Genomic DNA, 144179 nt, shown 5'->3' on the forward strand with positions numbered 1-144179 from the left:
TCCGTACAGGAAAGGCTTTGAAACGTTTTGCCGTGGCTTTGGCAGCATGTGTTTAATGCTGTATACTGATAATTCTCTTTCCGATCAGCTGCTGCTGTGATTCTCCACTCAGATACAGTGATACAGTATAAATACTCTGAGTGGTGCAGTGAGAGTAATATGGAAAAAGATGATCCACTGTGGCAACCCTTAAAGGGTGCAGCTGAAAGAAGAAGAAGAAGATGGTGCAGTGAGAGTAACAACGCTAAAGTAGTTATGGTATTTGGAATGCTGTGGCTATTCCCTGGGCCATTATATTGTTACAGGTAATCTACAATCAGATGCATTACACTAACAAACAATATGCAGTTAGTTTCAGTGTATTTATAAATCCGCGTCAGAAATGTGGTACCTAAGAAATAAACGGTAACCACACAGGAACATTAGCACTGCTTTGACGCTGGGTGCCACAAGTCTGCAAAACCGAGCAGAGAACTTGCGTGCGACAGGGTCTGAAGTACCATGGAAATGTGTGTGGCTTTACGCCAAGTGTAGGTTTTATACATCACGATTTGAATGTGGAAACATTCTTACGCAACATTTCTGTGCGTACACACCGTTTATGCATGAGGCCCCTGGACGTCCACGGAAGACAACAGTGGTGGATGATCGCAGAATCATTTCCATAGTGAAAAGAAACCCCTTCACAACAGCCAACCAAGAGAGCAACATTCCCCAGGGGGTAGGCGTATCGATATCCAGGTCTACCATAAAGAAAAGACTGCATGAAAGTAAATACAGAGGGTGCACTGCAAGGTGCAAGCCACTCATAAGCCTCAAGAATAGAAAGGCTAGATTGGACTTTGCTAAAGAACATCTAAAAAAGCCAGCACAGTTCTAGAAAAACATTCTTTGGACAGATGAAACCAAGATCAACCTCTACCAGAATAATGGCAAGAAAAAAGTATGGAGAAGGCGTGGAACAGCCCATTACCCAAAGCATACCACATCATTTGTAAAACACGGTGGAGGCAGTGTGATGGCTTGGGTGTGCATGGCTGCCAGTGGCACTGGGACACTAGCGTTTATTGATGATGTGACGCAGGACAGAAGCAGCCGAATGAATTCTGAGGTGTTCAGAGACATACTGTCTGCTCAAATCCAGCTAAATGCAGTCAAATTGATTGGGCGTTTCATGATACAGATGGACAATGACCCAAAACATACAGTGAAAGCAACCCAGGAGTGTATTAAAGCAAAGAAGTGGAAAATTCTTGAATGGCCAAGTCAGTCACCTGATCTTAACCCAATTGAGCATGCATTTCACTTGTTGAAGACTAAACTTCAGACACAAACAGCAACTGAAAGCCGCTGCAGTAAAGGCCTGGCAGAGAATTAAAAAGGAGGAAACCCAGCATCTGGTGATGTCCATGAGCTCAAGACTTCAGGCTGTCATTGCCATCAAAGGGTTTTCAATGAAGTATTAGAAATTAACATTTTATTTCCAGTTATTTAATTTATCCAATTACATTTAAACCCCTGAAATAAAGGGATCGTGTTAAAAAAAATACTTTAGTTTCCTCACATTTTTATGGAATCTTTTTGTTAAACCCACTGAATTAAAGCGGAAAGTCTGCACTTCAACGGCATCTGAGTTGTTTCATTTAAAATTCATTGTGGTAATGTACAGAACCAAAATTAGAAAAAAGTTGTCTCTGTCCAAATATTTATGGACCTAACTGTATGTACTTGCATTTCAGAATGCTGTAATTGATGAAAACCAAAAAGAACAGTTTAAATTCTAAGGACAACTGTTTGTTCTTTTTGGTTTTCATCAATTTTCATCAATAATAATAAAGAAGAAGAACTGATAAGTTCTATCCATTTACAACCACAAATTGAGTGTAATTTATTGATGGTTACAGCATCCACATTCTTAGACTATGTCAGATCTGCAAGAAGATGTTCATGTTTTGTGTCCACATCACTCTTGTATAGATTTCATTCATGCTGTTTGAGCAGATGACATTAGTAGTGCAGGGCTTTGAAAAATGAGCGATATGTTGGTGTAGGTTACCAGGGCTAACAGCTACCACCGGAGTTGCACAAGGCAGAGGGTAATCTCTTGACCAATATGGGCAACTCAGGAGGTGTGGTAGCTCTTGTCCCCAGAACAAATAAAAAACAGGACATCATGTAAATCTGAATAAGATTTGGTTGCAAGCAAAATGCTTTACTGACAAAACAAAGTTGGCTTCATTCACTTTGACTTGGTGAAGCTCATACAAATAAAACATCAATTTAAACATATAAGGGCAACAGTAATCATTTCTCTCCACATCCTATACACAACTAATTTAAACAGTAGCCACCCAGATGTTGCACAAAATCAGTTTAAGCTTCCCTCAATAATTTAACTTTTAACTAAAAAGCTTTTAACATTTGTGGCCACTAAGGGGCATCACAGACACACCCTCCCCAAAAACCTCAGAAACAGCCACTCTGACTCCAGACTGCTTTCAAAGAATGTTTTATTTTAAAGAAAATGTTTCTCAACAGGCCTCTTCACAATAACTATAATAAACAATTCCTTTTGTCTCTTGTCCTCCCAGGGAAGTGTTGCCCATCCTCCTCCTCATGACTTTAACTTCTTGGAGGAGTTAGAGGGCTCACATTTAAACCCAACCTAGCAGTACCTGGTGCCAAACCATTCTCCAAGAAGCACTGCTGGACCAGGTGGAAACTCCTTGAAATAGGTGATTCGCCTCCTGACAGATCCCCCTGGTAGCCCCCACAGAACCCAACAGGGCAGCCCTATGGAATCACAATTCCCATGCTGCACTGCAAGCATTCAAACAGGGGTTCACCAAAAGGGATGCTTCCACCCTGTATGTTGGGGGACGACATAAGTATGAGAGGTAGTCTCCCACTGTCCCTCATTTCTTTTTGGCTCTCAACCGAGAAAGGGAATGTTAACCATCTCAGTTGTAATGCTCCTCCGTTTAGGTTGTCCACCTGCTATGCTGGCCTGCTGACTGGGTAAGGAATTTCTATCCATTACTCTTGCGATACCAGTCTCTGTGTACCATCTGCCATCATCCCTATCCAAGTTCTTCTCCAAGATGGGACCGAAAACACCACACCTCTTTCTTGACATTCCATTACACTGGCTTACTGGCCAGGGGTGGATCTACCATTAGGACATTCTGGGTGTGTGTCCAGTGGTCTGTGAGAACAAAGGGCCTTTTCACCAAAGCAGTCACCCGACTTGATGAAATGATAGAGTGTCTGTGCGCTGAAATCAAATCACTATGGAGGGTCCTGGAATTCTCAACCAACCTATGCCTGCACTACATTAAACAACAGGGTGTACACTTGCTACAATGTTAAAAGTATGGTCAACTTTCCATTAAAGTGCTCTATTCATTAAGTCACCCAGGGGCCTGTGGGTGGGCTGAGCCCGGGTTTGCACTCAGAAGGTAAGGGAACAGGCTCTGTCCCAGCTGGGATTCCAATCCAACCATGACACATCTCTCAACCTTGCCTTCTTAAGCAATTTTTATCCTAATTTTCCACCATATGCTCAATGTACACTATGATGCTCACCAGTAAAAGTGGATAGATGAGATGAAGAGATGATAAAATGTAATTTGTTTAACCAAGGAAAATATTACATTTTGTAGTTTGCCTAATAGCATGAACCAATTATCCATGCAGTGTTCTCTGTACATTTGGTTATGTGTGTGCAAGTGCAATCTGAACTTTTCAATTTGGCAATGGGGCTTGAAGTCATGACTTCCTTATTCTCTATTAAAATAAGGACAGTCTTTCTTTCTTTTTTTGATTGCATATTTGCACTTCCAGTTCAAGCCCTTTTCAGCTAAGGCTATGCAGTGCAAAACAGCAAAGTATAAAAAAATGTTGTACCAGAGGCTCCCTTAAAATTAGCCACAGAAATCATAAAAAAAAAAAAGAAAGCAGACAATTTTCAGAACTCATTGATCACAAGACATTACGCTAATCAGAATGGGGCCAAGCGGCAAATTGCACTCCACCCACTACTGAGATGGACAGCCTGATAACATTAATTTGAAAAAGTCACCAAGGAAGCCTTACATGTGTTCCTTCCATCTTGTTTTAAAAAAAAAAGCACAGAATTCTGGTGCTGTATGCATAAAGAAAGCAGAGATTTTCAACTGATGGCTAGCCTCACACTGCCCAGAAAACAGCTGGCCACTTGGCATTAGTGCTGCTTTCAGGCAGCCCCAGACTCTTGTATTCATGTCATGTAGTGTGTGCAGTCTGCATGTTCTTTTCCATCTCAAAACCGTTACGATTCTAAACTTGAGGTGCTGCTGCTTCATTGATTTTCCTGGCTAGTGGGTGGCTATGAGACCTGTACTGCTGTATTTTGTCAGATGATGATGATGATGATGTTGGGGGTATCATAATGCTCTGATGCCAATCAATACAGACCAGACATCATCATGTAACTGTTCAATAGTTTTTTTGCAAAAAAAAAAAACAATGTGTGAACTTGCACATCTCATCATTTGTGAAAGTGGCACAAATATTATTATTTAGGTCCAGGCCATGTCACATTAGATGACTTTTCCAGTGAATTTCAGCCATGCCCTTTATTTACATAATGTTAGCAAGCTGGAGGCAGTTGGCCACTCACTCCAGTGAAGGCCAGTCATGTAAAGTGAATAACTCCAACAAAAAGGTTTAAATTTGTCTTTAGTCATAGAGTTGACTCTGTGTGCATGAGAGATAACATTGTTGACAACTGATGAGTGGTCACTCGGAATTACAATGCATATTATGCAGTGCAAAGAATAATGAACTAGGTGTTTTGGACCTCACAAACTCCTAAGAGAGAAACTCATCTCTGTCTAATGTTTAATGTATTGCATGCCAAGACAGAATAGAAAAAGTAAAAAAACAGCAAAAGTTATTCTAATATATAAAGCAGAGTCGATGTATGCGAGTATGTATGTTTGTTTGTCCGCCATACAAATCTGCACCGGGCATCCGATCACCACCAAACTGGGTATGGGGCTCTTTTGTGACCAGAAGAAAGTCATGGGGTATGTTTGGTTCGGAAAAATGTTCGTGGTGAACCGCACGCCACCTTTTCACCAACACAAACTTCGACACACATCCCTGTACTTATCATCGACAAGATAGCCGCACGTTCCAACAGACGTTCACCACGGTGCCATCTAGCGGCAGCTTTGGTCTCTGTGCATCGCTCTTTACCCATTTTTCCTTAAATTGCCAACAGATGGCGGAAGTGTCCAAGTATGACAAGGCTGACTGCTTTGATCGGGTGAAGGGGAACTGCCCTATGGATGTAAAACATGAACGACCCAGTGCGCATGACCGGCTGACACACCCGCGTTTCCGCCCGTCACACTCCCACACACACTGATAGTGCTGTATTTCATTCGCCAAAGTCTGTTATATGCAAGCACGTTTGAACAGAGACTAGCATTAAAAAGACAGCATCCCTCACCCACCATTTTCCCCAAATGCAGCACCAGTTGTATGTCACTTCTCTCTGTAGTTACCATCACCAACGTCCATTAGATGGCATCACGGTTCAACACAGATGCTCCTTAGAAACAGACCACCCCTCCCTGACATTTTTACCAGTACGGTTTCAGTGCTACTCTTTCTCACTGACTTTCCATATTTGTGGTGCTATTTCCTTGCTTTCTGACTCACAGTACTATTTCAGTGTTGCTCTTTCTGACTGACTGGTGCTATTTGTTCGCATTCCGACGTATTGTAAATAACGTGGATTCATCTCACTGTGGTGCTTCTTCTGTACGTAATACCATGTAACACATAACTGTCCTGCTTTTCGCTAATATACCCATGCCACCGAAAAAAAGACGTAGAATTGGAAGGTCCACTTCAGATGCCACAAGAAAGTCTATTTCAAGGGTATCTGAAACACCACAGCAGACAGAATCCAGAGTGGAGGAACTTACAATAAAATGTCAATCAGAAAACTGTTTGTTCTATTTCTATGTTCCGTTTCTTTCATTTGGGAAATTCACCGGTTATAGATTCCTGGGCAACGCCGGGTTCTCCTGCTAGTTGCTTTATAAAGCATAGGCTCCATCAAGCAAGACAGTAAGCAAGATTGTGCTGGAATGCTGGCTCACGGTCATTAAATTTAACATGTCCTGTGATTTTCAGTCATGTAAACTGACATGTACTGGTGACTAAATCAGTAATTTCCGACATACCCAATGACTAGAAGTACAAGTTCAAGCCCACACATCACATCGGCTTAAGATAATGTTAAAGTTCGAGAAGTCTGCACTAGAATCTTCATATCAAAAATACCATGAATTTAATATATACACATTTAGATATAATCATCTATGAGAAGGTACAAAACTCAGATTACATGAAGAATTCCTGACTCTCTTACGATGAAGCTAAGGCCAGAAGACTTCCATTTGTGCAGCTGGTCGTCAGGGGTGCTACTAGGAAAATAGGGACTAAGGCACCACATTTAAAGAGGGCATGGGGGACTGGGAAAAGGGCACAAAACTCTTCAATGACAGCAGGAGGGATGAAGGGTTACAAGGGGGTGTACTGGGGCATCAGAGCTTCTGACTATCTACTTTGGTGCCTCCAAAGATGTCTACTCAACAATGAACCTGGCCTGGAAGACACCAACGGAAGGGGTTCAAAGTGACCTCAATCCAAGGGAAAACTTAGTTTAAAGATGGGAGGAGTATTATGATTAACTTTTAAGGGAATACCAAACCCTAGCCCAAATAAACAAAGTTAAGTACTTAAATTTATTACATTAAATAAACAAAATGCCAAAGCAAACCAAAGAACTGAAAAAAATTTGCAATCATGTTCAAAAATGCAAAATTTCGCATTAAATACCAAATAAACAAAGAAAAAGGCCATCCGATAATTCATCAAATCAAGTCTGCTAAACCAAGAACAAAACCAAACACGAAAGCAAAGATTCAGAGACCAAATGATCAAATGAAAAAAGTCAAAAGATTAACAAAGTTAAAAGAGGGGAAGCAGAAAAGTAAGACAAAGAGAAAAGCAAGAAGCCAATGCCACAGCACTGAGCTAATGGCAACAGGTGCCCTCAGATAACACATTCAGTATCACCTAAAAACCGTGAGTATATAATTATGGGAAAAGAGAGAGGGGAAATTTTTCAAATAATATAAAAAAAATGAAGAAAAAGAAAAAAAAAAAAAAACATGGGAGCAGATTAAATTGGGAAAATTACAAAAAACAAAAGAGACCGAAAAACAAAAACACCGTTATAACAAAAGAGCATTTTGGAGCAAAACTCACTAGTAAGAGGAAGACAGGAAAGTGTTTGAAGAGTGTGACAGCATGTGATAGAGAAATAAGGGAGAGGAAAGGAGAGAATGCTTCAGTCTGGCTCATGCAAAGATATCAAGTGGGTGAGACACTTCACCTGATATGTTGGACAGAAGCTGTTAAGATAGGATTAGGGAGGAAGCAAAACACTCTGTCCTTTAACTTCCTCTGTGACTTTGACTGCTCCTCCACTGTTCATCTACCACAAAAAAACAGTAACAGTCCTCAGGGTTCTCACCTGACCAAGCCTTAGCTAGGACCATATGACAGGTTGTAGATCTGAACTACATGAGGAATGCAGCATGCAACAAGGTACAACATCATTGTAAGATGCATGAAAATTTCACTAAAACGATATTCCACATTCAGTCTAGGCAACAGTAAAAATCCCCTTTATGACCCCTTGAAAATCATATCTTGAGTAGACTGGAAAGAATGTCAGGTGAATCTTCTGATGATTAGCAAGGAAACAAGGAAGGGATCACTAGTTAATCTTTACTTCTCCGGTTAATCATTATGGAAGATTCAGATCATGCTTCTGTGTGTATGCACAATTTTGCTTCATTCCTTCACGTAGAGCTATTAATATGAGACTTTAATGGACAGAGTGAAGCTTGGAGCACTCTGTACTGAAAAGCCATATTCTTCTGCTGGTGATTTTATCAGAAGCAACCAGAAATGAAATATTGAACAAATTAAAGGTTTGTGAGTTGTATTTATATTTAGTGAAAAATCAGTCAATCCATCACATTTAACTAAAACCAATCACAAAGATTGTCACAAATAACTTAAACAGCCCACTCATCCATCTGCGTTCAGAAACCACTTTTTCCATTACAAAGTCATGAGAAGGGGGAGGCTAACAGAACAGAGATGGGACATCAGGATCTACTGATAAAGGTCCAAATTATGATCACCTTTTAAAACTTAACATGTACAGAGGATACTGAAAATATTCAGCCACCTTCACTTTCTGCACACTTTATTGTGCTGTACAAGAAATTTTAAATGGCTTGTCATTAATGCTCATTAATCTACACTCAATAAAACATAAAGACAAAGTAAAAACATATTTTCAGAAGATTTTAAATTTATTAAAAGTCAAAAACTGAATTTTCTCAATTCAGACCCTTTTGCTCTAGCACTCCAAATTGTGGTCAAGTGTGTCCTGTTGGCTTTAATTATCCCTGAGATGTGATTGGAGGCCACCTATAGAAAATTGATTGGACATTATTTAGAAAGACACACACATCTACAGTAAGTAGTAGGTCTCACAATTTACACTGTATATCAGGGCAAAAACCAAGGAACTTTGTATACAAAGCTGGACAGTTTAACATCTGCAGCAGAGCGACGGGCATTAAGCAAACTCCTGTCAATCATGAAGAATCCATTGCATCCACTGAACAGTGTCATCACCAGACAGAGGAGTAGCTTTAGTGACAGACTTTTGTCACTGTCCTGCTCCACTGACAGAGTGAGGAGATCGTTCCTCCCCCACATTATGCGACTCTTCAATTCCACCCAGGGGAGTAAATGCTAAGTTATTGTCTGTTTTTACATTGCATTTTTATTACTATTTAATTTAATATATATATATATTTTTTGTATCAGTATACTGCTGCTGGATTGTGTGAATTTCCCCTTGGGATTAATAAAGTATCTATCTCTCAATCTATCTAGACCTCCATTATCAAACTGTGGTGAGGCATAGATCAAGGTACAGGTATAAAACCCTTTTTGAAGCCGTCAGTGTTCCTAAGAGTACAGTAACCTCAATAATTGTGAAATGGAATAAGCGTGGAATCACCAGAACTATTTTTAGAGTTGGGCAACCCTTTCCAAAATGAGTTTTATTCAGGGATGTGACAAAGAAACCAATGGTCACTCTAACAAAGATTCTAACAGTACTCTTTTGAGAACACAGAACTTGTCGGAAAGAGGAACATCTCAGCAGCACTCCATCAAGCACTTGTTTATGGTAGAGTGGCTAGATGGAAGCCACTTTTGAGTAAAAGTTCATTCATTGTCCATCGAGCAGCTGTTATTTCTTTTAATATACAGCATTGCATGAAGATAGCATGCCATCTCGTGGCGAAATAAGGGAAAATCAACCCAAGAACAAATACAGAAAAAAATACAATTTTTGAAAAAGTTCCTTTGGACATCCGCAAGATTATTATGCGTTGGACTAAGTAGCAAAACTTTTTATGATGACCTAAATATGTATTCCCTAAATTCATACTAACAGGGATTTTCCTGTGCTTTTTCCCCACCTAGCACCAATATACGTACACGCACATATTTTTTTGTACATTCGTACTACCCAAAGAATGACAAGAAAGACATGATGAACAATGCTTCAGACTTATAACGAAACACATTAATTTCACAAATAAATTACAATTAAGCTACTTTATCTCGCTAGTTCCCAAAACCCTAATTCAAACACACACACGTTTTTGCGAAGTTGTGAGATAATCCGGAAGTAGTATCTGCCGTCACTTCCGCTGAGCCTGTCATCTGTGGGTTGAGGGGCTGTGCGCGCGCATCTCCTGCATTATGGCTGCATGTAGCCGCTTGTTAAGTTTGGGGATTCGAGTTTTGGCGCAGCGTGTCCCATGGCAGGGACATTCCTGGTTACAGGAGACGGCTCAGCTTGTACGAGTACGCAGGCATGGCGCTTGTCGCTTCCTTGCGCAACTAACTCCGAGAAACAGTGAGTATATGGGACTAAGGCTTGGAAATTTCATTTCATTTGATAAGGGACGAATACAGTTGACACCAGGTAAAAATATAACATGCTTTTGAACGTCAGAAAAAAGGGCCAAATAAAAACCCAATTAAAAAGATCCTCTGAAGAAAATGTAGCTAGTCTGAGAGACTTTTAGACGGATGGCTCACGTTCGAACGGGTAAAAAGTAGGTTGATAGAGATCTAAGGACTGCAACATAGTCTGAGATGAGGCGCTGGATCAAATTTACGATGTACTGTAGTGAGAAGCGACGGCTCCGTTATTAGAGGAATAGATGCTCAGGTAGCCCCAGTGACAGAATGTTTCCTTTAGAAGATTGCCAGGGTCATTGTATATGCTTTGGACAAAAGCGGGGTAGGTCCAGTTGCTCATATTTTAAATTAGAATGAAAGACAATGCCGATTATTTTGTAAACGATTAATCAATCAGCTGTTTTATTAAACTTCTACTATAAATTCCACTATTATTATTAATATATCTGTCTGGCGTAAATATTACCTTTATTCAAGGTGTCTTGCAACATTTGAGAAATACGGTTGGTTGCATTTCTTTTGTTTTTCCAGTTGGAGAACAAGCAAGAGAAGCGACTTGTTTATGGTTACACATTGTCAGTAGCCGGATCTAAACACACAACCTGAAGGTTTGAAGTTCAAAGCCTTAACCACTATTGTCACATTACCTGCCACGGGAGAATAACTGAAGTGGTCCCAACCAGTTTCTTTGTTGACTAATCAAGCAGTTATTTTCCAGTTTGTGTGTTTTTTGTTTTGTTTTTAACTAGCAGGTTGTGCTAAGTATTTATTGAATGAATCAGACATTTCAATGCATAAGAATAGTTTTTTGCTTTTTAGTATTTTTTTCCCTAATTATTTATGCCATTATTTATTAGAAACACACAACACACTGAAACAGTTGCCCTGTAGCAGTTAATGCCACTTTCTAAGGTGTCATTTGTGCTTAATTAATTCTCAGACTTGGGATACCATTAATAGAGCAAACTCCAGAGAAAAAGTGAATTAAAAAACGACAGTTACACATCTAAAGATATAGCAAAAACTAGATTTCTTAATTTCTCATAAAACTCAACACTAATGGGCACAAATTGAAAAGTATGGTTAATTAAACAATGACATCAATTAAAGGAAAAAACAATTCACTTATTGTTGAACTATTCAGAATAAAAACCTGAAGCCACAGAGTTCCACCAGGACTTAACTTGTGAAGCACTGCTGTAAAACATCTGGTAGATGGCCTTGAGTAAACCAGATATACTGCTTTTCCTTGGCATTCCTTTCCAGGATGGGAGTTGACATTCATTCTCGTCTGTGCCAGCTTTAACTTTGAAAGCTAAATGAATGTTCAGTAGTGCAAATTGTTCTAAAGGCTCTTTTTTTTGTTAGTTTTTTAAACCTGAAAGGACTTTACACAGTTTATTGAACCTGATCTGTAGTTTAAGGTGTATTTCTTTGGGGGAGAAAAATCAGCTTCCTGGCGTTGGCTTGCCTGTTTGTGGCAAGCTGTGTATTGCTTTGCAGACTGACTGTTTCTACTATGTATGTGGTTAGATCAGCTATATTTAAAACATTGCATCTTCACGTGTCATCCTGATTGTTTTTTGAATGTGATGTTTTAAACAAAAAAAATTTAAAATAACATGTGTATGTTGCAATTTATTACTGCTAAGTTTTGACAGACCTCTAATTTGTATTTTTCTTTTTAGCAAGAGTTAAAGAGCCACAAGTTGCTGATCCTTGGCATATATATGGATATATACTAGCAGGGGTACCTGGTGCTGCTCGGGATGGAATCAAGTCCTAGTGTAATGACCACATAAATTGACCAAGAGGAGATATTCCGTACCCAAACCAAAATTTTATTAATTGTACCCACCATTGAGAGCAACTTTGTGTACCTCTCCCAAGTCTCAAAAATGCCTCCCAGGGGCACTTTCCTATTAAAGTGTGGGTTCAATCCTTAAATAATGTTTGGAATTTGGTCTTCCTCAGCAGAAACTGAAATTTGCATTCATGCATGCTTAGTTTGCCTCTTACCATTTTGCCAGTTACTTGGGGATGTAAAATTTGAGTAATTTAATTACCCATGACATTGTTAATAAAATGTAATGCTTTTCTCAGTGTGTTAGGCATTTCATAATAATGTGCAGTGTTTTTGGTGTTCCATTTGTTGTAAAGAAAGAAAAGAGTGGGGTCTTAAACATTATCACCCTCTAATGAGAACTCTCTCATTTTATTATGCTACAGTTTATTTAGGTTCAATTGTTGTAATATTTTTCCACTACACAGTGTCCTCTAATCTTGCTACTGTACACTTGCTGGGACTTTTGTTACTACTTTTGGAGTCCACTTAATTGCTTAATAATGTCTATATATAGTCTTCTATACATGTGCTCCTTTATTCTTTAATTTGCTGAAGCTATTTTATGTAGGAGCAAATTGAAGTAATCTCTATGGGGGCTTAGGGGGGTGGGGGGCAGAGTCATGTAGGGCTAGGTGGCTAGAAAGCTCACCTTAGCTCAGTTGCTTCCATTTATAATAACTTCTGTGTCATTAACTTTTATTTGAGAAAAAAATAGGTCACACAAGTATATCTGACTTGAAACAAATGAGATGTTTTTAGAAAGAGATAGATAGATAGAGGAGATTAAAAAAAACAACTAATAATTGAACAAATCTAATGCACTATGGCTGATGGAATATTTTTCTGATTTGGTACTTTAAAATAAAATGAACAATTGTAGGTTTTTCTAAAAAGAAAAAAAAAGTGAAATTGGCCATTGGAGATGAGGTGCTCTGTCATCATTGAATATTCTGTTCTAATCAAGGTACTGCTTGTAACACAATTCAGTAGTCACTGTGAATGTCTAGGACCAGTATTGTAAGTCCATGGTGTTTGCCATGTAGAACACGAAAGTTGATTGACAAACTTCTTTTGGGTTTTCATTTCAGACATTAAATTTAAGCTGGATGAGAAGACGGCACATAGCAGTCTTGAACTCTTCAAGAAAGATACAGGAGTGTTATACTACATGCTGGGTGTGGATCCAACGAAGGTGCCTGCTAACCCAGAGCGTTTTCGTGAATGGGCAGTAGTTTTTGGTGATACAGCTATTACAACAGGCCGTCACTACTGGGAGGTATCGGTTTGCAAGTCTCAAGAATTTCGTATTGGAGTTGCAGATTCTGACATGTCTAGAGAGGACTGTGTTGGAACTAACAATAGCTCTTGGGTTTTCGGCTATACACACCGAAAATGGTATGCAATGACAACTAATGAGATGGTGCCTGTTTCTTTGGTTGGAAAGCCTGACAGGGTTGGGCTCCTTTTGGACTATGATGGACAAAAATTAGCACTAGTGGATCCAGAAAAGCAATCCATTATCCATGTTATGACAGCAAATTTCAAAACCCCAATTTGTCCTGCTTTTGCACTTTGGGATGGAGAGCTGGTAACTCACACAGGACTGCAAATACCCGATAGCCTTTAAAACCATCAAACTTTTTAATTCTATAATACATCAATGAATTAAGTTTTTTTTTTTTTTTTAAAACTTTGGTGTGCTTATACTTGATTTTGATTATGTGTAATCAGCCTTGACGGGTATCATTTAAACAAGGAAGCATCTTCCCAAAGTATCATTTACAACACTTTTTTAGATGTAAATGGAGTTTATATAAAATGCAGTTGTATCCGAGTGAAGCAGCCTGGGTTTAGTACAGTAAATTGGAAAAAAATACTTTCTAATTGCCTTTATATGTGACAAATGAAAAACTAAAGCAAATAATAATAATCAGGGAGAACAGGTTTTGAGTGGTAATTAAACACAGTTGGGTGATTCAAACAAGATGAGCTCAAACGGCATACAGAATTCAAGCTGTTTATACTATAAAGATATACACTTATAGGCATCAAGGTGCTGTGAAATACATTTATATTACTTATGCTGGTTGATTTTCAGTAATAAAGGAAACCGGATGGATGTGAATAAAATATCAGTTGTGGTGTTCTCCTGGTGGGATACATTAGTTTAAAGAAATGGTGAGAACCTTTCACATTTATTTAGGCAATTGCTGTACAATGGTAGTCCTCTTCAGGTGAAGTATCTATTGGTGCCACGTATGTATCAACCAAATTATTTTTATTTTTGTCAAAGTCAACAGTACTGATGAGTCCCATGATTTTAGTAATGTAGTTTTGTGGAGATGCACACAAAACAGATCTAGTAGCTAAGGAATTGAACTATAAAGCACAAGATTGCAAGCTGGATTTGTGTCCTGGACTTGCTGTAAGTTAAGGTGTATTTGGAGCGGCATTCCAATGCAGATTGTAGTTAACCCTTTAATCCCCTACTTAATCTGTGTCTGGTTAATGTTGCACTTTACTGAAGTTACAGTGCCAAAGCAGCAATTTATAAGGTATACAAGTGATATTGCATGATTTACTGATTATTGTAGCCATATTTTCAAAATGTTTTGTATTTATAAAATGAAAACCAACCTATAGGATAGACTTAAGTCCATTATAAATGCAGATATTAAATTTTATTCATGATTTTATGATCGCCTGTACACACTCCTTTTGCTATCCCCTGCCTATACTGACTTCTGTTACTAGGGTCACCAACTGAAGAGATAATAGTAGTTAGCATGCTACATATAAAGTATTTTGGGACATGGCATTATAGAAATAAACATTTAAAAGTGAAATTATAAAACCCGGATATCTAAAAGGGTAATGATAAGTTTGTCATTGTGTTTTCTTCAATGTGGTTTACTTTAAATTATAGCAAATAAAATATTTGTATAATTGTAGAGAACTTTAATAGAACAGAAAAAAATGCCAGCTAAAGGATGAGTTAAGGTTAGTAAATGTTTCATGCAGTGATTGGCCCACAGTGTTCGGTGAATTGTAATTTCCAGTTTGTAAAGTCACTGAGAAATAGCAGTTTGCTAAATTTAAAACTTAAATAAAGAATGTGCAGGTAAATAACAAACAATCATGAGTTTGAAGGAGTTTTACAAGAACATGAGCTGAACTCATTGATTTACTTTAAAAGACTTAAATCAAATCTTGTTTCAGTTTTCACCAGCAGGTGTCACCATAATCATTAAGGGAAATAAGTACACTCCATAGGTACTAAGTAGTATGGTACTTTAATGCTGCAGTGTTTCAGCTTCAGAGACAGTTTCAAAAATCCATGTTACTTTTTGTGTATTGGGACAATGGGACATTTTGATTTTGCATATTATTTACGAAGGACTCGGTTATTTAACAAAAGAGAGGAAGGAGCTTAAATACACACAGAATAAATAAAAAATTACCCTTCAATTTAGTGAATATGATTAATTAATGTATAGTCATGCAGGTTGAAGCCTATCCCTGCACAACCCAGTGCAAGGCAGAGTACAAACAATGATAGAATATTAATTTGTCACAATGTATCCAACCATAATCACTCACACTAGGCCATATTAAAGTTGCAGATTAATATAACGTTAAGGTCTTTATGATGTGGGGAAAACTTGGGTAAATAAAGGGAGAACACGCAAACCTCAACCATTTATTAAAACAATTTATCCACTTCAATTTGATGAAGGGAATAAACCTAGACTGTTGAAAAGCTGTCCACTGGACTATCCGCTGACAGCTTTATTACTGTGCTTTCTTACCTTTCAGGTAACACTTTCTTTGTAGCATTTTTGGTGGGATCACACTGTGCCACACCAGTTTAGTCTGGCTGAACTGACCTGCAGACAAACACAGAAATACACTCACGTATAAGTAGACTAACACTACTTTATGGATAAAAATAATAAAAGGTACATAGGGAAAGCAGTTTAGAATGGAAGAGGGATACCATACAAAAAAGGAAAATATAGAAAACCAACCCCATGCATCAAACTCATGGAAAGAAAGTTCTGGCAAATGTTGGCTAATTGAGAACACCGGGGCCCCACAAAACGTCAATTTTAATGAAGAACAAGCAATTTTAAAGCAGCATGCTTCCAAATTCATGTGCTCTCATATAGAAGGGTGTTTAATGCCCCACAGTCGAAAGAAGCTCAACTGTAAAAAAAAATTAATTGAACTCTCCCATGCCCAAAGACTGGTACTGTAAAAATTGTACTTTAATGTGATGTCAGCAGCTAAGGAAAAAGTGGAATTGAGCTGTGATACATTGGTAAGGTTACTGCCTGTCTGGTACAATGTCCTGGGTTTGAATTGTAGACTTTTCTCCGATTGTGTGACATTTCAATATTCTTGTCCATTTATTTTTCTCCTGCATCCTAAACGCATGGAGGTTACTTGATATGTAGTTCTGTGTTCGTCATCTGTGGTGTGTTTGGCCATCTCCTCCTTTGATCATATGCACAACTTCAAAATATACCTTCACAAACCTTGGAGTTCCCTGATTTACATTTCTAGGTGGCCATCTTCTTCATGGTGCCAAATCCTTCATTCTCCTGCCTGAGAAAATAATAAAAATCTTTGCAGCCCTCTCGCCTCACTTTATTGAAAATATCTGGCAGCCTTGCAGATGTCCCTGTCTGATCACAGTTCATTACAATCCTGTTTGATTAGTAGTACAACATATTTTGGTTCAGCACATATAATATCACCCTCATTGGCTCTTCTTCCACCTTTGTCTGTTGTTGATCTTGTTTTGCCATTCTGGGTCCCACCTTTCAGCACTCCTTTTCCTTCTAGACTTCTGATAGTTAAGTATTTCATGCAGTTCTTTCCAAGCTCCATGTGGTTCTTCCGTGTACTACCCTTACTCATTTAATAGCTACTTCCAAAATTTGTAGATCAGTGGTTTTCAAGTTCTCTGCTGCGAATCCTTTTGCCTGCAGGTTTTTATTCCAGGCATTTCTGCAATTGGCATGACATTCATATTTTTATATTGATCTCATTGTTTATTTATTTGACTTACAAATGTTCACAAATGTTTGGATTCATAGTTTTAAACACTAATTTCTTTTGCTGTTTTATTTCTAATGTAACCTTTACTGTAGAGTTCGCTGTCTTAATCATATGCAAATACTTATTATTTTTCAAGGTGACATACAACGTTTGAGAAGCAATTATTGGTTGCATTTCTTTTATTGTTCTAGTTGAAACAGACAGGTGAACTGCCTTGCTCATGGCCACACAGTGTCAGTAGCAGGAATTAAACCCATAACATCAGGGTTTGAAGTTCAAAGTTTTAACCACTATGCCACCCTGCCTTCTATGTTTAAAATTAACAATAAGAAGTGCTGAAAATAAGCAGGTGCAAACAGAACAGAATGTTGAAATGGAACAATTACTTCACTGCTATTTTCACTTGTCTCAGTAGTCTCCCCTTTAGCATTCAGTGTTACCAGCATTTTGATACAATTAATGTAGTGAACTCAATACAGAAAGGTGAATTAAAAGAAAAATGACAAAGGGAACACGAAAACTTAAAATCTGGAAAAACAGAAAATTCAGAATTTCTTAGAATATAAAAATGATTTTAAAAATGACAGGTCACAGAACAATGAGATCGGTCAGCAGTAAAAATGACACACAGATTGTAAAATTGGTTGGAATAAAAAACCCCTGCCACAGAAGTTCCCAAAACTGAACTTGGGAACTACTTAATTATTAACACTGTTTGTGTCCGATTTCCTTTTCACCAATACAAGAAACCTTTCATCATCTTTCATCCCTTCCTGGCAGTCTTGGTTTTAAAACGGTCTTACAAGGTGTATCTGCTATTGTGTAATCAGCCAGAACAAATGCCACAAGCACTGTAGTTGCTACCTTTTTCCTAGTTATTCTTTCATTTGCTGGTCCTTTTCTGTTTTACCTATCCTATACCCCTCTTTGCTTTTTTATAGGCCAAAACCGTATCCACTACCCAGCTTTCATAGCCCTTTCCCAACCCTGAATGAGTCATCTGACCTAGAAGATGTGTGATGTTGTAGTTAGGAGCGCCAAGTGAAAAAATGTGTGTGGTCTGTGATTTTTCTTGTTTTCTCTCCGATGTCATGTATTTCTAATTTTGTCACAAACATCTATAGCTGCTGTTCATCCTAAAGCACTTTAGCTTTTGTTCTTCTGTGCAGTTTAAAAGAGGAGAACTAATGGTTGTTAAGATGCTTGGAAAACGATACCAAGTCAAGCTGCCACATGCTCATTCCATTACTGTCCACCACTTATTTACTTCTAGTTGGGGCCAGACTGGGTCATCTGTTCTCCAGTATCTTGCATTCCACAGATGGTTCAAGTTCATGCCTCTTTTGTACTTGTCACTTGCCCACTTGACAGCTGCTTGCTCTTTGGCAATGCTCAAATTTCTTGTATGCATGCTTAGGATTACTCACATTTATCATCCTTCACAGTCATTAACTTTTAATGCTTTTAGGCCTGTTTTCATTCATATTGGCTTTTCTTATTTATCAGTCCAACACTGGGAAAAATCTCAAATTTGGATAAATTAGAATCATCAATCTAATATGCATATCTTTGGGATGTCGGAAGATATTTTGTTAAAGGAACTTCAGGAAGAGGATGTTCCTCTTTTAATCGGTAGATCAGTCAGCTAAGCTTATTGAAAACAATTTTACATAAAACAAGTGAACACCTTACTCACTCTGTGTGATTAAATTGGAATTTTGTAGCATCCCCTCTACTATCCCTGCCTGTGTGACCTCAGCTGCGCTTCCCATAGCTACAAAGAAGCGTGGCTTTAGCAAACACTGTCGTAAATGTTTCTACAAACTCTGCTATGTGTGTATTGTTTTCTAAAAGTAAACATAAAATACTCAAACCTGCTTATTCCAATTCAAAGTTGCATGGTGTCTGCTTTCCAAGCAGCATCAGGTGCAAGACCACAATTCCTACTTTTATCTCCAGGAAGTTGGTTTCTCAAGTCCAGTGTTTTCATTTACAAGCCTGTAGCTACAAAATCTAAAACTCAAAACACACATCTAAAATCTATGAAAATCTATGTGCATATTGGTTAATCTTGCCTGAAGAAGTCTGTGTTGCCTCAAAAGCTTGCATATTGTAATCTTTTTAGTTAGCCAATAAAAGGTGTCATTTTGCTTGACTTCTCACTATGAACATCCAGAAATTAATATTAAGAATAAATAAGGAAAGCAAAACAACTTTTGTGTATAAAGTTCTACCACAAATATGCAGATTGCAGGTCTGCAGATTAAAAGTCATTTTCAATGAGGACAATTGATATTAGTTAATCTGCCACTCTTATTTTATTCTTTAATCTATTTGGCAACCCTGTCACAAGTTGTTTACTCATTTAATTTTCCATATGCCTGTAGTATATCATAGTATATAAAATGTAGAACTTACCAATAAAGGAAGCTGAAATTAGATGCATCTATCAATGTACATTATTTGGAGGAAATTTAATTGCCACAGAGAATTTTACAAGAAAGTAATAAAGCAAATAACACAAATAATACCCATTTTGTATGTGATGGTGTATTTAATAAATGAAAAACAGCCTTGTTTTTGAAATTCTTTTCTCACTGCATTTTTCACATGTGTATTGGATATTAATTAAGGCAACAAAAAGTTAAGTATAACAGACAGCAGAGAAGTAATTTAGCAGCAAAGTATTCAGTTGGGAAAACTGTAGCAAGAGTTCATTCAAATAGCAAATACGGAATTATTAAGTAATAAATATTTGTATATTTTTAACTTATTTGATCAGTTTGCGCATCTCATCTTGAGAAGGTTCTACTGTTATGTTACAATCTGCCACGACTGTGGCTGTTATTTGAATCTGCTGTGTCACACAAGTAAGATTATCTGAGGATATCCGGACAACTTCAATGCACTTTGAACATCAATGCATCCTTGGAGCCAACTCAGAAAATGATGGTAAATCCAAAAGACAAATTTCAATCATAATTTATTCACAGAATTTGCAGCTACAGTATGTGCTTTTTGTAATGATATCTCTGTCAAATACTGTGGGTAGGATGCATTGACTGTATGTATATCTCGGCAGAAATCCATCTATGCTTCTTTGAACCCGTTAAAGCCATAAGATGACAATATTCATCTGCTATCCAGGCACTTTACAACAATACAGTAGATCTTTGATTTGCAGTACTATGTTGTCGTAGTGAAGCGCTTCACTACATGAAAGATGAAGATGCACTTGGCATTTTAGAATGATCTCGGCAAAAAGAAAGTTAAAAAATGGAAAGTTTAGTGTTGATGAGTGGCTAGCACAAATATGTAATTTATGTTTTTATTAAATTTTTTTGCCCATGAACACCTTAATTCTAATAATGTGACACAGAGACTTTGCATGAAAACAGGAATATCAAATAATATGAAACAAAAACAACATGGCTAACAATTCACTAGACATCAATTTTGGTCAAATTGTTCATGTCATAAGAAATCAGTTATTAAAAATGAAAAGTCATTGAACCACAGAAAACGATCAGGGAAAAAGAGAGCTGAAGACTTAAATAATAAAGGCCATGAAAAGAACACACTGTCGAGCTGATTTCCGATATATATGCTTTCCCTATGTTTGATTTTTTGGATTGCAAAGTCAACTGCTTGATTTTTCTGTGCTTTTGTTTTTCTCCCTGAGTAAGATACAAAAGTAGTATTTTGCACTGCAGCAAAATTTCTACTGGTAGCCAAAGCCGAAGCAATAAGATACACACTATCATGCTCCCAACAAATATCATGTCTGCTGAATCTTCAACATTTTTAACAGACATTGTTGACAACAAATAAACTCTGCACATTCTAACCTTCTAAATGTCTGGCTCTCTATGACAATTTGTAAGAAGTCTTAATAGACTATGGATGAATTTAATTTATCACAACTCCTAAAATCAATGAAAGTCTAAGTGCATATTGGTTATATAAATATATAAAGCAGGTTAGAATGTTAAGAATAAATAAGGTTGGCAAAACAACAAAAACTGGAACAAAAAAATCCAAACAGCAGGTTTACTACTTTGTTTTGAATGAGTTTTACGTATGCTCTGTTGGGTTCCTCATTGTTACACAGAATTGCTACATTCTGCACTTAGTTTTGGTTCCAGTGATTCAACCCACGATTTTTGGATATCTTTCAATGACCCAATTTAGCCCATTCAAACCATGCTCTCCAATGTCTCCAATTTACTAAGGTCCTCCACCTCTGATCCTGGATCAAGCATGGCATAGCGTGTTTGGTAATCCTTCAAATAATCTGCTACCTCTTGATGCCCAAACTGAACAGCATCATCGAGGGGGCTATTACCCCACCTAATGAGGGAAGAATTATATAGTTAGGGAAGTGAGTTTGGGGATGCATAAACAAGAAATTTAGTGATCAATTGGCAACTTCATATGTGACAAAATATAATTAGATTTAAATGTTTAAAGTTTGAGGCTGTTAGAGGACTATAAAAAAGGGGCACATTAAAGCCTGCTGAGCAATTAAAACAGATTAACAGTGCATGCCTATAAATGTGACTGGTCATCCAAAGGACAATTTGATTCCAGATAAGTAAATATATTGGTCTCCTGTAGGACAATATTAAATAACAATCAGTAATATTACACAGGAAAACATTGTGGTCTCATTCCATAAGTTGAGCCATAGTGAGAAAAAAATGTAGAAAAAAGGGACATTTTTCCTTGATTTACAACTCTGCTCTGCAGTTTAAAATTATAAATTGAACAATTCAGATGTGATTACAGTGCACATTGCAGACTTTAATGGAATTTGTATACATTTCTGCCACACCATGTACAAATTACAACACATTTTATACATTGCTCCCCCATTTCAGGGCCCATACATTAGAGAAGGCACTGTATAAGGAGAACAACATGGCAAAATGCAAATAAAAGTAAGCTATCATTAATGATAATTATTTTTCCTGGATGATTTAGTTTTTCATGTACTTTAAAGGAAAAGCTGAAATCCTTCCTATCCTTCCTGACTAATTCTTCTCTAGTTTTGTGTTTTGCTGGTGTCCTTGTTACTACTGGTAGCAGGCATTACCTGCAGCCAATTCAGGTTGCACAGGTAGTCCAGCTCCTCCAGGATGGCACATCCATTAATGTGGCATTGCAAGATGGTTTGCCGTGTCTCCCAGCGCAGTCTCAAGAGCACGTAGGAGATACCAGGAAACAGGACATTAGTAGAGGAGGAACAGGAAGGGCCTTGCCAAAGCCCTACAAAGTGACCTCCAGTGCGCTACTGGTGTGCATGCTTCTGACTAAAGTGTCAGAAACAGACTCCGTCAAGGTGGCATGAGGGCCCGACGTCCTCACAGCCCATCACCTTATAGCTCAATTAGCATTCACCAGAGAATACCACAAATGGTGCCCCGTTCTCTTCACGGATGAGAGCAGGTTCACACAAAGCACATCTGACAGATGTGAAACAGTCTGGAGACACCATGGTGAACATTATGCAGCCTGCAACATCATCCAGCATGCCTGGTTTGGCTGTGGGTCAGTGATGATCTGGGGAGGGATCTTGGAAGGTTACACAAACCGCTGTGTGCTAGAAAATGGTACCTTGAATGCTGTTATGTACTGCCATTGTCAGAGCTTTGTGATGGATGGCCGGAACCCTTGCCCGGCCGGGACGCCCTGTAGTGGAAGGACCGGAGGAGAGACAGTGTTTTGGGCACTACCGGCCCCGGGACTCTAGAGGGCAGCTGCCCTGGCTTGCTATACGGCCACTGCCTGAGGACACCTGGATAACTGCGGAGCCCTTAATTGCATCTGGAGTACTTCCGGGTGCCTTACAAAAGTAGTCCGCAGCCACTACTCCAGAGGCCAGAGTTGGGTGTAAGAGGACCAAGCCTGCAAGAGGAGGAGTGGTAGCGAGAAAGGACTGTGAGGAAGGAAGAAAGAAATGTGCTGTAAGGGTGGGAAGCAGGGGGAAACTGTTCCCAAATAAAAATAAAGGTGTGTGCACCTGCACTTGTGTCCATGCTTGTCTGTTTCAGGTAGGGTGGCTGACACACCCTCTGGTGGTCCATACCTTACACTGGTGCAGTGGGCCCTAGGTTCCTCCTGGTGCAGGACAAAGCCTGGCCTTATGTGGCCAGTGTTTGTAGACAGTCCCTGGATTACAAAGGTATTGATGTCACTGTCTGACCCACACGTTCACCATACCTGAATACAATTGAGAACCTCTGGGATGTTATGTATCGGTAGATCCAATGATGCCAAGTAGCACCACAGATTGTCCAGGAGCACACTGATGCCCTGATCCAGGTTTGGGAGGAGATCCCCCAAGACACCATCTGCCATCTCATCAGGAGCATACCCAGATGTTCTCAGGAGTCCATACAGGCATGTGTGTGAAATTATGTGTTATTATGTGTAATTATGTGTTGTAGTAATGAAATTCACACAAGTTGGATCAGCCTGTGATTTCAACTTTTCACTTTGATTTTGGTGTGTTGGGTTGGTGATTTTGATTTCCATTGACTTCTTCTCAAAAAATGACACACTATTACTCAGTAAAGATTTTCCACTCTAATCACACATTAGATCTTGATGGATAAAATATTCAAGTGTTCCCTTAATTTTTTGGAGGAGTGTATGTTTGCTTCAGATAGGGTTACATTTCTTAAGCATTCAGCTCTGACTTATGTCCATTCATTTATGGACACAGTCATCATAACATTCTACCAAATTTGTTCTCAATGAAGCCTGGCCTCTGAGTGTTTGGTCACATGACAGATTCAATAAACTGATGGCAACTGACCAGTTTGCTAAAACTGCATCCCTTTTGTCAGTAAAATGTGGAGATGAAGTCTTGCTTCTCAACCCCTGGAAACATTTCTTTACACAATGAATTTAAATTTAACCATTGCCTCCAGGCCATCTCCTCTTTGGTGAAGGGGATGCTATGTTCTTATCAGAAAAGGTAATTTGGCTGGCAAGACAGGTAACATTTCTCTTGAAGTATCATTATATATCTTAAAGAGGCAGAAACTATAACAACGCACTATAAATTCCAAAGAAACATTTCTAAGACTGGCATCTTTGCTTTTCAAACGGTAGAAACTCTTGAATGTGTTTCACAACATTAGTTTAAAAGCTGTGATAACTGTTCTGTATATAATTTTTAATTTGTCATTAACAAAATTATTTAACAAATCTATGACCATATGAGTTGCCATGAAGTTTTTTGGGATTTTTTTTTTTTAACACATTTAATATGTCCGTTTAGAGTTTATACCACATGGCGCACAAATAAGTAGCCCAAACTATGGAGTACATGTTGACATAACCTCCATGACACACTCATCTGTTACGATAATCACTACATTGACTTATGGCATCTTTCCATACGATTTGCAACATTGGCAACAACCTCTAGAGCATGGACAGAAGGTTTATGTGTTTTGGTGCATTGTTTACAGAACTGAAGTAAACCACTCCTTAATCGACTTCTAAATTGTGCAACAGGATCTTGTTTTACAAATTCCTTGTGTGTCAGTTTGAAGTAGCCTGTATGAACATATAGCTCTACAATGGAATTAAAGTGTTTTAATCAAAACAGCAAGGTTTCTCTTCAGTACATAAACACAGATAATATAACTAGCAAAATGTGCATCGGAGCTTTCTGCTGCTTCACCTGACTATGCTTCTATTTGTTAAAAGCAGGGTGCTGTTACTTACTGCATGCATGGATACTTTTTATATGCCACTCAGTACAAAATAAGTAAAATACTCTTATGCTGTACCTCACTCTACAGCAACACACTTTACATCAGTATATGCCACAGCTAGAGAATATCCATTTTTCCCCTTACTAAATATATCTTCTGTTCACTTTTATAGGAAAGCAGCATGCATTTACAGAATGAATCTGGAGAGCTGTGACCAGCGAAATGATTTCCAGTTGTGATTTCAAATATCATGAAACACTGGCCATAGTTTTTAAAATTTCTGAGGGGTACTTTGCATGCCCTTATTGAAAATACATACTTTAATATTACTTTAATTCTATAAAAATGTAGAATGATTTATAGGTACTATCATCAAGGTGGAGACACCTTTTCTATTAAGACCAATTTATGAAATATTAATTTAGGCTATCACACATTGCTTTGCATTTCTTTTTATGGATATCAGCCTTTTCCAAACGAGCATGGGCAGAAGTATACCATTGCAAATTTTCATACAGTTACTACTTTAACTAAGGAATGAGGCAACAGTGGCTTTTTAAGCACATACCTGTCTTTTGTGAAGGGATTCACCTTGCAGCCATCTACTAAGAATCTCACAACTTCCATGTGACCTAAAATTTACACCACAGTGGGATCCAAATTAGATAAAACAATAAGCCATGTTTAATAAATAGCAAACACTCAGCCTAACTAACCTTCAGAAGCAGCAACATGTAATGCTGTACGAGAGTCATAATCCTTCTGCTCCATATCCATTGCAGACAGGGCAAACCTGTAGGGAATGAAAGATAAAGTGATAAAGTCCGAAGCAAAAGGTATGTTGCAGAAAATTCCAGCATGAAATGTAAGGTATACAAACCTCCTCAAGGCTGAAACATCCCCACTGTATGCTGCAAATAGCAAATTCACAACTGACTTATTCTGTAAGGAAATGGCAAACTGGATTATTTGCATGACATTTGATTGCCTCAGTGAACAAAAGACTAAAGTGGATGAAAAATAGTTGGCTCTGTTGACAAACAAGTTTACAGTGCAAATGCTATACTAAGCACTTAATGCTAGTTCCTTATACTATTATTGACTGATTCTTCGATTATAAGAACCCTAAGAGCCCAATTGTAAGAAATGTCTGCATACTTAGTGAGCACTATATTCAGTATAATGTTAAAATGACATCATCACACATGACCGGAAGGAATATTTGAAAAAGACACAAATATTTATTGTACAATGAAAAAAAGTTACAAATACAACAGTTGAGGATTTATCCTGTGCTTTGGACACAGAAGCAAATTGCAGACACACAGCCTTCCATTTTGCACCAGCAATGCAGTAGAAGCAACATACCCAGACAGTGAGTGGAGTCTCCTTGTGTTTTAACTATAGAGTTGACTGCTGATGCCATCAATTGACTCTCTTTTTAGTATTATATCTTGTATGAGAGTATTTTTCCAACCAGTGAAAAATGAGAGAACATAAGACTTAACTGCTAAAATACATTTTCAGAGTGCAATTATCCATCACATTATAAACAGAGAATATCTTTTTTATACTAACCCGGATATCACCAGGCTCCCTTCGTGGGTCCAGTTTCTTAGCAAAGTGCCTCAGATTGTCATAATTGTGAAAGTTGAACAAAGACACTAGCTCCTAGGAGACACAATTGAAAAAAAAGTAAATACTGAGCTGTAAAGAGTACGAAAGAGTTAAAGCTATCTGATTATTTAAATGACATGAGCAGCACAAATATTTTTCCACTAAAGGTAATGACAAAGAAAAAATTAGAAATAAAGAAATTATGGAACTAGTCATATATAAATACATAGAATAGAAATTTTAAAGAGTCTGAGATTCAAATCCCCTTTAACACCATCTATTTGTATGTCATCATACAGCAAATTTTTTGGACAGATTTAAAAGTGATGTGTAAGTACAATATCTCTTGAAACTTTCTTTAATAGATTTAAGAAAACTCTTTTAATAACATATGGAACAGCTAATTTAACATTCAAATTAACAATAACAAAGTAAGGTTTGAATCCTATGATTGGCTATGTCTAAGTCTGCATGTTCTCCCTGAATCTGCGTGTGTTTTCCTCTGGACTTCTCCCAACACATGCATATTAATCTAACTGGTAACTCCACAGTAGGACTGTGTGAGTATAAATGTGGGTATGGGAATGAATAGACCTTGCAATGGACTGGGGCTGCCTCTGGGCTGTTTTCTGTTGTATCCGAAATTCTGCAGGGTTAACCTCTGGTCCCCACAAACCAGAATTAGTTTAAACACGTTTGAAAAAAATTTGTTACACTGTGTTAAGCACAAAAACACACAAGGTGAAGTATAATAATCACTAATCATCAATATTTTATAATAGTGCCATTTCTACCATTTTATTCTTTAGGCTACCTTTTTTATAGTACTTTTTACAAAATCAATTGCCCATTTATATTCACATACAGTAATGTTTCAAGTAATTATTACTTGACAAAGCACCACTATCACGTTAATGTCTTAATGAATTAAAGAAATTCACTTTCATATAAAGGACTGTCTTTTTAGATGCTTTGGTTGTTGCTTGTGATATCCTTTGCAGACTAAAGCACGTCTGTGGATTAAGTTCTGAAACTGTAGAAATAACTTATATTTTACCATTTTTTATTAGCAGAACTCTAAAATTTCTACATATTGAATTAACCCTATATTTTTAACATTAAATGATTATACCACCACACGACATAATGAAATATTGGAAAAACAGAAGGTTTATTCTATGCCAAGAACATATTCAACGTGGTTAGTATTTTTTATTCAAAATTGAGAAGACTTTGTTTCAGCTAAAAACTGAAACAAAAAAGTCTGAAGCCAAAACAAGTAAAATATAAATCAGAAATCTTTTCATTATTCAGATATAGCTCTTTATATTATTGTTGTGTTGTGATTTCCTGGAAATGTGACGTTTGAAGGGTATGTTCAAGCAGCAGGAAAGAGATGACTCCTGACTAGGACTTCCTGTTACTGTTTCCACTCTTTCCAAATAAATTGGCATATAGTGAGTCAGCATTAACACTGTTAGCTGTAAACAAATACCTTTTTGCAAACCTTTATCAGGAAAACATTATCATCTAATTATTGTCTGATTATATGGAACAGTAGCAGTTTTATAAACAAAATAATGCAATGAGTTCCTTATTTTATATATGCCATATATTAATGTTATTACATGGAGTTGGTGCATAAACAGAAATGTTAACTGCACTCAATAAATATTTAATAGTCAAAAACTTGGACATATTTTTACTTTTGAACATTTTTTTTCTGAATGGCCAGTTTAATTGGTTATTTATACCTACTTCCAGACCCCTGCTGGAAATTCTATTCTTGTGCAACTGAGGCAGCAATGAAGTTAAATCAATACACAGTAAGTTACTCTGATCTGTGTATTAAGTAAGCTTTGCACTCTTAATCATTACCTGCTTTATGAAATATCATTATTCATTTAAAATATGTAATTTATTTCTATTATTACAAGATACAAGAAGTTTATTGTTATATACACAGTAAAAAACACCACATAATGAAATTCTGTTATATTGCTTGCTCATCCTCTTTATTATACATTGTTGGTTTTTGTTTTTAATATTATAGGTCTCTGAGAAAGTATTTCATGAGGTTTGGCAGGAGAAAAGCAAAAAGAATTTTATCTTAAAATTCTAATAGGAGCTACTACACTTTGGTATTTGAGAACCCATACCCAACTGCTGACTTGATTAACAATGGGAGTTTAGAATTACAGCCATGTGTAACATTTCCACCTTCCAAACTTCTGCTTGCTTCAACATACCTGGAGAAAGTTTCCTAACCATTGCACCTGCATTGAGTCTGCTGATTTTCCAAATGGAATTTTCCCAGCACAGCCTAGCTTTGATTTTACGCTAAATTATTATTTATACAAGCTTAGTATAAAATTATTAATTATGTTGGTAATTTGATTTGGTAATTCAGCCGCAGGGGATGCAAATCCAGCCACAGAGGATACACAAACCAGTGTGTTTCTTCGTGTCATGAAGGTCATCCGGTGTAAAATTTTGCCAGATCAATATGTGGACAACAATACAAATTTTCATACTGGATCGGTCAAGGCCCATGTTAACAATGGCCGCCACCATAACTGTTAGCCAACAGGGTGAGGATGGAAATTGGGCTACTGTTGGCTGAAGAAAGAGAAGAAGAGGGGAGAGACGTGTCCAGAGGAAGGTAAAGAGAGTGGAACTGAGGGTAGGAACTTTGAATGTTGGCTGTATGACTGGTAAGGGGTGAGAGTTAGCTGATATGCTGGAGAGAAGGAAACTTGATATATTGTGCATGCAAGAGACTAAATGGAAGAGGAGTAAGGCCAGGTGGATCAGAGGTGGATTCAAATTGTTTTATCATGCTGTGGATGGGAGGAGAAATAGGGTAGGGGTTATTCTAAACAAACAGTATGTCAAGAGTGTTTTGGAGGTGAAAAGAGTGTCAGACAGAGTAATGATTATGAAGCTGGAAATTAGAGGTGTAATAATGAATGTTGTTAGTGCATATGCCCCACAAGTTGGGTGTGTGATGGATGAGAAAGAATATTTTTGGTGTTAGTTGGATGAAGTGATGGACAGAGTACCCAAGGGACAAAAAGTGATGATTGGAGCAGATTTCAATGGACATGCTGGTGAAGGGAACAGAGGAGACAAGGAGGACAATGGGTAGGTATGGTGGCAAGGAGAAGAATGAAGAAGGTCAGATGATTGTGGATTTTGTGAAAAGGATGGGTATGGCTGTGGTGAATATGTATTTTAAAAAGAGGGATGAACATAGGGTGACGTACAAGAGTGGAGGAAGATGCACACAGGTAGACTATATCCTGTGCAGAAGAGTCAATCTGAAGGAGATTCAAGAGATGCAAAATAATGGCAGGGTAAAGTGTAGTTAAGCAAAATAGGATGGTGGTCTGTAGGATGATGTTGGAGATCAAGAAGGGGAGGAAGGAGAGGGCAGAGCTAATGGTCAAATAATGGAAGTTAAAAAAGGAAAACTGCAAGGTTGAGTTTAGGGAGAAGATAAGACAGGCACTGGGTGGCAGTGAAGAGTTACCAGACAGCCTGGACAGAGGAAGGAGGAAAAGGAAACCTTGTGGTGGAATGGGGAAGTACAAGAGAGTATACAGAGGAAGAGGATGGAAAAGAAGAAGTGGGATAGTAAGAGAGAGGCAGAAAGTAGAAAAGAGTACAAGGAGATAAGGCGTAAGGTGATGAGAGGTGGCAAAAGGCTAAAGAAAGGGCATACGATGTGTTATATGAGAGGCTGGACACTAAGGAGGGATAAAAGAACCTGTAACGATTGGCTAGACGGAGGGAACAAGCTTGAAATGATGTGCAGCAGGTCTGGGTGATAAAGGATAAAGATGGAAACATACTCACAAGCGAGGAGAGGAGTACTTTGAGAGGCTGATAAATGAAGAGAATGAGAGAGAGAGAAGGTTGGATGATGTGGAGATAGTGAATCAGGAAATGCATTAGCAAGGAGGAAGCAAGGACAGCTATGAACAGGATGAAGAATGGAAAGGCCATTGGTCCAGATGACATACCTGTGGAAGCATGGAGGTATTTAGGGCAGATGGCACCCATCTGTCAACCAGGTTGTTCAATGGAATCTTGGAAAGAGAGAGGATGCCTGAGGAGTGGAGAAGAAGTGTACTGGTACCGATTTTTAAGAATAAGGGGGATGTGCAGAGCTATAATAACTACAGGGGGATAAAATTGATGAGTCACAGAATTAAGTTATGGGAAAGACTAGTGGAAGCTAGGTTGAGAAGGGAGGTGATGATTAGCGAGCAGTAGTATGGTTTCATGCCAGGAAAGGACACCACAGATGCAATGTTTGCTCAGAGGGTATTGATGGATAAGTATAGAGAAGGCCAGAAGGAGATGCATTGTGTCTTTGTGGACCAGGAGAAAGCATATGACAGGTTGCCTTGAGAGGTATTGTATGAGGAAGTTGGGAGTGGCAGAGAAGTATGTAAGATCTGTACAGGATATGTACAAGGGAAGTGTGACAATGGTGAGGGATGCGGTAGGAGTGACGGATGCATTCAATGTGGAGGTGGGATCACATCAGAGATCGGCTCTGAGCCCTTTCTTATTTACAATGGTGATGGACAGGTTGATAGATGAGAATAGATAGGAGTCCCTGTGGACTATGATGTTTGCTGATGACATTGTGAACTGTAGCGAGAGTAGGGAGCAGGTTAAGGATACCCTGGAGAGGTGGAGATATGCTCTAAAGAGGAGAGGAATGAAGGTCAGCAGAAACAAGACATCATACATATGTGTAAACGAGAGGGAGATCAGTAGAATGGTGAGGATGCAAGGATTAGAGTTGGCGATGGTGGATTAAATACTTGAGATCAACAGTACAGAGTAACAAGGATTGTGGAAGAGAGGTGAAAAAGAGAGTGCAGGCAGGGTGGAATGGTTGAAGAAGAGTGTCAGGAATAATTTGTGACAGACAGTTATCAGCAAGAGTAATTGGGAAAGTTTACAGGACGACAGTGAGACCAGCTATGTTATATAGGTTGGAGACGGTGGCACTGAAAAGAAAGAAACCAGGAGACAGAGCTGGAGGTGGCAGAGTTAAAAGATGCTAAGATTTGCATTGGGTGTGACGAGGATGAATAGGATTAGAAATGAGTACATTAGAGGGTCAGCTCAGGTTGAACGGTTGGGAGACAAAGTCAAAGAAGCGAGATTGCGTTGGTTTGGACATGTACAGAGGAGAGATGCTGGATATATAGGGAAAAGGATATTAAGGATAGATCTGCCTGGCACGAGGAAAAGAGGAAGGCCTAAGAGAAGGTTTATGGATGTGGTGAGGGAGGACATGAAGGTGATGGGTGTAACAGAACAAGATGCAAAGGGCAGGAAGATATGGAAAAACATGATCCACTGTGGTAACACTTAATGGAAGCAGCTGGAAGAAGAAGAAGTTGGTAATTTGTTATGGTGATTAGATGAAGTACTGTAAGAACTACTTTTTCAAAGTGCATTTCCCAACAATGAACCTAAAGCCCAGGCTCCCTGCTGGGTACAGTGGCAGAATTAATGTGTAGTATGCATGTTTTTTGTATACTATAAGTAATGTTCTGCAGATAGTGGACTGATAAATGTTAAACAGCCTTTGTTTCCCATTCAGAATTGACATTGTGATGATGTCATTTTGCTATGAAGTTGCAGTCGGCTTGACTGTCTAGACCAGTGATGGCGAACCTTTTAGAAACCGAGTGCCCAAACTGCAACCCAAAATCCACTTATTTATTGCAAAGTGCCAACATGGCAATTTAACCTGAATACCACCTAAAACTGAACACCAGCAAAACCAAAGGAGCTGGTGGTGGATTTTAAGATGCCCAGGCCCCTCATGGACCCCGTGATCATCAGAGGTGACTGTGCAGAGGGTGCAGACCTATAAATACCTGGGAGTGCAGCTGGATGATAAATTGGACTGGACTGCCAATACTGATGGTCTGTGTAAGAGAGGACAGAGCCGACTATACTTCCTTAGAAGGCTGGCATCCTTCAACATCTGCAATAAGATGCTGCAGATGTTCTATCAGACAGTTGTGGCGCCCTCTTCTACATGGTGGTGTGCTGGGGAGGCAGCATAAAGAAGAGGAACACCTCTCGCCTGGACAAACTGGTGAGGAAGGCAGGCTCTATTGTATGCACAGAGCTGGACAGTTTGACATCCGTGGCAGAGCGACGGGCACTGAGCAGGCTCCTGTCAATCATGGCGAATCCACTGCATCCACTGAACAGGATCATCTCCAGACAGAGGAGCAGCTTCAGTGACAGACTGCTGTCACCTTCCTGCTCCACTGACAGACTAAGGAGACCCCACACTATGCGACTCTTCAATTCCACCCTGGTGGGGTAAACGTTAACATTATACAAAGTTATTGTCTGTTATACCTGCCTCACACTCTCCACCTTGCATTTTTTTAACTTGCACAACATTGTTATCACTCTTTAATTTAATATTGTTATTTATCAGTATGCTGCTGCTGTTGGAGTATATGAATTTCCCCTTGGGATTAATAAAGTATCTATCTATCTATCTACTGAGCTTTTTGTTTAGAAAAGCAACTCATACATTAACATCTTTTGTCTTAAAATAAAACATAACAGAGCTTTCAATGATACGAACAACTTTTTGTTGAAAGGTAAAAGTTTGCATTTGGCGTGCTTTTGAAAAATGAATGTGATTTTGCTGTTGTATGCATGCTGATAATTTGCCTAACCTTGGCTCATACTTTGTAAGTTTGAGAGCAACACATGCAGCACTAAGGTCATCTGTTAGTTTGTTTCTGGTGTCAGATTTGATTTAATTCAAAGCTGAAAACAGCTGCTCACAAGCATAAGATGTTCCAAACAAAGTAAGGAAAGCAATCCCTTCAAGTGCCTTCATTGACTTAAAATTATTTGGCAGAGAATTCCACACTTTAAGGATTTCATTTTCAGAACTAACTGTTCTGTCCTTTGTCATCCCTTCTATCTTCTTAAGTGTTTCCCGCAGGTCTTCCCCATTAACCTCCGTTCCTGTTTCCGTGTCCCCAACTCTCTCTCTCTCTTTTCCCCTTTCCATCCGCCTCGTGCTTCTCTTCTATATTACGGGGTCGTGGATCAGATGTGGCGATTAGCAGCTCCAGGAAACAATTACAGATGCGGACGACTCCTCACCTGTGCACTTAAGCAAGGATCGCCCGCATCACAAAGCTCCCGGGAACCGCTCCGGCCACATTACCATAACCCCCTCTAAGCCGCGAGTGCGGTGATTATCTATTAAAACGGTCCTTTTCAATTTTGAGCTGTGGACCCGCTATACCACATCCCCTCCAACCCCACCACGGGAATCACAAACTCAACAGGCTGCAGTCCGTGCCGCACCCTCACGCCGCATGTCAGCCGCCCGCCTCACCCCAGACAGGAGGGGGAGGAAGCGCTCCCATTGGGCTGCTGGGCAGAGGGGCGGGTGATGTGAGAAAAGTCCTCCGGCGCGCGTGAGAGGGGGAGCTGGGAGGGAGCAGCCCGGTCTCGCATCCCTCTGGCTTTATAGTAACGAACTCTGTGCTGGGGCGACGGCGCGCGTGCCCACAAACAGGGCTCTGAGTGCCCCATTTGGCACGCGTGCCATAGGTTCGCCACCACTGGTCTAGACTGAAAACATGGTGCTGTGCAGCACTACACTCTTCAGGTAAGTTTATTAAAATTGGGGGAACACAATGGCAAAGTGATAGAACTGCTGCCTTACAATAAGAAGACCTGGATTAGTGTCCTGGGTTCTTCTTGCCTGGAGTTTACATGTTCTTCTTGTGCCTGTGTGAGTTTTAATGGGATGCTCCAGTTTCCTTCCAAAGACATGTATGCAGCATTGCTATATTGATCTGAGTGTGTGTGTTTACGTGTGTGTGTGTGCAACCTTCATGGACTGGCACCCTATCCAGATGTTGTTCCTGCCTTATGTCCGATTAGGCTGGGATAGGCTACAGCTGCTTCATGATCCTACCCTGGATAAGCAGGTTAAGAAAATGGCTGGTTGGATTATCAAAATTAAAAGTATAAGGAGTGTTGAAGTAAAGCTTTCCAAAACTAATGGAGCTGACCTGAAGTTGAATTTTCTTGAGCATGTCAGCTACCTAAACAACACTACCTGATGGGACAAAAAGACCTAGGATGTGGGTTGTTAATTCTCAGAATATTCTGAGATTAGAAGGGAAATTCTATTCAATGTTTCAATGTGGATAGCTGTGTACTGGTACTACTGACTTGGTCTATATAGGAGGGGGGCACTGCAAGTGTTATATATCTGTATAAAATGTTATATGTTACTTATTACATTTAAGGTCAAAAGTGTAAATATGTGCATGGAAGGTTGCTCTCATAAAACACAGTCAAACAGTAAGTAATAAGTCAAATGTTTATATTCTAAACAAGGGTATGCTAAAAGTACACAAACGTCTAATAAGAAAGACAGTGGCTAAAGGTCTTTCTTGCAATTAATAAAGAAAACTGCTTTATCCAAACTAGGGTTTATCAGCCTACAGAGTATATACTCCTTCCAATCATTTTGTGTACTCTGAAAGAGTAAACCATTCCTCATTTCATTTATTATTAGCCTTTTTAGGTTGTTACAAAAGTCAGCATCCATCAAACAATACACAAGATTAAATATTTTATACATAATAAAACACACATGCCTGGCAGAAGTGAATGCCTCGTACACTGTTCCCTGCCTTGTCCAAAGGGGGTGACCAACACATAATGCCCATAACATTGGGTACAATCAGCAGCACTGCTCCAGAAACACCTGACTTTGCAGGAAGGCCCACCTGAAAGACAAATGAGTTAGAAAATGTACATGAGGCACAACATCCAGGTATGTTTGGGGCATTGTTAACTGTTTTAAATGATGGAGCATTTTAATTTTTTGTTTAGTTGGTAAATTAGTTATCACATTATGTTTATTAAATATTTTTGTAAAAGTGCATCATATTCAAGTATAATAATGATAATAGAATGTAATTAGTAGAATACATGGAATAGATGTTTTTAATTGTATTTTACAAAATTGAGCTTTAAAATGTGAGCCAAGATAGTTTTGTGGTGGTTAAAGTTTTCACAGACAGCAAATTATAACTAAAGTGATGTAAAAATTGCATTTTTTGATGTGCTTCTGTTATTTGTTGTTTATAGAAGGTATATGGGTAATGGTAGTTTAGAACTCTGTGTGGGGGTAGATAAGCCAGTGCAGACTAGTGGCAAGTTAATGAACATCATGGTGCAGGAAACAGAAGTAGCTGAAGAACTTATCCATTTTAACCACATGAATTGAAGATCCAAATTTATAAATTATGTACCTTATTCTTTAGGAGAGAAAAAGATAAACTAAGCTAATGTAATTTTATGTTTTGTGCTGTTTGATGTCTTATGAGTGTATATCCCTTTGCATGTCTATATAAATGTGCATATGTCTGTCTTTTGTTAAGCTTAAGTTATAAATTGTTTCATTTTTTATTTTAGCATGTGTGTCTGTGTAATTTGTGAAAATAAGTCTATCACCATGACTAAGAAACTACAGAGAAAGTGAAAAGTGTTTAATGTAGACTTTTGCCCATTTATGAACCTCGTCTATAAATTGCACAGATTCCTTCATATTTCTGGCATCCTAACTGGAAAGTGAAACAAACGATCCCTCACTCAACCACCATTACTGTGGAGTCCCTTGCAGGTTAATTAACATTAACTAAACATTTTGTTAATTGTTTAATTAATTACCGGTATTGACGAAGGCAAAAGTGATAATTAACTGAGTGACCATTTAATACCCTTTTCTACATTGTTCCCTGAATTTCTCCTGCAGTGGGTTTTGCCTCCCATTGTATGTATTAAATAATTAAACTTAACAATTTAAAACCTGAAAACATTTACTGTATAAACTAGATGTAATTTATAGCATTGATGCAATTTGAAAAAACCCAAGGTATGTTTCATACTTTATTTCTTTACAATGCAATGTATTACATTGTTTTCATAGACATTGAATACTTTAATATTTTTATTCTATTAGGTACTGTTTATAAGCTTTAAAAATTTACAGTTCATCGCAACGTTCAACAGAGAGGAGTGATGTAGGTGGGGGAGGGGGAGGTACAGAATTTTCACATTAATCTGGAAATAAATCTTTTTTTATATAAAAGAAAATTATCAGGGTTGATGTGTGAAAAACTGAGTTATGATAACACTATCAGTGTGTGAGTTTAAATAGAAAAATTATAAACTTCACATTGTAATTATCAATATAGTGGCTTTCAGCTTGTCAGTCAGACCTGGTACCAGTATGTTAATGTTTAATATATTTCATTTGGTTGTGTATATAAACAAGATAAAAATCCAGATTTATGGTCAGGTGTTCTTTTAATAAAGTTAGCTAAGCTGTACCATTATTCAGCATTAGACTTTAGACTCACATGGAAGGCAAACTGTCCAGAGAAGTCATACATCCCACAAGAGTGCATCAAACTGAGGGTGTTGCGGACTGCTTCTGCACTCAAAACTCGCTCTCCTGTGATGGGACAGATACCTCCATTGGCCAGTGTGGCAGCCATCACACTGCTAGATTCACAGGTCACTTCAATAGAACACAGCTGGGAAGGCAAAAATCAGTAAGAATATAAAGCTTAGACTCTATTAACTTGAAACATATGGGAAACATATGGTTATGATTTAGGGTCCACACAGGATTGACATAAATTACATAATCATACCCTTTAGTCCATTTGGTCATTAAAAAATCCATAAGTGCCTCAACAACTATACTACCTGCAAATCAGACAATTCTCTACCTAATAAAATCAACAGAAATTAACTGCTTTTTCTGGATTTTTACAACAGTTGAAGAAATGCTGACTCAATTAATTTCAACCTGTACTAGGGTGTTGTACCGTGTTAGCCATTATGAATGTAGAGAAAAGCCAAGCAAAATTACACATTTTATTGACTAACTAAAAAGATTACAATATGCAAGCTTTCAAGGCAACTCAGGCCCCTTCTTTAGGCAAGATGTATTCATGTGTCACCTCAATTATCAGAAATTAATTCTCTGTTTCATAAGTATAAATCAATTTGATTTGCCCTTGTTTATTTTTACACGCAACTACAGCTATCACTTGTTTATAATGCTTCTGATAATACTGTATGTTTACTATATAATGTATCAGGTGTCTCCAATTCATTGATATCCTGCCTATACCAGAGTCCCCTTAAGGATATAGCTACTCAAAAAGTTCTGAAAATTATCACCCCAAATATTTACAGTATATAGTCATGAAAAAAAGAAAGTACATCCTCTTCCAATTCTGTGATTTTACATATCAGTGCATAATAAAAAAAAAAATATCTGTGGCCTCATGCATAACGCAGTGCATAGGCTTCACACTAAAACATGGTGTAGCGGAAATGTGCATATGCACAGACAAATCCAGACGCATGAATCTATGTGTACGGCAACTTCCACGTTCTTCCGCTCCATAAATCCTGGTCAGCATGAAAAGTAAAGCACGTGCACACGCATGCTTGCCACTCCCCAACTCCTGCCAGAATTGTGCCTCTTTGAATATGCAAATCAATATAAATAGCCCTTAAGCGTTCTGTGAAAAGACAATGGCAAAAGCACAGGAGAAAATAGAAGAATTGCAGCGAATACCAAGCGGAGCCAAGGAAAAACATACTATCTGTTGGTTTAAACAGTGGTATAAACAAAAGAAGGAAGTTGATTGAGTGACATAGACTGTCAGAGAAACTCGAAAGTTCAAGTTCACAAAGTTGCACAGTGCCCGAAATAAAAAAGAAGCTGTCAGATATCAAAGCCGCCGTGAAAAGGCGAGTCGTAGCCCACCATCTGAGAGTCTTATGGAAGCTTATTAGGGTACAGAGAAAAGACAAAAATAGGCACACAGTGGCAAAAAAGCTCAAAATGTCAACTTTAATTTCGAAATTTCCACTTTAATCACGTAGTTTATTTTGTCATTAAAGTAGAACATCATAAACTTCATCTTAAATCGTTTAATTTGCTTATTTCTCAAATACCATTGTAACTAAAGTAGCACGTTAATTGCTTGTTTTGTATGTATTCTTCTATGTGCTCCATGTGTGTGAATCACTACGAGCTTCTTAAACAAGCTTTCTCTTCCTCCGACAGGACACAGAATCCATTACATCCATGATATTACAGCTCTCTGAATAAATTAAATACTGAGATGTATAATTGATATAATTTTCATGATGATAAGCATTAAAGAATGTTATTAAACATAGGAACATGGTGGCGCAGTGATAGTGACGGGTTGGCACCCCATCCAGAGATTGCTCTTGTCTCCCGCAAGATGCTTGCTGCGCCGTGCGCTACCTTCGATGAGGTAATTTATTGAAGCAGTATTGTCTCTTTGAAACATACTAATCCTTTCCTTCCTTTTCTTTCTCCAAGTACCCAATCGCCACACAATCAGCTCTGCAATAGATGTCAAGCCATTTGTAAGCTCAGAACACAGATTCTTCACGCCAGTCCCAGCAAGAATACAGCGCGAGGCAGGAATAATCCCTGAACGGAGCACCAGCTTATCACTACCGCTGTCCAACGTGTTGCAATGGCCCAGTCCAAAGTCCACACCTGAAATAGATTAAACTGCAGAAATGCATAAAGGAATGCATGCAAACCTCAATGAATTAAAGCAAACTTGTAAGGAAGAGTGGGCCAAAATTCCACCACAAAGATGTGAAAGACTGATAAATTCATACAGAAAACAATTACTTCAAGTTATTGATGCTATTGAATCAAAAGGTATACTTAATTTTTTCATAAAAGGCTTCTCAATTTTGGCAGCACTTTTGTGCAATAAATAATGAAAAGGCGAAATCTGTCGAGTGTTGTTTTATACTTGAGGTTTGATTTAAATAATTTTAGAACCTGGTAAGGACCAGCTTTTTTTTATTATGTCCTGATATGTAAAACTATAGAAATGTAAGAGGGTTTACTTTCTTTTTCACATGACTGTATATTTTACTTATCTATATACAGTACATATGTAACAAATCTAGTTTTTGATGCCATCTTTTTTATTGCTCTAAATTTATATTGTACAACACTTGAGGAATGCTGTTTGAACTTTATGCCATACCCATAATGTAGTTCTCACCTTAAATTTACTTTTCACAATTCAAATCCATACTTAACAACAAGCTGTTCTCTATTTAATTTTCTTCCTTTACTTTACCCTCTATGTACATAGTACACTGTCTTCCACCTTCCACTACTGTTGTTTCTATTTAATATTATCAATGTATATTTTTATAACTTTGGTGATTTTATGCATATTGACTTAAACTTATTAGGGTTTTCAGCCTGTAGTTGTGTCTACCTGCCTTGTACATTTGAAATTACAACACATGCAGGCACAAATGCACAATTGAAATGAAGAAGAAAAAAAAACTGTGAGGGACATGTAGCTTTAGTCATTAATATACATTTTTTACCTATCCATTGAAGGAGGATATAGCAATCTGGTTTATGTACAGTATCTATCTAATCATGCATCTATCTAATCATGCCATTCATCATCTGTTTTAGTTGCTAAAGACAATAACAGAGTTGTGACTCTGCATTGTACCATCATTACAAACCTGAAAATGAATGGATGGCTTATTGCTAAGGTTAAAAACAGCGCTAAACATGAAACTTAAAATATGTGAAAAAACTCTGCAAGACATGTTTTTAGGAGAAATCCACAACTAACCCCATATTTCTCATTGAACCATCCACATGGAGTACAGGACTACACGCAGAAAAGAGAAATAACAAAGCAATTGAAATATAACTAACAGTACATAAAATATGGATCTTGTGTATCATAATCAATGATGAACCCCGTCCATGATGTTTACTTGTAAATGTGAGCCTGAAACCTATTAAATTAATAAATCACTAGAACACCACATACAAAGATAACACAGTAGACTTTTTCTGCCATAAAGAATACAAATTAGTTAGCACAAAATTAGCAATAACAAAACACAGTACAGTGACAGACAAATCTTTGTCTGCTTTATTTGAAGTGGTGCATTTTCCAAATCTAAAAAGGTTCATACAATTGGCTATACTCTATTCACCCAGCATTATTGACTATTTGCTGACATATGTACAGAGAGTAGCCAACAACATTAGACAGATCCTACTCTCTAAAGACATGATAGGCTGCTGTAATAGTTACATGGCAAACAACATTAAATTTCAAATGACAGTAAAAATGAATAGTAAGGGGAAGCTTTTGACAATTAGTTGAGACAACAAACATCTTGAAAGCTGTGCAACTACTTGCATTTGTTTGCTACTGCCATGAGAGGTCACAATTCTGTTGTGCAACTAGGATGTCAAAAAGATTTAACAGGTTTACCTGGAAATAGAAGTCTAGGGCACTGATCATATCTGCTCCACTTGGAAAACACTGAAAAAATACAGGCAAAATAGCAGTACTTCAGACTGTGTAAATGACAAAGGAAATGGACATTACTGGAAAAAAATGTCCACTCCAAGACATGTAAAGCTTAATGAAACATCAAACTAATAAAGGACTATCTACTCAAATGTTGATGACAATATCCAAAAAATAAGTCCCCTCGATTACTGGGCTGACCTTTCCCTAAGAAAAATGTAGAAAAGATAAAGTGGGGATCTGCAGCAGACCAAAGTCCAGGGCCAAAAACAGAAAGCAGGAATTACCAAAGTTTAGTGTAAAAGCAAATTGTAGAGGTCACCATTCCAGGATAAGATTACATACTGTATACTCATGTCTTAGTTTTTTATTGCACTATACACTGGCATTGCTCATCTGAATAACTCTTGTTCTGAAAACAATTTGTTGTTGCATCGGCCAAAGAAAAATATGATATAATATTCCTCTTTTCAATAAAAAATACTGTTCAATTAACCTGCAATTATTAGTCTATCTTGACATGTTCATCAAGGTATCAGCATTGTGTTTACCTTTGGAGAAAATGTATGTTTAAGGCACAAGAAAAGGTCTTTACCAGCAGTAGCTTATGTAGGATATCTTACCAAATAAAGCATATGTGTGAGGTACAGGAGAAGCACTTACAAAACCATTATTGTTAGAACTAAATAAATACCATAGCAATAATGGATTTTTTTTAGAGGAATAATGCCTACAAACAGACACAGATTTCAGACATAAGCAATTATTTACAGTAATCTGAGAAAAGAAAAAATCTCTTCTGAAGGAACTGTTCAATTTAACATATTTCAGGTGAGAGTAATGCCACAGATGAAAACATACCTTTTTTTCTTTCAGGTAATATCCAATTGCAAAATTTCGGTCCCCTGTTTCCTTCTCTGACTGAAATCTGAAATTTACAGTAAATGTCAAACTTTGAAAATATACTGAATCATTGCATAAAGGTCTAATGTACAGATATGGACAAATTTGTTGGTCCCTTCAGTTCATTTAAAAAGTGCTGTATGCCTCCTGAAAACTGATTACATGAAAAGAAGTTGCCCCATGTACCCCATGTATACCTGTATGCCTTTGATATTTCATCAAGTAAAGCAAAGCAAGTGTGAAAAGAGATAAGCATTGCTTAGTCTACAAAGATATTCTAAAATGGTCTGGACACAATAATTGGATTGGAGTGATTTTTCAAACTAGCTGTTTTCTTGAATTAGTATTTCACATGTCTCCAGACATGCAATCAGTTATTCATCCTGTTTAAATGGAGAAGAGTAGTCACCCTCCTGTTTGGTATCATTGTGTGTCCCACACCTCAGACCAGAGAAAGCAAAGGAAAGAGATGTCTGAAGAAATCAGAATGAAAATTATAGACAAGCATGTTAAAGGCAAACACCATCTTCAACCAGCTTGATGTTCCTGTGATAACAGCTGTAAATATTATTAAGAAGTTTAAGGTCCATTGGACTCTAGCCATCCTTCCTGAACATGGCCATAAGTGGAAATTCAACCCCATAATGGGCAGAAGGATAGTGAGAATGGTAGTCAAAATGCCAAAGACAACTTCCAAAGAGATACAAGCTGAACTCCAAGGTCAAGTTTCATCAGTGTCTGATCACACTATCCGTCACTTTTTGAGTGACAGTGGGCACAATGGAAGAAGACCCAAGAGGACTCCACTGTTGAAAAAACATAAAAAAGCCAGTTTGCATTTTGCTAAAATACATATTGACAGGCACAAGGTTTCTGAAAGAATGTCCTTTGAACAAAACACAAACATTTTGGCAAGCCACATCACTTCCATGTCCACAGATGAAAAAAATGAAGTATTCAAAGAAAAGAACATCATACCTACTGTGAAACATGGAGGAGGCTCTGTTATGTTTTGGGGTTGCTTTGCTGAATCTGGCATGGGTTGCCTTGAGTATGTGTAGGGAACATTGAAATCTTAAGACTATCAAGACATTCTGGAGCAAAATGTAGTCCGCAGTGTCAGAAAGCTCTGTCTCAGACACTGGTCATAAATCCTTGAACAAGATAATGACCCAACACACAGAGCTAAGAGTTAACAAGAATGGCTAGGAACAAAATATTGGACTATTCTGAAGTGGCCTTCTATGAGCCCTGATTTGAATAGTATTGAAAATGTATAGAGTGAATTAAAACATGCAGTCTGGAGAAGGCACCCTTCAAACCTGACACACCTGGTGCAGTTTGCTCAGGAGGAGTTGGCCATACAACCTGTTGACAGGTGTAGAAGTCTCATTGAGAGCTACAGGAATCATTTGATTGTGGTGATTGCCTCTAAAGGTTTTGAAACAAAATATTAGGTGAAGGGTCATTTTTGTCCATGCCATTTTCATTTGTGCTATTATTTGAAATATTCTGTTAAACCAAAACTCTAAAGCAAAGTCTGATTTTTGTTAAATACAGAATAAATAATGATGGGTGCCAGTTACTTTTGTCAGTTTCAATTTATTTCAGAGACATTTTTGGGTCCTTCTTTTTTCGTGGAAGGGTGCCAACAAATGTGTCCACATCCATTGTGCTCTCGTTAAATATAACAAGGTTCTCAATAACAGATGGTAACATATAAGACTGCATATATGGTGGAGTGGTGGCTCTGATGGTAAGGATCTGCACTGGTATCCTGAAGGTTGCCGGTTCGAATCCCTGTCACTGCCAAAAGAGATCCTACTCTGCTGGGCCCTTCAGCAAGGCCCTTATACTTCAGTTGTGCAGGGGCGCAGTACGATTTCTGACTCCAAGGGGTATGTGAAAAACCAAGTAATTTCCTTCAGGATTAATAAAGTATAATAAAAAAAATATGTACAAGTCAGTTTCTCAAAATATAAATATATACACATTTATTTTATAAATTAATCTATTAAAAAACTCAAGCATGGGCATGACAATTACAAGGAAATGGCTCAAGGCAAAAGGAAAGTGTCCTACAAAGCCCTGTTCTCATTCCAGATAGATAGATAGATAGATACTTTATTAATCCCAAGGGAAATTCACATACTCCAGCAGCAGCATACTGATAAAAGACAATATTAAATTAAACAGTGATAAAAATGCAGGTAAAACACATAATAACTTTGTATAATGTTAACCTTTAAGGGGTGGAACTGAAGAGTCGCATAGTGTGGGAGAGCAACGATCTCCTCAGTTTGTCAGTGGAGCAGGGCAGTGACAGCAGTAGGTCACTGAAGCTGCTCCTCTGTCTGGAGATGATACTGTTTAGTGGATGCAGTGGATTCTCCATGATTGACAAGAGCCTGCCACAGATATCAAACTGTCCAGCTCCATGCCTACAACAGAGCCTGCCTTCCTCACCTGTTTGTCCAGCTGTATTCCCAGGTATTTATAGGTCTGCACCCTCTGCACACAGTCACCTCTGATAATCACAGGGTCCAAGAGGGGCCTGGGTCTCCTAAAATCCACCACCAGCTCCTTGGTTTTGCTGGTGCTCAGTTGTAGGTGGTTTGAGTCGCGCCATTTAACAAAGTCCTTGATTAGGTTTCTATACTGCATATACTATGATACAGACTACAATACCAGTGTCGTCAGCGAACTTTTGCACGTGGCAGGGCTCCCGAGTTGTATTGGAAGTCCAATGTACAGTATATAGGCTGCACAGGACCGGAGAAAGTACAGTCCCATGCGGCGCTCCTGTGTTGCTGACCACAATGTCAGACCTGCAGTTCCCGAGATGCACATACTGAGGTCTGTCTGTAAGATAGTCCACGATCCATGCCACCAGGTATGAATCTACTCCCATCTCTGTCAGCTTGTTCCTAAGGAGCAGAAATTGGATGGTGTTGAAGGTGCTAGAGAAGTCCAGAAGCATAATTCTTACAGCACCACTGCCTCTGTCCAAGTGGGAGAGGGATCGGTATAACATATACATGATGGCATCCTCCGCTCCCACCTTCTCCTGGTATGTGAACTGCAGAGGGTCAAGGGCGTGGCGGACCTGTGGCCTCAGGTGGTGAAGCAGCAGCCGCTCCATGGTCTTCATCACATTTGACATCAGAGCAACAGGCCGGAAGTCATTCAGCTCATTAGGACATGACACCTTTGGGACTGGGGTGATGCAATATGTTTTCCAAAGCCTCGGAACTCTCCCCTGTTCCAGGCTCAGGAAAGATGCGCCGTAGAGGACTCCCCAGCTCCAGTGCACAGGCCTTCAGCAGTCGTGGCGATACTCCAACTGGACCCACTGCTTTGCTGGCACTGCTTACCTGGGCTGCTGTAATTGTGGGTGGGGGGAAACTCTCTCCTATGCTGGTATCAGCAGAAGGAAGGGTGGAGGGTGCAGTACTCCAAGCTGAGAGAGAGGTAGGGTGGTCAAACCTGTTAAAGAAGTTGTTCATCTGGTTTGCTCTCTCCAAGTCTCTCTCAATGGTGGCACCCCACTTCGAGCTGCAGCCAGTGATGATCTTCATCCCATCCCACACTTCCTTCATGCTGTTATTCTGCAACTTCTGATCCAGCTTTCTCCTGTACTGCTCCTTCACCACCCTGTGCTGGACTCGGAGTTCCTTCTGCATGGGCTTGAGCTCATGCTGATCATCGCCTTTAAAAGCCCTTTTCTTCTGGTTCAAAAGGCCCTTGATGTGACTTATAATCCATGGCTTGTTGTTAGCATAGCAGCGTACTGTTCTTACTGGAACTACAATGTCCATACAGAAGCAGATGTAGTCAGTAGTGCAGTCAACAACCTCCTCAATGTTCTCACTCTGTAGTTCCAAAGCAGCCTCTCAGAGCCTGCTCTGCCTCAGGGGACCACTTCCTGAATGAGCATGTGGTTGTAGGTAGCTCACTCACTCTTGCTTTGTAGTGAGGCTGAAGCAGAATCAGGTTATGATCTGCTTTCCCAAGCGCAGGCAATGGGGTGGCGCTGTATGCGTCTTTAACGTTTGCATACAACAAGTTAATAGTCCTATTTCCCCGTGTGTTACAATCCACATACTGTGAGAAGGCAGATAATGTTTTGTCCAGCGTCACATGGTTAAAATCTCCAGCAATTAGCACAAGTGCCTCAGGGTACTGTGTTTGTAATTTAGCAACAGTGGAATGGATGATGTCACCCGTTATCTTCATGTCCGCCCGAAGAGAGATGTAAACGCTAACAGCAATGACGTGTCCAAACTCTCTAGGCAAGTAATAGGGATGCAGACTTACAGCCAGCAGTTTGATGACCCTGCAGCAAGTGGACATTTTGACGTTTACATGTGCAGAGTTTCACCTCCTTGTATTCACATAGAGAGCGAGTCTTCCTCCTTTCCGCTTCCCTCAGGTATTTGCGTCTTTTTCCGCTCTAATTGTGCCTAACCCGGGTAGCTCCACTTTAGCACCTGGGATGGTAGTTGTTAGCCACGTTTCACAAAAACACAACAAACTGCATTCTCTGTAGGTCCTAACGTTTTTCACCAGCGTGGCCAGTTCGTCGATCTTATTTGGTAGAGAGTTCATATTTCCCAGGATCACAGAAGGCACCGAAGGCTTGTAATGCCACTTTCTCGCAAGCCACTTCAAGGTAAGGCAAGGTAATCAGATGGCTAGAATAGCTCACGTACAGTATACTGTATATTATTTTAAATATACTGTTGCAGATATTAAAGCCAAAAAAAGTAGAAACAAAAAGGTTTACTTACAAAGTGGCACAATATTAACACTGAAACCCAACGATTTATTATATTAGTGTGTCTAAGCAATATTATGCTGGTGCTTTTTCTCATTTCTGCATACATTTACAGTTGAACTATAGCATGCTAATGCTGTTGAAAGAAGTAACTCTTAAACTTTGAATACTGTTTGTGTTTAATATTGATGTTTCTAAGAATTATAACTAAAACCTCTGTAGGTATAAAGGTGTCTCTTAACTAAAGCACAATCAATCTATTCTGATACTAGTTGCTTGTGAGATGTAACTGTGATCTAGTCTGCAAAACTGTGCTTTTGCCCGAGGGAGGTATATGTTATATATGTTAATGAAGACTTACGTGGCATTGCTGAACCCTACATACTCAGATCCAGCCATTTTGTTGAGGAAATCCATCACCTGTTGAATAAATATTACATATCAGTTGACATTATATCCCTTGAGCCCTCTTCCTACTTTCCACAAACAAATTAAACAATAGCTTAATTTCCCCACCTGATTTAAGGCATAGTGGAATTTTGCATAATACTATATGTTATTGGGTTGTTTTTGACTGATAATTATCGGTAACTGTAAAAAAACATTTTAATCATTGAAATATGAGATTTATTGACATACTATAACAGAGATTTCAGTCTGATCTGCTTTAAAAAGGATGGTAAGCTTTTTTTTTTATATGTTAAGTTTTTATCTAGTTCAAATATAAACTATAAGCCAGGTCATGTCCAGTTCAGCAAATAATCCGAGATTCATAGACACAGAGAAATACTCACATAGTCAAACTTCTCAGCTTTGTTTGCAGATGGCTGTAAAAAATTAAAGAAGCATTAGTGACTTTAGCAGTGGTTATACTATAAGCACATTAACATTATTCAGCAGCTGTATCCTCTTTGCTACAAGCAGAACTGAAATATCAACTGTTATCAGGGTAATTGATTGTGGGCACTGGTTGTCACTAAGGATGTCATGAAGGATACTGTTAAGGTTATGGACTAAAAAAAATGCACCCACTTAAATTTTTATTGCATAAAAATGCAGACAGAAATTGTGAAAGTGACTACAACCATACCCCAGCAAAGCTATTAAGAATGTTAAAAATCATATATATGGATCTGCTTAATAAATGAATACTGGATGGTGACTCATAATGATCACCATACAAAAGAATGACTTTGAACAAAATTGAGACAGCAGAAATTACTTCATGTGACCACATATGAATGTAAAAGACACAGCTTTAAATGAGCACAAAATATACCTAAAATGACATCATAGCAATGTTTTATTATTTAAGGCTACTACAGCAGATTTCAGTCTATTTATTTTGAATAAAGACAGCTATTCTAAATATTCTCAGCAGAATTAGGCATGGACATTCCAACTAACCACAGCAAATATTTCAACTTAAATTGACTATTCAGGTGTCTAGTGTGGTTATTCATATATAAAACAAACTACAATATTCACAATATTCATGTTTAAAACCATTGTGGCTATCCATAAACCCAACAGGACAGAATGCTTACATCTATCTACAGCATATGTGTTTATAATGCATACAGTAATTTTTCAAAGTGACCATTTGAAAAATTTATAGACTCAGCATGTCTATAAAGACAGAGAATTGTTTTTTAAGTCCTTCCTTTGGCAGCAGTCACCTGACCTATACACCCCTTCTGCAAACTTTTCTCTGATAGGATGTGAAATAGCTGCCACCCCAGCACACTGGAAGCAAGCCAGCAGATTGTAACTATAACATAGGCACACAGAAATGAATAATCGATTAACAAGAACAGAAAAACAGCAGTGGTAGAAAGAGTTAAAGTCACTGTTAAAATAGTCCTTTAATTTATAACACATTCTGATCAGCAAGCTGGTATTCCACAAAATTCACAGTCAGCATCCTGTTTTGGATAGCAGGAAACTGATTACTGAAAGAGGAGCAGAACATACCCTTAGGTTCACTGGTGAATACACATAATCAAAAAGGTCAGTTTTTGTTTCATACAACTATAAGGTTTACACAATGAAAACTATATTTATATTATACTTTATATGCCCATTTTAAGTAGGTAAGCTGGTATACATGGGTCATGTATGTGCATTTAATTAGAAGAAGTCACAGAACTAATGCTGTAACATGAAGTGGTCCCAGGCACTGAAAGCCCTTGTATGACATTATCAGGAATATTAACTCTATTTAGTTTGTCACACATGAATGAATCACTTTCTTAAAAAGCATGGGTCACAACCCAAAAATATTCGTCCAACAGCAGTCTTATGGTCAAGTCAGAACAGTTATGTAAATTGCTATGAGAAATTCTGATATTTTTTCAGGTTAATAGAGTTGCTATAGTGAGTCAACTAACAGCGGTATTAAAGAGACGTATGACACAACCTGTCCTGCTTTGCCACATAGGTAGAATATATGCTATATAATAAAACACTAAGGTCTGTGTGTGTATCCAGTCAAAATATTTGGAAGATCAAAATAAATAAAAAGGCTGTGGATACTGCTATCTTATTTAGATATGCTAGTGGGCGATGACCCTTTTGGTGAATTGTCAGTCTTGTCGCTTATCACGGTCAAGATGGATCAATATATAGACCACTGCATATAAAAAATGTAAATATAACAATCTAATAATCCATTAAGTAAAACAAATATGCCTCCCCTCCTTGGAGTTTTTCAACTGGTAAAAACATCAATACAGCCTGAATATTATTCTGTATTGTTACAGTCTTTAAACACTATTTATTCACAGTTGCAATGTGACTATTTTAGAGTCCTGCCTCACTCACTGTTTTCTGTTCATGTTTTCCCAGTGGCTGCATACATTTCCTCCTGATACTCCAGTTTTCTTCAATATCCCAAAATATGGCAGGTTGGGTCCAGTGGCAATGCCAAATTGTATAAATGATGTCTGAAACGTGCATGAGTATGGCCTTCAATGGTCTGGCACCCTACTCTGATGCTCCAGGGACAGGTTCTGATTCCATGTGATCCTAACTTGGAATAAGCTGTTTCATAGAATTGGAGGCTGAATTGATATTAGGTGAAACCATGACTTGTGTGAAAGAGAATGGCCCCGGAATTCAGATCTGTTCAATAAATTAAGTGATTTTTACAACTATAAAAACTCTACAAAAGTGAAACACATGCCACCGGTGTTGGGATAATGCATTAAAATAACGTACATTACACAGCCGTATTAATTTTTAAAGTAACCAGTGACATAATAGTTTTCTTTAAGTAAAAATACTTGTATTACTTTAAAAAAAGCACATATGTTTTACTACTAAAGATTATTCCTGCATCCATCCATCCATTATCTAACTCGCTATATCTGAACTACAGGGTCACGGGGGTCTGCTGGAGTCAATCCCAGCCAACACAGGGCACAAGGCAGGAAACAAACCCTGGGCAGGGCACCAGCCCACCGCAATTATTTCTGCAACTGCAAAAATTATTTCACAGAATTATTAACTTTTTTCCTAAAGAGGTTGCTTACTCCACTCAGAGTAAAGCCTGGTTTATGCTTGACATGTCTGTACTGATCTTGAGGGCCACATGAGAAATATAACGTCATACGCAGAGAGATGACCCTTCACGTATATTGTGTTATCACAGAGTATTGAATTTTTTCTAAATAGGCAGCGACGTGGACACAGCGCCATGTATTCTAAATGATGAATTTCAAGGAGAAGCTAGTTACATAAGTGCCAGAATCATGAACAAAGCCATGAATATGAGGTAACAAGTCATCATAGTGCAAGGAAGTGCAGGGAAGACAAGTGCAAGTAAAACATGCAAAAAATACTGGAAGTGTATCTCTTCATCACAGGTCACCAATTCAAGAAAATATCATGGTCTCTCCCCTTTCCCCACTGTTGGTTAATTGGTCTGGCACTCCACATTTTCCATTTTTCCTATTAAAGCCAGTAATAACAGGCAGAACTCTTATTCCATCAGCAGAGTCTCACTTCCTCTGCTTTGAAATTGTTACGTATGTAACACTGACCTAACACTGTCAAACAGGTTACCACAAGTATAAATTGATTTTAGTCATCAACAGTGATCAAGTATAAACAAGGCTTTAGGGTCACAGGGAGCCATTTGTCATCACAGCAGCACTGTGGCAATAATCCAATGGATTTTAATAGCTGGGAGACACTGTGCTATATCTATGTTTCCCCCTGTGCTGCTTGGGGATCTGCTTTATATAGCCGGCTTCTCCAGGTATTCCCACACCCTCAGACAGGTGTCCGCATCTAAGGAGAATGTCATTATCAAGTCCAAAACCAGGGGAGCTACAGTATTTATAATACAGATGAAAATTATACAATTTGACAGTTTTACTGGTCAATTTCATGAAGGTTCATGGGTTTAGGATTTAATAAGAAATGCTGACAAATGTGTAGTTTTTCTTGAGAAAAAAGAAAAAGTAACCCATATGTAACTGTTTGTAACACACTTGTGCATTCTATAATATGTAATTATGTAGCATATTTAGTTACTTTTTACTTTATTGTATACACAATATAGGGAAAGTATTGTAATTGTCCAAAAATTCGATGTCAAGATTTTGATGAATCTTGATGTTTTAGACCTCCCTCAGTCCGAAAATACCATTTTTAGAATTATGTCTGTGTGTCTGTCTCTGTGTGTGTGTGTGTATGCAAACATGATAACTTAAGTATGCTTTCAATTAGGTCAACCAAATTTTGCATACAAGTATTAGGTACAAAACATAGATATCTATCAAATTTTGGGCTATTTCTGCTAACCAGAAGTGGTGTTTTACCTTTTACTTTGAATTGATTTGTTGTTGATGTTTTTTTTAATGTACATAATATAAAAATATAATCATTGTCTTGCGGTTTACCCTTCAAATATCCATCCCCATATCTGAGTATATGAGAAAGTCTAGGAGAGGCCACTATTGATTTTTTTGTTTGTAATGAGAAATGTAACTAACTACTTGCCATATTACATTTCTGAACAACGAACAGTGCATGAGCACTTATCCAAAAATTAAAGTATGTAACTATTTATGGTATGATTTGCTTATGTAAGTATGATCATGTATTTCTAATAACATGTTACAAATGGTCACTTTGTATTGAGAGTTCCTTAAGTCTTTTGGATACTGCTTAGCTGTTGTTACATATTGTTAAAGTGAACATTTATGCCATTAGCCTCACTGAAGGCATGCAGACTCTATAATTATGCAGTTATCCTCAGTATCTCTCTTTCCTAATTTCACCATCAACAAATTACCTTAATTAGAGAGCTGATGACAATGGCCCCTGCATTCACCATTGGATTATGTGGCCTATCTGTGGACAGATAAGACAACATAGGAGACACAGTTATACAATAGATATTACATAAGGCATGCATACAGAGAAGAAAGTATAAAACTAGTCATGATAAGTTTCTTCAGATATTCACAGAAACATCTAATATAGGGTGACCATACTACTTGATTTGTATTTTAAAAGGTTGTACAAAAAATAGTGATTATTTTCTACATTTGCATATTTAAATGTATATTATGCTACACTAGAAATTCTTAGAAGCTACAGCTCAACCAGATACAGGTACAGAGCCAAAAACCCAACAATATACAAGAAACTTCACCATGTTTCTGATTTAACAGTTTGACTTAATTTTTATTTTGTTGATGTTTTACCTTTCTGTGCTTTGACAGATCTTTTTTTCCAGAAGCTATCATTATTAAAAATTAAGCAAAGTGCTTTTTTACGTAATGTTTGAATGTGTTATTCTTCCATCACATATTAGCAGATGTGTGCAGTTAAGTAGCCAAGGCTGAAAAATAATTAAATGTCTGCTAAATACCCCTCCCTAATTCACTTTAGAACATATACCATACTTCATTCACCCTAGCAAAATAAAATGCTTTAGTAGTGAAGACAAGTTAGGCACGGAAGAAAAACAGAGAAGAAGCAGAGAAGGAATCAGGTAATATGGATCATGTAAAAAATGTAATCTCACTTCCACTCATTATTATCACACTTTCTAAAGGTACTGTAAACTTTGTTAATGCAAGCTGTCAGTGAAACTTCTTATTTCACCCATTGCTTTCATTGGAGTCTGTTGTTGCTGGTGGCTTCATTAATAATGAACATGCTAACGTTAGCTATAGGCAGTTTGAGAACACAGGAATGTAAAAGGAAGGGGTTAATCACTTTCAGTATGTGGACCTATACTGTGGACTTGGAGAATAGCAGGGTTGTGAATGCAAAAATAATTATAAGAATTATACTGAGTAGGCTCAGGTAGATACACAGTACTGAATTACCAAAAATGCCACCTAGCATGCTGTACTTGACAAGACATGTTAAAATAGGAGATAACTTGTTTTACTTATATTTTTTTTCTTCTTCCAGTACCCTGTTTTTAACAAAAATATTAATATTACAATAAAATATATTTATATTATATTGTCATGTTAAAAAGCCTATTTCTGAAAACCAAGAAGAACACATGAATAAAAAAGGTCAGTACAGGATAATGGATATATACTAAGTATTTTAGTTGCAGAAAAGGAGAAAACTACTGTTTTTCTCTGAAGAATATATAAGTACGGAATAAACTTTAGAATATAATTTTTATAACTCTAACTAAACACAAATGTCTTGAATAAGTTAGTAACTTGGCATAAAGGTAATGTATTGAGTTTCACTGCTCCAGAGGAGTTCTTTCATAAAGATATAGATTTTGGAGATGGTAAACTGGTTTGTTGTGAATAAATATGAGGGTGCTCATGAATTTGCCCTGCAGTGGACAGGTGTCCAGTACACAATTTATACATTTTTAGGTTTATTATTGTCACATAAACAGAGGAGTGCAGAGAAATTCTTACCTGCATGTGCTATTCAAATGCAACACAGCTCCACACACCAGCACCCAGAGTATAACTAGTGATAAGCAAATATTGCCAAGTTTGCTTCGTCGTGAGTTCCCTAAATTCACGGAAATGTTCACTAAATTCACCAAACTTGGCAAACTGCATTAAAGTCAATGAGGAAGGACTAACTAAACTTCATTTGAGTGGATTATAATGGTGCAGTCTTCTTTAACGTGTCCCTGAGGGTTAGGGAAAGGTCTGCCAACAATATTGGACTGATTATTTCCGCCAATTAGATGACCTGAGCAGTGCAGTGTCAACCATTTCAACACAGTGCTTCTGTGATATCAAAGAAGAAAGTACACAGACAGAGAGGCGCAATCAAGTTTTACCAAAACAAAGCGGAAATGCTGAAAACATAGTCAAAAGTCAGAAAAAATACGTAGATCTTTTAAAGGCAGAAAATTCAAAGTAGCTTGTCATGATTGAAGCTTCTGGCTTGTTCTACTTTTTGAAGTCATGCTAAAGTTCTCCAAACTGTCTGTGCTGATGCTTTGTACTTTCCCTCTATCAAAAAGACAGAAATGTGTTGTAAATAGTAATAAATCTCCTTCTCTTATACAGATGTGGCACTCGAAGATCAACCTGCTCATTGGCAAACACTACCAAAAAGCCTTGAACAAACTTTCTGGTTAAAGACTCATACAATTCCACTTATCAACCTGAGTTATGGTTTTACTATCCTGGTTCCGGTAATGACTTGTATTTGCTTAATGGCTTTTAACATTTCTCAGTCTGATGGTTTTACTGTCTAATATTTGATAATGTCAGACCCATTTAAAACCAACTTCACAGTCGCTCAGAATCCCTGTTGATGGCAGGCAATTCAAAGACGTCAGCTGCAACTGAAAAAGGTGGACCTACTCTATGCAGCAGTCTAGCCAAGAACTTTGAATACTTGCAATTGACACAATTAATACTTTAAAATAATATCTGTTTATTATATCACTATTATAATTATATTATATAATTATATGTATAAATTATATAATCATAATTATATAAACTAAATATAATATATAATTATATTATAATTAATTTTATTATAATACATTATTATGGATAACTTGTTTATTCTATATATGTTTCATTATTTTGGCCAAAAAGGTGACCTGAGCTGTGTGGCAGCAGTGCCAATCATTGCACCACCATGCCCCCATGATATTACAGAAGAAAGAACGCAGTCAGAGAACCTCAATCATGTATTTCACCAAAACAAAGCTCAAATCCTGAAATCTTAGTAAAACGTCAGAAAAAATATGTACATCTTTTAAAGGCAGATAATTCAAAATGGCGTGTCATGATTGACAACACTTGCTCGTTCTATTTTTTGAAGTTGTGCTGAAGGCTCTCTAAACTGTCTGCGACACTGAGCTGTTATAGCAGTTAGGAAACAGGTTAAAGAATAGATGGACTAATTGATACACTTTCTCATTCTACAAACCAAACACTGGTGACTAATTTCTGTAGCCTCATTTGAATAAGAGAACAGGCATTTTGTAATTAGTTTTATTAACCTTTTAAGTAATGTATATTGATAATATAATATGTGCATTTCACTGCTTGGCTTTGATAAAAGTAAAGTATTTTATGATTATATACTGCTGATGTTCCCTTAATGTTTAAGCAAATATGCCCAATTTCTTTAGGTTTATAGAATAAGAAAGTACAAATAAGCCGGTAAATATAGTAGAAATTATATCACTTTAATTCTACATAAACTAAGCTGTACTTAGACATCTTTGTTTATATAAAGAAAACATTTTGTTTATATAAGGATTAATTGTCAAGTTGTTTGTTTCCTTCAGCGCAAAATATTTTAACAGCATCACATTTACAGGTATGAACTATATTTATGGCAATAAATGCCCATAATCTATGAGATTTTCAGGTTAGTTTTACTCTAGATCTCTTCTGTAAAAAGACTCCAGAGGTTACAAGGAATAATATATGTTTGACTTAGTACTTCTTGTACACTGAACCACAGAGTGGTGTGCATTATTAAAGGTAAGGCATGCAAGTAAGAAGTTTGCTGTACTCTGTCTATGGGAGAATAAACTTGAATGTGAACATACCACTTGCTCTTTATTCAGTAGTTTCTCAATCCTACACATTTTAATACAAGGTTGCTGGGGCCAGAATCTACCTGAGTAATTCTGGGCAACAAAGTGTGATGTTATCACATTGTCTGTTTAGGTTAATTTAACCAATCCTGATATCAGACTTTATTTTTCTACTTTCAATGATGTTTTGTGCATTTCTACCAATAAGCATAGTCCAACAGTCCATACTTTAAATATATTAGTTAACTAACAAATAAGAGCATACACATTCTTTTGAAACTTTTTCAGTGACATGGCAGTTCTCCCAGATTATTAAGAACAGCATGAAATGCATTTGGTTAGGAAATAGGTTTCCCAATACCTCATCCAGTTCCTTTTTTAGTTGTCAAGGTTTTTGGTTCAACTATATAACTCAATAGTTTGTTTCAGAGTCCCACAGTCAGTTATGCACAGAATGCCTTCTGACTACCTGTTCGTTCTCATAACTTCCACCACTGTCATTGAACATGTGATTTACTATTTTAATGAACATATTGTGCTGGGGAAATTTTAACAATGACTTTGTGAATTCTGAAGATGTGCACTACTTCCACATATAGTCTTATGTGGTGAAGACTTTACAAGTTTAACTCCCTTAGCCTATCAGAGTAGAACATGACCTTTATTCTTGGGATCTACTTCATTGCTCTTCTCTGAATAGCTTCAAGATATGTTGCGTCTTTTAACAACATGATGACCACAAACAAACATAATACTCCAGTGTAGTTTCATAAGTACATTATAGAGTCTTAGCATAATGTTCCTTCATTTATATTCAATAGTTTTCATACCCTTTTGTTAACCTTTTTAATTGCCTAGACAATGAGAATTTTGAACCAGCATAAATCTGTAAAGCATTTTCGTTAGACTTCTTCCTTTAGGTCCGTGTCTCTCATTTTGTAATTAAAATTAATTTTCTTTTTGTCTATGTGTAGACCTTTCCCTTTCTCTAGTGCAGTGCTCCTATGAGTAAGAAAAATGGACAATGGTACCCCTTTAGATTTTCTGTTGAATATGGGTTTTCTAGATTCATGAAGGAGCTCAAACTCTATTATCCTTTGAGAATGATATATTATTTCAGAGGAAAAGAAATCAAATGAATACATTAAAAGAAAAAACTTTATTTTCAAAAACATATAATGATTATTTTACATTTATACATATGGAATATTGCATAGCTTCATAGCCAAAAGGAAAAAAATAGCATCTCATTTGGTTTACAGGCCCATAAAGGTTCTTTGTGCAAGTACCTTATTTGCTATGCAAAGTGATATGAAATCACTATGAGCAGTGACTTTTCTCATATTGTCTATGGCTCACAACACCAGTCACACTGTTTCTCCTTGGCAATCAGGTCTGATCTAACCAAAATAGGGAATAGTATCTAGGATATACATTTGTTACTTACATGAGCAGCTATCCAAAATAGTGTAGTGAAATAATATGGTGGATTATAAGTGTGATTTTTTTTTACTTTTCCTTGATTATTTCATAGTTGTCTGCTGAAGACAGGCAGAAATTCACATGTAAGAAACAAGTAATGTCAGTAACAGCGGCAGGAGAGGGTTTGACAAGATAATGGATATTCAAATGCCATCAAGTGCAAGCTCGAGAAGAGAGACAGCGATTCACACTTCCATCAAGGATGGACAAGAGCATTACAAGCAAACTGATGAGATATTTAAAGATTTAAAAGCACAATGCCAACTGGTGTCAGTTCTGGTTCTTCTAGTGTTAAATTATGTTATATCTCTATTTGTTGCAGTGCCCCTTTGAGAAGCTTATGAAAAACCTGTTGTAGTATTAAGGTATGTAATATTCTAATTAAAATTCTTACTGTGCCACTTCAGCTCTGGATGTTTCATAGACCTACCTTCATCATTCAGGAAAAGTTTGTTAAATCTGAGCCCACTAGGTTCCTTGCCCACATAGCGATGCACACGCTCAGTTCCTACTTCGTTGATGGCAATCGCATACTCCAGGGGTTTAACACAGGACTGGAGGCAGAAGGGTATCCTGGTGTCACCAACAGAGTGCCTGAAACAATCATGACATAAGCTGTATCGAAGACCTCCTATTGGTCACAAATATCAAAATGTGTCTAAAGTCCTATTTTAGAAGAAACATGAAGGAAGTCACAGTGTACTGTACATTAAGTTGAATGCATAACTACTCACCTCTGACCATCCACAGTGCACAGAGACACGCCCCATAGGTCTGGGCTAAACTTGGCAAGCTGAGGAATGTAGTCAGCAACCTACAAGAAAACATGAATAAGTTAGGCATCTTATAACCACACTCAAGGTTCAGGCAGACAACTAATACTTAGGAATACATAAAAAACAGAGGAAAAAATAGAAAAAAAGCAAATTACTTGGGAAACAAAGTAACATCAAAAATCATTTAGTCAGGCAGTCATTGTCCAACCTACTATATCCTAACACAGGGTTATGGGGTCTGCTGGAGCCAATCCCAGCCAGCACAGGGCACAATGCAAGAACAAATCCTGGGCAGGGTGCCAGCCCACCTCAGTAACATCAAAAATGTTAAACAAAAAAAACAAGAAAAGTAGGAACTACAAAAAAAAAGACAGACAGGCACAAAGATGAAAAGAGTAAGAAATAAATGATAATTGAGAAGTACAGTAGTATCAATAATACATTATGAAAATAACATCTCAATTTTTCTCTTTCTCGCTCTCTCTGTATCTTTGGCTCCTTTCATTGCTTTCAATAAGCTCTAAATACAACTCACCTCCAGACACTAGACACAATTTCCCGCTTCATAAAAGGTTCACTTCCATACAAAAAAACCTAAAATCACAACTGGGTTCAGAACAGCTGTACAAAGTGCTGATTCTTTCAGGCAAGACTGCCTTCTGATGACCCTCATAGAAGCCTTCACAGAATAGAACACCTTGATTGTCATTGTACCATTACAATGAAATTGTAAAGGCTAATCTGTAAACAGTGCAAGTATAGCAAACAATGACAAACAAATAATATAAAAAACCCACATTTTATAACAAATAAATACCATACATATATAAATATATATCAATTAGTATGGCAGGAATGATTGTATTAAACACCAAAGTATAATCGACAAACAGCATCCTTACATAGGTCCCTAGGTGTTCCAGGTGGCTCATCACTGTGGGGCAGAATGGAGGGCTGTATTTATGGTGTCTTCCATTCATCTACTTGATCTATAAGCAAATAGGTAAGGGCATATGCTAGGATAGAGCCTGGCTTCAACATGCTGAACAATAAGTCTTTCAAAACATTTCAAGACTGTCAATGCAATCAGTCTGTAGTCATTAAGGTTATTAATGACTGACTTTTTAGGGACAGGGATGATAGTATCCAACAAAATCAAGGTGGGGGGAAATGGTGGCCTGCATTACTGACAGATTAAATATCTTAGTAATGACTGGTCAGCACAAGCTTAAGCTGCCATTCCAAGTATACCTTCTGTTCCAGCAAGCTTTCCTCGGATTCACTGTCTTGAACACCTGTCTCAATTGAAGTTGCAGAAAAGTGAGTATGTCGCATCAAGGAGTCAGTGGAAGTAGCATAATTTAGTTCTACTGCCAATGAGGCATCAGTGTACATGTGTACTGCTTAAGTAGCTGCCACACAATCCATGAGTTATTGTGTGTCATCCTGGACACTACCTTGCTCTTATGGACCATCTGTTTTGAACCCTCTCCACAGATTTGCTCTTGCTTCTGTCTACTGGGCCCTATCCTCTTTCCTGAAATATATGTCTTGGGTTCTTAACAGTGACTGAACCTCACTGGTCATCCATGGTTTTTGATTGATTGGGGTAGACCCATATGTGTTTATCCACTGTAAAGATATCAGTACAGAACTTAATAGAGCCTAGTACAGCTTAGGTGATCCTCTAAATTTAATTGTTCAAATATGGACAATTCTGTAGCTGCAAGAGGGCTCCCTCAGGCCAGGTTTTGATAGTTTTTTTATGGCTAGCGTCATTTTCCAGGAGAGTATAGAGCAGGCATGTCAAACTCACTACCATTGGTGGGCCGCTTCAACTGCCATACGTGCGTCAGTGGGCCGCACTGTAACAAATACTATTATACAGTTACTGTAGCTTTCTTTCCAATACTGAAAACTTAAAAAAATGTAACACTTAAAGTTTAAAGAAAAGCAATTTATTTCCATACAATCTCCGTACAACAGCGTACAATTAGAGTCTTAGCCTCTTAGCTAGGTCCTTATAGTATTATATTATATTCATTATATTGTATTCATTGCTTATATAGGAGTCTTACACTGTGAGATTTATTTCTTTTGTCCCAACACTTGGCATCTCTTGTTAGTAACCAGTTTGTCAATATCAGGCTTGAAATCTTCAACTTCAACAATCAGCTGCAACTTTTATGAGGGATGAAAGGTGCTCGACAGTAATTCTTGAGGGATGTGGGGTTTTGGTAGCTTTCATTAATGAAAACAATTGCTCACAAAGGTAAGTGTTTCCGAACATAGACAGGACTCTCGATGCCAACTTATGGATCTGCACATACGAGGGTGGCAGGTAAGCATACAAGCCTGGCACACCAACTTCATTGTATTTTGCCTTCAGAATAGAATCTGACTGCAGTTCAATCAATTCCATTTGGATATTCTCAGGCGCATTCTCAACGTTGTAAGAGTATGGTGATGTAAACAGCGCAAAGTCCTGTTCGTGTGAACTGAAATCCGATATGCAAAAAGCCCCGTGACCTACACTAATTATACAAACTCAAAATCACAAAAATCTGTTAATAAACAACTCACCAACCTCTTGCGTCCACTTCACATCTTCAGCTGTAGTCTGCACTGTTTGTTACAATACTATCACAAAATTACATAAAACTAGAGCAAAAAAACGTGAAAATATGCGAGCTATTACTACTCGTAATGGTTAGTTCTGCCCAGTGGCCAGTCTCAGCAGCCTAGCCAGTAGTGTAGCCCAGGGGTCCGCAACCTGTTTGACACCAAGGACCGCTTTACTAGAAGCAACATTTTCCAGGGACCGGTGGGTTGTTGGAGGTTGGAGTTTATGGGGTGATTATGGGCGGGTTCGTAGGCCAGTTTTATACACAATTTACATTACATTTCTATTGTTATTAAGTTATAATTTAGTAATAGAAATTATACAGCTTACTATAATGCAGAATCAGTGAGAGCCCTAAGCTTGTTTTCCTGCAACCAGACAATCCCATCTGGGGAGGATGGAAGACAATGACACGCGAAGTGTGGTATGTATATTCAGTATACTCCGTAATCTCGTTTTGGTTGCTGTCACTGCAGAAAACGTGCATCACAAAGATAGGATGTTGGAAATGGAAGCAGCTTCAATAGCTTCTTTTGCATTATTTTAATCTTCTCCTGTCTACAAGTTATGCTGACGAGAACTTTTCTCGGCATTTCCTTGCGATGATACATTTTCAGGGTGTGAATGATGCCCAAATCCAATGGCTGAAGCACTGCCGTGCAATTGGATGGGAGGAATTCAACCTGAACATTATCTAAGTGCTGAAGCATGTTCTGGTCAGCACCATTATCAATCAGAAGCCAAATTATCCTTTCCTTCTTCATATTGTGAGGTTTTTGAACTCTTTTGGGATCTGGGATCCACCCCCCACCCAACAGGAACGACACGCTGAAGTGCATCCCGAAGCGCTATTGGCACGTGTGAGATTGTTTGTCTAGGTACCATGAGAGTTTAAAAACCTCATATATTCTTGAATGAGTGACGCATTAATATGAATGTTTCTCGAACAAGCATCATAACAACCACATAAAAACGGCTTTTTCGGCGTCTTCAAATGCAGCAGTTAGCATACGTTTGCAATGTATCTTCTTTTTTGCATATAACAAGTACAGTAATCCCTCCTCGATCGCGGGGGTTGCGTTCCAGACCCCGCGATAGGTGAAAATCCGCGAAGTAGAAACCATATGTTTGTATGGTTATTTTTATATATTTTAAGCCCTTATAAACTCTCCCACACTGTTAACATTATTAGAGCCCTCTAGACATGAAATAACACCCTTTAGTCAAACGTTTAAACTGTGCTCCATGACAAGACAGAGATGACAGTTCTTTCTCACAATTAAAAGAAAGCAAATATATCTTATCTTTAAAGGAGCCGTCAGAGCAGAAAATGTCAGAGAGAGCTTGCAAAGAAAAGCAAACAATCAAAAATCAATACATGCTTTTAAGTATACAGAAGCACCGCGATAAAGCGGCATTTTGTAGAAGAGCGTCCGTGTCCTCTGTGCAAACAGCCCTCTGCTCACACCCTCCGTCAGGCAGAAGTGAGAAAGATAGAGAGAAGCAAACAAGCGCCACGCGGGAAGCATATCTTATAGCATTGAGGAGTTTTAGTTAATATGTAATACATGCTCTGATTGGGTAGCTTTTAAGCCAACCGCCAATAGCATCCCTTGTATGAAATCAACTGGGCAATCAAACTGAGGAAGCATGTAACCTAAATTAAAAGACCCATTGTCCGCAGAAAGCGTAACCAGCTGAAAAATCCATGATATATATTTAGATATGCTTACATTTAAAATCCGCGATAGAGTGAAACCACGAAAGTCAAAGCGCGATATAGCGAGGGATTACTGTATGCCGTTTCTATAGAAGGGAGATAATGAGTTAAATTCTAATAGATGTTTTTCAAATGTTTACGAGCAATAAGGAAAATGTATCACTTAAAAACACACAAAACTAAAACAGCAAAAAAACAGTACGAGGAATGTTCGAAGAAAGAATATTTTTTTACAGTGTTTCTGTTTGGGGATCATTGTGTAAATGTCCACAACTGAGCTGTGACCGCAGAACTAACTGCTCTGTGGATGATTCATTCAAGCATTTCAAGGTCACTTCGTTGTAATTAAAGTATCTGCTGCTGAATGTACTTCGTAGTAACGAGACTTCTGTGAACTCGTGTCATATGGGAAAACTGTCAGAAACATAAACATACTTTGTTGTAATACTCTCTCTCACGCGGTCTCTCTACACTTTTTGCGCCGCTGCAAAGCCCCACCAGCCTAGCGTTCTGAAAAGTGTCCTCAGTGAAGGGGTCAGCCTTTTTGCTGTAGCCCTTCACTGAGTGAGTCTCCGTTGCTGGCAGTACTCTCGCAGCCTGGTAGTGGGCCACGGACCACAGCCTAGCACTTTAGTTGCGACTTCGCGACTGCAACTATACTAGCAGATGATGTTTCCGGTACCGTAATGCCATGGGAAAACGTGCTTTTGTCAGAAGGCAGAAGTAAGAAAAGTCAATAAGTAACGCCGTAGATGCAGAATGATTCAATCACAAACGATAGTAATCATTTTGTACAAGTTTAGTGCTAACTAGGATCTGTCATGTGGGCCACACAGATTTCTGTTGCGGGTCACATGCGGCCTGGGGGCCGCATGTTTGACATGCCTGGTATAGAGGATGAGTAACAATGAGAGGTGGTCATGCAACCCCGGATATGGGAGAGGAAGGGCTCTGTAAGCATGCTTTATGTTGGAATAAACACGGTCTAGCATGTTCTTTCCCATTGTGGAACATTGTACATATTGCACAAATTTAACTAGCAAATTTTTTCTGCATGCTTGATTAAAATCACCAGCTACAATGTGTACTCCATCGGGACAGGCCTGTTAATATTTGTTGATCATATTTTGTAGGCAGGCGACAGCTGAGCTTATGTTAACGTTAGGAGGGATATAAACAGCAGTAATGATCACTGGTGTCATCTCACTTGGCAGATAGAAAAGTCTGCATAAAACTGCTATTGCTTCCAAATCAGGAGAGCAGTGAGAGTATAAAATCTTGCTGTTTTTATGTTAATCATTGTTTATATAAATGCAAATACCCCCACCTTTTTTCTTACAGGAGTCTCTGTTCCTGTCAAAACAGTAGATGGTATGGCCTACCAGCTGCCCAATGGTGTCCAGAATAAGCAGGTGCAACCAGGCTTCCGTAATGATCATCACACAACATTCACGGACATAGAAGATTGTCTAATTTGTGGACAATGAATATGGCGTTTGTGAGGAAGGTACACGGTATTAGGGGTTTATGCAACTGCTTCCTTAGTCTAACCAGAAGGCCCGCCTGGTATCCTTGTGTCTGCTTGTACACCCGACCCATCTGCGCCACCACTTGGAACTTATAACAATCCAAGCAAACCTTGGAGGTCTTGCTATATCCTGCAGTATGTTGTGAATCTGCTTGTAACTACTTGGAATGTGCATATGGCATCATATTCCAATATTAGGCAAGTCTGTATAACTATACAAATGTATCTTAGCACACCTCACACATATTCCATACAAACACATTAACACAACCAAACACCAACACAGCCAAGAGCCACTGCATCTATGTGCACCGACATTACATTAGATCATCCTTCATCTAAGGTTTGACATAAGGTTGGATCTGTCCTTAAAGAACTAAGCCATCCAGATTAAATTTAGGAGATAATGAGCCTCGACCTGCACCCAATCTCTTCTAATCTTTGTCTTTCTTTGCTACGTCCTGTGAGTTATTTCCACTTTAAACTCTTCTGGTGCTATTATTTTCCTTTACAAATCTTCCACAAAGTAAGCCAAGAACATTCTCATATACATATATATATATATATATATATATATATATATATATATATATATATATATATATATATATATATATATATATATATATATATATATATATATATATATATATATATTGTCAGGGATGCCAGGGGCTATGACCCGGCGGGGCGCCAGGAGGGACCGGAAGAGGGTCAGAGCCCGCCTGATCACGTGGGGTGCGCCTTCGGGTTGTTTTGGGAGCCACGGGTCAAGGGCTTGGAAGCTCTTCCCTGTAGGGGCCCGTGGCCACCGCCAGGAGGCGCCCCAATGCCTTGGGATTTGTTTCCCCAGCACTCCTGCCACACCAGGAAGTGCTGGGGGGAAGACTGAGACGGTGCCCGGGAGCAGCCGGGAGGACAGCCGACACTTCCGCCACGCTGGGGCGTGGCCAGAAGATTGCCGGGAACACCTGGGGCTCATCCGGGTCCTTCATAAAAGGCCGTCTCCGTCATTCAAGGCTGGAGTCGGGTGGAGGTAGGACGAAGCTGTGGAGAGTGGAGGCGGCCGAAGAAAGGCATTGTGGCCAGGACATTGGGTATTTGGGGGTTTTTGTGCACGTGTTTAGGTCTTTGTGACCAATGAACTGGGGTCTTGGTGACCATTATAATTGTAAATAGATTGTAAATAAGCGTGTGGTGGTGTCAAAACAACATGTCCGCCTGTCTGTGCCCGGGTACCGTTCACATCTGGCGTAGTCGGCAGGATGCTCCGCCTGTTACAAGGCGGAGACCTGTACAAAAAAATATTGTTGTGGACGGCCCGGTGCAGCAGGGGACCCCACCCACGTACAGCGGGTGCTGCGTGCACACAGCCCCGCTGGGTAAGGAACCCCACGGACGCCAGGGGTCCGCAGGAGGGCCGTTATTCCCTGAAGCGGGCGGGCGGTGCATTGGAAGAGTGCAGCTCCGGCACGCGCGCGTTGCTGGAGGCGCCGGGACGGCATGGCGCCGGAGAGGCCACGCCGAGGACGCTTCTCGGTATGACGGGACCTGGGAGGTGAGTTCCCTGCCTATCGGCAGCCGCCCTTGGGGCCGGGCGTGTTTTGTTTTCCAGGCAGGGACCTCCAGGATCCGCGTCAGTGGCGGGCGCATGCTGGTTTGCGGGCTCCGGCAGCACAGCGGCAGCCGCGAGGGCTGCGAGGAGACGCTGCAGCTCGAGAGGCGCTGGCAACAGCAAGGCTGCCGGCAAACGCGTCGCCGCCGCAGAAAGGGAGCCAAGATGGCCGCGGACCGGAAGTCCCTCCCCCTGACAGGCACGCGATTGGACGGTGTGTCTTGCGTGCCCGCCGATGACTGTAGAGAGCGGGACCAGGGAATGTCCATCACGGGCAGGGGAGACCCGATTGGGCGGAGGAGAAGGCCCACAGGAAGTGGCGGCGCCGGAGGCCGACAGTCAGGTAGGCTCGCCGGTTAACTTCCTGTCTTTGCCGGCTGCTTTGGCGGAGCTGGAGGCGTCCCTTCAGCCCGCCGGGCAGCGTGTGTTACAGGTGCTATGTGCCCTCCGGGCTGAGGTGCTGGTACTGGAGAAGAAGGCGCTCGCGGCGCTGAGAACGTTACTATCGACAACGGGACGGCGCGACGCTGGAATCTCCAGCCGGAGAGGTACAGCGGAGACGGTGAGTACAGCCGACTCCGTAAAGCATATGGGAGGGGCTGCTGAAAAAGGCTGTGAAGACAATGATCAGTTCCGAGTAAGCAGCCCTCCGACAGGAGGTGCGGCGCCGGACTGCATGGCGGCGAGGGGAGTCCGTGAGGACGCTGAAGGGACACGGGCTGCTAAGTGCCCCGGGTCCTAGCGCCCTCCGCCCCGAGTTGGCTGCGGTCTTGCGCCGCACTATAGGGACAGAGCGGGACAGAGGCGCCTTTTATTCCATAAGGAGTCTCAAACCGTCAGGGCGTCCCAGAGTGAAGGGAGGAATAAAGGGCTGGGTGCGATTCCTCCGATAAGGTGAGCAGCGTTGCTGGGTGCACGCGTGTGGCTGGCTGCCCTCTGGGAGAGCAGAGGGAATCCCTGAGGCCGGGCGGAGAGAGCGGCGGCGCCGGCGACTCCATCGTCGAGAGGGACACGGAAGCAGCGGAGAGGGTGCCGATCAGGCAAGTGCGGGGTGCGGTTGGAGGGCGCTGCCCGTGCGTGGCACGAGCTGGGTGCTTTGGCAGCGGTTCTGCCCCTGTGTTCTCTTTTGTAGGGACGGACCCCGGGCGAGTTGAAGGAACCCCTTCGTGGCGGAACAGCCCTCTGATGTCGGGCCGTCTGCAGAAGGATCTCTCTGTCGGTGCGCAGGTGCGCTCGCAGCTGGAGGAGCCAACGGGGAACGAGTGGCTCAGAACAAAGGCGTGGAGGTCCCGGAGGGGGTGCCTACCGAGGAGGCCCGGGGTGCCGGTAAAAGGGGGGAGCACAACCTGTGCGAGGCACAGGGATGCACCATGGGTTGGTGTCGGGATTGTGTCTCCGCCCCTGTCCCTGCTGGGAGTGCGGGGCCGGACCCCGGCTATCCTCGAGTGGGACCCGTTTCGGAGCTCTGCTGCCCTCGCGGGACGGGTCGCTCTTACCCACGAGTGGTCTTCGCTGGCTGTGGGGCACTGTCAGGGATGCCAGGGGCTATGACCCGGCCGGGGCGCCAGGAGGGACGGAAGAGGGTCAGAGCCCGCCTGGATCACGTGGGGTGCGCCTTCCGGGTTGTTTTGGGAGCCACGGGTCAAGGGCTTGGAAGTTCTTCCCTGTAGGGGCCCGTGGCCACCGCCAGGAGGCGCCCAATGCCTTGGGATTTGTTTCCCCAGCACTCCTGCCACACCAGGAAGTGCTGGGGAAGACTGAGGCGGTGCCCGGGAGCAGCCGGGAGGACAGCCGACACTTCCGCCACGCTGGGGCGTGGCCAGAAGATTGCCGGGAACACCTGGGGCTCATCCGGGTCCTTCATAAAAGGGGCCGTCTCCCGTCATTCAAGGCTGGAGTCGGGTGGAGGTAGGACGAAGCTGTGGAGAGTGGAGGCGGCCCGAAGAAAGGCATTGTGGCCAGGACATTGGGTATTTGGGGGTTTTTGTGCACGTGTTTAGGTCTTTGTGACCAATGAACTGGGGTCTTGGTGACCATTATAATTGTAAATAGATTGTAAATAAGCGTGTGGTGGTGTCAAAACAACATGTCCGCCTGTCTGTGCCCGGGTACCGTTCACAATATATATATATATATATATATATATATATATATATATATAGTGAAGGACAGCTGGGTCCCATGCCCGGCAGGGATGCCCCTGCTGCTTATGTTCCGGGGAAGCCACCAAGGGCAGTCCAGTACTTCGCCCGGGACGCTTGGTGGCAGCCTCCCTGGCTGACGGTGATTCTCCATCCACCCGCAGGGCTCCATGGGAGATGGAGTCCTCCACAGCCTGGTTGGGGGCTCGGATGGCCGCTAGGGGGAGCTGCATGGACACAGCAGCCTGGCTGGATGAATCTTCAGCCCCACCTGGAGGTGAAATTAGGACCAGGTGGTCAAGCACCTGGAACACTTCCGGGTGGGTTGTAAAAAGGGCCAGCCACCACCACTAAAGGAGCCAGAGTCAGGAGGAGGAGGACTAAGCTTGAGTAGGAGTGGTGGTCAAGGAGAAAGAATTGTTGGTGGCGTTTGTTGTGCCTTGGGACTGTGTTTGGGCTGTGTGGCACGGGGAAGATGTGTCCCACAGCTGAAGAAAATTAATAAAGTCTTTGTGCTTTTTATACGTGCCTCTGTGTCTGTGTAGGGTCGGGAGCCTATATAGCGCCTTTTGTTACAATATATATATATGTGTAATTTTCTCTCCACAATGGATTTGAAATTAAGCAATCAAGATGTGACAGAAATATAAAAACTTTAGGGGTTTAACAAAGGTATTGCATTAGCTTTCAGAAAATACAGCTATCTTTTTTTGCCTCCATTTTCAGAGGCACAAAACTAATTGGACAAAGTAATATAATATAAAATATATGTATTGTTTTAACAATTGGATGAAAATCTTTTGCAGTCAATGACTGCCTGAAGTCCAGAACCCATGGACATCACCAAATGCCAAGTTTCCTCCCTTGAGGTGCTTTGCTAAGGCCAGTACTGTTGCTCCCTACAGTTGCTGCTTGTTTGTTGGTTCTACTGCCTTCAGTTTTGTCTTCAGTAACTGGAAAACATGCTCTACTGGGTTGACAGTAAGGGCCTCATGTATAAACGGTGTGTATGCAAAAAATGTTGCGTATACCTGCTTCCACACACATCGAGATGTATAAATCGTAAACTTACCATAACACCACGCACATTTTCACGGCAGCCTCTGACCATATGTACATAAGTTTCTGTTCGGTTTTTAAACAGGAAACACCCAGTGTCACAGTAGTGCTACTGTTTCTGTGTGGTTTCCCTTTCTTTTTTAGATTTACATCTATGACATGGGCTTTATCAAATACACCAAAAATAATTGCATATCATTTACAAATTTAAGGTACTTGATTGTAATCAATCTGTAACAATGTAATCGCGCATGGAATGGCCAAACTGCTCCAACTACCATGGCTGTTTTAGCGTTGTTAGAAGAAAATGCAAACGGAAGAATTAGAAGAGGGTGCATATTTAGAAATCATACTGATTTCTTGTCCTATGATGACAACTGGCTTCTAAATTAATTTAGATTTCCAAGAGCTATCCTCTTGGAGCTGTGTGTTGAACTGGGGCCAGCTTTACAAAAGCAGACTTTGATGAATTGCGCTCTACCTTTGCAAGGTTTGTCCACTCTCTGGTTTTTAGCCACAGGAGCTTTTCAATGTGAACTGGCTCACCGATCAGGTATTTATCAGTCATCCCTGAGTCACACCATACCAGCTCTACGGGATGTTATTACCCACTTGTATTCCAGATATATAGATCCAGTTTTCCAAATGTAATCTGAGCAGTCGACTGAATACACATTGCTATAAAGGGCACCTTCAAAGTATGAATTTGCTTACTATATATAAATAGAAAACATTTCCATTCTGTTAATGTGCACATTATCTGTGATGCAAAAATGTGTCTCAACTAATGTTGTGACGAGAAGGCCTGGCTCAACTCAAGATTCATTCATTCTGACACCTAGCCGTTGGGAACAAACTTGAAAAAGGTGTGTGTGATGGCTGGCTTCTCAGTAAGATAAGACATTTAATATTACACCTTTGGCCAAAATTGTAAGTTATCTGTATGATGTAACCAAATAACATGATTACTTAGGTGACAGCGGGTACCTGCTGAAGAAGAGGCTTCTCACCCCTTTTGCCAGCCCACTGACTGAACAAACACGACGTTATAATGACCTCCAACTCACAGGCTTGGGTGGTGCTAAAATTGGGGTTATAAGTGTATCGTGTGTACATCATGTTTTTAGTATGAATTCAATGCAAAGCATTATTAATGAGGTGTCTGATATGGCCTTTAAAGAAGTGTCTGATATGGCCTTTAAAAAGTATCCTAATTCTTTACCTTGAGAAATCCTTGGTTTGCTTTTAGTATGTTTTGGGTCATTATCCATATGTACTTTGAAGCTCCTTCCAATCGGTTTTGCAGCATTTGGTCGAATCTGAGCAGAGAGTGTAGACCTATACGTTTCAGAAGTCATCCTGCTACTGTCAGCAGTCACAATATCAATAACCACCAGTGACCGAGTTTCATTGGCAGCCATATAAGCCCATGACATAACACTGCCTCCACCATGTTTGACAGACAATGTGGTATGCTTTGGATAATCAGTTGATTCTTTCTTTCTCCATACATTTCTCTTCCCATTATTCCAGTACAAGTTGATCTTGGTTTTATCTGTCCAAGGAACCTTATTTCAGAAATCGGCAGACTTTTTAAGAGTTTTTCCGGCAAAGTCTAATGTAGCCCTCCTGTTCTTCAGTAGTACCAGCAGTCTGCATCTAGAGGTAAACCCACTGTATTTACAATAATGAAGGCGTCTCTTGAATGTAAACCCGGACAGTGATATGACTACATCCTCAAAAGTGCTCTTGACCTGGCTAGATGTTGTGAAGTGGGTTTTCTTCACCAAGGAAAGAATTCTGTGATCATCCGCTTTAATTGTCTTCCATGCTTTCTAGTATTGCTGAGCTCACAAGTGCATTCCTTCGTTATAAGGATGTACCAGATTTTTGACTTGGGCACTCCTAAAGTTTTATCCATCCCTCTGATAAGCTTGTTTTTCAGCCTAATGATGGTGTCATTCACTTGAATTGACACCTCTTTGGACATGTTGAGTTTCAGAGTTTCAGTGAACAGCCACCAAATGCAAATTCTGTGCTTTGAATCAACTCTAGTTCTTTTATCTACTTAATTTGCCATGGAATAATAAGGGAATGGGCCCTACCTGGCCATGAAACTGCTGGTTAGTCACATGTACAATTACTTTTGAATCTCTGAAAATGGAGGGACTCTGTGAAAAATTGCTGTCATTTCTGAAAGCTTAATGCAATACCTTTGTTTAACCCCATAAATTAAAGATGACAGAATATACTTCCATCACATCTTGTTTGCTTAATTTCAGATCCATTGTGGTGTTATACAGATACACAAATTAACAAAAAATGCATCAATGTACAAATACTTATGGACCTAACTGTATATATTTTGGAGGTTTCACTGTAAGCAGTACCACTAAGTGCTTTCAAAGCAAATGAGTAGACACTTCCAAAATAATCCACATTAATATTTTTTATGGAAAATAAAGACAAAAGCAATGGGAAGAACAGTCACAAGTTCAGTCAGGCACAGAACAAAATGTCACAAATACAGTGAGGCTGGCAAACTCCGACAAAACATTAAGTAAATAAGTCAACAAAACCAAGGAATGATAGCTAAGGTGAAAGCAGATAGCTCACCTGGCCTGAAGTCTGCCTCCTGGCATTTTCATACAGATGATTTATGTGTGACACAAAAGTTTCAAAGTCAGGAATCACAAACTTTTTTCTGAAAGCCTGTGTCAGAAGAACAATGTTGCTACCTACACACCTGCAAGGAAACAAAAGCAAAAGTTTCAGTTTGATTCTGGCAAAGCAGAACATGTCCAGACAAATAGTAACAAGATGTGCTAAACACCACAAATCATTGCAGCCACTGCTACAGAATGAAGAAAAAAACCTGATCTTCTGAAACCAGCACACCTCCTAGCAGGAACCTAGTGGCAGCTCCATGCCTGACCAACAATCAGACGGCTAGGTGTCAATGTACAGTGAAGCAATCAACATGTAGGCTGGATCTACCAGGCTCACTTCTTAAAGAGATATCGATCCATCATACTTCCACCCGCTGTCTCCTGTACCGAGTGCTGCAGAAGATCCATACAGTCTCTGAGTCGTGGGTCTGTGGTCAGAAGACCTGTGCTTTTCAGGGCCTGTTAAAAAATACAACAATATCCTCTAAATACAAGAAAATCTAAATGGTAAGAAAACAACATACAAAATGGCCCAGTAATTTTAATTATGTCCTTGAGAATAATTAATTCATCAGCCTTTCTTGGGTTGAAAATAAATCATAAAAGCTTTGAGCTCTTGAAAGCAGAGTATTTCACAGTCTGTCATATTGATTCAGGAGTAAAATGACTACCTCATTTATAATTTTTAATTCTAATTTATTTTTAACATGCACCCTAGCACTGATACTTGGCAATACTCTACATTAAGAGGCAATAATTACTTTACCTTGTTTTCATTACTTGTCTGGATTACCCTAATACTCACTTCAGCCATTATTCTTTACTATCATAAGAGTCAACATAATTAATAAAAAAGTTTAATGTGCACCAGCCAGAGTTCCGAGTCATATCAACAACAATCACATTACTGCATAGATGTGTCTACTACATATACAGAAAATCATCTATAAAACTCTTTAACTAAACCTATTCTGAATTAGCAGATTACACTTATACATTATAGTACACTGTACTGTACTGATCATGGGCTCACAGGTCCAAAGCATAGGCAAACCTTCTATTTAGTGGATTTATGTCTATATGTAATTTTTACTTATTTGCTTTACTTAATTTGGCAGATATGGGAGATTTACATTGTATACAGATTGTTAGCTCTGTCACACAAGTCACAGGTATGTTAACATTTCCTTACAGTAGTTTCAGTCTCGCTTTCATAGCTTGCTTACGTGCTCTCTTGAAATTGAACCTCTTAGCTTATGTTTGTGTACTGCCTACATTTAGCTTAACAGCTAAAAAAAAAAAAAATAATTCTGCCATTTTTCAAAGTCATTGAAGGATGTTGAGCTATCATGAAAAACCTCAATATTAAAGCCTAGAAACATTATCTTTACCCTGACATAATGGAGTTCTTAATTTCCTATGTTTTACAGCATTAAAAAAACAAAATGATTTTATTGTGACTCTAGTACCAGGATACTGTGAAGTTCCTGGCAATCCCCTATTCCCAACTATAACTATGTTCAGTGGATTCAGAAAATATTCCACTTTTCTGCACACTTAAGTGAGTTGTAGATTTAATTTCAAATGGATAAATGTAACATTTTTGCTCATTGGTGTACACTCAATAACCCATAATAAACACTTGATTCATTTAAATATTCTGAACTTTAATTCATGACTTTGTAGAAGCCTCTTTGGCAGCATTTACAGCTTTGAGTTTCTATAAGCTTTTCACACCTAGATTTGCAAAGTTTATCCCATTCTCCCTGGTTGGTCCCCTTAAGCTTGGTTACTCTAAATGGCAAGTGTCTCAAAACTGCCATATTCAAAGCCCTCTCCACACACGATTTATGCAGTTGTAGGACATACAGGCATTACCCATCTTGTTATGTTTTGCCATTACAGGTTACTGATTGTAGATTGATGGGCAAAAATGGAAAATTTATTCATGTAAAATTAAATCTACAAAACATTGAATTATGCAGAAAGTGAAGGTGTCTGAAAACTTTCTGAACCGACTATAAATAAAATCTGGTAGCCTATAGAATTATATGAATGGAATCTGAAGTCCTTTATCAGAAATACAGAACTTGTCTTTAGAACCAAACAAAAATATCAGATCTTATATAGATCCATCAATTCATCCATCCAACCATCCATCCATCCAAACCACCTCCAGAAATATTGGCAACACACAATAGTCAAATTAATATGAAAAATTTAAATAATATAAATTTAGAGATAAGCCATGACTATTTTCAGGTCTGGCAAGGATGGCCTGTAAAAAAAACAACTCAAGTTAATCCAAACATAGGTACATATATTGCATATTTGATCCAAAAAGCATAAGAGGAAAAGAAGCCACAAATATGTTTATGCGTTTGTCTGGTTTACTAATAATCCACACTGTTGAACCTACATCTGTTTTGTAAAGATTCATAAAGTCTACAAAGGAAGAACATAGGTGATGCTTCATTTCAAAATTCTTCCCATTGAGTAATTTTATGTGCACGAGGACACATTTTTAGGACGGCACAGATATGCAAAAATTGCTCCCCATGGTGGGCTTAGTCAGTAAAACTGTGCTTTAGGGCAAAGATTTTTTCTAATGGGGCATTTAGTGACAACACCTGTGCTTTATTCTCCCCCACGTAGAGCCAGGTATACCTGGTAGTTTTTGTATAAAGCTATAAAATATTACTTACCCAGTATGTTATGAAAAACCAATATCTTTAGAAATGAATATGCAGATTACAAAGAAGCTGGAAAAAAGAATTGCAATTTAGAATTATCTGGGTTAGCAAGGAGCTACTGCAGTGCATAGAAGTGGAGACATGGATAGTGAGTACATACCTGCAAGTACTTAAGTACTTCTCCTCTGCTAAAATCCATTGGCCTGTGTACATAGGCACCAGTAGGTCTCATTAAGTATACTGGCTTGCATCATCTCATTGAGTTGTGGAAAGTGACAAGGGTAATGTTACGTCTGACCCAAAATGAAGAACAAGGCAGAGCCGGGAGAATAAATGTGCAGGCCGGGTGTAAGGCAGATGAGAATGCCTGGGGCACTCCTAAAGAAGCACAGGAAGATCAGGGTTGCTGAAGAAGGAGACCTACCATCAGCATTGTCTGAAGTGCTAGTGCATTCCTTTATCAACATCCCGGGGCATTATAATACGTGCAATGAAACTTGCATTGTCAATTACTAAGTTATACTTATTTTATCTAAGATCTGAATAATATGTTTTAGTATTACTTAAGTATTTTTTATGGTATATTTTAATATTAACATGTAAATGTTACGTTTGTATCACAATCTAATCTGCTGTCAAAAACTGATTACCAAATCAGTAGTTTTTGTTTTTCAAGCACATTAAGATAGACAGACAGACAGACACATAGAGAAATTATTTCACAATTAAAGTATTAAATAGGAACACTAGGTTCTTCTTTCTTTCTTTTACACTTAGTATTGCACTTTTGTTTTAGATTTTACCACCTTTATATTTTCTTTTTTTCAAATCACTGGGAATGTCAAATTACATGACTGCCTCTGACTTGGTAAGATAATGCAAATAAAGTCTACAACTAAAAATCGCTGGAAAAGTTGTGTAGTGTGACCAGGGTTATAATATTGAACATACCATGTATTCTCATTTATTTAATTAAACTGTGTTCCACTATAAAAAATGAAATAAAATAATATAATAAAGATTACATCAAAATATGGCACAAGATCAAAAATGAAAAAAAAAAAAATTTGAGTTAGGTGTAATTATAAATATAGATTTCCATTTAAATTATGCAGTACCTGTTTCTTACAAAAAACATATACTGTATGATGCACACAAACATGCAATTAACATCCAGCAAACCTTTGAAAAAAACCATACACCTTTCAAAAATTCATAGGATATTTACAAAGAAGATAAAAGGATAACATATAGTGACATATATTCACATAAATACAATACAAATTGAGCATATATTCTTCCACCATGCTTAACACTAGAATTACCAGAGCCTATGAAAAAACTTGTAGGTCCGGCCCACTTTAAATCCGTTTGCACCTCTCCGTCAGTGTCTTTTGTCCTGTAAACGTGCCGATAAAGACAAGCAGCAAGCAGCTTGGTATCCCATCCCCCTACCACTGCAGAACGTGCACAATGTTCTCCCATTTCATGCCTTGATTGATTATCTGGGAGTGAAGTGCTGGAGTTTTAGAGTGGAAATAATAGATCGTTATTTGGAACACATTCATTTCACGTGTGTTCCGTTTCTACAATAATCTATGTAAACACATTGTTAAAACAAAAATGTTTATCATATTTTGGTAGTAAATGACAAAATGTTGGCATAAACTATATAATGTGTGAAGCCTGAAGTCCAAAGATCAAATAAACACTTTCACAAAAGGTTCAAGGACAGTATAACAGCTTCCGTTGCGTAGCGGTAAGATTTGCTGACTTGTAATCAAGACTCCCCGGTTTGATCCCGACTGCCTCCTATATTTGCCGTTTTCAGTAGTGAGCTGCTCTTATTGTAAATATTATACAGTACACACATACATTTGGTTTGCATCTGTAACAGATGGTGTACATTTATAGGACTTATAAAAGTTACCGTTTTTTTTTTTCACTTTTATTTTCTCAGTCTCTTGTCAAAAAAAACAAAAATAAAATCAGAGACATAGGTATATATGATATCTGGAATTATTCATTTTCTGACCTGTATAGTACATTTCAAAAAACATTGTGGCACGGATGCAACATTATTCATATTATTAATATTCATTCGCATAACATCTTGCGCTTGTAATCGGTGACCGTGTGTTTTTTTTTTCCCCCAATCTTGCCATTGTCCACTTTTGGGTGCATAGTACAGTAATCCCTCCTCGATCGCAGGGGTTGCATTCCAGAACCCCCCGTGACAGATGAAAATCCGCGAAGTAGAAACCATTTGTTTGTATGGTTATTTTATATATTATAAAGCCCTTGTAAGCTCTCCCACACTGTTAACATTATTAGAGCCCTCTAGACATGAAATAACACCCTTTAGTCAAAAGTTTAAACTGTGCTCCATGACAAGACAGAAATGACAGTTCTTTCTCACAATTAAAAGAATGCAAACATATCTTCTCTTCAAAAGAGCGCCGTCAGGAGCAGAGAATGTCAGAGAGAAAGAGTGAGATAAAAGCAAACAATCAAAAAATCAATGCATGCTTTTAAGTATGCCGAAGCACCGCGATAAAGCGGCATTTTGTAGAAGGGTGTCCCTATCCTCTAGACAAACAGCCTCTGTGTAAACAGCCCCTCTGCTCACACCCCCTCCGTCAGGCGCAAAGAATGTCAGAGAGGGTGAGAGAGAGAAAAGCAAACAATCAAGCACCGCGCGGGAAGCATATTGTATATCATTGAGGAGTTTTAGTTAATATGTAATACATGCTCTGATTGGGTAGCTTCTAAGCCATCCACCAATAGCGTCCCTTGTATGAAATCAACTGGGCAAACAAACTGAGGAAGCATGTACCATAAATTAAAAGACCCATTGTCCGCAGAAATCCGCGAACCACCGAAAAATCCGTGATATATATTTAGATATGCTTACATTTAAAATCCGCGATAGAGTGAAGCCGTGAAAGTCAAAGCGTGATATAGCTTATACAGAAGCAAACCAAATGTATGTGTGTACTGTATAATATTAACAATAAGAGCAGCTCACTACTGATAACAGCAAATATAGGAAGCAGTCGTGATCGAACCGGGGAGTCTTGATTATAAGTCAGCAAATCTAACCGCTATGGAAGCTGTTATATCATCCTTGAACCTTTTGTGAAAGTGTTTATTTGATCTTTGGACTTCAGTCTTCACACATTATATAGTTTATGCCAACATTTTGTCATTTACTACTAAAATATGAAAAACGTTTCTGTTTTAACAATGTGTTTACACAGATTATTGTAGAAATGGAACACACATGAAATGCATGTGTTCCAAATAACTATCTATTATTTCCACTCTAAAACTCCAGCACTTCACTCCCAGATAATCAAGTCATGTGCTGGGCGAACACTGTGCACGTATTGCTGTGGTGGGGGGATGGGATACCAGGCTGCTTGTCTGTATCGGCACATTTACGGGACAAAAGACGCTGATGGAGAGGTGCGAACGGAATAAAGGTGGGCCGGATCTACAAGTTTTTTCATAGGCTCTGGTAATTCTAGTGTTAACAAGTTAACAAGAAAAGTAGACACATTTTACTGTGTCTTCTTCTTTTTGGGTGCATACACCATCATCATGGCACTACTAGATCTAAACAGTAGCATGGTGAATTGCTTGCTTACTGAAGTGACTTTAGCTGCAGGTGGAAGTCCCATTTTACATTATGGTGCCAAAAAGAATTGTGTTGCACTGCAGCCATCTATTAGCCGGTGAAAGTGCTGTTAAGATGCTATCTGTTGCTGCTAATGTCCTGCCTTTGTCCAGTCTGATAGTGGTCACAAGACATCGTATCTTTGATTGCCGGTACAACAAATAGTTCTGAGCAGGCATCAGCCATCAAGAGATTGAATATATTGTTCAGATTTACACTTTAAGTCAGAGACTTGTAGATCGTCTAATTCGTGTTGCCATCAGGGAAAAGTACTGTTTCTTCCCAATCTAGAGGCATATCTAAAAATTAAAAGATTTGTTGTTTGGTGAAAGTGAAACCCACATACGCGAGTGGCAGAGACGCGAATTGGCTGGCGCGTAGCACAGGCCGGGGGGGTTTGGTGAGTGAAGCGAGCTGGGGGCAAAGCCCCCTAATATTTTATATTATGTAAAATTAGGGCAAATTACATTTAACTTCAAAGTTTTTAATTAAATGGAAGTTTTTCATTAGAATATCTCCATTTAGTACTGTCCTTAACAGACTTCCTGCTGCGATCATTTTGCACCCATTTTCATCACAAATTCACACCTCTGCATATCATACATTGATGAAGCCAAAAGAAACATATATTATATTAGTATATAATCGGGTCAGAAATCCACTCCAAACACAGTAAGTATTAGAATCAGGTCAAATCAGTTGTTTCTGGCTTTACAGTATATAGCTTTATATAGACTGGAAAGAGACCTAGGCCCAAAGACCAAACCTGGGGTGTTTTCTGTACTTACAATTGTATCAGTTATCACTGGTGGTTTAACTCTCCAACATCTTTGCCTGACTGTAATTGAAAATCTCCCATGTGAATGTTTTTTCTATGTCTGCTTGCAATGTAGCATTGATACAATGGGAGATATTATATATACTTTCATCTTCTTTTTCAGCTGCAGCTCTGCTCCCTCTTGAAGGTGTGTGGACTCTCTTTCCAAGTTCAGCTTCCTTACCATCCTATTTATTTACATATAACCTCTTTTTCTTATTGTAATAAACTGCTTTTTAAAACATGTCAAACTATACTCAAAGTACCTTGACTATCAATGTAGGCAGTTTCAGTTTGTTTACAGATATATCTTACTTACTCATCGCCCTATTTTATTACTCTTGATCTAACAAGAACCCTTAAATATCCTGTTATGCCTTTGTGTTCTGTTTTAAGTTCCCTTTTATTCTCGTGCATAAATACTGTATCTTCTTGTATGTGCTTGTATGTTCATCTATTTAAACACAATTTATCTCCTGTTCCCTTGCAAATGAAAGCTGTACTGCTATGAACTATAGCAGCTAACCTCCCTATAGTTTAAAGATAGAAACATCCTGGTTATGTTAGTTTTTGTCAGTGATAATATCTTTCTATAACTGTGTGCATCTGGAATTATCTTCAGTTTTAATTAATACAATCAAACCTATATCCACATTTATATCCATACTGGTTGGAGATATACCATGAACTCTTTACACTTTGCAATACACTTCTTTTAATTTCCCCATTGTTAATTCATGACTGTTAAGGATTTCACTTTTGGAGGTGGCTGCAGTAAGGGTTATGTATTCGTTTGGAGTTTTAATGTCACATTACAAGTTTCCATTTGTAATTTTAGATGTCAGTTCTTGATTATTTGATTACAAATAAAAAAAAATGATCATAAAAATAATATAATGCAGGATTTAAAGGTGGCATGCTGGCGCTTTTACCATATAAATCCAAAGTCCTGGGTTAGAATCCTAGCCCAGCCAATGTTACTATTGAGTTACTACAGTCTTCTCAAGTCTGTTTTAGTCGTTTTCTAAATATTCAGCTCTCCTTGCATATCCCAAAGACATGCATGTTTAGTTAATTCGTAACTCTGAACTGATCCAATGAGTGATTATGGGTATGTGCTTGAGTATGCTGGCATAGTGACTAACACAGGGTTTCTGGTTCAATTCTCAAATGTGGGACTGAGTAAATCAATTTATTTTCCTGTGCTTCATCTGCAAAAAATACCTGTAAACAATCAGACTGTATCCTAATCCAGTAAGCTGACTTGTACAAAATTATCAGCTAAAGGTATAACAGACATCATCCTTTAAAACGATGTTAATGTCAAAAATGCAAGATATAATCAAAATTCCTTCTAATTCACTAAATGACCAGAGAACTAGCTGCAGAGTCAAGTGGATCACAAATAAGACAACAAACAAATTATACAGTGAACAAATGAGTATAGAATTTTCTTTCAGCCATCTATCTATCCATTTTCTCAACCTGCTCTTTTTGGAGCTCGTATTCTAACAGAATCAGACATAGTACAGAAATATTACACTGCACAGCATTTTCACTCATGTCTGGCCAGTTTACTGTGAAAAGATAAAAACAACAAACCATCAGAAACTACAGATACTTACACAATTGAAGAAATATTTAAACCAAAAATTATATATTTTTTGATATACTACTTTTGCCATGTAGTTTGTAGTGGTTGCTGAGAAGAAATTTTTATCTTTTTTTATGTATAATTTTTTTTATTTTATTGTAATCACACAACATTCCATACAAGTAGATAATTTTTTACAAAGATAGGAGTGAAAACAAATCAACCCCCACCCCTGAGAAAGAAAGCATGGCCAACAGAGTAAAACTTAAAGCTAGTAAAAATAAGTAAATTGATTAATTAATAAGTGAATAAAGATAAATGGAGAAGAAAAAGAAATGGGGAGATAATCTGCTTCCTCAGTGCTTTAAAAGCTTATTCTAAAACGTTACTGATTAGATCCTGCCAGGTTTTGAAAAAGTTTTGCACAAATCTTCTAAGTGAGAATTAGATTTTTTCCAATTTCAAATAGTATAAAACATCAGTTTTAATCTTATATTTTCAAGGAGAAATTACATATTGAACATTCAATTTCAATGGGACCATGTGGTGACCAGTTCTTGATAAATGATGTGAAAATGTCAATGGGAAAAAGAAAAAAAAATCTAAGACAACTCGTGTTGCATAAGCCACCCTTTCTGTTATCCATTCGTATAATCAAAAATTTGTATAGTCGAAACAGTTACTTCCAGATGGAATTTTTGACCAATGAATGAGGGAGAGACACAGATCTTCAATTCAATACATCTTTCCTGTTGACATTCAATGCAGAGTTTTCCAGAATTGTTAATAATATTTTAGCAAAAAATGCACATATTTTGCACATTGTAACCATGTTTGATTTTTTTCATCACTTGAGTTGTCCAGAACTGGTCTCTGCAGGGTCTCATTTAAGACTAATCTTCAAGATATAATTTATGCACAAATACATGAGATTAAATTTTTTTCTCGGCCACCGCTACAAATTACATGGGGTAAGTAACATATAAAAAAATACAATTTTTGGAAGTACTTTTTAGAACAATTATTTAGCCACACATGAGTACACAATACAAAGTAAACATGCTATTTAGAGTTTTAACATATATAACTGAAAATATGAAAGAACTAGGTGATACATTCCTTATATCCTCTGGGGCTAACTTTTTGTTTCTATATCCATCTGTAAAAAATAGATATATCCTCTTACTTAACACACCGGTGGTCTCTTAATATTATGTCAATGTACTGTTATAACAAAAGGAATTACATTCAGTAGGGGAGCCAGATTCTGAATTAGGTAGAGATTGTTTCCAGTACTTCAGACATATATACATATCATAAACCTCCAAAACTGGAAGAAAGTCCAATATATGAGTCAGACTTACTACCTTATCATTTATGCTATGTCTCTCTCAATCGCTTATGTCAGATGCATATCCAGGAGCTGTTATGATTTTGTACCCTATCCAGCAACAGAATATTTTTGTTTTTTAATTAAATGAAAAGTTAATATTACTCTTCATTCTGTCATTCAGCAATTTTCTTTCAATTTCCCCCTGTTAAAGTCTTGTTACAGAATCCTGAACCATGTGCCTTGTAGCAAAACCTGTGTCTTAGAGTAGACCCACAGAAATGAGTGAAGAGACACTTCATGGTTGCTGAAAACTAGAAGAGTTCCATAACACAGGTAGAGCACATAAGATTTTATGGAACTGAGTCCTTCAGTTTAAAGGTAACAGGTGGGAGGCATACAGACAGACATATTATCCAGGGGATTGGCTGCCAGGCTACCGTGCACTTCCCTAAAGACTTTGTTTGTTTTTCTGTCTCTCTCTGTACAGCTGCATTAACTCCCAGGAATTTGACCTCCTACACCATTCTGACACCATCATTCAGAACAGTCTTTTCCAAAAGCCACACTTCATGCATCTGCTGTCACAGATCCCTTGAAAAACTAAATGCAGATAAAAAGTAATGTAGTTTATCTAGTATTGTACTGACAGACGTATAGCATGCCTTATCAAGGACTGTTTACAGCAGGATTTGAATTCGTTTCAGAAGGTAAAGTGCATTAGATCAATTAAACTTAGCCATGATGAGATAAAGCCAGTAACTATGGTCTTGCTTCAGGACAACATGACCTGACCCAGGTACAGATTACCTAGTTTAGCTTTGACCAAAAAATCTGAAAAGCTGTTCCCAGCTTTGACAAAGATACAGTAAAGCAAATTCAGATTATAAAAATGTCATACAGCCCTGCTTCACCACAATGTCCAGTATCTTCAAAAATCATTGATAAATGATTATATAGTGGATAATAAATTTTAATAGCAAATAGCTCAAACACCACATTAAAACAATAATCTAAATATCAAAACCTCATTTTTTAAACAGGGTACAACATGCATAATTACTTAAATATTTAACAAGTCAGACAGACTACAAATTTGTGATGCGTATTTAACTAGATTAATCTTGTCTTAACAATATCACTAGTACTAAGAAAGGGGTTGGCCACTTTCACTGTCTTCAGTGACTTAATTCAGATGATCTCTGTAATTAGACCTACTAATTTCATTTAATTACTAACTTGAAGTTAACAATCCCAATAATAGACTGAATATAACCTGTATAAACAAATTAACACACAAATATTGTTCGAATCAAATACACTAAAATTATTGTAGCATTATATAAAACAGAAATCATGTAATCTGAAAGGTACAAACGTACTGATTCTTTTGTTTAGGTTACTGACCAAGATAGTTGGAGCTGGAGATTTAAGTTGAGAATACAAGCTTGCCATGAAATTACCTCTTTAAGAGACTTTGTTCTAACAAAGATCATATCTTTCTTTGGTGTACAAAAATGAAATGATACAGTATTTTGAATTATATCTATTTTGTCACACCTTTACTATTTCTGGCTCTAAAATCAGACAAATGCAAGCCTGGCAATGCAAAAAAAATATTCCCATCGCATTAAATTTTATAGCACCTATTTATATGTAAAAAAACATTAACATTGTCTATATCTTACTGAATTATAAATTATTAATGTTCCATGGGGGATGCAGATCTTGGTACAAGGCTGGAAATAGACCTGAAAAGGGTTCTAGTTCAGTGCTGGATTCACTTATGCACAAATCCCATTCACACAGGCCCAGTTTGGAATCTCCCATAAATCAAGTCAGGTTGGGGAGTATGCACTGGTACAGCATGTTACCGTACCCACCACACCACGAAACAGCTCGGGATTCTTGTTGGCAACCCCACAGGCAGACACGCGGTCCAGTCACACTCTCCGGAAATGACCTTCTATCTGCCAGGGCCAGGAGTTACGTGGACATCCCCTTGGCCTGGTCCAGCAACTTGGATCCTCTGCAAGCTGGATCACCCTTGGGGAATTCTGCCAAAGATGCTCCCACACAATGCAGGTAATGTACCTCATTTGGGACTCTATGAGCAACCGCTCTTTCCACACAAGGACCCAAGGATGCTCCGAAGAGACACAGTACCAAAAGAGTCCTGTCTTCATCTCAGGTCAATGTCCATGTCTCGCAACAGTATAGCAAGACAGGAAGCACTAAGACTCTAAAGAATTGGACCTTTGTCCATGCCACACAGCCCTTTCCAGTGACCTCATGACTCCCCCATGCTCCCCCATTATCTCCCAATCCAGCTACTGACTTCATAGGAAGAGTCACCAGAGACATGAATGTCACTGCCAAAGCAAGTACACCTCTTGACAAGGTCGACAGTCTCTCCGCAGACATGTCATTAAAGGCCTGGATCTTGGTTTTTATCCAGGACACTTGCAAGCCCAGACACTCACACTCATCGGTCAGTCTGTCAAGAGCCCTAATCAGGGCCTCCATTGACTCCGCGAAGATCACAGGATCGTCAGCAATGTCAAGATTAGTGAATATTTCTTCACCAACTGATGGACATCTGTTGCGGCACCTATACATCTAGCCAAATATATTTGGGAATGTAAGATGAAATCAGAGAACCCAGTGAAACCTACGCAGACAAAGTAAGAAGGACAAAACTAGGCTTCAAACCCAGAATGCTGGATCTGTGATGCAGCAACAGCACAGTGCCATCTGTGTCAACAGGCTACACCTATTGAAGTTAACATATTTTTCTTAATTCAAATTGCTAAATAAATGAATGCCAATGCATAGATAAACTGGTACATGATTCAATTAATAAAAATATATAAATCAATTTAATATGCTACACATGTTACAGTGAATGGATGCACAAAGCTTATTGACCAAAAAATAACAAATCACCACTAGTGTGTTTTCTACATTTGAAACCAAACATTGAAAGAGAAGAAATGTCATTTTGATCAATAAAGCCTTTTTTGAATGGTAAACCAGACTACAAATGCACCTGGGTTATACATGGACCACAGAGTATGCCTTTCATCAGTAACATAAGCTTTTTACACCAAACATAGATCAGGGTAAATGTGCATACACATAGACCCCTCACATTAAATATAAAGACATCATTCTGAACTTGTGCTATGTTTCCTTATTTACATAACTGATTGCTTTTTAAGGATGTGTGTATGTCTCCATGTGAGAGATGTTTTTGTATACTTACATTAATGAATCTAGTAATTGGAATTTGTTCTTTGCCTTCTGTGATGGTGTAGAACAAGAGGTCCTCGAGGCCTGGCAGCATGCCTGGCTTTAACCCACCCCTGTGACAAGGAAGACACATAAGTCAGTCAGATGTTAGGTGCAGCAGTTTTCCGTTTTGCAATATTTATCTTTGCAATCTACCCAGACCTCTTAAAGAAAAGCATCCCACATTCCAAAAGACACATAAACACATACAAATCTCTAAGAATATTTGTCAAGCCAGAATAATCCAGAAGGTTTCCCGAGTGAGATGTGCAAAAAGCACCAGATCAAACATAACACTCTTAATGTGTAAGCATATAAGTCAACTATATTCACTCATAATTTAGGATACATTTCATATCTCAGAAGAATTTTTTTTGTCAATAAATGTTTAATACAGTACTTATTAAAATTGAACTTTGTGTGACAAAACAAAAAAGATTTATAATTGCAACGGAAAAATCTTAAGTATCAACAGAGCATTTAGTCAAATACGACCAGTCTAACCTGTTGCATCCTGGTTATAATTATTCATGCGTATAATAAAAACGAACTGTTTAAAGAGCGACTCTGGAGCCCAGGGCTGCCCTGGTGGCGAGACAGCAAGCAAAACTGACTGGGGATTATCCACTTGTTTGCTGCACCTTGTCCAGTTGCCAATCTGAGAGGGCGCATTTCACCAGAGACAGGATGATGTCACGTAATGTCGTGAAACTGGAGAGAAGACCTACACGCTATATTTAAACTGACATTTCACGCATTGGCCACGTGCAGAAGTAACATGTTACAAAACTACATCTATTCCCGGTTACACGAAAAAAAAATTTATCGCAGGCATCTTACCGACAAAAAGGGTCATTTACACTTACATTAAAACAATTTAAATATTATAAAGGTAAAATAATCCAGTCACTAAGTTCACGTTCAAGCAAATATACCGTATTTGTTTTGATAATATTGTAATAAACTAAGATTTCGTCGTCAAGAATTGTTTTAAAACGTCTGCTGGATAATGATCCTATGCAAAAACTGTTTTTATCAATTCATTTTACCAACCACTTTTGGTGGTTCATTTTATTTTATGCGTCAATGTTTTTACTCACATTCACTTACAGTTTATGTAAAACATGATGAGCGTCAGTATGGTTCACATCCTGGGATGACTGCCGAAACAGTACCGAGTAGGTGTGTAGTTGCCGGGAGAAGTGGGTCCGTTTAAGCAGCCTTGGGTATGTTGGTCGGGTCCACTTGACCGCAGCTGACAGTATCGTTTTCACAAAGCCAGGAGAGGAGGCTCGCACACGTTTTAAGACAAGCATGCCCACTGTACTGTTGACCTTTCTCTTTCAGACTAACCGCACGTAATCTCAAAAAACAGTGAGGCAAACCTCCCGCTTTGCCACTGGTCACTCACTCCAAATAAAGCAGGTCTCCTGCGTCTTTAAGAGACTCACGTCTGAGAGACTGAGAGATTGGGCGGGCTGGTGTGTAAACAAAACGTATGATAGACAACTCAGCAACCAATGAGAGACAAGTAAAAAGTATGGGGCTGGTTTTTGCGAGGTAGCACCAATCATAGCGTTTAGAAAGTAATACTCGGCGAAAGTGATGGATTTACTGCAGAAACGAAGCGTACTTTATAGATGACTTAGTGTGTCAGAGTTATGTTTGGATGTTTGGTGGTTGCTGCCTGTGCATTGCAGCTGTAGCAGATTTTATATTTATTTATTTATTTAAGAGAAAAGCCAAGCAAAATGACACCTTTTATTGGCTAACTAAAAAGATTACAGTATGCAAGCTTTCGAGGCAACTCAGGCCCCTTCTTCAGGCAAGATGTAATCAATCAATAAATAAATTTATTTATTTAATTAATTATTAATAGCCCTTCATTAACATAAGGAGTAAATGAAAGCTTGAATGCTAAACAACATCAAATGGAAAATGTATTATTTATTTTATTGTATTATTTTTTAGAGTGTGAGAATGGGAAAATAATGTTTGTCTTTTAATATGATGAATCTTTTCTACACGTAAATATTGCAAAAATAAACGAACTAATAATCGATTTTAGGAGAAACAACATTCACTCACAATTACCACTTAGTGGCAATCATGGACGCGAAACTGTCGTTTAACTGTCTTTTGTTTAAGGCACTTTTTAAGTCTTTTTAATGTGAGTTGCTACAATTTAGTCACCATTTAGTTACAAACAACCTTGTACCTGAGTCTGTCATTGTTCTGCTGGTTTGGTTTTGAAATTGTAATATCAGCAATAAAACACAGAAAAATTCTGATTGTAAAATGGAACCATAAATAATAACGAAAAATTCTCAACAGTCCTATCTTACGGACAAGTTTAATAAGCAAGTATTACGGAAAGCAGAGTGTGTTCTCAAACACAAGGCTCATCAACTACTTTCTCAATTTCAGTTATTGCCATCAGGCAACAGGGGTAAAAAGCAAACAGTTTAAATGCTCATTTATTCCAATTGCTATTATTCTTCTAAATCAGTTCAATTTAAAAAATCATAGGATAAACAGTTACATTTGTGTCATTCATCAGTCAAGTCTAAAGCTTGGTTTCATTTTTATGTACAGTGGTGTGACAAACTATTTGCCCCTTCCTGATTTCTTATTCTTTTGCATGTTTGTCACACAAAATGTTTCTGATCATCAAACACATTTAACCATTAGTCAAATATAACACAAGTAAACACAAAATGCAGTTCTTAAATGATGGTTTTTATTATTTAGGGAGAAAAAATCCAAACCTACATGGCCCTGTGTGAAAAAGTAATTGCCCCTTGTTAAAAATCACCTAACTGTGGTGTATCACACCTGAGTTCAATTTCCGTAGTCACCCCAGGCCTGATTACTGCCACACCTGTTTCAATCAAGAAATCACTTAAATAGGAGCTGCCTGACACAGAGAAGTAGACCAAAAGCACCTCAAAAGCTAGACATCATGCCAAGATCCAAAGAAATTCAGGAACAAATGAGAACAGAAGTAATTGAGATCTATCAGTCTGGTAAAGGTTATAAAGCCATTTCTAAAGCTTTGGGACTCCAGCGAACCACAGTGAGAGCCATTATCCACAAATGGCAAAAACATGGAACAGTGGTGAACCTTCCCAGGAGGGCCGCCAACCAAAATTACCCCAAGAGCGCAGAGACGAGCCTCAATTAAGGTCAGTGTTCACGACTCCACCATAAAAAGAGACTGGGCAAAACGGCCTGCATGGCAGATTTCTAAGACGCAAACCACTGTTAAGCAAAAGAACATTAGGGCTCGTCTCAATTTTGCTAAGAAACATCTCAATGATTGCCAAGACTTTTGGGAAAATGCCTTGTGGACTGATGAGACAAAAGTTGAACTTTTTGGAAGGCAAATGTCCCGTTACATCTGGCGTAAAAGGAACACAGCATTTCAGAAAAAGAACATCATATCAACAGTAAAATATGTTGGTGGTAGTGTGATGGTCTGGGGTTGTTTTGCTGCTTCAGGACCTGGAAGGCTTGCTGTGATAGATGGAACCATGAATTCTACTGTCTACCAAAAATCCTGAAGGAGAATGTCCGCCATCTGTTCGTCAACTCAAGCTGAAGAGATCTTGGGTGCTGCCACAGGACAATGATCCAAAACACACCAGCAAATCCACCTCTGAATGGCTGAAGAAAAACAAAATGAAGACTTTGGAGTGGCCTAGTCAAAGTCCTGACCTGAATCCAATTGAGATGCTATGGCATGACCTTAAAAAGGCAGTTCATGCTAGAAAACCCTCAAATAAAGCTGAATTACAACAAATCTGCAAAGATGAGTGGGCCAAAATTCCTCCAGAGCTGTAAAAGACTCATTGCAAGTTATTGCAAACGCTTGATTGCAGTTATTGCTGCTAAGGGTGGCCCAACCAGTTATTAGGTTCAGGGGCAATTACTTTTTCACACAGGGCCATGTAGGTTTGGATTTTTTCTCCCTAAATAATAAAACCATCATTTAAAAACTGCATTTTGTGTTTACTTGTGTTATATTTGACTAATGGTTAAATGTGTTTGATGATCAGAAACATTTTGTGTGACAAACATGCAAAAGAATAAGAAATCAGGAAGGGGCAAATAGTTTTCACACCACTGTATATATTCTATCTAATGTTTCAAGTTCTCACTGCTATGTTTATCTTTGATGACCACATTAAATGAAGAGCTCTGTAATTTGACAAAAAAAGGCATTTTCTAGCCTGTTCTTTAAAATCAAATGTCTAACACAGTGAAGTGATTTGTCCAGGGCTGTGTATGAACTTCACCAGCATTCACAATTATTTCAAATGAATGAGAGATACTGTGTGTGTGTGTTAAGTTATGTTGACCAAGCCCCTGTCCTTTGTGTTACAATACAAGTATACAGTAGTTTGGACATTATAGTGAAAATATGAAAAAATACAGAAAGTACAGTAAAATCTTTATGTGATTTCCTCCCAACTACCACCACTATCAGAATATCATGCCTCCATCCATATATTTTCAAATTTGTTTACCAGTTCAAGGTCATTGTGGCTGAAGCCTAGCAGTAACATCAGATATGAGGTAGCAAACAATCCTGACAATATGCTAGTCCATTTAAGGTCACACTTATTCTCATACCAACAAGGGCCTAATTTAGAGTCTTCGGTTATTTTAACACATATTTAATTACAACATGTTAAGAAAATTGGAGTACCCCTATTCAATCATTGGAAGAAAGTGTAACGTACTTCATAGCAGGGCCTTGAAACTAGAATCCTGGAGCAGTGAGGCAGCAACACTAGTCACTGCATCACTGTACTGCCCACAGAGCCATCATTGATTGGAAACTTAGGATCAAAAGGTAACCAACTAACAAGAAATTATCTGACAACACAAAACTGCTATAAAGAGAGTGGTCGTTACCACTCTGGCACTGTCAGGTTTTTGTTGTTCCTGGAAACAAATCAGACTTGTTGTGGAGCAACAATTCAGCTTCAGCTAGTCTGCTTTAAACTCAGCCTCTGACATCATAAACCAGGAAGTGCATTCAAAAAAATCCATGTGAAATTCTAGGTATGAATTTAAAAAAAGCTTATTTTATCCAAAACATATGTGGTAAATTATGAGCGTGCACTTAAAAATCTATCATTTAAATTTCCAAAGTAACCAGGTGTTTTAATTCATTTAAAAAAAAAAACAATTAAATTTTGTGTCTTCAAGTGTAACGTTTCTCTAGCAATAATTCCCCATGCACTTCAGAAAAGGTAATCCACCTAAGTATGTTTGGGCTCTGCCAATACTTGAATGAGACACCATCTAGGACAAGCTTGGGTTGCTCCTGGAAGAGGTTTTGGTGAGAACAATAGGGGGAATTTAACTTGTGGTTTGTGTGTGCATCCCAATTTCCCCATTGCAGTGATGGGGACACTGAACTGTTTAAAATCTCTATGTCCTTCAAATGTGATGTAAAACTACGTTCCTAACTCTTGGTGGTCATAAAAAGATCCCCGGGCATCCTTCATAAAGAGTAGGGTTTATCCCAATGTCCAAGCCAAATTGTCCATGACAGCCTAGTCATTCTGGCCTCCTAATCATTCCCTGTTCCTAACTGGCTAACTGTCTCTCTCATCCCTTCACCACCTAATAGCTAAGGTGTTCTGAGGATACTGGTGCAAAATGGCTGCTAGGGTGGTGGTGGAAGTGGTTGTTTTTTTTTTGAGAAGTGAGAAAAGTGCTATATAAATGTAATGTCTTCTTCTTCTCCTTTATAATGTTGCAGGATGAGTTTAAAAATGATTGACTGATGGCAAATTACCTGTCCTAGAAGAAGAATTTATACTCTTAGGGACAGAAACCCAATGATATCATATCATCTAACAACTCCCAACATCATTCCTTATTGAGATGATGTCTTAAACCAAAAAAAACATAAAAAGCTCAATGGTTCATGCCCCATACATTGTTAAGAAATAGTTGCAAGCAATCCAATATTGTTAAAGACTTTGTTGTGACCTGTTATTTCATTTTCTATGTATACTAATGTTGCGACATTGTGTAGTTTACTTTATTTTGGCTTGGAAAGCCTGTTTTTTTATTTTTCAGTTCAGATTTGTTTTTAGATGACATAGCACATTTTCCATTTTTAAGCCCGTAACACTGTGCATTTACAAATATGCAGTAGTAAAAACTGAGCACAAAATAAAATTCAGTAAAAACGTAATAACACCAAGCAATAAACCTCAAAAACACAATGAAATATCCACACACAAATAGTTATAAATGTACAGAGTATATGACAGCAAAAATCATCTAGCAATTTATGTAAACAAATTTTAAAAATATTAGTTTTTTTTTTTTTTACTAAATATTTTCTTATTAGTTGTATTTACTGCTAGTGTGTTATTATGCTATTAGTTCATCCTTAAACAAATTTATAAGTATAAAAGAAAAAGCAAAGGCAATGTGAGCATTAATTATATTTCTTTATGTGGCAATATGTTGCCAGTCACAATTTCCTGCTGCAGTCCATAAATAATTAAACAATTATTGACGATACCCTTCTGCCTTTCTTTTGGATTACTGGCATTCTCTCTGCTAAATATTAACAAACCAGTGATTCATTGTGTTGTGGTCAGATTACTGATATGCAGCAAATGTTAGGACTGTGCATCCCCTCAGCTGCCAGCAATGTCAATTCATGACACAATTTTTTGAAACGTATTGGGCCTATTCATGCACATTCCCACAGGGCCAATCCGGAATAGCTATTTAAACTAATCTGCATGTCTTTTGGAGTGTGAGAGGGAAAATGGAGTACCCAGAGTAAGACCCATCCACAAATGAGATGAATAAGCAGAATCTACTCTCTACTCTAATTAAGTGTGTGATTTTAATCTAAAAGACTAGATACATGAGGCAGCAACACTAACTACTGTGCCTCCATATAACAGAGGCACTATCAAGTATCTATCTATCTATCTATCTATCTATCTATCTATCTATCTATCTATCTATCTATCTATCTATCTATTTTGCTCACTAGCTAGCTAGCTATCTAGCTATCTATCTAATTCAGATTTTGAGAAACACAGACATCAATTCCAGAATCAGGAAAAGTCTAGGGAGCTGCTGGGACTATTTCCTAGAGCTCTCCCTGGTGGTTTCAGGTATCCCTGAAATGCAGTTCCACTATTCTTACTCAAAGGACCAGGATCTTCTCTCAATGGGAAGGAGATAATACTTTTTTCCTTAACAGGTCTTCCCCTTGCTAACCATTAGTTTGGTGAAATCCTTTTCTATCTGATGTTGTTTCATTCTGCCCTCTATCCACCTTCAAGCCCCAGGAATAATTAACTCCACTGCTTTATCCATCATATTGGCACATAGTACCTTCTAGTGGTGGTGATCTAGAAGCCCTGGCAATGTTATCATTCCCAGTGCACAGTCCACCAAGCTGTGTTTTGATATGAATCCTGTTCTGCAATGTGTTAAATGTTCTTCACAATTCTGGCAATATTTATTGTTTTTTGTAAAATTCCAGTCATATTACACAACTTTTCTGGTGATTTTCAGTTGTAGAGTTCATTTGTATAATATAAGCGAGTTTGAGGCAGTTGTGTAGTCTTACTTACCCAGTGGTCCAGTTCAGTCAATACTCAACCCAACAAATTGTCTTAGGTCGATGGGACAGGTTCTGTCTAAGAGCTGATAACCAATGCGTGCTCAGATGAAAATAGAAGGAATATAATGTAGCTACAAGAAATAAGGAACACAGGTGTTTTGGACTTCACAAATAGAAGAGGGGCTTGTGTGTCTGATGACTCATGAATTTAAGTATCAAGACAAAATGGGAAAAAACTGCAGAGGTTGTGATTGAATTTGTCACTTGTACAACAGCAGTTCTTTCAGACAGCAAGATACTGACTGTCGGGTAAAAAGGATGAGCTCACAATATTAGCGAGAGAGTCAAAAATTCTATTCCAAATGTCTTAGTTCAACTGACAAACTAGCTGCAACACATTGACTTTATGCTATATCACAAAACAGACAAACAGCAATGATTCCTATAGAATACCACAAACACTCGCAAATAGAACTATTAATATAAGTAACATATACTGTAAACTCCAAGGTAAACATTGCTCTCCCGTAGTACAGAAAGAAATGAAAGAGAATGGGAAAGACTGTGAAGTGTAGTCTAACCTCACTTGAGGAGGCAAAATTGGGGGGGAAGTTGGGGAATGGGGAGAGAGGAGAAAAAGGGCAAGTTACTTCTTATTAATCTTTTTTTACTCCCACAACTGTAAATGCTAGGATAAGCTCATTCCAAAGTGCGAAAGCAGTAGGCCCTGATGACTGCACAGTGAAATTTTATAAAAAATTTAAATAAGTTAACTCCACTATTATTAGTGTCCTTTATAGAAGTTAGAGCTTACAAAATTGTACCTCAGATTTTTCGTCAAGCATTAATTGTCACCATTCCAAAAGAAAATTAAGGATTAATGACATTATGCATCATACAGACCAATTTCCCTTCTGAATAATGAAGTTAAATACTCTAAAAAGTTCTAGCTTGAAGGATTGAGGAAGTACTTCTTTTTGTAATATCACAAGACCAAACTACTGTAGATTTATGAAAGTTAGACACTTAGCTTCAAACCTTCAGAGTCCATCCATCCATTTTCCAACCCATTGAATCCGAACACAGGGTCACGGGGGTCTGCTGGACCCAATCCCAGCCAACACAGGGCTCAAGGCAGGAAACAAACCCCAGGCAGGGTGCCAGCCCACTGCAGTTGTCAATAACATATCCATATTAAAGAACTTGGATTGCAGTGGATTGATTTTGTTCATATTTGGCACACTTACTCTTCAAGAAAGTTTGTTGAGAAAGTTCAATTTCATTTTTTTTCAACATATCTCAAATAGACCATATTGTATAAATTTCTGAAATTTTCAAAAGCTCATGTTTAATAAGCATTAGTGAATTTTCAAAATCGTCTCATCTGCTTAAGACCAAAACATTATGTGTGACCTCAGTTACAGGATGAGTTCCTTTCAGATTTACCTCGAGAGAAGTTATGCCATGATATGTATTTTATATGTCTCTTTAGTCAAGTAAATAAAGAAAAATAAAAATGTTTGACAATAGTAAACTAAGTCCCCTAATGCCCATGAATGTTAGTGTATGCAAAAATTTTCTAACCTGTTATCAGTGCCCCATCTTGAGTTGTTCCGTGACATGCAACTGATGCTACCAGAATACACTTCAGCCACATGTGGCCCTGAATGAATGAATGAAGTGATGGCTGGATTGATCATTCATGAGTTTGGAGACCATGTAGCTATTGGATCTTCTATGGTAATTTGATTCATCATTTGAATTTTAAAGAGGCCTGCAGCTTGAGCTTGCAGAGTACTTTTAAGTGTATAGGTGATACAGTATAAGGCTCTGTAAATTAAGGGTGGTCTAAGACAATTATGATTTTATATGTTAAAAGGAGGATTAAATCATCTTTAAATTTAAAAGGAAGCCAGTTTATTTAATTAAGGACTAGATTTATACTGGTATACTTCTTAATTAGTTTTGAATTATATTATTTGAACAGTCTGCCAGAAAAGCAATACAGTAGTCAGTTACACTTGAAAAAAGTCCTGGATGTTAAGAAGCACCCTTTATTTTACAATATTTGTATACTGTACTAGATAAAACAATTTTAAGATATTCTATTATCGTTTTTGGACTATTTGGGGGTTTTATTTATATTGAATTCAGCATGATGCCATTTTGTTGTTTCTTGAACACGGGTGTCACCATATTGCTATTCCTGTTGTCAGTCATGTTTAAAGAAAGTCAAGTGAGAAGTTGCATCATTATTACTGTGAGTATAAAAGATGTCAGCAAGGTACAGCATGCATCCTATTAGCTTATGGACACTTTAGCAATACCTGAAGATAATGTGAGTTAGTACAAACCAGGAGTTATAAAGTAAGACAGGTAACATGGTCTGGGAAAAGAGGAATGTCAAAGCCAGGAAGACAAAGAGACTGTGGTGAACAAAACCAAAGAGCAGAGACAAATCATAAAAATAACAAACATAAATCTAAGGACTAACAGGGTCAAAAACAAAAGTAAGAATTCTACATACTAGGCCTTCTTTGACAATAAAGCTAATTAATACTGCATTTGAAAGTTGCAGAGAGAATTCACAAAGGGATACCATTCCAGTTGCATGTTGCCGTATTTATATGTGAAATACCAGTGACGTCACTGATTTCTGCTCCAATGACACCAAAAAAGAAGATGTGAGAGCAAAATGGTGTTGGATAGAATTCAAGTCAGTAACATAATATAATTAAAACAAAAATATAAAGTCCTCATGCACAAAAACCCTAAATGGGACACAGAAGGGCTAGGAGAAATTACCAGATAAATAGAAAAACTTAATTGTATTTGCTGTTGTTGTTTTGATTTTGAATTTGACTCCCTACAATGTTAGTTTTTGACTTTGATTTTTGATTGTTGTTTTTCTGTATGTCACCCTCAGCTACAGGTCAAATCCTTTGTATTTAGGAATTGTATTGCCTTGTTTTTTGTAGATATAGTAAAAACACCTTTACTCATTCACTGGTTTACCTCACTAAAGTGGTTAATTAATTTTTTTTTTCAAGATGGCGGTGTGCAGTAGTGCAGTGGCTTCTCTAGCTCCCAGAGTTAAACCTAGTAAGAGGGTGGATTTTTTACTATATTTGGCTGATAATGTAACAGGAAAGTTAAGATATAGTCCACTTGAACTTCAGGATATCAACAGCAACATGCCAGCGATCCAACTCCTACTAAAGCTCAAGGCAACACTTGAGAAACTGCAGCTGTGGAGGACAATGGACTGGTAAAGCAAGCTACAGTGATTCAAAGTCAAGAGGAAGCGGTGCACAAGTAAGCAGAAAAGGGGCAAGCATGGCAGGTTGCTGGGTAAATTAAAAGTTAATGTGAGCAGACCAGCTATACCGTCAGTTTTCCTATCCAATGTGCACGAACTAGATAACAAAATTGACTTAATCCAGTTGTCACTTAACCACTGGGAAATGAGGAATTGTTGTGCCCTCGTTTTCACTGAAACCTGGCTTAACAGCAACATGTCGGTGTTGGCTTTTTAACTTCAGGGGCTGCTTCTTTTCTGAGCAGACAGGAATCAGCTATCTGTGAAATCTCGAGGAGGAGGACTCTACATATATGTGACAGGTGTCTGGTCACACTTACAGGTAATCTAACCTAGACACCGTTAAAATATCCAACTACGCCACCCAGTTTTATTAAGAGACTGGGAACTCTTGAAATTTACTGATAATAGGGCACAGGTTTCTTTAAATTGGGCGGTGAGTAAACAAACAATGAAAGACACAATAGTAATTTCAGGAAAAGCAACAGTAAGTTCTATTACCCAAGACAATATAACGTACATTAAAAAGATAAATGAACATAAAAAAATCTAACAATATCAGGAATAAAATTCCCTTTATTAAAAGGAAAGCACACAGTCCACACTCTAAAAGTCCATTAAAATCATGAAGAGGAGGATACAACCTTTAGTGGTGCAGAGTCCAGTTTGTGTGCTGTGTTACCACAACAATTAATCGATCAACAGTCCATGGATGCACTCTGTTCACTGGACGCTCGTTTCCCAACAGAAGTTTTGTCAAATTGTTGAATCCCTGTCAGCATCTCTTCGTCGTTCTTTTTTTCCACTCTGGGCTCCTTGTGTTGCTGTGACCTAGGCATGCCTCACTTATCATCAGCCAGCTTTGCTCAGCCTTTTCATGCGGCTTCCCCCTCTTGCTGGACCCACAGCTGGCAGCTTCTTGTGGAGCTGTCTCTTCCTCCCTGGAGGTAAGTGTTGCTGTCCTTGTACCTCATGTCATACCAGCCACGTAGTCTAGTCTGTCTGGGAGCCCCTGTGCTCTGTGCGAGTGTCTTGGCAATGTTCTCAGTGGACCATCTCTCACCCCTGCTTTTTCCTGTCCAGAAGTTTAAATCTCCTTCAGTCCCTGTCTAGATCAACGTAAACAACGGCACATCCAAATTTCCTAAGTTTAATAAATAATGTAAACACAGGTTAACAAAAAGTATTGTTACCAATTATCAATGAGTACACATATGCTGATTAGAATCCAATATTCTCAGACGTGTTCATTTCTAAGTCAGGTAAATACAAACATTTTCCAAGTAAGGTACAGTTCTGTTATCACAATTTTGTATTGTTTGTATATTTAAGCAGTTAAAACTTCAAAGTGGTGATTCTTTAGCAAGACAGCAAATACCTTCAGTATATCCTGTAGACAGCCATCACAATAATCAGTAACAGGATTACCCAGGAAATTTGCCTTAACTTCTCACCCCAGTCCTAACAATGGGTGCCTATTGCCTCTTCATCTACTGTGTTTCACATGTAATATTTACATGTTTCTTTTCCTAAAAGAGAAATGAAACACCCAATGTATAAAAGATGTTCCCTCTGAAATCTATATCAACAAAGGCTGGTGTCCAAATTGTTCTTTGGTTAGCAGCTATTGTTCTGGGGCAGTAGAACTCCTAATAGTAAAATGAAGACCACATTATCTATTATGGGAGCTCATGACTGTGTTTATAGTCGCTGTTTACATTGCCCTGTGTGCCAATGATAATGATGCACTGAGTAAGCTTTATGTAAGAGAATTCAATCATGTTAAACTGTCAGATACTTTACCACAGCTTCACCAGCATATAAAGTTTGCCATCCGAGGTACTAACATGCTTGACAGAGTGTACACAAACATGATGGGGACATATAAAGCCATCCACTGCCCTTGTCTTGATCTCTCTTATCATATCTCCATTTTGCTAATCCTTGCATCCCTACATTTAAGTCCAGGAAGCCAATACAAAAGTCCATTACTGTGTAGCCTAATGACACTGCCCCTGTGCTTCAGGACTGTTTAAGGAATCAGCAACAAGTGGGAGAGCTGTGGACCTGGAGGAGAATGCACAGTTACAAGCTACATCAGTAAATGTGTTGAGGATGTTACTGTCACCAGGACAATCACCACACATTACAAGCAGAAACCCTGGATGAAAGCAGAGGTGCGTTCACTGCTGAAAGCTCAGAATTCCACTTTTATGTCTGGAGATACAGTCGCACTCAGGGAAGCATAAACGAAATTGGTGGTGGGAATAAAAAGGGCCAAAAACAACTATGTGCTTAAAATACATGGTAATTTTCATACCAGTGACCAATGGATCATGTGGAAAGGCATTAAGAGCATACCAGATTAGAGGCAGAGTGCTCCACAGACTCATCTCTATGTGATGCTCATAGAAAGTGAACACTTTTCCAACTGCCAAACAGATCGCTCCATCAGATGAGCTGCCCCTCACCGTATTAGCAGCAGATGTAAGAAGTCCCTATTGAAGGTTAATCCCAGTAAAGCTGCAGGCCCGGATAAGATACCAGGCAGATCTTGAAGGACTGTGCTCATCATCTAACAACGGCGCTGACAGATATTTTCAACATCTCACTGTCCCAGGCATGTGTGCCAACATGTCTTAAGACCTGTATCATCATTGGAGAGAAAGGACTCCTTTGTCAGATTACTCTTCTTGGATTTTAGCTCTACCTTTAACATCATCATCCCCCAAATACTGGTGAACACACTGTTCCTACTTGGATTAAATTCAGTACTTTGCAACTGGATTTTGGATTTTCTAGCAAACAAGCCCCAGTCATTTAGAATCCATGGCATTACATCTTCTACCAACTGCATTTTGAGCCCCGTACTGTATAATCTACTGACCTATGACTGCATATCTCACTGTCCAAACAATCATATAGTGAAATTTGCAGATGACACAGTGGTGGTTGGACTTGTCACTCATAGTAATAAGTCAGCATACAGGATGGAAGTCGCTAAACTAGAGGCTTGGTGTAAGGATAGAAACCTAAGCATCAATGTAAAAAAAATAAAGGAAATGATTGTGGACTTTCGGCAGACTTGTACTCTTCCTCCTGTCCCTCTTTACATCAATGGAGAATTGTAGATTGGTGCATATTATAAATGACCTCTCTTAGAGCTACAATATAAGTGCTTGATAGGGTGTAGTAGAGAGAGTACTCTCCTCCTGTATTATGGTGTAATACAGCAGCAGCACGGCTGCATACAGGAATGCATTGCAACAAGTGGTTAAATCTGCACAATGGATCATCTGCAGCAGCCTTCCCAGTATCGAGGGCATTTGCACCAGCATGTGCAAAAGTATAGCCTCCTTCATTATGGAAGATGTCAGTCATACTGCAAATGGACTCTTTGCCCCCCTCCCATCGGGCAGGAGATTGCACAGCTTATGGGCTAGGTCTACCAGGTTGAGGAACAGCTTCATCTTGGATGCTGTTAGACGAATGAGTACATCATCAGTGAATCTGACTGTACATTCTGTGTGACTTGTACTACACTTTGAATTTTGATTAAGTAATCTCATGTACTAAACTATTTTCTGCTACCCTTTTTTACTGGCTACTAATTACAGGGAACACTGCATTAATTTTTCTTTTTTGCTATTACAGTTCTTTAGCTATAGTTATCTTACTAAATTTATTTAGTATGGAGATCTTGAGTTTGCATCCCAGGTCCTTCCTTTAAGTAATAAGTAAAGCGATGTATAAATGTAATGAATTATTATTTTATTCTTGAAAGAAATTGTGTCTCTTGTATTTTATAATTATCACAAGAACAAATATTTTTCCCTAAAACTTGTTCAGGGTTTGAAGGAAAGATGCTTTGCACATTTTAAACAATTTTATAAGCAAAAATGGAGATGTTCTCAATATACCAAATATTACATCTACAACCAAATAAATCACTTTTGCATATAATTTCTTAAGCGTAATACAACATTTTCAGAACAACTGAGCACTGTTTCAACACATTTAATCACTTGCAGCAATTTAACACCTTTCAGTCTTTTCAAATATACAACTTTGCAGCGCATTCAGCTATTTTTTGTTGTTATCAGCATCTTTGATCTTGCACTAAAATTTGCATTAATGACTTATTAATTTATTGGTTTATACCAGCGGCAGCTGGTGAAAAAAATTGGGTGGGGATGCAGTTTTTTGGGGGACAAACAGAAGCAGTACTTCATAGCTCAGGAGAAGCAAACAGAAAAAACTCATACACAAACTGTAAAGTTGCCTATACACAGAGTGCTTTGAGTAGTAGAAAAAAACACTATACAGTATAAATGCAAAGAATTATATTTGTTGTTAGTAGTAGTGTAGGTAGAAATGTCTTGGTTTGTGGGCATATATGAAACTAGGTGGGTGAATAAAATCTCACCCAGTTAAGATGTTTTTTTATAGAATTTGACCATCAGCATTTGTACAAGGGGGATCCTCTAATAAAACCCTGCTCAATAATGCACACAATATTGGAAGATGCATACACATACATTCAAGGGTATGGCCTTACAATGAAGTAAAAAATAAAACAAAACAAAACAATAAAAACATTTAACTGACATGATAGCACCCTAACTATAGACATCAATAATAACCTGGTGAATGGTGAAGAATACTGACAAATGAATATTTCTCTTCCTCTGGAGCTCTTGCTCATTTCAACCTTCTTAACCTGCATGATCTTAACAAACAGTAGGCTTATCACTAAAGCAAACTAAGGGAATAAAACACACAATATATAAAAAGAAAAGACAAAAGAGAGTTTTGTAATTATACAGGAGTACACTATGAATTAGGTAAACATGTACAGTTACTACATCATCAGATCAGCTATAAATATAATAATGTCAGTATTGTGATGTACTAGAAATAGAGTATTTCAGAAATATGATTTATCGTCAAAGTTATTACAAACTAAACAATATTTTAGACATATCTGTAACATTGTTCAAGGGCACTGTCATTATTTTTCCTTCTTAATATTCAACCAGTTGCTAAAGCACACAAGTTTATTTACATCTTTTTGTGCACAATATGAAAAAGAAAAAAAGCAGCTCCACAATGCAGCATGGAACATCAAGACTGATTTTGAAATACTGTATTTGCAAGAATAACAATATTGAATCACAATATCCCAAGTCTATTGTCAGGTTGTATGCAAATAATTGTACTTGTTTGTATTTATTAATATTTAGTCTCTATTTTATGAACTAAATAGCATTACTTAGCACAACATTGAATTACTTCTGTGATTTTAGATACTTTGAATGTTTATAGTTGCAGGAGCTGTAGAATTAGCTTAGTAAAAGAAGACCCTTTGTAACCGAGACAACTGTTGTTACATTACAGGTTTTGGCATCACAGAATTCTCAACTCTTTTAATGCATGGTTGGAGAAATGATCACTTACGTAAAATAGCCATAAAGCAGCATTAAAATCTCAAGAATTTAAGAATCTCAGGAACTGATCTCCTTCCAAATAATACACATACAAAGACCTGACCTTTCTGTATTCATAGTTAGCTTACCATTTGTCATAACAAGAGCCAGAAAAAGTCTGTGTGTAAGCTCATCCTCGATCATTTGCCTTCTGCTGAATTCTTAAGTCAGGTTGGTTTGGTCCAAGGTCCTTTATTTTCTTTTTTTCTATGAATGGGTGTTTCATTACAGAAATAACTGAATTATATTTGATTTCTGAAGTTCCGCTTGAAGTCACCATCTTCTTAAATTCACACTGGCTCATTTGTAATTACATAACATTAAAGGCAGATGTGAACTGTGAACCATTGATGTCAACATAACATACTGCATCAACGATTGTCCAAACACATTTGATTAAAATAATAAACATGGGAGTGTCCAAGACTCACAGAACTGCTTGCCTGAACAAATCTGAAAGCAACCAATTAAAGGGCAGCCTCAGGTGACCTGTTTGCCAAAAGATCAAGGACTTACATACACTCATTTGGCCAGTGTCATTCACTCCAGAAATACAGTTATTCAAACAGAAATTAAACAAATCTAAGTAAGAACCAATTTTTACTGGATGTTGACATGCTTTGACAACAGACATGTTGTGCAAATAAACACATTTTTTTCATGACTATTTCTCATTACCTAATTAATTTAAGTAGAGTTTTTAAAATATTTAGTGCGGTGGAATCCCAGTGCTCCTTGTTACAAACTACCACTGGTTTATATTCTCTTTATACCTAACTCTATTCCTAATACTATTCTCCAGTGGGATTTGCCCTACCACAAATTGCATATACTGTATCTAACTCAGAAACTGAGATTTATGCATGTGAAGTGTCTTCCACTCTTGGATCTTATTTAGCACAGCTTAGCTTCAATCTGTGCTGCCCTCCAGGTCAAGGAGACTCTGTTGGCAAACTGAGTGGATGACAACAAGGAAGTTTCTTCTGTGGCAATCCAATCCTATGACAACAAGAAAAACCTCCAACAACTAGGAAACCACGTGGTAAGAAACTACAATGTATCTGCTTTGGATACTTAAACTCGAATCGATGTCACAAGAAGTCTTGCAGCATTACCTACACTAATCCTATTTTTAAAATGTGATACTGAGAAATGGTTGCCAAAGCCAGATTGAGATCTGAGGAAATCTTCAAGACAATAGTGTCTACTTCTCAGCAAGTCCCTGAGTTCAGTACTGAAAGTGCTTCCTATAGTGCTCTGCGAATGGCCACTTGGCACTATACATACTCACCGGTATTCTCCTGCGCATCATAACAAATTATTGTGACAGTGTAAGCTCACTTTTAGACAGACAAATGGCGCTGGTTCCCGATTCTGCAACCTAATACCCAGGAAACTACACAGCCCTAACCTATTCTCTATACTAATGACCTTTCAAGAGCAAGATATTTTTATTGTCACTGTACTGTACAATGACATCTTGTTTGGAATAAGCCTATAGATGCCTTATATAAAAGTATATAATAGTAGACAATAATGTAAATAAACATGAAACTGTGAGAAGCACAGTTACTATTAACAATTCCAAATAGACACAGAGTAAAAAAGTAAAGGTAAATATGTCAACATAAATAGATAAATAATAAATGAAGACACAAGCAAATGAAGTCAGAGTGAAGATTACAGTCAATGCAATTGTCATGAGTTCCATATGGGTCATGTACTGTGTAAGTATGTGACTAAAAATGTGTGGTTGATGCAGAAGTTCAGTTCAATCAGTGGTAGTTCTGTATAGGAAAGGGCAATGATCCCTGTACATTTATTAGGCTTATTGCTTTGGGGTAAAAAATGTTCTTCAGCATCGTATTATGGGCATGCAGGTCACTGAAGTGCCTGCCAGAGGCCAGAGGAGCTTTTCATTGCTTTTCTGCTGCTGCAGCGGGTAGTAAAGATGTTTTCCAGTGATGGTAACTAAGCACCAGTAATTCTCTGAACTGTTTTGATGATATGCTGGAAGGTCTTCCTATTCTCAGAAGTGAGGCCTGACTACCATTCTGTAATGCAGTACATGATGACATACTTTATGGTGGACCTGTAGGAGTTAACCAACAGCTGTTGTGGAAGTTGTGCTTTCATCAGGCTCCTCAGAAAGTGAACTCTCTGAAGACCTTTCTTGGCCATTGCTGTCATGTTTGTTGTCCATGACAGGTCCTGTGGACTCCAAAGAATCTGAAACTTAGGACTATCTCTGTCCTCTCTCTGATAATGCTCATGGGATGGTAACCGCTGTAGCTCAGTCTCCTGAAGTCCAGAATCAGTCCCTTTGTTTTCTTGGAACTGAGTGCAAGGTTGTTTCTCTGGTTCCAACTCTCCAGATTCTCAACCTCTTCTCCATAGGCTGCTTTGTTAATATTGTGGATCATGTCTATCACAGTGGTGTCATCTGCAAACTTTAGTATGATGTTAGCATCATGGGTAGATTTGCAGTTGTTTGTGAAGAGAGAGTAAAGGAGGGGGCTCAGTACACAGCCCCGCGGTACCCCAGTGTTCACTATGATGGATGAAGAGAAGTGCTTACCCATGTGCACAGTTTGTGGTCTGTTAGTGAGAAAATCTAAACTCCAGTTGCAAAAGTGTGAGTTGAGACCCAAGTTGTTTAAGCTTGATAGTCAACTTGTTGATGAGGACGGTGTTTAAGATGGAGCTGTAGTTGATGAACAGCATCAGGTGTGACAGGGCAGTGTGACAGGCAAGTGAGACAGCATCTTCAGTTACTCAATTACTTATGTTGAAACTACACACTTTCACCTAGCTATTTTATCCCAAGAACAAATGAACAAGCCTTGTCCTACCTGTAAAGCTTCCTTCCTCATTGGAACAGTCGTGTTACCATGGAGTATCGTGTCCCACACACAAGAGAAGGGGCCGGCCACTCGTCTGGGTGTCTCTCACCAGGAGGAATTGGACTGGCTTTAATGTTGGGCACCACAAACTGTGGAAGAAATCGTTACCTAAATATGTATCTATTAATAATTAACCCGTAAAACCAGGCAGAAAGAAGTTTGTCCATTACGTCTTTTAGATCTATTCATGAAGAAGGATACACTCCATCACAGCAGCCTGTGAATGAATGGTCACAAAATAAAGACAGAGAGCTATATTTATAGGTAAATGAATTTACATAACAGTCTTGAATTAATTCATACATATTCATCTGACATTTACTCTGATTGGTCCTTTGGCTTGCACCATTGGAATATTTACTCAGATTGGTTAAAAGACATGAGATGTTTCTAGCAGAGCAAAACTCAATAATCAGTTCCTTGGTTTTGCTGATGTTAAGATGCAGACAATTCTCTTTGCAGAAAAAGACAAATTTCCCTCCTGACTCCTATACTGTCTCATCCCTTTATCAATACACCCCATAAGTTCAGAATCATCTGAGAATTTCTGAAAGTGATATGACCTGGTATTATATTTATAGTCTCTGTGTACAGAGTGAAGAGAAAAGGAGGCAGGGCTGTTCCCTGTGGTACTCTAGTGTTGCTCACATTTTAAGATAAAATATAAGTAGAGTTAAACATTTTTAAATTTATACCTAACATAAAATTCTTTTCAATCAGTGCATGTACATGTGCTTTAATAAAAAGGTTATTAACCTAGTTTCTTAAATGCCATGTAACCCTAATCCCGGCCTTTACAAATCCAGGTTAACACATGTAGATCTCTCTTTGAGTAACCCGATTATTTAACCATGTAAACCCTTAACCTGGTTAGAGCTAAGGATTTTGTAGTCTGAGCAAGTCCACTGCACTCTGTTTACTTGCACATGCATTAGCTACACCTTTTTCCAACAAAGTTTTAATCAAAACATGCACATGAAAAGTAAATTGTTCCCAATTTTTTTTGACCTACATCATCTCCAGGTCTCCATATTATTCAGCAGCCACAGGTAGAAGTGTCCACATGATAAATTTCCTGTGGCAAAAGCTCAAGTGATCACATTATCCCTTCTTCAGCTTGAAATGATCTGGCTCAATATTTCAGAAATCAATATATTTACACTAATGAGCTGAATATAAAGTGCTAGGCTCAGCAGCATAATCTCAGGAGCAGTGTTTGGGGTAACACATTAAAAGTAAAATGCATTACATAGTCTGATTACTTTTTAAAGTAACAAGTAACCTAATGCAATACTTACAGTATTTCACTGAAGTAAAAATATCTGCATTATTATTATCTCAGCAGCACTAAGTGTAAGGCAAGATGTATTGGGTCCTTTGCAGGACTCTATCGCACAGCCAAGCAAAAAATAATGTGCTGCATGCAATTCAGTAACAGAAACCATAAATAAAGTGTCATTTTAAGGTGTAATTTTAGTTGTAATTCAGCTTTTTTCTAGAGACATGTTTAAAACAATGAGATTGGGTGGTGCAATGGCCAAGTTATACAGCAAATCATCAGTGGCTCAGGTCGAGGATATAAAAGGGGAAGGATGTAATTTATTTAACAGCACATGAAGGACTAAATGTTTTTTATAAAACACAAGAAAATTATCACAGGCTTCATGCTTGTTATTGGATAAACAGAAGCCTACTTGCCCATGTAAACAGAGGTTTTTAAAACAGGTTTCTACCTTAAGCAGGTTACTCACCTTATCTCAGTTTTGTGTGTGTCTAAATAATTGAAAACCTACACATCACTGTATCAAAATGTACATAGATGGCCTTATGAGTTCCAAAACACATAAGTGGACCATTCAAACAATGTGCCTTAGAAATCTATACTAATAAAAGGCAAAGCCCTCACTCACTCACTCACTCACTCACTGACTCACTCACTCACTCACTCACTCACTCACTCACTCACTCACTCACTGACTCATCACTAATTCTCCAACTTCCCGTGTGGGTGGAAGGCTGAAATTTGGCAGGTTCATTCCTTACAGCTTCCTTACAAAAGTTGGGCAGGTTTTATATCGAAATTCTACGCATAATGGTCATAACTGGAAGCTGTTTTCTCCATTTACTGTAATGGAGATGAGCTTGAACGCCGTGGGGGGGCGGAGTTTCGTGTGACATCATCACGCCTTCACGTAATCACGCAGTACATAGAAAACCAGGAAGACCTCCAAAAAGCGCTGAAGAAAACATGCATTATATAATTGAGAAGGCAGCGAAACAATAAGAAGCGAGCGAGTGACATATACAACCATATTCATGAGTTCTGCTACTTCGGAAACAAAGCACGATGTAAACCTACACTTTAAATTAAGTTCATAGACAGGCTGCGCTGGCGTTTGTAATTTAGTGCCTGCCCATATAAGGCCGTCCGTCAGCGGCAATCCAATAGCAAACTCCACTAAATATTCACGGGTTAAGGACTGTGCTTATGCAGAGGAAGATGAGATGGTCAGGGTGGTGTTTGTACAAACTCAGCGAAACTGCGAGAGAAAGTTTTAAGTGCCAGGACTAAGGTAACATTAAATACAGCCATGGACATAGCACGAGATGGCACCAGCACAGCTGGGAACTTGATGCATGTACACCGAGCGGCTCACGTGAACTGACGCAGTGCACAGATAAAAAGCAACAGTTCCAAAGAGCGTTGAACAAAAACCGAATTACACAATTGAAAAGGCAGCAAAAATATGAAGCGATATACAAGCATATTCATAAATCCAGCTACTGCGGAAACAAAGCACACGTGGAAAAAGTCAATGTCCCGCTAAAGGAAGACAGTGTAAAAAACCCGTGCATGCAGTGTGTCAGGTCTCAGATAAAGAAGAAGACGAGCTGTTTATTGATGCAGTAAGAAACGAATCGATGAATGAAACCTGTCATCTTTACAACGATTGACAAACACGGAATGTAACTTGAACACAACACATCCTACAAATACGAACCTGATTGAAAGAAATAATGATAATCAAATCCTTGATGACAGCAACACTCAGTAACACTCACAAAACAAATACTGTATATTGACAGTCATGTTACGTTATTTTTAAAATGTTCCCTTTTCTTTTCTAGCTTTTTAACACACTACTTCTCCGCTGCGATACACGGGTATATATATATGTATATATATATCCCGATCTACATACTCGAATAATGGATACTTTATTCGCCATCAATGATTGTTTTGGTAAAGCCATACTCAGTGTATTCATTAGATGAACGGTAAAAAAGTAAGAGCGAGGGGAGGATGACTTATTGAGGCATGCAGGCTGTAGTGCGCGTCAACTCTATCTGAATTGCGCGATCACATTTAAAAATTATATATTTTCAAGTTCTATTTAGTCCATATGTGTCAAACTCAAGGGCGGGCCACATCCGCCCGGCGTAATTATATCCGGCCCGAGATCATTTTATATACTGTATTATTGTTATTAATGGCCCGGTATATGAAGCGCTGGTAACACAATAAACTACAGATCCCATAATGCAGCGCTTCAGCTGCCTTGCGAACACTTACCGCGTTAATCAAGTCTACCTTATGATGCTGCAAGTTATTGCGAAGCTAGCTCACCGATGCTGAAGAGAAAAGTTGATTCTGAAAATAGAGCCTTTAAAACCGATGGGAGGCTGAGTATATGTTTACTGAACCCGTGTGTCTCATTTGTGGAGCTAATGTGGCTGTAATTACAGAATTTAATCTAAGACGGCACTATGACACAAAACATCAGGGTAACCTGAAAGACCTGAATGCAATGCAGAAGATACAGAAAGCAGAAGAATTAAATAAGAATCTGACACTTCAGCGGACGTTTTACCGTGCACAATCACAAAGTGATTTCAAGTGAAGCTGCTTTTATGGGAGACACAAATGCACCAGTGCAACTTGCCCCACTTTCCCTGTTGCCAAGTAATGTTAAACCAAGTCGTCACTACGGTGTTCCCAAATACGCACTTTGCTGATAAACTGAGCGCACTGAGTTTGCACGGCGCTTTGGTGACTTTGAAGAACAAAAAGTCCGTCTACAGTGCGCTCGAACCTTGTGCATGTTTGGTAGCACATATCTGTGTGAGAAGCTCTTCTCAGTGATAAAGACTAACAAAACAGCACACAGGAGTCGCCTCACTGATGAGCACCTGCAATCCATCCTGAGAATCTCCACAACACAGAACCTCACACCAAACAGAAAGAACTTGTTGCCAAAAAAGATGCCAGGCGTCCAGCTCTAAAATGACATATGAGCAAAGACAACTGAATGATTTGATTTGTTATTGCTGAAAGGAACACATTTTATTTATATTTCCAGGTTTTGTTATGCAGCATGTTCATATTTGAATTTGTATAATTTTGACAGGATATATTTTTATGGAGAGCAAAATCTTTTGGGATATTTAAAATCTAAGTTTATTTTTATATAAAATTACATAAGAGTAAAGAAATTTGAATGTTTGTTCTTTTAACGTTTACTTTATTTCTAACTTGTATAATTTAGACAGGATATATTTTTATGGAGAGCAAAATATTATAAGTTGTTTAAGGTTTGAGTTGATTTATTCAGGAATAATATTCCTGTCTGTTTTACCATTCCTACCAAAGATATTTCTGTCGACTAAATAAAAATTCCTTCTATTTAAAATTTAAATAGAACTTGAACAAATACGATAGTTCATAATATCCACGCAGACTTGCACGTAAGAGCGGAGTTATCCGTTTTAACAAGCAGCGTATTGCACTGATCTGAAATAGCTGTGTGTGTATATATGTGTGTATATGTGTATGTATATGTATATATATGTATGTATATATGTGTGTGTGTATATATATGTGTATATGTATGATATGTATATATATATGTTTGTGTGTGTGTGTAAATATATATGACAGCAATACTCATCACTCACAACAGTGACAAAACAATTACATTGACAATCATGTTACGTTATTTTCAAAATGTTTCCTTTTCTTTTCATTGCTTCTTTAACACACTACTTCTCGCAAGCTGGTATTTTGCTAATCTGAAATAAATCACTTAGTTGAAGAAGATACCAAATAAAGCCTCACTGGATCTCAGTTTCAGCTCTTTTCTTTTAAATCATGAAAATATTGGGCCTGCAGCACTTAATCTTTCATAATGTATTTTATTTTCCTTTTTAACTAACTCTCGAGATGATTTTATCAAACATAATGCATCACTTTGTTGTGTTCTATTTATGGTTCCATCCAGACTTCCTTACAGAGTCTGCTTCAACAATAGCCCATTAACTTATTTTTTAATGTAGCTTTCATCAGAGACCTCAGGAAAAGATATATAATATGGGTTATAGTGTTTCAAAAAAACAAGACATTAAATGCATTAACAGAAAATATAAACATTTAATTATCCTACACAGATTTAAAAATATCTGGCACATCAAACTATCCAGATGGCTCTCACCACAGAGAAGCCGTGCCTCCACATAAAGTACACCACTGCCACCAAGGGAGAAAGAACTCGGAGGGGACCAAATGCTGTTGGCCAAAGACTGCTGGCAGCAAGAAGGCTGAAAAAGTAAAATTAGGAAAAGTAACATGAAAAGAGCATAGACTGTGCACTGTTGTCTTTTGACATGTTGTCTTGTACCTATTACATATATATCTATATATAAAAGAGAGACAGAGAGTGTAGATATTAGGGGTGCTCATTAGCTTCCCCTACCAATTGAATTCCTGTCATCAGCTACCTCCCAAGTCTAATCCCACTATTCTGTGGACTGATAGCACTAGTGTTTTACTGTTTCCAAGAGCATTCTGGACAGTTCTGGGTCTCAGGTGATGTAAAAAAGTCCTGGGGCCTCATTTATAAATGGTGCGTACTCCTTTCTCAATGCTAACATCACGATGTATAAAAACGAAACTTGGCATAAAGCCATGCACATTTTCACGCCAGCTTAAACCAAAGCATACACAAGTTTTCTGCTCGGTTTTGCAAACTGGCGGCACCCAGCGTCAAAGCAGTGCTACTGTTCCTGTTTGGTTTCCCTTTATTTTTTAGATTCACAGCTTTATAAGATACCCTGAAATTAACCGCATATCTTTGTTAGTTTAAGGCATCTGATTGAAATCAACCCATAACCATATAATTGTGCACCGAATGGCCAATCTATTCCAAATACCATAGCCACTTTAGCATTGTTACTATCAGTGCACCACTCAGAATATTTAACCTACTGTATCTGAGTGTGGAATCACAGGTCTACAGCAGCTGATTGGAAAGCTCTACAGCAGATTGTGTCAAGAGTGGGAGAAATATCGGGGTACAGCTCCTAGCACACACTGCCTCAGCCATGTACACAGTCTATTTGAAATTCTCCCATTCGGCAAATGCTTCAGAGCCTTTCCTTTAGGGGCTTTGCGGTTCACAAACAGTTTCATCCCAAGAACTCTAAACACACTCATTCAGTCCATCTAGTGCTCTCGGGAGAACTGTTCATACTTATAAGTACTATTACCTCAGTATAAACTTGCATTACAGTTGTAATATTGCAGAACCTAAGCCCCTTGTGCTTTCATATTGCATATTTTTCACAGTTTTTTTATCCTATTATTATTATTATTGTTGTTGTTATTATTTTAGTATTTTATAGGAAACTAAGTTTATGGAAGATTTGCATATTGAATATCATTGTATTATACAATAACAATAAAGAAATTTGAGAGCATGTATTTACAGATGATGACGACTGGATGGATAGATGGATGGAATAATTAAACATGCACTACGAGGTGTAGACTATGCCCGGCAGTTTATCCTGGCCAAGACCCCCAAGCTGCCAGATGGAGCCCTCCCTGCAATGTGGAGATGCTCCGAATTCCAGCAGGGCATCATGGACTTTGGAGTTGTAATACACAGCCCTGCTGGATAACGTCGGGGCCGCCAGGGGACGCTGCAGGGAGGCACAGAGACATTTGCTGTTCCTACAGCCTGGAAGTACTTGCCAGTCACAAGGACAGAAGGAATAAAGTGCTTCCGGGCTGACAAAGAAAGAAGAGTTTTGATTTGACCCAGAAGTGCTAGGAAGTCACATGGACTGCAAGTCAAGGAGCACTTCCGGGTCGTGGACTATAAAAAGGACAAGGAAACACCAGAGCGTTGAGCTGAGCTGGGTGGTAGGAGGGCAACGCATCTGGGAGTTGGAGGATTGTTATTGATTTATTATTGGAGTATTGTTTATTAATAAGTAGTGTGGAGTGGAGGGTGCTTAGTGAACGTAATTATTGTAATAAAAATAATTATTGCTGGAATTTTACCTGGTGTTTGGCATGGTACCTGAGGGTTCAAGGGAGCGATAGCGCCCCCTACTGCCACAGAGGATATTTTAATGTTCCTTAAAAGTTTTGAAGAATTGGAGTTCTAAGCTTACAGATAGCTTGATATTTGTTATAGAGCTGATTGTGTGGCGATTGGTTACTTGGAGAAAGAAAAGGAAGGACAGGAGTTGGGTGTTAGTACGTTTGAAAAAGACAATTCTATTGCAATACATTATTTCATCAAATTTCTCTCACAGTGCAGCAAGCATTTTGCGGGAGGCAGGAACAATCCGTGGACAGGGCACCAGCTTGTCGCTACCACTGCACCAATGTGTCCCCATGTTTTATACATGCTTTAATTCCTATCATCATGAAAATGGTATCAAGTATACATCTTATTATTTAAAATGTTAAGAGAGTTGTAATATCATGGATGTAATGTATTTTGTGTCCTGTCGGCATAAGAGAAAGCCCATTTATGAAGCATATAGTGATTCACACACATAGAGTACATAGAAGCACACATAGAATACAAAGCATTTGCTTTGGTACTTTAGTTACGACGGGATTTGAGAAACTCGTAAATGAATCGATTTTAAGATGAAGTTTATGACTTTCTGCTTTAATGACAAAATAAACTACGTGATTAAATTGGAAATTTCAAGATTAAAGTGGACATTGTGACCTTTTTTTCCACTGCGTCCCTATTTTTTTTTCTTTTCTCTGTACCCTAATACACTTCCATATGACACTCAGACGGTGAGCTACGATTCACCTTTTTACTGCGACTTTGATATCTGACCACTTCTTTTTTATTTCTGGCACTGTGCGACTTTCTGAACTTGAACTTTCGAGTTTCTCCGCCACTCTATGTCACGCAATCAACTTCCTTTTGTTGTTTATACCACTGCTTAAACCAACAAATAGTATGTTTTTATTTGTCTCCACTTGGTATTTGCTGAAATTCTTCAATTTTGCCTGTGCTTTTGCCATTGTCTTTTCAAAGAACGCTGAACTTAAGGGACTATTTATATTGATTTGCATATTCAAAGAGGCATAACTCTCGAGGAGTTGGGGTGGGGTGGCAGGAAGCATATTTAATGCTGACCGGGATTTATGCAGTGGAAGAACGGGGAAGTTGGTTTATGCACAGATTTATGTATCTGGATTTTTTTGTGCATACGCACATTTCTATTTTTGTCCAAACATCATGTTTTAGTGTGAATTCTACACACACCTTATACATGAGGACATTGCCACAAATCCATGAATATTCACAAGCCCAGTTTGGAATAGAATTAAAATCTTGCAGTTCTTCCTTTATATTCCTTGCTCTGTCAATACACCAATAATCCAAATGACCTTCATTCACTCAAAAAATGGAACTACTGTATTGCAGGAAGCAATCCAGGGCAAGATTCAACCCCATTCTGACTATTCTGGGGCATATCTCGATGATGTTGTTATTTTCAATAATGATTTGGAGACACATCTGCAATGCACACATTATTTGGGATATTCTTTGGTGAAGGGTTTGATTAGACTTCAGCTGAAGAAGGTAGATGAGGTGCTTGCATATCCCCATCCGGAAAAGCAAAAGCAGGTTTGTGCCTGGAATGGAATGTTTCCGAATGTTTACACATGTGTGAACAAAGCTGGGGGAGGGGGTGTGACCGGTGTCACCACCGATTAGCTGCCCATAATAGCAGCGACCGTCGCTCATAGGCAGTTCAGTACCTCCCCTCTCCATTTTCCTACTGCATAGTGCTGGCAGCTGCACACTCATATACTCTTAACTATGAGGTGTCTCTTTGTTAAACTCTTAACTATGAGGTGTCTCTTTATTAAACAGTAAACCTATGTCAAAGAAACAGATCTGCCCTTCAGAAACTTCCTCTTAAACAGTATTTCAATGAGAAACAAACACATTCCTCTGGGGGATCAGCTGGAGGCTTGCAGGCTTACCATGTAATGTGCTTCGCATACAAGGTTTAGAATATTTAAAAGACTCAGACCCGACCAACCTAATGGCTCACTATCCTGTCCTGTTTCCCTCAGAATGCATCTGCTCCAGTTTTTGTTTCTTAGTATAACCCTCTTGATAAAGAAGACTTTGCGTTCTTTAAACCAGGGGAGGGGAGCTGGATTGTGATATTTGCCACTTGCAACCTGTGTGCTTGCCTACTGAAGATAATCCCCTTTTGAATAAAGTCTTGTGTCTGTACCTGCCAGTTCAGCAATTAAGATTTTGTACCTGGGAAACCAGGTTCCTTTTACCAGTCTCCTGTGCAACTCTGTGACTCAGTCTTGACAATATATAGATATATCAGTACTGAATACAGTATATATCAGTGCCATGATACAATTTCAACATATTCTCATACTTGGAGAAAACACATAAATTATAAGTATTCAGTGAAAGAGACCAGGATTTAAACTGTATACATATTGTCACTCATATGTATCTGAGGGTTATTTTCCGGGCTTGTCTGAGGAGAGAACTACCACTCCGAGTCACCGGGAGTGCAATTGCTAACTCCTGTATCTCTCTTTTATCACCCACAGGTTGAAGAAGATTCCCAATGAGGGCAACTGACTATGCCACTTCGGGTCCAGGAGGTAAAAGCGAGATGCTCCTGAAATGTGGCATCTAATTTAGGAGATGAGTTAACCACGCTATGGGGCTCTGACCCTGTGACTGGATTGTTCTCCAGAGCCTTTTGCTTTGAAGACAATTGCTAAGCTTTGTTTTGTTAACCTTTTGCACTACCACATGCCTGATATTTTCAATTCTTTTTTTCCTCTGCATGTAAACAGGGTGGCCTGGCTGGCACCCCAACATTTCGTTTGAGTCCTTTTCTTCCCTCGACTGACAACAATATATAAAGACTAAACCCTGGCCACTATCTGCTTTAAGTTTATGTGTTGTCCCCTTCCCAAGTAAGTGCATATGCTATATATACTTGTGTACCACGCGCCCTCGTGTTAAGAAGCACACCCTAATTTTTACAAAGAAAATCGTGAAAATCGTTTTGCCCCATGTACGACGCACGTTGGGATTGTATAGGAAGCGTTTAGAGAGAGAGAGCGCGAGCAAGCGAGCGAACTAGAGATAGAGTGCGAGCAAGCGAGCGAGAGAGAGAGAGCATGAGAAAGCGAGCGAGAGAGAGCGAGCCCAAGCAGAAGAAGTAAACATTACAGAATTACATTTCCTCGTGTATGACGTGCACCTGATTTTCTAATGCTAATGTTCAGGAAAAAATGTGCGCGTGGTACACACGTAAATACGGTAGTTTAAGTTCTAGCCTAGTACACTGTCTGGTTGTCTCCTATTTTGTACATATATTTATTAAAATTCATCCTTAGCACTCCTCTGTTAACTTTAGCACTCATCAATGGAGGACCTCTTTCTATTGTCAACTAAAACTTGTATCATGTAACTAGATAGTGGTGACGTGTGGCATTTTGATTAGTACACGCAAGTAAGAGTTTCACTGTACTCCATACAAATGACCCTATAAACATATAGACTCACAAGCTGCAAGCCATGGGCTACATGCTTTATTGAAAATGTATTGATTTATTGATTTGCACAAATACCACCAACCTTTATTGTTGTGTTGATAGCAAAGCAGGAAATAAAAAAAACATCTAACGAAGCCCAAGTTCTGCAAGGTCATTAACACAAACCAAAACCATGTTCTAACAGCCAATGCTCAGAATACAACTGAAATAAAACATTAGCACGGACACTTGCAAATACACACAGTACATCTTAGCAACACCAGGCTATCAGCCAGCAGCTTACATTTTATAAATCAGCACTTCAGCCAAGAAAAATGTCCTCCTGAAAACATTCTTATGTATTACCAACTCCATGCTTTTGCCTCTGCTGATGAAATAGCAACTCCTTCTCAGGGGATTAGTGGTGACCATGCCTATAATTACTTGCTGCATTAGTGGTGGGTCAATAATGTCTCTGTACAACTAGGATGCAGTACCATAGGGTGATCCTTGAGACCTCTACACCCCAACACCTTTATTAGACTTTATTCAGTCAGGTGACATAGGAAATACCCAAGCTGTCCATATAGTACAAGAAGTGTTTCCACTTCAGACATTTCTTCCCCAGTGTCGCTCTTTATTTTAGAAGAAAAGGTCAGACATTCTCATCTACTGCACAGCGTGTTAGCATGCAAAACACACATACCATTAGCATTAAAAATGTAGTGTCTGCAATCTGATTAGAAAAAGGAAAGGAGATGAATGGACAACAGTGTTTTACACCTCCAGTGGACATTATGAGTGTCTGGTAATGGACTATTGACTGGCTAAGCCCCCATTTGTATTTGAGTCATTCCTGAATGATATACAGCATTTTGGGATATTTTCTGTTTATGTTCTTGTTTACATTGATTTAATACTTATTTTTTTCCAAGGACTTGAAAACTCACCTCATACACGTAAAAGAAGTCCCATGTCAGCTTAGGGAAAACCATCTATACATCAGACAAATTTCAAAAAGACAAAGTATTATTTTTAGATTATGAAATGACCAGAAGAGGGTTATTTATGGGCCAATTTTAAAGTAGTGCTATACTAAAATGGTCTCCATCAGAAACTGCAAAGCAAATTCAAAAGTTTGTTGGTTTTGCAATTATCGACAATTGATTAAAAGCTCAGTTGTGTGATTTCCCCAATAACATCTCTTACCACAGAAAGTAACAAAATGTCAGTTTGAACCACAGAGGCAGAGATAGCCTTTGTTTATTTAAATCAGTTATTCACCTCTGCTCCTATTTTCCGACACCATAAGGTCAACCAGCAAAGTATAATGGAAGTGAATTACTCCAGTTTAGGGATTGGTGTAATTTTGTACCTGTAATTTTCTGACACTGGTTTGGTACACCCCATAACCCTGTAGTTAGGATATATCGGGTTGGATAATGGATGGATGGATGGATGGTTTGGTACATGTATGTGCTTTGTTATGAGTTGGTTTCCACTTTTTAATGTTTCCTCTGCACCGTTTTCTGAGATCTGTCACTCATTTTGGGGATTTTAGGGGTGCTAGATTCTGATTTAGAAAAGTCCCATTTATTTTATTTGCTATTTGCAGCCAATTTGGAATTTCCTGATTTTGGAGTTGTGTCGTCAGGCTTTTATTCTGCTTTAGGTCATGTCCTTATGATGTTGTGAAGTTTTGATCATGATGTGATGGGTTAAAAAGTCAGCCAAGTATTTAATTCCTTATCCTAAAACCCTTTTTCAAAGCTTCATTATGATCTTTAATTTATTGAACAGCCTTTTGATTTTGACTTTAGTTATAGAAATTTTTATCTTTGACTTTTGTCTCCTGTTTTGGCATTGGTGCTCATATGTTTGAGCTCTTAAACTGGCAGAGTGTGATTGGGTGTGGGGGTCTGTAAGAGTGTGTTCTGTGATGAATCTGCATGCCTCCCAGGGTGGGTCCCTACCTTGCACCTAATAGTGTATGCTGATGACTGGAGCTTTACTTTTCTTCTCCTCCACTGTCAACTGGCCCAAATTCAACAATTAATATATTAGACAAATGCTGAATGAGGTTTAATTTATGATAAGCGGTTTAAAACTGCTTTGTTTTCCTCTCTGTTGAAACAAGCCTGGGTCTTTATGTGTACCCATTATGTAATTATTAATTTCTAAAGTCTGCAATTGCATTAGCCTGTTAACTTCTTACAATGCTCTGAGCCTGCACTCTGCTAAGTGCGCTACAGAAGAACAAACTGAATTGAATTTTATTTTATTATTTAATTATTTTTTTATTTTAGTGTGTCAGGAAAGGCACTGACTCAGTACAACCCAGAAGTTTATCAAGTGTTTCAGAAACCTAATGGATGGATGGATATAAGAATATGTGAAAAGATATGTAACATGCTTGGTAGAAAATAATCTGAACTATCCATTTACTCAAGGGAAAAGAAAATAATGGAAACAATAAAGTGTTTGGGGTCTGTGGGTTTTACAAAATGTAATGCTCCGGTAGGCATTGGGCAGCTGACCAATTTTATTTAATCAGGATAATATTATAATGAACAGCCTGAAACTGTCAATGATTGTATTCAGGACAGAGGGGGCAGCACATGGGGGTGCCATCAAAAGGTTACAGTGACATTGGGGGACAAAGAATGCTCATGCTGTTTTTTCGTCTGTGCTTCAAAGTGGCACTTTTTAATTTAATGAGTGTGTGTTTTTCCTTTCCAATCCCAGAAGTTAATCTTTAGAGAATGTGTAGGTTTGGAACACTGGTAATTGCAAAGACTCCAATAAATAACTTAATTGCATCACATTACGCTTTTCCACAGCATGGGTGACTATACAAAATGAACCTTAATCACAAGGTAGGCGGTAGTGACTCAGAGAGGTGCTAAGTTCATCTAAAAATAGCATTAACCTTTGAGAAATGTGGATTCATCCTTCCAGGCTTATTTGTAGGAAGTGAAGCTCAAAATAACTTCATCTGTGGAAACTGGGCGGATGTGCCACTAGTGAGGGATAGAGCTGTCTATCTGTCATATTACTGCTTGAATACTCTCATCTTTACATTAAATGACACCATTCATAGTAAGTATCATCACAAGAGGATTTATGAAGCAGGCAATACTATAATATCATTTTTAAAAACTTTAAACACTTGATGATAAGCCTTTATATCTGTGATATAGCACAAGTGTATAGTGAATACCTTTCTTTACACATAGAGAGCTACATTATTGAGTAACCTGGCAGATATGTTACTGCACATGCATTGTTGTTAACATCACAGATGCAGACATATTGCACGTTTTTGGAACAGAGTAACCTAAAAGGAGAAATGAACAAAGGGGAAATCTCGAAGTGCTACTGTTTCTGTGTGGTTACACCTTATTTTCCTGACGCGGCTTTATAAATATACTGAAACTAATCGCATAATGTTTATTAGTGTAATGCATCTGATTGTACAGTAATTAACTTGTAACAATATAATGGCCCAGAGAATAGCCATAGTATTCCAAATACCATAATTGCTTTAGCGTTGTTACTCTCACTGCACCTTCTTCTTCTTCTTTCAGCTGCTCCCATTAGGAGTTGCCACAGCAGATCATCTTTATCCATATTACTCTCACTGCACCACTCGGAGTATTTATATCACTGTATCTGAGTGTGAATCACAGCAGCAGCTGATGGGAAAGAGAATTATCGGTATACAGCTTCAAGCACACGCTGTCTCAGCCATGGCAAAACGTTTCAAAACCTTTCCTGTACGGATCTCGCGGGTCAGGAACAGTTTCATCCCAAGAACTTTAAACGCACTTAATCAATTGCTCCTTGTAGAACTGTTTGTACTTATAAGTACAATCACCCCACTGTAAACTTGCACTACAGTTATAATATCGCACAACCTGAGCCACTTTATAAAGCATGTATTTAGATATGATGACGATATCATTTTTAAGATAAAATGCAGCAAAATATGTTTATTATATTATACAGATAAAACTTTAACTTCATTTAAATAATCTATATTCTTCACTGGGACTGTCGTGAAGGATAGAATAATTAAACATGTACTACGAAGATATTTCAACGTTCCTTAAACGTTTTGAAGAAACGGCGCTCTAAGCTTACAGATGGCTTAACGTCTATTACAGAGCTGATTGTGTGGCGATCGGTTACTTGGAGAAAGAAAAGCAAGAACTGCAGTGGCGGCTACGCCAATATATATTGAATATAAAACAGAAAGAGAAAATAACAACACAGCTAAAAACGCAGCGACAAATTTCAGCAAAAGTTAAATGCTTGTGTCATGAGCACGAGGAGGCTATGCAGTGTCCTCAATGGACGTGGTCATCCGCCGTGCATAAGCTACCTTATTGACATTGATTCTTCCTCTGCCCAGTGCCACCACAAGCCTAGAGCCGCCCCTGAGTACTGCTGCAATAAATTATTTCATTGAAGGTCGCACACAATCACTGCACCGTGAAACCCATGTTTAATAACGTGTTTTAACACCTATCATCATAAAAATGATATCACGTATACATCTCAGTATTTTAGTTATTCAGAGAGCTGTAATATCACGAATGTAATGGATTCTGTGTCCAGTTGGAGGAAGAGAGCCGGTTTAAGAAGCAAGTAGTGATGCACACACATAGAGCACATAGAAGATCAAATACAAAACAAAGCATTTAATATGCTACTTTAATTACGATGTGATTTGAGAAACTGGTTAATTAAACGATTTTAGGATTAAGTTTATGATGTTCTACTTTAATGACAAAATAAACTACGTGATTAAAGTGGAAATGTCGAGATTAAAGTTGACATTTCGTGCTTTTTCCCCACTGTGTGCCTTTTTTTTCTATACCCTAATAAGCTTTCATATGACACTCAGACAGTGGACTACAACTCGCCTTTTCACGGCGACTTTGATATGTGACTTCTTCTTTATTTCCGGCACGGTGCGATTTTGTGAACGTGAGCTTTCAAGTTTCTCCAACACGCTATGTCACTCGATCAACTTCCTTTTGTTGATTATACCACGGTTTATTTGAACAAATAGTATGTTTTTCCTTTGCATCCACTTGGTATTCGCTGAAATTCTTATATTTTACCCCGTGCTTTTCCCATTGTCTTTTCACAGAAGGCTGAGCTTAAGGGCGATTTATATACATTTGCATATTCAAAGATGTAATTCTGGGAGGAGTTGGGGCATTACATAAAGCGTGCACGAGCGTTAGTTTTCACGCTGATCGGGATTTATGTAGCGGAAGAACGTGGAAGTTGGAGTACGCACAGATTCCTGCATCTGGATTTTTCTGTGCGTAAGCACATTTCGACTATTGTGCTTACGTCATGTTATAGTGCGAGTTCTACGCATGGCGTTATACATGAGGCCCCAGGTCCTAGAGTTACCTCTGAAGTCAGGAATGACCTTAAGTTGCTTCAGGGACAACAGACTAGACCTTCCTATAGTGGCTTCTTGTTTGAATCATCCAAAGGTCTGCAAGGTATTGTTAGCACCTTCATGGTCTCCCCCTCTCCAATGGAGGTCCAGACATAACTGCCAGAACAGCAGATGGATTCACTGCCTCCCAGCATTTGTACAGACTATGGCATGCTTCCTCACGGGCCAAAACTCTCTTTTTCCTATGCTACTGCCCTTCTTCAGCACACAGCACGCATACCACAGATGCTATTTTCAAACGGCTCTTGCATTCCTTCAAAGACTTGTGTCAGACATTTCTCTGGCCAGTGTGGCTCTTCCTGTTCTGAAGTTCTAATGTGGGACTTATCTTTAGGACAGTGCCATTATGTCAATGCCTTTTCCTCTAGCAATCTCTTGTCAGAGAGGTGCCACTCCTTGTGTATATAGATCATAAAAAGCAAGAACTACTTGGCTTCTACAAATAATATATAAACATTCTTTGCAAACACACTAAACATGCAGTGTACTAGTTTATATTTAAATCAATGATATAGAAAAGGCCCATGCAGCACACAAAAGGTTGAGTGACAGTTGTATGGAGATCTAGACCCAAAGCTCACTAGATCTTCCCCAAGCTAGTCACAGGTCAGGTCAGGTGGGGGAGCATGCACTGGTACAGGGTGTTACCACACCCATGACATGATGAAACAGTGATGATGATCCTGGTTGGCAACCCCCCAGGCAGACACGCAATTAAGTCCCACTGTCTGGAAAAGACCATCTATCTGCCACAGCGAGGTGTTACATATGCATTCCCTTGGCCTGGTCCAGCCGCTCAGGTCCTCAACCTGATCACACTTGGGGAATCATACCACATGGCTGTAGTACCGTAACTGATGCTCCCTAACAACGCAGGTAATGTGCTTCATTCGCGACTCCATGAGCAATCGCTCATTTGACACAAAGTCAAGCGGAAAAATAAATTACATTTTTGAAAAAATAAAATTGTGCTTAACGGAACAGTGAAAACAGTTACATCCTGTGGCGTTACAGGTATAAGTTTATAAAGCATGAGGAAAGACACTGAAGCCATGGGTTCCTTTTCAACCTTTCCTTTCATTTTCTTTTTCTTGTGCACCAAGTGTAGCGAACACCAACTAACTCATTTACCTTGTCTAAGAAAAAAACAATCAATTATAAGATCACAAACAGCTGAACTGAATTATATGCAATAAAATAAAAATATTTGTATCTATACTTTAAATGTATTAAATCAAAATAATATCTATATTATCAAAAATATATCTCTTTTACAGGCAACAGGTGGTTGAGTATGATGCTTAAACTCTGCTTAAATTGAGAAGGCAATGAAGAGATCCATCACGATAAGAAAAAGAAAACATCTAAGCGCTAATCATAGCCAGCAACTGGCACAACAGGCCATTGCCAAATACCAAAGATAACATCTAGGCTTAAATTATTAACAGAAGTGAGAACTGGTGAAGTGCTGCCACTGAGTGCCATAACCAGAGGTTACTTAATGTCAGCGTTAATGTTGCAGTGGGCCCGGCAGAGAGTCTTCTTCTCTTTGTCCCCCTTGCTCAGCCTATTCCCACTGCAGACGACTACAAGTTTATTTAGTAAGATGTGCAAAGCAATCTGACAGCCCCCAGACCCAGGTAGAAAATAACAATATGCAGTGTTTGAATACAAATAAGTAAATATTAACACTGAGGGCTCAAAAGGTTTTTGGAACATTTGTTATCAAATACTTTAATCACATGTTAATGTCATAGCCATTTTCTCACCAAATTGCAACCAATTGTCCAGGCACAACACCATTTTATTTTAATTTGGTCTCTAAAAAAACATTTGAATAGTTTCTGACTTTAGCAGACTTGTTTGAAATATACTAAAACAACCACGTAGAGAAATTATCAAGGATTTCTCTGGATCCCATGCAGACGTGGTTTCTATTTGTTTAGATTTTTTATATATTTTCTCTGCATTTATTTTTAGGGTTAATAGTTATGATACAGTTTGAAATGTTCTGATTTGGTATATTTAATGTGTTGAATTATGATTGTCATATTTGTTGTTCTAGATCAAGGCTAGGCAACGTCAATCCTGGAGGGCCACAGTGGCTGCAGGCCTTCATTCCAACCCAATTACTTAAATAGAAACCAATGATTGCCAATCTCAGACCTTATTTAATTTTATGGTACGTTAGTCTGCAATGTAATGTTCTTAAATTGTAGATTGTTTTCCTTTCAAAAGAAATCATACAAATGATTTAATAATTTTCAGTCTGTCATATTCTTCTCTTAAGTGTTTTATTAAACCAAATAGTGCATGATGAATTCACAGAGCTGTAAATGGAAACAAATTAAATGGAGAACTGCTGACTCCTTTGTCATTTGCATCTTATTGCTAAGACTGAGATAAGCAATTAAGGGTGGGGAACCATAACAAGTTAGACCACTAAACCAAAGCAGAAAAATGCCATTTGAGTAATAAGTGCTTTAATTGCAATAATTGACTTCTCATTAAGAAACTGGGTTAAGACAAAAACCTACAGCCACTGCAGCCCACTAGGACCAATGTTGCCAACTCTTGTTCTAGATGGCTATTCTTTTTTGTTAATGTCGCTGTCTTGCATTATCAAAAAAAAAAAAAAAAAGAGACATGAAATCAAAACTCTTCAGAATGGATTTACACTGTTATACATTCAGGCCTTCCATGACGCTCTAACCAGTCTTTCGGAACACTTGTTTTTATATATAGAACACCTGTTAAATGCGCATAAACCAAATTGTTTTTATGCTCTTGTCTTTGTCATTATGAACTTACAAAATCCTGTACTGAAACAACATAAAGTAGAGCAGCAACCAGCATCTTTTAGTATGAATCAGATAATGTAAGTTTTAGTTGCAGTGTGAACACAGTCATAAAAAACTTGCTCTTGTAAAGTCAACAATGTCATTCAATATAACGTTAAATGTGTGAAAATGCTAACGTTACATTACATCAGAGCTCTACTGAAAATGCTTTATTTCAAGTAGGAACCCTTCCCCCTACCAGCCACTGTTATTACAGAGAGGGAGAGGGGCACCTGGGGGGCCTAGGAGGGTGGGGCGGATTTAGCACAAATGCCTCCCAGCACGTACAGAATGTACAGAAACGTGTTAACAGGAGATAAGCAATGCAGCTTAACCTAGCTGAAAATTTTAAACAGGAAAGTTATCATAAAGCAGTTTCTTCAATTTCACTTTTGCTTTTTAAATAAAATTTATGATTAATCTTTAGTACAAACTATTCAAGATCAAGAAAATCTTACATCCTTTTTCATTTTTTTTGTCATAACAACAGCATGAAATTGTATTTAGTGAAGTTCCTACAAATACCACATTAGTACTTTGTGATAAAGGTGCTATATCAACGCCTGACCCGGCACAGACAGACACGAGAGGCACACTTATAAAACAAATACATTTTTCTTTGCCTGTGAGCAATGCCTTACCCATTCCCACAGGCACAACACAGTCCCACAAACACGAGCACCAAAACACAACAATACTTTTTCGTTTTTCTCCTCCACTCCTCTCCTTAGTCCCTCTCCTCCCAACTCTGGCTCCTGGAGTGGTAGCTGCTGGCTCCTTTTATAGCCCACCTAGCAGTGCTCCATTTCTGGCTGCACTTATGGGTGTGGCAGAAAAACCGCCCACATGGGCTCAGGAACCACTGCAGTTCCCCCTGGTGGTGGCCACGGACTCCAACAGGTTCGAGTTCCAAAATCCAATGCCTGTGGCCCCGATGCAACCATCTAGTGTTCTGGGGGAGGGATTGTCCTGACCAAGCTTGCTCCCCCGGTCCATAGAATGAAGAGGCGTCCCGGCCAGACAAGAACCCCAGCCATCTGTGACAACATGTATGCAGTATATTTATACAACACAAGTATAATAGTGATAATCATTCCCCAAAGTACACAAACAACCAATTTAATGAAAACTCGCATACGATGTGATCGGGGGATCTCACAACAGTATTCTGAACCCAGAAAAATACTAGACATGAAAACACAATGACAAAAAGGGACAATTCAAAGCATGAAACAAACAGAGGTAAAGGCAATACAACATGCTGCCTTCACAATATTTAACTAATACTGTAGCCTATGGCAGAGGTGAGCAACGTCAGTCCTGGATGGCTGCTGTAACTGCAAGTTTTTATTCCAACCCAATTTCTTAATGAGAAGTCATTTATTGCTATTAAAGCACATATTTTTATTCTTCCCCTTAATTACTTTTTTGTAGTCTTAAACAGATGTATTCAGTATTTTTAATTGTTCTTTATTAGCAATAAGATGCAAACGACAAAGGAGCCAGCCATTCTCCATCTAACTTGTTTCTGTTTACACCTGTGTGTGTTCCACTTTAGTAAAATATTTGGAAGGAAACTGAAGAGGAAAAAGTAAAGGACTAAGAATTACTCATCCACTTCAGGCTACAACTCATCAGGTTGGTATCCTTGGAAAGGAAAAAAATATATGACATAAGAATGACTTGACATGACAGATTTTAAACATAACACGTTATGCACTTAAATAAGATCTGTAATTGGCAAGAACTGGTTTCTAATTAAGTAGCCATGTTGAAACAAAATCCTGATGCCACTGTGGCCATCTAGGACCAATGTTGCTCACCCTGGCCTATGGCATGGAATCTACTCAATTAATGTCATACTGTATATAGCAGGTAAGTACTGTCAGGAAAACTTTTATTCCTAGTTTTGATAGACCTGCGCACTTTACAAGACTAAACACAGGTGTGATGCCACAGGTGCCCACAGATGGCATACTCCCTTGAATCATGTCTAAGGTTGAGCCAGGAAATGAGGTCACAGCACAAGAGGTAGATGCATAAGTGCACAGTGTACCAAACAAAGGTGCAGTGCAATCATTTCTTCAATAAATAATCCATTAAAAAGTGGAGGTTAAAAAAGTAACAAAAAAATTGAAAAAGTTAAGATCCATCCATCCATTATCCAACCCGCTATGTAATTAAAATAACAGTTGGCATGAATCCCTTAAAATAATCACGAACGTCTAGTGTTTCCATCTAAAACTGATGTCTCCTCTGCTATATCTTTATGGTCTACTCAGCAAGAAGAAATGTCCTCTGACAGGCACAGGCTCATTTTAAACCAGCTCCTTTCTCCTGCCTCTATCCCTCAGCCTTTGATGGGAGCCTGCTTGGAGTGGGTGGTTGACTCTACTCCTTAGGTGCTCAGCAGGACTGCCCCTGCCCCAAGAGCACCATCCACGTGCTCCTTTCCAGGGTCATCCCTGACTGCCTGCCTTCATACTACTGCACCAGCTCAGTCATCATCCTGACATTTCTTTCTTTCCTTCTGTTTAACCTCTAGTCTCTCTCTCATTCATCCTAACTAATTATGTTTCTTTCCAATTTCTCCTGCTCTCTCTCACCTCAGGCTCCTTTATATGCAAGGGGATGTAGGTACTTAATTACGCACCTCTGAGCGCTAACGAGGAAATTGGCTGAACTGCGCATATCTGCTTGTGAATAAAGGCTTGCTTGTCTCATCTACACCCCAGACTGCTCTTGAATGCTGCCACGCACACCTACACCCACTCAGAGCAAGAGTTTTCATTTAAAACTGTGCACTTGCTGTGGAGTTTTATCACACCAGGATGGGTAAGATGGGAAGGACCAAGCAGAATTCATATGTTTCATTTTAGAAAAACAGAGTGAACTCACAGAGATGTGACGACATTGTATGAGTGGCATATACTTGGTTTTCATCTTCCAAAGAATACTTACGTTCCACGTAGTAATGGAGAATGCCATAACAATTTCACTCCTTTGCTGACACAATTAAATTTTTAACTGCCTCTGAAAGAATTGCTTCTGGTGAGCTTTAGTGACCTGACCACAAGAGATGTGTTGACTTCTGGAGGGAGAGTGCAGGAAATCTTGGTGACCAGGTTCATGAAGTTGTCCGTCAACTTTATAACCTGGCCAGTGATATATGAGCATGAGAGTGATCTGTGTCTTTGCTTTTGGTTTATTGGAACTTATTTCCAAGTTATTTAGGATACACCATTTTACCATATTCATACATACAGACTTTAACAGAAAAATGCTTCAACACATTTATTTATTCAAAGCAGCAACACTACAAATATTCAAAAATTGTTTTCTTCATTTTCTTACTGCCTTAGAGTTATTTCAATTAAGAATATTGCAATGACAAAAGAGAGTAGTGCCGATGAACACAGTTTATGCTTGTCTGAGTTCAGAATTTCCAGTTGTCCAAATGTGTTGCTTTGTATCTGAGAAGTGGGTGTCTAACCAAGGCATTTAACACACATGTGAGCCATTCTTCAGTTCCCATATCATCGCTATTGCTAGGACAGAAACTCCCCATGATACACAGTCAGCAAAATGTGCAGTGTATCGGAATATTTAGGACATGAAATATTAATCCATAAGAACATATTTAGAAATCCCTGAGTCAGTCCAAAAACCCTTTTTATTTTAATTTGTAATCAGTCCCCACTGTTACCTGTATGTGAATGATTAAACAACATGTGTTATTTATAATATGCTACATTAAGCAGCGGTTTCCGTAGCTGTTTCTTGTGCTTTAAAAAGACAGACAGACTGACAGAACTAAACAACAACACAACTTTTCATTCAGTGATTCAAGTAAAACCACCAGTTCAACAAGGATCCGAGGGTAATAAGACAGATATTAAATGAGCTTTATTAAATACTAGCAAAATACCCGCGCTTCGCAGCGGCAAAGTACAGCCTTAAAATTTTTATTAAGAAGAAAATTAAACCTAACTGAGGGAAAATTTACCAATAATTTTTTGTTAAGGATCTCTTTGTATACCACATTGTCAGTTCGGCCCTCCGGTTGTAATATAAGCTGTGCACTGAGCTTACTCTTGAGCATGCAACGTACAGTTGGCCATGTGAAAAGTAATCTTGTCTCAAATCTCACAGCTTGGATTGCCGCTGTCATAATCGGTTTGAGTTTCATGGTTTGTTTCAATTACGACAGTATTTGAAGGACTTGTGTTGAAGTGACATTCGGCATCTGTCGGCGTTGTAAGCATACAACCGGTTTCATCGATAACTTCACATCCAGCTTTTGAGAGTTTAAACATTCATAAACATCAAAGTGTCCACTACTGAAATCGTCACCTGTGAATCTAAGCTGTTTAAAAGGCATTGGCGGTTGTCGAAAGGTGTAAAATATTTGGCCATTTCGGTACACTTGAAAGTGACAACCGAACAATTCAGCGGCAGCCATCAACTCACATGCAGAACCATAGGTGAAGGGCTAAAGCATTTCACTCTTATACTGCTCCTGTGTAGTATAATTATCTCCTGTACTGTCATCAGTCCACACCTTGAACCTGTCCCAGTCATTCAATACATAAGACACAATGTTCCTCCGGATATCAAGAGTGAGCCTGATATGGCCGTGCAATATGTAACAAAGAGAATGGAAAAGGCAGGTGCCATCTCCGAGCATGGAAACCACTCGTTAAGTGACAGTTCTTTGATCGATGGTGATCACCTTGATAGACATGTTAATGGGGGTACTGTTGGAACGATAAAGGAAATGGGTACCTGAACAATGTAAAGTAAGTCTAAAATACCTACACAATAACTATAATCGTAATAAACGAACAATAAAACAGCGGAGAAGCCGTGGATTAAATAAAAAAGCTGTAGTTATCAGCAGGGAGACGTGAATCCCGTGGCGAGGCAAGGAAGGGAATGTAGAGACTGGAGCGACGGCCGGCCTTGTATAGGCAGGCAGCCAATAAAGTGGGAGTGGTTGGGATGGGAGACCCAATGCTGCCTCACACGGTGACCGAGCTGCAGGCTAAGGACATATATATGTACGTAAGTAGGATTCAGTTAGCGTTGGGAACCCGCGTACCAAATTTCTTGAAGATGGGCCCATAAGTAACAAATACCATTGGAAAGTTCAATATGGCGACCGACAGTGGCGTCATACCACCGAAATAAGTAAGTACATTGATTTCGGTTAGCGCAGGGAAGCCGCCTACCAAATTTCATGAAAATGGGGCCATAAATAAGAAAGTTCAACATGACGGATGTTGTCGACCGTTATGACCGTTACGCGTAGAATTTCGAAATGAAATCTGCTTAACTGTTGTAAGTAAGCTGTAAGGAATGATCCTGCCAAATTTCAGCCTTCTACCTACACGGGAAGTTGGAGAATTAGTGACATCGTAAAGTTCAATATGGTGGCCGACAGTGGCGTCATACCACTGAAATAAGTACGAACATCGGTTTCGGTTAGCGCAGTGAAGCCACCTACCAAATTTCGTGAAGATGGGGTCAGCCTTCTACCTACACGGGAAGTTGGAGAATTAGTGAAGTTGGAAAGTTCAATATGAGGGCCGACAGTGGCATCAGATCACCGAAATAAGTACGTACATCGGTTTCGGTTAGCGCAGGGAAGCCACCTACCAAATTTCGTGAAGATGGGGCCATAAATAAGAAAGTTCAACATGGCGGATGTTGTCGACCGTTATGACTGTTACGTGTAGAATTTCTAAATGAAACCTGCTTAACTCTTGTAAGTAAGCTGTAAGGAATAACCCTGCCAAATTTCAGCCTTCTACCTACACAGGAAGTTGGAGAATTAGTGATGAGTGTGTGAGTGAGTGAATGAGTCAGTCAGTGAGGGCTTTGCCTTTTATTAGTATAGATATAGATAGAAACCCAAGTAGATGCAATTAAACAAACACCAGAAAACAGAAATCAATAAACTTCCCATTAGAATTTCCTCTGAACTTTGTTCTTATCCCATTTTTTTTTCCAACATAAAATTGCCACGATTCACCATGATCTTAAATCTACAGCTGAATCTCTGCTCCAATCCTAGATGCATACTTCTCCTAACACTCAGGTTAATTTAGCTGATTTTCACTTTAATAGATGATAGGCTATCTGCTGAGCTGGTCAGAAAATCTAATTTATCCAATTGTTTATTTTATTCGATTCCTACATACTTAATCAAGGTGTGCCTTCCTTTATTCACCCCACTTTTTACTGCTATTATTAATTATTCTCTGTCACATTCACCTAAAGTTATAAGCAAGCAAGCGTAGTTGCCTAATAACACACATCAGAGTGCTAATGAGGAAATCGGCTTAACTGTGCATATCTGCACGTGAATGAATGCTTGCCAGTTCCCTCATCTACATCCCTCACCTACTCCCTTAAAGTTGCTGCTCTTACTCCTTTTGTCAAGAAGCATGATGGTGATCTTGATGATTTCAGTAGTTCACTTTAAAGCCTTCATTTCATACCTAAAATGTTAAAGCAGTTTTTCTTGGGCATTTGACTAGTAACATTTTTTTAATACTTTCAGTTGGTTTTCCATGCTAAATATAATACAGCATTTGTGAAAACTTATAAATTATCTCTTTTGTGCTTCTGTTGCTGGACTAGTGTTCTAATTCCTCCTGATGTAAGCACAGCTTTCAACACAGACTCCACTGTCTCTAAATAACAGATTCCAGTTTAACATTATACATTACATTCCTCCCTTGTTACTTATGGTGTTGCTCAGGGGCTCAGTACTTTAATTTTCATTGTATATCTTCTTCCTCTGGGATTTATTGTGCATCCCTATGGTGTCAGCGTTTGTTGTTTTGCAGATGATACTGAACTGTACATCTCCGCTAAACCTTCTGAAGCACTCCCTCCCTCTGCTTTGATTTGCAGTCTTCATGATATTAAAACTTGCATGACCTGCCACCTTCTTAACTTCAGCTGCAAGAAATTTGGCATTCTCCTTATAGGCTCAAAATCCAGTCTTTTAAAATCTGATAGCACTAGTATCTGAATTGATGGGTCTCCAATGCCACTTTAAATGCAGGTTAAAAGTTCAGTTTTTATTCAGGACAGTGACAGTTCTCTTTCATTTGAATATCATATTAATATGGTAGTTTGGGCATCTGATTACCATATTTGCATTATTTCTATATTATGTTCCTGTTAATGGTTTGAGTGATATATTGATTCATGAACTCTTTACTTCAAGATTAGATTATTGCAGTGCCCCTTTGTTTCATATTTCTACCAAGCTGCTGAACAGGAAGCAGTCTATTGGTTATATTAAAACCTATGCTCACATTTCACCTGCTCTTTACAAACTTAATTGCCTGCCAGATGAATATTGGATTAACTGTAAGATTCCCATACAAAGCCCTCTATAACTTGGCCCCAATCTATTTGTTGGATATTTTTAAGAATTACATACCTTCTTCGGATTTTAGTAGAAAGTCTAATATTGGGATATGAAGCTTTATGGTGTGCTGCACCCAAGATCTGGACATCAGTTCTCTTTCATATTAGGTAGTCAGGTCTTGTATTTTATAAAAACAACTTAAAACTTTTTAAACTTGCTTTTTATGTATTGCACTTTTTTTTTATTTTTATGATATTTCTAGGCTGTGTTATGTTATTTAATAGTGCATAATATTTGCTGTCATTTTATGCTTTGTAATGTGACCTTGTTTGTTTTGAAAGGTTTAAATGAATAAAAATTATAAACATAATAATAATATAATGATAGATAGATAGATAGATAAATAGATAGATAGATAGATAGATAGATAGATAGATAGATAGATAGATAGATAGATAGATAGATAGATAGATAGATAGATAGATAGATAGATAGTATTAAAGGCAAAGCTCTACTAATAAATTGTGAGTGGTGGCTCTGAGAGTAATCAGAAGGTTGCTGGTTTGAATCCTGTAAATGCCAAAAGTGATTCCACTCCATTGGAACTTGAGCAAAGATCTTAATCTGTAATTGCTCTGTCCTGGGTATGACGTTAACCTGCATCAAAGCCCTGCAAGCTAGTCCTCCAACTTGCAAGGAAAGCATATGGGTTGGTGGCAGGATTAGCACTTCAGCCACTGTAAAGAACATCTCACTGTTCCATTCCATTCAAACTAGTGTCGTGCGGACGTGTCACCTGTTGCGTCCTTAATTTGGGATCCTGAGGTGGTTTGTCGTGTAGTGGGTGGAGCAATGTGCTGTATCAGTGCCTGCTCCCAATCACTCACCTCTCTCTAGTAGTACCTTAATGTCTCTTTCGTAAAGATGCTTATTTGTAGTGTGGTGGATGGCTGGCGATCCTGTCCAGCCGGGACACCTGGAAGGACTGGGAGAGGGACAGTACCTCCCCTGGGCCACAAGAGGGCAGCCGCCTTGGCCTGCATGGGGGCCACGGGATCAGAGGTTAGAAGCTCAACCCTGTTGGGGCCTGTGGCCACCACCAGGGAATGCCTGGAGGATCATGGAGCCCTGGACTGCTGCACTTCCGCCACACCAGGAAGTGCCGCTGGAAGATCATCACGGACCACCTGGAGTACATCCTGGGCATTATAAAAGGGGCCACCTCACTCCATTCATGGGGGAAGCCAGAGTCAAAAGGCAGAGGACAGAGCTTGCGACTGGAAGTGTGAGGGCGGCAGTAAAGAGAAGAGTAATGGAAGGATAAAGATAAGGGCCGAGCTGTTGTTGTGGTGATTAGTGTATTGTGTATGCTGTGCTTAAGAAAAGAACTGTAAATAAACATGTGCGTTTATGGACATCTGGTGTCATGTCTTTCTGTGTCTGGGCATCTTTCACAGTAGCCAGGTCCCCTCTTTTACATCCCTTTCTTCTCCCATCATGTGACTGCAGGCCAAATAGTATTGTTCATCGAAAGATAAAGATAGTTGGCCCAGGGGCAAACTACAGACAAAAGGAAGGGCTAAAGGTGAAGCCAAAACTCAATCCTGATAATCTGTTTTTTTCTCCCTTTTATTAGTTTTATAAGACTACAATAAATATGTTAGACTACAATTGAGTGTAAAAGAGATGATACAATATTCATAGCAAATTTTTACAACATCCCCAACCCATCTGGAGTGCTAAGAAATTAAAAAAATGGTCTAGATGGGTAACAGCAGTCCATCAGACTTACTTAAGGATAACATTAACACCTTTCTTTGAAATCCTAAATGTCTACAGGTGGCAGCATGATAGACTCTAGTTCTTGTGATAGTAGAGTATCAAGGGGTAATGGAGTTTTCTCACACTGTAAACAATGTTGATGCTTTTGAATGTATTTGATGTGACAAGAGTGTTGGTCAGCTTTCAAAGCTGCTGTACATGGGATCTCCACAGTGCAAGGCTGATGTACCATATCAGATACAGGTGATAAGTGACAAAATGTCTAATGTAGTAATACTTTTGTAGACGAACAAATGTGCACAGCATCTCATCTGCTGCAGCACATCACACTGAAGCCTAATTACAGATTGTTTGTGGGGTTTGATGTCACTTATGATGAACTGCTGGTTTTCTTTACACTTTTTATATGTCAAAGCATAACTCAAAAGTCTGAAGTTGAAATGTACTGGTAGTGAAACCTTTTATTTGAAACATTTATGTAAAGCACTGGATGAAAGAAGAGCAGTACAGCTTACTTTTCAGATGTCTGTACTATGTTAACAATAACTTACCTGTCACTTAGCACAGTAGAGGGAAATCTTTTATGTAGGTCAGCGTTTCTCAACCTTTAAGTATTTGCAACCCAAGTTTTCATAACAGTTTTAATCGTGCCCCCCCTAACATTTTTTTCAAATGTAGATGCATATTTTATTATACCTACTTAACTTTTATCGACATTTATCTAACTCTATATTTATTGTTCTAGTATCAGAACGTAGTTTACGTTAATTTGTTTTGGTTTCAACAGATGTTTTTTTTCATATTTTTGATTCTTGTTTTCTTTTTTTCACATCTTTGCGCCCCCTTTTTGTTACTTCGTGCCCCAAAGGTTGAGAACCACTGATGTAGGTGAATTCCTCTTTTGAGATCTGATACAGAGATTCTCTACAGTTTATAAATATGAGCAGAATGTTGATATTGCCAGATGACTTGCTCTGGAAAGGCCATTTAGCAAAGAAGCAATACACACTGTACTGCATACGATTACTGAATTGGCATTATCTTTATTGAACAAGAGGTGACGCTTAACAGAAGTGCCTAGTAAGCTGATTATCAACTAAGCTGGCTAACATGTTTTCATTTTTATTACATTTCATTTTTATCCTTGTTTTTCTAAGTTTTACATTCACAGCTAAAAATACCTGATATTGTGAAAACAATTTGGCACCAGAAAAATGTTTTTAAATGTTTCTCTCTCTCTTTTTCACTCTCCCTCAAAATGGGATAATTCCCACTCTCTTTGTTTTTAGAGGATCATTTGCTGTTCTTATGTAATGGCCATCACATATAGGCATTATGTGCTATGCTTTAACATTGCATACTGTGTCTCTCTGTATTGACCATTATCTCAGATGCTGTTTCTGTGGTTTCCTTGCCTATCCATTCGCCTGCTGCATGCTCTCGCTCTCTGTTCATGGACTACATATTGTACTTGTGCAGTGCCTAGTCAAGTCTAAACAACTCTCATCTTGTTCCCTCAGAACAATTACGCGTGGCCCAAATAATCATACAATACCCACCTAAGCCTACCCCATTTGAATTGCAATAGACTGACATGTGTTGGTATGAGATATAAAAAATTTGGAAAGGGGCATGAGATCATCATACCCAGTTCCGAACAATATATCTAGTCACATTTTTTTAAGTACTTTTTGATAAAATTATTCTGAGATCAGTTACACAAGCATTTTGAAATTATTGGAGCATAGAACTAAGAGACAACTTTTTGACATCATCACATTAATAAGAAGGTTCCACTTGGTTCACGAACCATAATAAATTAAAAGGCTTTATTGGAAATTAAACTGCAATAAGAATGTAGATATATCACAGATAGATAGATAGATAGATAGATAGATAGATAGATAGATAGATAGATAGATAGATAGATAGATAGATAGATAGATAGATAGATAGATAGATAGATAGATAGATAGATTTCTTCACAGTTAGCTGTGATGATTTGGCTGGGGAAGTCATCTTGGTATTTACAGGAGATGAAATCCAGATTTGTTTCCTTTAGACAGCCAAATACACAGAATTGCATGAATTACTGTTTCTGGAGCTCTGCTGCCCTCTGGCTGCAGATTATTTAAACTGGATTACATTCTTGACAATGGTTTCCACATTCATTGCTTTTGCACTTGTTTTGTTATGTTCTTGATATTTTTTTTATTTTTGTACACTATCAACAATTAGGTCTAGTTCTATGTATTTTATGGCTCTTCTCTGCAGCTTGAATCAGAGCATAATACAGACTGTCACATTAAAACAGAAGGCAAACATTTCTATATAGAAACACCACATGGTCAGTTTGATTTAAAATGAACAAAGCATTACCTGTTGCCCAGCCACACTACAACTGAGGGCTTGCTGAGTACCTAGACAAAATCAGAAACTTCTAGTTTTAAAAAGTTTTAAAAGATCTTCAGACAGGAGACATGGATCCCAAATGGAGCTGTAGGAATAGCTGTACTCATTCATTTTCATCTCAGCCTCACTAGATTGTGCCTTTTGTCTGGAGACCCATGGTAAGTGAGCACTGGATGCTGTGCTAGATGTGCTGTGGCCAGTAAGTTAAAGTGATTACTGTATATCTAGTGGGAGGTCTTTTGGCCATTTTATTTTATTGATGACAGACATAATGATTATATGAATGAGATTTGGTAAGGTATACTGTACATATTCTATAGATGATATGTATGACAACTGGAAATAATTAGGATATGTGCTCTGCATGAATTTTGGCATCTAAACCAGAAATTAACAAAATGAAATGAATACTTTGAAAACACATATACTTTATTTTGAAGAACATTTCATAAAAAGGGCATAGTACACAAATAAGTAAAAAAAATAGATACATATTATATTATTATATTATTATACATATAATGCCCTTAACCCGACTCCATCTCTCACTTCTGAGCCGGACAGACACACACACACTTCTATGTGTAGACATTTATATATAAGACTAGCTGAAATACCTGCCGTTGCCTGTGAGGAAAATAATGGGTTTTTTTATTGTTTGAGAAAAATATAATAAAAAAACCCCAAAACTTTAAAAATAACAATAAATTCTTATGTTTTTTGACAGATTAATTTTTGTTTTGTGGTGTAGTAATAAGTTTTTACATGTAGAATTTTTAACAACGAAAAAATGTCTATTAAATTAATATTATTATTAGGTTGATTTAATTCCATTACTACTACAACATAGTTACAATCAGAATAATGCAAAATGAAAAAATATTTAACAAAAACAAATATTAAACGACAAACAAATAATACTACGGATTTTTCATGATAAAACTGTCAGTTGCTTTTACAGAGAACACCAGAAACATTTCGATCGTCAGCTGGATGATAACATACATACAAGACCGCAAGATTGTTACAGTCTGCTGTATACAGTATATAAGATTGTGTTTGCAGTATATTGCTGCTTTGATATATTTATCTGTTTACGCTGTTGTTGTGGATTTTTTATTGGGTGTAAGTATTTTATTGTATTAGAGTCCAGAGTTTAATCAAAATGCTTTATTATCACTAAACAGAGAGTAAAAATAGACATACATACTGTATATTGTGGCATGCTTTTGGACACTTAGATTTCATAGATTGCTGCAATAAGAAAGGCTAGTGTTGAAATTCCTGGAGTCTGATTTTGTGAAGATGTGCCCTTTGGGATTAGTTTTTGCTATGAAGTATGTTTTTGGTTTATTATTTAGGTGTTTATCTTTCTGTTTTGACTATTTATTGTTTTTAATTATTAATGTATTAGGTTTCCTTTTTCATACAGAAATTTAGTTTTAGTTTTCAAAATTTTGATTAATATATTTTGTATTGAACATCTTTTAGTCTTTTCAATTAAGTAACTCTTTTTTCTGTTTTCTCTATTAGTTTCTATTAGTTTTCTATCAGTTAGTATAATTTTTTGTTTTATTTTTCATTCTTTATCTTGTTTTACAATTTTCTAATGAACATTTCTGTTAAATTAATTTTAGATTAAGTAATAATAATTGTTTTTGGAAAAGATTTCAGGTAGGGATTACTTTGTGAGAGTTTCTCTGTCTTTGGGAGAATGCCCACAAGAGTCTAAACCTTAATAAACAAAAGATTATTATTTAATTAAATAATCTGCAATATTACAGACAGAGATTAAATCCACCATATTAAAACGATACAGTAAGTGTCTGTGTGTCTGTTTGTCTATTTGGTTGCTATTTCTCTGTCATTCCAAAAGATGGAACATCACAAACATTTGCTGTAATGAACAGCATTGCATTTCTCATTGCAGAAGATGGGGCACCACCCACATTAATACTTCTTTAATGAATCCCAAACCAAATGGCATATAGCAGAGACATATGCATTGCATTTGTCATTCCAAAAGATGGCACATCAAACTATTTGTAATAAATCATTTCATTCAATGTTTGTGATGTGTCATTTGTTGGAATGACAAATGCAATGCAGATTATTGCTACATGCATTACTGAATACATTCTATGAGGTTGTGCACTGCAAACGTTAATGCTGAGGTCCACTTTGAACTCTTAGATTTAAACTTGTGTTAGATGGGTAACTTAGCTACTGCACTGAATAAACAAAATACGACTATTAGTCAATAATTAATCTTTAAGTAGGCTGGATCCTGCATTGCCTGAATATTTTCTCAAGGGTTACACACTCTCTGAACAAATGTTTGTTTATCACTCAGTCTACTATAAACTCAAAAAACTCAAATATATCAAATTAAGTGGCAAAAAATCACACAAACTTGTCTTTGAAAGGTGATTTACAAAGCAGATCTTAGATAGATACAGTTTCCAATAGAGTCAAAAAATGTTACAATACCCTTCATGCCCCTTTTATATTATATCTTACACTAGCAAAATACCTGCGCTTCGCAGCGGAGAAGTAGTGTGTTAAAGAAGTTATGAAAAAGAAAAGGAAACATTTTAAAAATAACGTAACATGATTGTCAATTTAATTGTTTTGTCACTGCTATGAGTGTTGCTGTCATAATATATATATATATATATACACACACACAGACACACACATATAAACATATATACACATACATATATACATATAAACATATCTACACATACACATATCTATATATATACATATACACATCTACATATATATACATATACACTCACCTAAAGGATTATTAGGAACACCTGTTCAATTTCTCATTAATGCAATTATCTAATCAACCAATCACATGGCAGTTGCTTCAATGCATTTAGGGGTGTGGTCCTGGTCAAGACAATCTCCTGAACTCCAGACTGAATGTCAGAATGGGAAAGAAAGGTGATTTAAGCAATTTTAAGCGTGGCATGGTTGTTGGTGCCAGACGGGCCGGTCTGAGTATTTCACAATCTGCTCAGTTACTGGGATTTTCACGCACAACCATTTCTAGGGTTTACAAAGAATGGTGTGAAAAGGGAAAAAACATTCAGTATGCAGCAGTCCTGTGGGTGAAAATGCCTTGTTGATGCTAGAGGTCAGAGGAGAATAGGCCGACTGATTCAAGCTGATAGAGCAACTTTGACTGAAATAACCACTCGTTACAACCGAGGTATGCAGCAAAGCATTTGTGAAGCCACAACACGCACAACCTTGAGGCGGATGAGCTACAACAGCAGAAGATCCCACCGGGTACCACTTATCTCCAATACAAATAGGAAAAAGAGGCTACAATTTGCACGAGCTCACCAAAATTGGACAGTTGAAGACTGGAAAAATGTTGCCTGGTCTGATGAGTCTTGATTTCTGTTGAGACATTCAAATGGTAGAGTCAGAATTTGGCATAAACAGAATGAGAACATAGATCCATCATGCCTTGTTACCACTGTGCAGGCTGGTGGTGGTGGTGTAATGGTGTGGGGGATGTTTTCTTGGCACACTTTAGGCCCCTTAGTGCCAATTGGGCATCTGGTGGTCCATCCCTTCATGACCACCATGTACTCATCCTCTGATGGCTACTTCCAGCAGGATAATGCACCATGTCACAAAGCTCGAATCATTTCAAATTGGTTTCTTGAACATGACAATGAGTTCACTGTACTAAAATGGCCCCACCAGTCACCAGATCTCAACCCAATAGAGCATCTTTGGGATGTGGTGGAACGGGAGCTTCGTGCCCTGAATGTGCATCCCACAAATCTCCATCAACTGCAAGATGCTATCCTATCAATATGGGCCAACATTTCTAAAGAATGCTTTCAGCACCTTGTTGAATCAATGCCACGTAGAATTAAGGCAGTTCTGAAGGCGAAAGGGGGTCATACACCGTATTATTATGGTGTTCCTAATAATCCTTTAGGTGAGTGTATATATACACATATCAACATATATACACACATACATATACATACATACATACACACACACAGAATACCCGTGCTTCGCAGCGGAGAAGTAGTGTGTTAAAGAAGTTATGAAAAAGAAAAGCAAACATTTTAAAAATAATGTAAGATGATTGTTAATGTAATTGTTTTGTCATTGATATGAGTGTTGTTGTCTTATATATCTATTTATATTATATATATATATAGCAAAATACCTGTGATTGGCAGCGGAGAAGTAAAAAAAGGAAACATTTTAATAATAACGTAACATGATTGACAATGTAATTGTTTTGTCATTGTCATGAGTGTTGCTGGCATATATATATATATATATATATATATATATATATATATATATATATATATACACACAGACACATATATAAATATACATATATACACATACTGTATATACACACACACATATATATACATACTGTATATACAACATATACATATCTACATATATACTGTATATACACATATATATACAAATCTACATATATATATCTACATATATATATATTAGGGTGGGACTCGATTAAAAAAATTAATCCAATTAATTAGAGGCTGTGTAAGAATTAATCTTGATTAATCGTATGTAATCGCACGTAAATTTGCCCCAAATCGCAAATGTTTTTTTTTTATTTAAAACGGTTTTAGTGGGCTTACAGAATCAAATAATAGACATGGACATGAATATTGTAAACTGAAGCTGTTTTAATTTCTGAAAAAAAAGCTTTTAAACTGCATTTGAATTCAAAACAGAAACAAAAATATTATCCCTGGTTAAAATTGGGCAGACTTAAAAATAAAGTGGTAGTTTAAGTACTTTAAGTACATTTTCAGAATAGTATTGTCTTTAAATAATAATAACCAAAATTTCAACATAAAGTGCAGTTTTCTTCTTAAAAAAATAAGTCAGAAACATAAAAGGTAATTTGACCAGCTTACTCTTTAAACTCTGAGTGACATTAGCCAAAATTATTTTGTACATTAGGCTAAAACAGTGTGATCATTGAACATTTTGTAATTAGATGTATTTAGAATTACTAACGGTCACGGAAGTCCAATGATCCCCAGTAAGAGCCACAAAGTCCGCTTTCTGTAATGCATCTAATTTTGCTTGCTTTTCAGTGTGCACAAAACCATGCTTTTATCAAGGCTTCGCTCGGGTAGTCAAAATGATCAGTCGTAAGAACGCGCTTTATTCCGACTCTAACATTTTTGTAGCTGTGATGTGTGCATCAGTGTAATGGATGTACCAGGAAATCATGCATTGACAAAAGTTCCCGTTTGCTTGGAATTGAAAGTGTGATTAAATGCGTTATTTTTAACGCGTTATGGAGTACATGCATCGAAGCTTCTCAGCTGTGCTTGTGCTAAGAAAGGGAAAATTTTAAAAATAACGTAACATGATTCTGCGTTAACCTAATATTTTTTCATACGTCCCAAACCAAGGAGATGCGAAGGTAAAATGAATCGGGTAGCGTACATAGTCAGTACACCCCTCTCGAATCGAACCTCGAATGTCGGCGTTAGAGGCGAAGACTCTACAATTGCGCCACAGCGTGTGGCTTGTCTATGCTAAAGTATGTATTGTAGATCAGGGTATATATATACATTTATATATATACCCGTGTACCGCAGTGGAGAAGTAGAAGTTATGAAAAAGAAAAGGGAACATTTTAAAAATAACGTAACATGATTGTCAATATACAGTAATTGTTTTGTGAGTGTTATTGAATGTTGCTGTCATCAAGGATTTGATTATCATTATTTCTTTCAATCAGGCTCATATTTGTAGGATGTGTTCAAGTTACATTCCGTGTTTGTCAATCGTTGTAAAGATAAGAGGTTTCATTCATCGATTAGTTCCTTACTGCATCAATAAACAGCTCGTCTTCCTTTTATCTGTGATGTGACAAACTGCATGCACGGGTTTTTTTTTTTTACACTGTCTTCCTTTAGCAGGACATTCACTTTTTCCACCGTGTGCTTTGTTTCCTCAGTAGCTGCACTTATGAATATGATTGTATGTATAAGACGCTTCATATTTTTTACACACACATAAACATATATATATATACATATCTATACATATACACATATATACATACATATATATCTACATATATACACACACATATATACACACATATACATACATACACACACATATATATATATATACATACATACACACACACATATATAAACATATATATACATATACATACATATCTACATATATACACACACAGCTATTTCGTATCAGTGCAATACGCTGTTTGTTAAAACGGTTGACTCCCGCTCTTACGTGCAATAACAAATCAAATCATTCAGTTGTCTTTGCTCATATGTCATTTTAGAGCTGGACGCCTGGCATCTTTTTTTGGCAACAGGTTCGTTTATGTTTGGTGTGAGGTTCTGTGTTGTGGAGATTCTCAGGATGGATTGCAGGTGCTCATCAGTGAGGCGACTCCTGTGTGCTGTTTTGTTAGTCTTTATCACTGAGAAGAGCTTCTCACACAGATATGTGCTACCAAACATGCACAAGGTTCGAGCCGCATGTAGACGGACTTTTTTTGTTCTTCAAAGTCACCAAAGCGCCGTGCAAACTCAGTGCGCAATAACTCTAGTAAGCGGTAAGTGTTCGGCAAGGCAGCTGAAGCGCTGCATTATGGGATTTGTAGTTTATTGTGTTACCAGCGCTTCATATACCCGGGCTTTAATAACAATAATACAGTATATAAAATGATCTCGGGCGGATATAATTACACGCGGGCGGATGTGGCCCTGCCCTTGAGTTTGACACATATGGACTAAATAGAACTTGAAAAGATATATTTTTCAAATGTGATCGCAATTCAGATAGAGTTGACGCAAGACTACAGCCTGCATGCCTCAATGAGTCATCCTCCCCTCGCTCTTACTTTTTTACCGTTCATCTAATGAATACACTGAGTATGGCTTTACCAAAACAATCATTGATGGCGAATAAAGTATCCATTATTCGAGTATGTAGATCGGAATATATATATACATATATATATACCCGCGTATCGCAGCGGAGAAGTAGTGTGTTAAAAAAGGTAGAAAAGAAAAGGGAACATTTTAAAAATAACGTAACATGACTGTCAATATACAGTATTTGTTTTGTGAGTGTTACTGAGTGTTGCTGTCATCAAGGATTTGATTATCATTATTTCTTTCAATCAGGTTCGTATTTGTAGGATGTGTTGTGTTCAAGTTACATTCCGTGTTTGTCAATCGTTGTAAAGATGACAGGTTTCATTCATCGATTCGTTTCTTACTGCATCAATAAACAGCTCGTCTTCTTCTTTATCTGAGTCCTGACACACTGCATGCACGGGTTTTTTTTACACTGTCTTCCTTTAGCGGGACATTGACTTTTTCCACCGTGTGCTTTGTTTCCACAGTAGCTGCATTTATGAATATGCTTATCAGGCGCTTCATATTTTTGCTGCCTTTTCAATTGTGTAATTCGGTTTTTGTTCAGCGCTCTTTGGAACTGTTGCCTTTTATCTGTGCACTGCGTCAGTTCACGTGAGCCGCTCGGTGTACATGCATCGAAGTTTCCCAGCTGTGCTGGTGCCATCTCGTGCTATGTCCATAGCTGTATTTAATGTTACCTTAGTCCTGGCACTTAAAACTTTCTCTCGCAGTTTCGCTGAGTTTGTGCCAAACACCACCCTGACCATCTCATCTTCCTCTCCATAAGCACAGTCCTTCACCCGTGAATATTTACCCGTGGCAGTTTGCTATTGGATTGCGCTGACGGACGGCCTTATATGGGCAGGCACTAAATTACAAACGCCAGCGCAGCCTGTCTATGAACTTAATTTAAAGTGTAGGTTTACATCGTGCTTTGTTTCCGAAGTAGCAGAACTCATGAATATGGTTGTATATGTCACTTTCGCCGCTTCTTATTGTTTCGCTGCCTTCTCAATTATATAATGCATGTTTTCTTGAGCGCTTTTTTGAGGTCTTCCTGGTTTTCTATGTACTGCGTGATTACGTGGGAGGCGTAATGATGTCACACGAAACTCCGCCCCCACGGCGTTGAAGCTCATCTCCATTACAGTAAATGGAGAAAAACTGCTTCCAGTTATGACCATTACGCGTAGAATTTCGATATAAAACCTGCCCAACTTTTGTAAGGAAGCTGTAAGGAATGAACCTGCCAAATTTCAGCCTTCCACCCACACGGGAAGTTGGAGAATTAGTGATGAGTCAGTGAGTGAGTCAGTGAGTGAGTGAGTGAGTGAGGGCTTTGCCTTTTATTTCACAGCGACGAAGAACTGCTTTTAAATTTTTATTAAGAAGAAAAGAAAACCTTTTTAAACTGAGGGAAAATATACCAATAACTATCTGTTAAGGATCTCTTTGTATAACACGTTGTCAGTTCAGCACTCCGGTTGTAATATGACCAAGCTGTGCACTGAGATTACTTTTGAGAATGCAACGTATAGTTTTGTCCAGGGGGAAAGCAATGTTGCCTCAAATCAATGGCAACCTTTTGTAGGCTGTGTCCCTGAGACTTATTAATTGTCATCGTGAAGCAGAGCCTTACTGGAAATTGGAGGCATTTCAATTGAAATGGGAGATCAGAGGGTATAACAGTGATGCCAGGAATACATTCAGAGTGTGGCGCTCTGCTGTTTTTTGTGTAGCTGCCTTCACACAGCTTCTCCGCTGCTTTAAAAAAGAACACCATATTAGGCCATTGTTTCTCCTTGCTTCGCGGTTCTGTACTGTTTTATTGTTCGTTTTTTACGATTCTTATAGTTATTGTGTAGCTATTCGAGACTTACTTTACTGTTTAGGTACCCATTTCCTTTATTTAATCCGCGGCTTGTACGTTATTTTATGTTCGTTTATTACGATTATAGATATTTATTGATTCCCCTCTTTAGCTGACTGCCTGCTCATATAAAACGCTCTGCTGTTTTTTTGTGAAACAGCCTTTACACAGCTTCTCCGCTGTTTTATAAACGAATGACATATAAAGCCATCACCTTGTCAATTGTGCAATGTGTTTTTTGAAAAGGTTTGATGCATGGAAGTGATCACTCGTACTGCGTTCAGTCAGTTCACGTGAGCTAATCTCGTGTGATGTTGTGATGTCCACGGCTTTATTTAATGTTAGCTAAGACCCGGCACTTAAAAGTTTCTGGCTGCACTCCGGTTGTAACATGACGAAGCTGTGCGAGCTCACTCTTGAGAATGCAACGTATAATTGTCCAGGAGAAAAGCAATCTTGCCTGAAATCAATGGCATTGTTTTGTAGGGTCTGTCCCGAGACTTATTACTTGTCATCGCGCAGCAGAGCCTTACTGGAAATTGGAGGCATCTGAATTGAAATGGGAGATCAGAGGGTATAATGGGGATGCAAGGAATACATTGAGTGTGGAGAAACTCTAGAGACAGCGTGTGTATTAACTGGTGGATTTTTCTGTGAGTATTGGGTGGCAGCGTGACGAAGT

The 144179-nt window shown here is 38.4% G+C and overlaps 2 protein-coding genes across 4 annotated transcripts; one reads left to right on the forward strand and one right to left on the reverse strand.

The window, feature by feature from the left end:
* Window positions 1–9863: 9863 nt before the first annotated feature.
* On the forward strand, window positions 9864–16629 carry LOC120525177 (SPRY domain-containing protein 4-like). Its single transcript, XM_039747261.1, has 2 exons — window positions 9864–10078; window positions 13081–16629. Exons 1-2 carry the CDS (start codon window positions 9922–9924, stop codon window positions 13617–13619), a joined length of 696 nt encoding a protein of 231 aa, XP_039603195.1. The 5' UTR covers window positions 9864–9921; the 3' UTR covers window positions 13620–16629.
* Window positions 16630–19355: 2726 nt separating this feature from the next.
* gls2b (glutaminase 2b (liver, mitochondrial)) lies at window positions 19356–86062 on the reverse strand. 3 transcript variants are annotated; one of them, XM_039747258.1, is made up of 18 exons: window positions 85707–86062; window positions 84571–84670; window positions 71530–71651; window positions 71140–71269; window positions 57796–57875; window positions 57492–57655; window positions 51863–51921; window positions 47355–47387; window positions 46922–46980; window positions 41742–41808; window positions 40842–40892; window positions 36864–37040; window positions 35094–35225; window positions 26365–26457; window positions 25667–25728; window positions 25503–25579; window positions 25355–25418; window positions 19356–21406 (listed from the first exon to the last, which is right to left on the reverse strand). In XM_039747258.1, exons 1-18 carry the CDS (start codon window positions 85910–85912, stop codon window positions 21253–21255), a joined length of 1830 nt encoding a protein of 609 aa, XP_039603192.1. In that variant the 5' UTR covers window positions 85913–86062; the 3' UTR covers window positions 19356–21252. The 3 variants fall into 3 exon arrangements, with proteins under 3 accessions (XP_039603192.1, XP_039603193.1, XP_039603194.1); XM_039747259.1 differs by having other exon boundaries at window positions 85697–85784; XM_039747260.1 differs by lacking the exon at window positions 85707–86062 and adding an exon at window positions 85101–85191.
* Window positions 86063–144179: the final 58117 nt, after the last annotated feature.

The sequence above is a fragment of the Polypterus senegalus genome, chromosome 3, assembly GCF_016835505.1.
Source record: "Polypterus senegalus isolate Bchr_013 chromosome 3, ASM1683550v1, whole genome shotgun sequence".
Classification (NCBI taxonomy): domain Eukaryota; kingdom Metazoa; phylum Chordata; class Cladistia; order Polypteriformes; family Polypteridae; genus Polypterus; species Polypterus senegalus.

Coding starts and splice junctions, on each gene's coding strand:
- LOC120525177 (XM_039747261.1), top strand. CDS start 9,922: ATGGCTGCATGTAGCCGCTTGTTAAGTTTGGGGATTCGAGTTTTGGCG. Junction 10,079..13,080: donor GCAACTAACTCCGAGAAACA/GTGAGTATATGG, acceptor TTTTCATTTCAG/ACATTAAATTTAAGCTGGAT.
- gls2b (XM_039747258.1), bottom strand. CDS start 85,912: ATGCTTGTCTTAAAACGTGTGCGAGCCTCCTCTCCTGGCTTTGTGAAA. Junction 46,981..47,354: donor AAGCTGAGAAGTTTGACTAT/GTGAGTATTTCT, acceptor TTTATTCAACAG/GTGATGGATTTCCTCAACAA. Junction 21,407..25,354: donor AATCCCTTCACAAAAGACAG/GTATGTGCTTAA, acceptor TTCCCTCATTAG/GTGGGGTAATAGCCCCCTCG.